Below are 144,179 nucleotides of genomic sequence, written 5' to 3'. Positions count from 1 at the left end.
CCCTTTAAGGCCAAGGGCTTTCGCCAAAAAGAAGAGTTCGACCTCGATCGAACAACGACGGATAACTATTTCGATAAGTTCGAAATAGCACCCGTTAAGGCCAAGGGCCTTCGCCAAAAGAAGAGTTCGACCTTGATCGAACGACGTTAGGTTACTATTTCGATAAGTTCGAAATAACACTTTTTAAGGCCAAGGGCCTTCGCCAAAAAGAAGAGTTCGACCTCGATCGAACGACGACGGGTTACTATTTCGATAAGTTCGAAATAGTACCCTTTAAGGCCAAGAGTCTTCGCCAAAAAAGAAGAGTTCGACCTCGATCGAACGACGACGGGTTATTATTTCGATAAGTTCAAAATAGCACCCTTTAAGGCTAAGGGCCTTCGCCAAAAAGAAGAGTTCGACCTCGATGAATGACAAAGGGTTACTATTTCAATAAGTTCGAAATAGCACCCTTTAAGGCAAAGGGCCTTCGCCAAAAAGAAGAGTTCGACCTCGATCGAACGACGACGGGTTACTATTTCGATAAGTTCGAAATAGCACCCGTTAAGGCCAAGGGCCTTCGCCAAAAAGAAGAGTTCGGCCTCGATCGAACGACGGCGGGTTACTATTTTGATAAGTTCGAAATAGAACTCTTTAAGGCCAAGGGCCTTTGCCAAAAAGAAGAGTTTGACCTCGATCGAATGACGACGGGTTAATATTTCGATAAGTTCGAAATAGCACTCTTGAAGGCCAAGGGACTTCTCGAAAAAAGAAGAGTTCGACCTCGATCGAACGACGACCGATTACTATTTTGATAAGTTCGAAATAGAACCCTTTAAGTCCAAGGGCCTTTGCCAGAAAAGAAGAGTTCGACCTCGATCGAACAACGTTAGGTTACTATTTCGATAAGTTCGAAATATCACCCTTTAAGGCCAAGAGCCTTCGCCAAAAAGAAGAGTTCGACCTCGATCGAACGACGCCGGGTTACTATTTCGATAAGTTTGAAATAGAACCCTTTAAGGCCAAGGGTCTTCACCAAAAAAGAAGAGTTCGACCTCGATCGAACGACGACAGGTTACTATTTCGATAAGTTCAAAATAGCACCCTTTAAGGCTAAGAGCCTTCGCCAAAAAGAAGAGTTCGACCTCGATCGAACAACGACGGGTTACTATTTCAATAAGTTCGAAATAGCTCCCTTTAAGGCAAGGGTCTTCGCCAAAAAGAAGAGTTCGACCTCGATCGAACGACGACAGGTTACTATATTGATAAGTTCGAAATAGCACCCTTTAAGGCCAAGGGCCTTCGCCAAAAAGAAGAGTTCGGCCTCGATCGAATGACGACGGGTTACTATTTTGATAAGTTCGAAATAACAATCTTTATGGCCAAGGGCCTTCGCCAAAAAGAAGAGTTCGACATCGATCGAACGACGACAGGTTAATATTTCGATAAGTTCGAAATAACACTCTTGAAGGCCAAGGGCCTTTGCCAAAAAAGAAGAGTTCGACCTCGATCGAACGACGACGGATTACTATTTCGATAAGATCGAAATAGCACCATTTAAGGCCAAGCGCCTTCGCCAAAAAGAAGAGTTCGACCTCGATCGAACGACGAGAGGTTAATATTTCGATAAGTTAGAAATAACACCCTTTAAGGCCAAGGGACTTCTCAAAAAAAAAGAAGAGTTCGACCTCGATCGAACGACGACCGATTACTATTTTGATAAGTTCGAAATAGAACCCTTGAAGTCCAAGGGCCTTCGCCAGAAAAGAAGAGTTCGACCTCGATTAAACAACGATGGGTTACTATTTCGATAAGTTTGAATTAGCACCCTTTAAGGCCAACGGCCTTTGCCAAAAAGAAGAGTTCGACCTTGATCGAACGATGACAGGTTACTATTTCGATAAGTTCGAAATAACACCCTTTAAGGTGAAGCGCCTTCGCCAAAAAGAAGAGTTCGACCTTAATCGAACGACGATGGTTACTATTTCGATAAGTTCGAAATAGCACCCTTTAAGGCCAAAGGCTTTCGCTAAAATGAAGAGTTCGACCTTGATCGAATGACGACGGATTACTATTTTGATAAGTTCGAAATAGCAGCCTTTAAGGCCACGGGTCTTCACCAAAAAGAAGAGTTCGACCTCGATCTAATGATGACGGGTTACTATTTCGATAAGTTCAAAATAGCACTCTTGAAGGCCAAGGGACTTCTCGAAAAAAGAAGAGTTCGACCTCGATCGAACGACGACCGATTACTATTTTGATAAGTTCGAAATAGAACCCTTTAAGTCCAAGGGCCTTCGCCAGAAAAGAAGAGTTCGACCTCGATCGAACAACGTTAGGTTACTATTTCGATAAGTTCGAAATATCACCCTTGAAGGCCAAGAGCCTTCGCCAAAAAGAAGAGTTCGACCTCGATCGAACGACGCCAGGTTACTATTTCGATAAGTTTGAAATAGCACCCTTTAAGGCCAAGGTTCTTCACCAAAAAAGAAGAGTTTGACCTCGATCGAACGATGACGGGTTACTATTTCGATGAGTTCGAAATAGCACTCTTTAAGGCCAAAGGCCTTCGCCAAAAAGAAGAGTTCGACCTCGATCGAACGACGACGAGTTACTATTTCGATAATTTCGAAATAGCACCCTTTAAGGCCAAGGGCCTTCGCCAAAAAAAAGAGTTCGACCTCGATCGAACGACGACGGGTTACTATTTTGATAAGTTCGAAATAACACCTTTTAAGGCCAAGGTCCTTCGCCAAAAAAGAAGAGTTCGGCCTCGATCGAACGACGATGGGTTACTATTTCGATAAGTTTGAAATAACACCCTTTAAGGCCAAGGGCCTTCGCCAAAAAAAATAGTTCGACCTCGATCGAACGACGACAAGTTACTATTTCGATAATTTCAAAATAGCACCCTTTAAGGCCAAGGGCCTTCGCCATAAAGAAGAGTTCGACCTTGATCGAACGACGATAGGTTACTATTTCGATAAGTTCGAAATAACACCCTTTAAGGCCAAGGGCCTTCGCCAAAAAGAAGAGTTTGACCTCGATCGAACGACGACGGGTTACTATTTCGACAAGTTCGAAATAACACCCTTTAAGGCCAAGGGCCTTTGCCAAAAAATAAGAGTTCGACCTCGATCGAACGACGACGGGTTACTATTTTGATAAGTTCGAAATAAAACCCTTTAAAGCCAAGGTCCTTCGCCAAAAAGAAGAGTTCGACCTCTATCGAATAACGATGAGTTACTATTTCGATAAGTTTAAAATAACACCCTTTAAGGCCAAGGGCTTTCGCCAAAAAGAAGAGTTCGACCTCGATCGAACAACGACGGATAAATATTTTGATAAGTTCGAAATAGCACCCGTTAAGGCCAAGGGCCTTCGCCAAAAGAAGAGTTCGACCTCGATCGAACGACGTTAGGTTACTATTTCGATAAGTTCGAAATAACACTTTTTAAGGCCAAGGGCCTTCGCCAAAAAGAAGAGTTCGAGCTCGATCGAACGACGACGGGTTACTATTTCGATAAGTTCGAAATAGTTCCCTTTAAGGCCAAGAGTCTTCGCCAAAAAAGAAGAGTTCGACCTCGATCGAACGACAACGGGTTATTATTTCGATAAGTTCAAAATAGCACCCTTTAGAATAAGGGCCTTCGCCAAAAAGAAGAGTTCGACCTCGATGAATGACAAAGGGTTACTATTTCAATAAGTTCGAAATAGCACCCTTTAAGGCAAAGGGCCTTCGCCAAAAAGAAGAGTTCGACCTCGATCGAACGACGACGGGTTACTATTTCGATAAGTTCGAAATAGCACCCGTTAAGGCCAAGGGCCTTCGCCAAAAAGAAGAGTTCGGCCTCGATCGAACGACGGCGGGTTACTATTTAGATAAGTTCGAAATAGAACTCTTTAAGGCCAAGGGCCTTTGCCAAAAAGAAGAGTTTGACCTCGATCGAACGACGACGGGTTAATATTTCGATAAGTTCGAAATAGCACTCTTGAAGGCCAAGGGACTTCTCGAAAAAAGAAGAGTTCGACCTCGATCGAACGACGACCGATTACTATTTTGATAAGTTCGAAATAGAACCCTTTATGTCCAAGGGCCTTCGCCAGAAAAGAAGAGTTCGACCTCGATCGAACAACGTTAGGTTACTATTTCGATAAGTTCGAAATATCACCCTTTAAGGCCAAGAGTCTTCGCCAAAAAGAAGAGTTCGACCTCGATCGAACGACGCCGGGTTACTATTTCGATAAGTTTGAAATAGCACCCTTTAAGGCCAAGGGTCTTCACCAAAAAAGAAGAGTTCGACCTCGATCGAACGACGACAGGTTACTATTTCGATAAGTTCAAAATAGCACCCTTTCAGGCTAAGAGCCTTCGCCAAAAAGAAGAGTTCGACCTCGATCGAACAACGACGGGTTACTATTTCAATAAGTTCGAAATAGCTCCCTTTAAGGCAAGGGTCTTCGCCAAAAAGAAGAGTTCGACCTCGATCGAACGACGACAGGTTACTATATAGATAAGTTCGAAATAGCACCCTTTAAGGCCAAGGGCCTTCACCAAAAAGAAGAGTTCGGCCTCGATCGAATGACGACGGGTTACTATATTGATAAGTTCGAAATAACACTCTTTATGGCCAAGGGACTTCGCCAAAAAGAAGAGTTCGACCTCGATCGAACGACGATAGGTTAATATTTCGATAAGTTTGAAATAACACTCTTGATGGCCAAGGGCCTTTGCCAAAAAAATAAGAGTTCGACCTCGATCGAACGACGACGGATTACTATTTCGATAAGATCGAAATAGCACCATTTAAGGCCAAGCGCCTTCGACAAAAAGAAGAGTTCGACCTCGATCGAACGACGAGAGGTAAATATTTCGATAAGTTCGAAATAACACCCTTTAAGGCCAAGGGACTTCTTGAAAAAAAAAGAAGAGTTCAACCTCGATCGAACGACGACCGATTACTATTTTGATAAGTTCGAAATAGAACCCTTTAAGTCCAAGGGCCTTCGCCAGAAAAGAAGAGTTCGACCTCGATCAAACAACGATGGGTTACTATTTCGATAAGTTTGAATTAGCACCCTTTAAGGCCAACGGCCTTTGCCAGAAAGAAGAGTTCGACTTCGATCGAATGATGACGGGTTACTATTTCGATAAGTTTGAAATAACACCCTATAAGGCGAAGCGCCTTCGCCAAAAAGAAGAGTTCGACCTTAATCGAACGACGATGGTTACTATTTCGATAAGTTCGAAATAGCACCCTTTAAGGCCAAAGGCTTTCGCTAAAAAGAAGAGTTCGACCTCGATCGAATGACGACGGATTACTATTTTGATAAGTTCGAAATAGCAGCCTTTAAGGCCACGGGTCTTCACCAAAAATAAGAGTTCGACCTCGATCGAACGATGACGGGTTACTATTTCGAAAAGTTTGAAATAACGCCCTTTAAGTCCAAAGGCCTCAGCCAAAAATAAGTGTTCGACCTCGATCGAACAACAACGGGATACTATTTCGATAAGTTTGAAATAACACCCTTTAAAGCCATAAGCCATCGCCAATGAGAAAGTACGAAATATTCCTAAGGCCAAGGATCATCAGAAAGTGCAAAAGACTGGGACTCGCCGTGCGGGAATCTATCTCGCATCGGAATCATGCGAAACGAAAACAAGAGTAGAATATAAGACAAATAAGAGCTAAAAATTCTCCTTTATACAAAGGCTATGTGCAAATGGTCGCGGATTACAAAAGACCCAAGTCAACAGTCTGAGGAAAAAAAAGGAACAACGACAATCGACTACGAACGAAAAATTAGGAAGAAAATAACCAACGGAAAACAGATCAATATCACTATCCCTCTACTCTGCATCGTCATCGCCCCCCTCGCCACTGCCATCTCCGGGAAGTTCTCCTTCGGTGTACGCGCCCCTATTAGCTTCTGGCATCGCCGCATCATACCCGCAATTGATGCAAGCCTCCCGCGCTTTCACTCACGCCTTTTCATATGCAGCCTCAGTCACAGTACCCACCTCCCACAAACTCTTGTATATATCCCGCTGGGCTTCGGCGTAAAGCCAAAGCTCGTGCATCTAGCGGGGAACGACGGTGGAGGAACACTGAATTTGATCCAACAGTCACCCATTTTCTGCCTCCAGTGTTGTGACTCGATCTCCCAGAACCGATGCCTTTTGATAAATCTCGCTAATGCGCTCCTCAAGCCTTGCCTCTATAAGGGTAGCCGTCGCTCTCTTCGACTCCTGCTCGTACTGGAGGACGCAGATAGTGTTCTCTAGGGTCGCCGCCCTCACCGAAACTGCGGACCAAGCACTCTCGATGCTCTCCAACCCAGAAACCTTGTTCTCCAGCCCAATCAATTTCCCCATCCATTCCGCGCTCAGCGCCTCGACCTTAATCAAGTTCTGATCCATCTCTGACTGCATTGACCTCAATTTCTCCTGTAGGTGCTCGCACTCTGCGTCGACCCCCTTGCCCAACTCAAGCTCCTCGTCCTTTATTCGAAGTTGATCTTCAAGCAAACTCTTGCTGCGGATAGCCTGCATCAATTTCTGGTCCCTTTTCTCCAACTCCTCACCAAGAGCCCGATTACCGGGGTTTGCCTTCAGTCGCTCATGCATCTCGCGACACTTGTTGCAGTAGCAACGATATTTCTCCAACATCTTCAAGAAAATCTTGGCCCGAATGTTGGCCCTGTGAATGCTTTCCACTTCCACCATATACGTCTGAAAAATGTAAAGACGGGTTAGAATCGTATCATCAAGAAAGGCGAGGGAAAAGCGGAAGTAAGCGTAACATACCCTTAAGCCCATAGCAGTCACCTCATCCATCAAATCAACATCAGGAAGGGAATGAAGGACAACGTTCTCGGCTATGGAGCATAACATTATGGGATCTCAAGAATACGGGTCGAGCCTCTCGCACGAACCACCGAGTGAGTAAGGCCCTCCTCAAACATCCTGACATCATCAGGGTAGAGGACTGATTCAGATTCGTAATCATCGACAACCATGCCTTTTCCTCTTTCAGCAGTTGAAGAGGAAGCACGACCAACTGCAGAGGATGAGGGTACGTCCGAAACTACAACGGCGGCCCCAGAAGTCTGACCTTCCGCCACGACAGGTTGTTAACCACCGACAATGGTGGGAATCTCTGATTGAGCCGAGGCAACGTCTGGTTCCGTCCCTACGGGGGGAGTCGCGACAACCCCCTCTCCAGATCCTATCGTAGGGGAGTCGTCTAGATGAATCACTGTTGGGGGTGCGGTCTCAAACTCCACTCGTCGCCTTTTCAATGGCCTCTCATCTACCCCAGTAGACGGAGATTCACTCGTCGGGCAAGCGACACGAGTCGGAACTTCGGCCTGAGAAGCGGCCCTCGCAGGAGTAACCACGGCCGCAAACTCAACTGAAACGGCCCTCGATGAAGGTCGGGTGGTGGGTACCGTGATAGGGTGAGTAGATGAGGCCGGCTGCCGGAAAGCCAATGGAGGAGCCCTCACTCTCCTCACCCTCCCTGACACCAACGAAAAGCACGTGAGAAATTAAATACAAATAGGGAAAAGAGAAAAATAGCGAACAGTAACGACATCTTACCAGAAAGAGGCCTGCACCCATACTTGTCATAAAAGGCCGCCCATGTGCGGACCCCCGCCATATGAGAGAGAATACCACTTACCCACTCACGGATATTTTCGACAAGGGGAGGCGGCAATTTCTCAGCTGCAAAGACATAACATGGTTTAGTACTGTAACAAAAATGGTCGGATATATCTCCGACTAGAAGCATGAGACTTACGTGCAAAGTTCCATTTCTCAGGGAATCCTGTCACATCCGCCACAATGTGCTCAGTCCACTCATAGAAATAATTCTCATAAAAATGGTGGTTGGTCCTGTCGTCCATTTTCACCACCAGACTCTTCGACCCCCGAGGACGCATGTGAAGCATCGTGCCGCGGATGAGTTGAAGAGCGAAGATACTGAGCAAATGGCCCAAAGTGATCTCACAACCGGCGAGCTCCGCAAACTTAAGCAACATAAGGAACAAATTTTACAAGTACGGCGAAAGTTGAGCGGGGCATATCTCATAAAAACGATAGAAGTCTACCACCAGGAGAGGGAGAGGAAGCGTATATCTAATAAGGAAGGGGTAGGCGTAAAATACACAGTACCCAGGACGGTCAAAATGAAAAATGTCGGTTCCTACCGCCGGTCGCATGTTGACATAGTTGGGGATACCCTACCTGATTTTCAACTCTGCAATGCCTGCTTCTCTCAAAACAGAAGAGACAGGCTCCGGCTCCGCCCCGGCGCGAGTGCTGAAGTTGGTCAATTCTCTCCCAGGGCGAGGCAAAATCTCGACTATCGACGGGACCTCCTCGTCTTCCACCGCATCTACCCTTCCGGTGGCCTTAGCAGCACCTTCCGGTGCGGGAAATGTGGCAGGGAGATCGGTGCGAGAGGAATCACCAGCCATTTTATCCATATGATGTGGCAAAAAGACAATGGAAAGAAAGGATGGAGATTTTCAGTTAATTAATGGCAAACGAAAATTAGTGTCAGAAAGAAAGTATATCAGTAGAATTCTCTCGAGTAAAAGGTAAAGAAGTGTGTCAACCAAATGATAAGTTTCCTCTATTTATAAGAGACATAAATCCCCCGAGCATGAAACCCAAGAGTCGCTAATCGAATCTGATAGGGCACGAAACGTTTCAGTTCCCCAGGAACGTGTGTCATAATGGCAATAACCACGAAAAAACGCTTTGGTACCAAACGACATTTCGGTTCCGAAACCGCCGCAACAATCTATGGGTATCGAAAGGATGTCGCCACCCCGCCTAAAATCCAAGTAATGTAACTAAGGAATGAGAAGTTAGAGGTGAGATTTCGCTCGAATTCTTAGCAATCATGATCCGTCTGCCGAGCCCAACAGACGGAGGGACTAACTGTATTGGTCAAAATCTGACTGTCACAACCGAACTGACCAATGTCCTGCCTAAGTGATCGAGCAGTAAAAGATAACATAGCCCACTCTACATCTCTCTTCCGATATCCGCCGAGTCGGAAAGAGCAGTGCCTAAAAGGACGATCATGACATATTGGAGGCGAGAGAGCGTCAGACCAAGTAAAGGGCAAGGGTGCCTTGACTATATATAGTAAGGGAAAACCTTCGATTAAAGGAGGTTCCTCCCCCTTTCTCTCTCCCAAACTCTCTTCTTGTAATCTTGATAGGAAAGAAGTAATCTACAGAAGAACATGTAAAGTTGTCCCCCCATCGATCGATGAGAGTCACAATGTTGAATTTCAATAAGATCGTTTACATCCTTTCGTCCTATATACAATCCATACTATTAGCTCTTTGATCTGGAATTTATTATGTCTGACTAAGATTTACCCCTTCATCATCTTCGATTGATTTTTTCAAAAAGGTTTTGATATCTTTTGAGTCAAACACTTCTCTCGTTATATCCACAATGTGTGATACTCGTATCTTCTTGCGAACTCAAATAATTTTTATCTTATCTAATCTTGTGTGACCGTACATCAATCTTAGCATTCGCATTTCTGCAACATTCATCTTATGGATATGTTGAACTATAGCAGTCCAATATTTACTACCATATAAAATAATGGTCAATCTTATAACTATTCTATAGAACTTACCTTTCACCTTAATAGGCATCACTCTATCACATAATACCCCAATAGTGCTTCTCCATTTTAATATATTTTTTCTTATCAATAAAATAGTTTTTAAAACTTTATTCGAATTTTATTTTAAAAAAACACAAATAGATAGTCTTTCTATAGGATACCAATTAATACTTATCAACAAATTTGTTTGAAATTACCTAATAATGGACTCAATTGTGTAAATATTTTTGATTAAATTATGATTCGTGAGTTTTTTCTTTCTTTTTTCAACGTCAAAGTCTGATCGAAAAAAAAAGTTTCAACCGATTTTTCCTTATCTTGAGTGAAATGATGCAAAAATATTTTATATGGCCGAGGGAAGTAAACGCATAATTTTTTCAAACATAAAAGACTCAGCCCACTTTCATAATACAGTACCTTCCTAATAATTTTACTGATTGTACATCATATCGGAAAAGTGACCATATATAGCCGTTCTTAAAGTAAAAGTCAAAAAAATATTTTTTATATATTTTATATATATATATATATTATATAGAAAAGTCAAGTCTGGTCGACCAATGGCAGAATTGTAATTACATCAATACGCAACGTTAAATTGGTATAAATATAAAATGTTTTATGTGTCCACTGCTTGCTCACTCCAGGTTTGATGGTAGCTCTAGAAACATCGGCTCTTTCATCTCTTTTCACAAAGAAATGCTCCTCCAATTTTATTCCTCGAATCTCTTCATCTTCTTAATTAGGTGGCAATTGATGACGGGATTCAGGCCTTTTTTGGTTGTAGTTTCAGTTGAGTTCCAATTGCCCATTTATTAATTATATGATTTTTATAGTTCTTGAATGAGGTTTCTCCATAATTATGCCCTTTTGTCATTCTTGCCGTGTCAGCTTAAAACTCATGTGCCTACTTCTATTTCCCTTATTTTCATTTGGAATATATATTTATTTGCTTTTGTATGAGAATTTTATCTTGCAATTATCTTTTGAGGTTTAATTATGATTTTCTTTTTCTCTAGGAGCTTTTGAATTATATTTATTTTTAAAATTTTTGTTTGTGTGTGTTTTTTCATCTGTTCCGAAAATTTGCAGGGATGAGAGAGGTTTATTGAATTGGTTTCTCCTTAACACTTTGACAGCTCTTTAATTGCATCTAAATTATCAAAGTGAAATTCTTGAATTGCTTTGGTAGCTCTTTCCTTTTATCTTATTATTTTGTAATAATCCATTTTTGAAGTATTTCCTCGGGGATTACTTATTGTAACTAGCGGGTTTCTTATATCCTTCTTGATTCTTGCCGCTTTATATCAGGTGAAACCTTATGTCTAAGTTCTAAAGAACCAAAATATACTATGGAATTTTGTTCTAAAGATTCACCCTTTCGGTAAGTTGTTTGTCATGTCTTTTACTTTTTGAAGCCCTCAATTAAACTTTATATGCCTTTAAGATTATGATGCTTTTACATATAATGTAAAAGAAGTTTCTGAAATAGTTTGGACATGTTTGTGAAAAATGATAACCAAATATGATCTTTTAGTCACAGAGGATCATCAAAGAGTTTCATTTCAAATGGATGAATCACCTCTATCTGTTTTGGTTATATTGGAGGTTGGGAGATTCTCTACTAGTAATATTTTAAAATGAAATGGTATGTTTATGTATGTCATGTAAGTTAGAATTCAAAGAAGATTCTATAGACACTCGTATTGTGTAGGACCTACTAGTATTTTTTTAGTGAGCCCCCTCAGTTTATAAAAAATAGTGTAAAGTACTACGTTTATTGGATATCACATCTTGCAGAACAAGTATCTTTGGCATCAACTGCGCTTTTTTTTGGGGAAGTTTCTCTTTTACTCCTTAGCTTTCTGGAGAATAAGGCTTGTGTACTTTTAAGTATTTGGCATAAAAACAACAACTATTATCCGCAATTCCAAGCATGTTGAGGTCAGCTATTTGGAACAAAAAGATTGTTGAGTATTGATTAATGGAATTATAGTTCCTCATATTCCCATGAATAACTTAGAAGCTATAGGAATATAATGAAAACACAGCTATCTATCATGCTTCAAGGAAATATTTTTTCCTTGATCGTCATGTTGTTGGTTTAAGTACAATCTGCTATTTTATTCCCCTTTAGCTTTAGAAGCAACGAAGAAGTAATAGTTTAAACTGTTTGTTGCTTGCTTTACATTTCACCTACTATGAGGGAACACTTCCTAGATCATCTATGTTGCTCTTTGTAAGGATGATTGCCTCTTATTGATAGTACAAAGTAGAGTTGTTATAATGTTTGTTCCATATAATTCCCTGCCTCATTTATACTGAAAAATTACTCCAGGGGATGAATCTATATCATCTGATTTTGTATAACTATCATTTTGATTACTGTATATGGCAGGGCTCCATCAGGACCTGGTCATTCCAATAACAAATTTTCATAATGAAGACAACTTTATCTTTGCACGAAAACTCTTCGTGTTTCCGAACAAAGAGGGGCAGCTGTGAGCACGTGATTTTTGTTTTACGCGACAATCGCTCCAAAAGAATTAAAAATGTATGTGTCATGCGTAATTTAAACCATGACCCGTTTGTTAGATGGAAAATTACAAAAATACGCATTTTTTCTTTTGTCCTGATTTGTTGCTTTGTTTAATTTTACCTACTTTTAACATTTTTATACGCGTGAAATAAATATGTTAAGTTTAATTAGTGGTGCTTAGTTTTATTTAATTAGTTTGTGTATTTAGGAAATTAGAAATAAAGAAAAAGAAGACAAAAAATTTGTTTTAAAATGAATTTGGGTTACAAAACATTTGAAAACTGAAGCCCAAATGAATGGCCCAATCTACCGGTCCACACAGCCCACTCCCCAGGCATCAAAACGACATAGTTTAACGCCAAAACTACGTCGTTTCAATGCCAATCCATCCCAACCATCCAAACCAAGCCGATCCAACGGTCCGGATCTCTCACCCGTAACCCCATATGCCCGACCCGTCACCCGGACCAACCCAAACCCCAGCCTTCGTCGTCTTCACCACAACCCCCAAACCCTAGAGCCGCCCTTTTATCCCCCACCATGAAAACCGGCGGCATGAACGCCGGTGACCTTCCCCTTAACACCCTAGAACGCCCTTGCCATCTTGAACCCAAATCTATCAACCATGTAGTTCGAATCCCTCCCCACCTTCTCGAATCTTCATTTGAAGATTCGAGTCAAAACTCGATCTACTCAGTTTAACCCCAGTTTCATACCAGACACTCCCCAGACCCCCTTCGTGACCAAACCATACTTGGTTTGGTCCGAATCTGATCAGGGAGGCATGAATCCCAGATCTGAGTTTTGGAAATTTTGTGTTCCTCCGTCACTGGTTCAACCGAAGAGATTAAGGTCTAATGGACTTTAATCAAAGTGTTTCTCGTCTGAGAAACACTTCGTTTAAAGTCCGTTCAGCCTTAAGAAAGGCCTGACCAAGTCCGAGTTAAGGTTTTGATCTTTTGCGGTTTAAGGTGAGTTTTCTTTCTTTTCTTAGTTGTTTTGGTTCGTTTGATTGTTGTAAGGGTCTGTTCGTTTTCTGTTTATGTCCTTGACCTCTATCAACTGTGCTTCAACCACTTTGCCTGAACCTCTGTTTGCTTGTCTAAATCCCCCCCTCCTATTCTGATAAGGCATTATGTATTTGTTTGTGCAAGTAGCTGATTTTCGAGTTTGGACTGACTAGTTGACTCCTCGAATGTATTTTTGCTTAGTCAGTATAATTCGAACCATGTATCGATACTGTTTAAATGTCTGATTTTTGGCTACGATTGTGTATGTTAATGCTAATATAGTCGAGTCGACATGTGTCGTCAATTAGTTTCAACTGTCCGAACAATAACAAATCGAGTTGCTTCTGTTGAACATTTGCCTGAATCAATTAAGAACCAAGTCCTGTTAATTATAGTCGTTAATATGATTTCAGAAACCTAAGGCTTGGTCTGTAACTGAAATCTGAGTTGATGGCATGTGCACTTGCGCACAGCATGTGCATTGTGCACAGCCTGTTTTCCTGCATAAAAAGGCTTTTGATTTTAAAAATGGTTTGACAGCATATGCTGTCAGATATATTCTACTGCCCATATTTGCTTTTGGTTAATAAAATGGGAAAGTTTAAGGCTGCCAGGGGAATGATGGGGTTTTATACTTAATTAGCTAAAGTGGAACTGAAAAGAAAAAGGCACATGGGAGGGGTGTTTGATATACTCTAAACAGGCTGTTAAAAGGGGAAGGTGAAGGCTTATAAGAGAGGGACCTGGGGACACAGGGAGGGGGACAGAGATATACAGAGGGATTAGAGATAGTCATATACAGAATTAGAAAAGGGGCTGATAGAAGAGGAGAGGAGGAAAAGGGATACCATCTGATATTAGAGTAATACACAGAGAGAGGGAGATTGATAGATACAAAGATTTTGATACACACACACACACACACAGATAGAGATTGATAATAAAGGGAGGGGAATACACTGATAGAAGAGGGATTTGATAAGAAAACAGGAAAAGAGAGTTGTCTGAAAACACACAGACAAAAATAGAACAGAGAGAGGCCTAACACAAAAAAGGGGAACTGCATTTTTCTCATTTTTTGTTTTGATTCTCAACTGGTCTGATTGTGCATGTTCCATATTGACTTATCCTGAGTCTTGTTTGAGATTACTGGTTGTGTGAAGTGTCAGTCCAGTTCTGGACCCATTCTGGTTAAAATCTGATTCCATATTGTTGGGAATTTGCTACATTCTGCCATCTTTCATTGGTTCTAAGTTGCATTCTTGCACTGGGTTTTGCTTCTATTTGGTTACCTGCTGTTGCTGCTGCTATTTGGTTTCCTGCTGCTGCTGACCTTTCTGCTTCATTTCTTCTTTGCATTTCAGTATTCAGTGTTCTCCAGGTACACATTTCAGATCCAATTTTGGTGTTAACTGTAACAATTCAAAAGCATGAAATGAAAGGAGTTCTTGAAGAAGATTTAGATGTCTGTTTCGTAATGTTTGTGATATACTGATTTCTGTTGTATAAATTGATTAGCTTGATTCAGTAATGAAAGATTAGTTAGATAATACTTAATCAAGTTTAGCCTCTTGCATCTTAGTTCATAGTTGTTTGCCAGTACAAGATGCAATAGTATAATATGTAGAATGCATGGATAATTGACATAGAATTTTCGACCGGATTCCTGTTTAACTATAATGAGATGCATACAATAGAGAACTTCCGTTTTACGCGATGATATTTGGTGTTATTTTTTAGTTTTCCTTTATCAGCACCCGCTAGGCAGCATATAGCAGCGCGTTCGAATCCCCATTAGTAATAAGACGTAGTAGTTAGTTCCTTTAATCCAGCCTAAATAAGTCTAGTTAAATTCAATTCAAGAAAGGTTTTGGACGCACGTATAGCATTGGGTCAATCTCGAATGTAACTTCTTTGTCCAATTGAAGCATGTCTCACAAGGTATGACGCCTCTCCACTTTGTAAATAACTAATCAGAAATTGACAAGGATCCAGATTAGGCAAAAGCTTATAATTGAATTAGCATGTACCTTTTCTTCTAGTTTTAGAGACAAATGCATTAGAAATGTAGCCGCTTTAGGATATCCTTTCTAAAATAGAGATGAGCCTCGCCAAATAAAAATGCAAAATTGCGGGGCCCTCAATAAATAACCATGATAATTATTTAGAATTCAGGATAGGCCATTTAATAAATTTCATGGCCTTCTACAAAATAATAACGCGTTAGACTCCGTAGGCGCGGCTTAATTAAATCATATTCTTAAATTCGGGTGCACATTGATGTGACCCAAATCCGAATCTCAACGAAGTCCGAGTGTGTCGACGATCACGGGTGCATTGATTGTGACGTGGTTCGAGGTGCATTTTCACGACGTTGCAATTCTATAAAAATAAGTGATAATGATAAAAGCGGTTTAAACTTAATAAAAGCACGTAAGTCATAACATGTATTTAAATCAGATATTTAGCCATTATAACAATTTAAGCGACCGTGCTAGAACCACGGGATTCGAGGGTGCCTAACACCTTCCCTCGGGTCAACAGAATTCCTTACTTAGAATTTCTGGTTCGCAGACTTCATTTGGAAAAGTCGAAAATTTCCTCGATTTGGGATTCAAGATAAACCGGTGACTTGGGACACCAAAAGCCAAACCTTTCCCAAGTGGCGACTCTGAATTAAATAAATAATCTCATTTCGAATATTGTCACTTAAATTGGAAAAACTCCACCCGCGCATTTAACCCTTCGGGGCGGGGCGCGCAAAAAGGAGGTGTGACAAGATGGCAGCTAGCAAAACGACAACAGTTATGTGTACGATTCTTTTGAATCCCAAATTTTGAATTATAGAGCATACATATTGGCGAGCTATTCATGTTTTACTCTGTGTTTCCCATGTCTAAGAGCCATTTATCATTTTCCATTTCTCATCTTACTGTCAATTACTTCTCTGGGAAACAAAGAGACTTACTGGGGAAAAAAGAATCAGGATGATCATTTTGAGGCATATGAAGACCACAGAAACTCATATGCCTTTGGGGAAAAATCGCCTTGCTAAAGAAAATTGTTGCAAATAAAAAATGATCTAAGGCGGATCATTTAAATCAATTAGGGCCTCCTATTCTCCTACCTGTTTACTATCTTTATACTTGTTCCCCTTATTCTATAAGCTTTATAAATTATAGTTACTTGCCAAGGCAGTAGAGGATTCAAATGGTATTGTTGACCTACTCTTGAATGTTGCAGGGAACCCATTCAACTAAAACCATTAGTGAAGTTACTATGACTGGTAGAAAACCGTGGAGGCAGAAGGGAACTGGGCGAGCAAGGCCTGGAACACTGTGTGGTGCTCAGGTTCTACTTGTGTATATCGCTTTGATGTGAAGAGTATATCTTTCTGCTAAGTAATTTTGAATCATTGTTTAGGACAAAAGTTTCCTATAAATGTAAAATATCCTACATAATCCCCTTCTCTTGAAGTTCCAGTCTTTCAAAATTGCCAGATTCACAATTACCTTGGTAGAACTTGTTCAGGGATCTAATTGAAGCAAGTATTATCATTATGTTTCTTCTTGACTCTTGAGCTTGAAAGCTGTAGAGAGAGAAAATATATCGTGAAGATCTTGTCAGTTTGCAATACATACATGTCGAGTCAAGGGTGCAGGCCTAAGTTGTAATTATGCATGGTTAAAATGTTAGTACTTGATTTCCTACTCAAAAGCCGCATCAACAGAAAGAGAAGGGAATTAATTTTAGCAGGTATAGACGTAGAAGGAGAAAAAAAGGGACTTGGAAGTTTATAGAGTGAAATATATTGCCTGGGCTACAACATACAATTGCACAAGAGGTGATTGAAGAAAATTAGATCCAACACCATCTTGTAATCCATTTTCTTCTTCCTCTTTCTCGGTCTCTCTCTTCTGTAATCATGCATGCACCTTTGCGAAGGAGAAAGGGAACGAAGGTGCTGACTTTCTTTTAAGTCGATTTTGATTGAAGATTGTTACTGTATCAAAAAACTGTTATCTTTAATTTAAAAAAAGTGGAAGCTTAATTTTATTAGTTAGTTTAGTAAAAAGAACAACAAAAGTTAATGGAACCAATACTACCACATTCGAAATTCCAGATCTAAGAAATTTGAGTTTCAATTGCTTTTTCAATCTAGGTCCACATCAAATTAGTTGCCAATACTCTACAAACTTCGAATTCCAATTCGCGAAACAGTTTCCAGCATTTTAAGCTAACACCCATTCGATTTTGAGTATAATAGTTCAGATCTGACACAAAACCCAAAAGCTTCTAAGGTTTGTCAATGGAGAATTTTGAATTTTTGTGCCACCAATGCTTTCGACAGCAGTTACCTTCAGGTTTCTATCTCAAAACTACTTTGAACAAACCCAAATTAACAATCTATCAGAAATCCAAAATTTCAAGCTCAAATTCAAGTTTCAGAGTTCGTCAAAAATGGTAGGTTGTTCTCAATTAGGACCCAAATTACGAGTTCACAAAAGCTACAATATTTCGATTCATAGACCAGAATTCCTCATTCAAATTTTAACAAATGCTAGAGAGAAGCGAGAGAGAGTTAATCTAGAGAGAAGAGATAGGTAGGCAAATCGGGAGAGAGCTAAGGCCTAGAGAAGTAAATTCGGCTTTAGCGCAAATGACAAAAAAACCCTGCCACTAATGAAGTAGAAATTAAAATTTAAGGGTATTTAAGGAAAAGACAAAATGGGTAGGGTGCTAATATACTACCTTCAGCTAGAATGTTAGTAAGTATATATATATATAAATTATACAAATTTTATACACTATCGAATATAAATAGTTTTTTGCGCGAGCTAGAAGTGATAATACCCCTATTATATCACTACATCCTAAACTGTTTATCGTCTTTTAAATAGTGGTGGATCTATGTATCACATTTGGGGGCTTAAGCACCCATTGATTTTGACAAAGAGTGTGTGTAGTTATATTAAAAATTTAACCAAATGGATATAACAAGGCAGCAATCACCCAGGTAATGAGAAGTTTGATGGGTGCATTGGTAAGGAAAGGTGCTGAAGTTTGGTAGGTGCTTTAGTAAGGAAAGGTCCTTTTTAATAGTAGGTATTTTCCCTATATTATTAAGATTCAAGCTTCTTTCTTTTGCCCCAATTAGGTCTATTTTTTTATTCTTTCCACTAGACATTATTTTGACACAAATTCTACTTATTTTTTCGATTTTTTGCTAATTTTTTTTTATGTTCTTTTTTTATCTAATTCAGTATAACAACAAAAGAAAAAAAATACTTAAAAAGAGACTCCAAAGTTCATCCTTTTGAAGACGAACTGGTCTCCTAGAACAGTAAATTGAAGACGAACTGCTCTCCTAGAACAGCAAATCCACCAATCTCTTTTCTCGCTAGTTGGCCTTAACCATCACAGTTTCATGACGTCTATAATATTAATATTATGAGTTTTTTCATCATGTTCAAATAATTATGCACTTATACAATGAGATATGTAGTACTTTAATCAAAAAAGTTAAGCACCCACGAATCTAAAATCCTTGATCCGTCACTGCTTTTAAATATGTCTTTTTTAATATTTGAAAAATCAGATTACAAAACTCTGGGACCTTAGAACCTCAAGCAATTTTAACGAAGCCTCATCGGTCAAAGTTCTTAAACTATACAACTTCTTCAGCGTAAAAGAAAGTTCAGATGTCACACGATTAATATTCAAGAATGACAAGCTCAACTCTCTACCAAAAAACACATAGAAAATTGTGAGGTCAACTAAACGATAGCCTTAACTTAAAAGGGAAAAGAAAAATTGATAAGAAATTAATTACTACTCTCTCCGTTCACTTTTACTTGGCACATTATAATTTTTCACGCCCCTTAAGAAATAATAAATGAAGTGCATAATTTACCATGATACTCATATAAATTGATGTATATTTTATTGGATTTGAGAAAATGATTTGAAATAAGTAACAAATATTGTGGGTATAATAAGAAAAAAAAATTGTCTTCTCTTGATATGCGTAAAGTGACAAATAAAAATAAAAATTTATTTTTATTATACATGGCAAATAAAAGTGAATGGAGTTAAAGGACTACTATATTATTCTCCCTTAGGAGGTAATTAACTTTCTTTTTTTGGGGGGTCATGAGGAGATAATTAACTACTCAGCCGCACCACCCCACTTTTCAATTTCCTTTCTACTTCAATAATTTGGTGAATCTTTGACAGCAAATAAAAATTTGCATGATAAGAATGAAAATCTACTCAGACCTACCCAACCTTTTTACAACTTCAATGGAACATGCCGCCAACCATTCAATGACCCTTTAGAAGCACCAAATGACATTAGAGTCAAATTTGTGTAATTTGTAAGTCATGCACAAGATTACATTAGAAGGCATTCAAATACTTTATGTCCCACGTGGATACAGCGTGGAAAAGGCATCCACATCACACACGACAAAATTGGAAAGCTGTTATGAGTTAGGCTGCCTAAAGCATGTTATTATCAATGATAAGCAACAAGCTCTCCTAATTGGAAAATGTCTCCAAATTGATTTCATTTATAAGCAACAACCAACAGATTTGATTGGATCAAGTACCCCAAAGGACCAAGAATTCAAACGGAAAACAGTGAAGTAACAATGTATCAATTTAATTTAACTACAGAAAAGTGCCTCAATAAAACCAACTGTAAAGTCTGAAAAGCAGAACAAAAAGTGCCTAGTGCCAACTGTACTCATCAAGAAGAAATGCTTGAGCATAGCAGTTAAAAGTAATGAATGGTAGGTACCTAACATTGTTTTCAATTTTCCAGTCAAAGTTTGAACTGGTGATGTTGGAAAGGACACAACAGACAAGAACTTTTGTAATGACTAAAGTCTAAAGGGCTTATCCAAGTTTGAGTATTTTATACTATAGCCTATTCACCAATGAGCAATATCTACAGGCTACAGCACTTGATAAGTTTCAAATTTCAAACCAAGACACCATAAGAGAATCGACAAAAAAATTTATCCAATACCAGAAAGCGTAGGTGGGCCTCCTAAATGAATAACGTGAGTGGTCACCTTGCTGGCATAATTAAAAGGGATGTACTACTAAAACTTAGTAGAACAGACTTTATGACTAAATCAAGAATGCCATAGGCAAGTCATTTCAAAAGGGACAAAGAAAGCAAGGGTTCTTGTTTATTACCCAACAACAAAGATTTAATAACCCAGAAGTAGGGTGTTTTCCACAAGGATTGTCACATAAATCTAATGCTAGATGAGTTGTCATACCTACCTAAAAATAAATGAAAGATTGAAGTTTGAGGTCAATGTTCATATGCAAGACAAGAGATGAGGTTCTCAGAAACTTCAATCTTGACCAAATGTCTAGTTTGGCACAAAGTCTTTGAATATATATCCATGTAAATGTGAAATAGAGAAACCTATCAAATTTGTGAATTGAAAAGGTAGATCAAATTCCCAATAAGTCATTCCTTTGAGAAAAAGGAAATTGTCCAAATACAAGATAAATCCACAGAGAAACAAACAAAAACAACAAATAACAAGAAACAGTTGTTTTAGGTATTACAAATCACAATATCTAGAACTAAAAGAGCTGAACTCAGACAATTGAAAAATAAAAAGTTGCAACATGGAATTTCAATCCTAAATAAATGTCACCAGTTTACTGCTGCTCATTGTCTGGTTTTGCTGCTTCTTTGATCTCATCAGTTCCATCATCCTAAACAAGATTCAGCAAGACTCGGAGATTAATAAAATGGTTCCGAGAATGGTGAAGAAACAATCTTATTAACATTAAGAAAGAAATATATACCTGCATATCTGAAGTCCATAAAGTGAGGTTATCACGAAGAAGCTGCATGATCAGAGTGCTATCCTTGTAGGACTCTTCGCCCAATGTGTCCAGCTCGGCAATTGCCTCATCAAAGGCCTTTCATATGATCAAATGAACCATAAAAATCATTTTTAAAAAGATCAACCATAAAAATGGATATCATTATATTAAACGTAACCGACCATCCCACAATGCCTAATTTATCAATTTCAACAAAACTCTATCTAATTATTTTCAATAAGGAAAACTGCATCTAATTATTCAATTAGTAATTATGGTAAATATTCATTAAGATAACTAGGTCTATTCATGTAGCAACTGATAGCTATTAGCTCTAACAATTGATTTCTACAATAATCAAAGCCATTGTAATAATAAAACGATTTAATCAAAGACAAAAAATTTTAAATGAAAGGTACTCATTTACTGACCTGTTTGGCGAGATTACAAGCACGATCAGGAGAATTCAAAATCTCGTAGTAAAATACAGAGAAATTGAGAGCAAGTCCCAATCGGATTGGATGTGTAGGAGCGAGCTCGGTATTTGCAATATCCTGAAATCACGAGATCAAAAAATGTCAATTTAACATTTTTTTCTCCAGAATTTTAATAATTTACTATCTAAAACAAAAATGATAAATCTAACCTGAGCGGATTTGTAAGCCGAGAGAGTGTTTTCGGCGGCTTCCTTTCGCTCGGCACCGGTTTTAAACTCAGCCAAATAGCGATGATAATCTCCTTTCATTTTCAAGTAAAACACCTTAGAGTCACCGGTAGCAGCGGCGCCAATGAGCTTAGAATCGAGGAGCTTGAGAATGCCGTTACAGATCGAGGTGAGTTCGGTCTCGATCTTAGATCTGTACTCCTTAATGGAGGCAACGTGATCTTCGTTGCCGCGGCTCTCCTCTTTTTGCTCAATGGAGGAGATGATACGCCACGAGGCTCGCCGTGCTCCGATTACGTTTTTGTACGCGACGGAGAGGAGGTTGCGTTCTTCGACGGTAAGTTCCTCGGCGCCGTCGGCAGCAGCGACGACTTTCTCCATGAACTCAACCATCTCCTCGTAACGCTCGGCTTGCTCGGCAAGCTTTGCCATGTACACGTTCTCCTCGCGTGGCGACGCCATTGATGTTGCTGTGAGAGAGGAAATGAGAGAGGAAATAAAGAGGAAGTTTTGTAGAGAGAGAAAATGCAGAGAAAGTAAAGAGCGGTTTTTAGGATTCTCCTCCTCTCAGTTTGATTTTTGTGCGTGCGAAGTGGGAACCGGAGAGGGCTTTCAGCTTTGTGGGCCGATTCCGGGTTCTAAGTCTGATCGGTTATTAAGTGGGCCTGATAACAATTTTACGGGGCATTTGCATCTATATCCGTTTTTTGTATCACATTTTAACTTATGTCCGCTTTGCAAAAAATATTGCAAGCGTACCCGCTTTTTCGCATAATTTCAGCACACGGGGCTGAAGTAGCAAAGGCAATCACGCAAAACTTTAGCATTCTAGTAGCCAGGCCTGAATTTCAGCTTTAGAGCTGAAGTTTTTGTGTTGTAACTGGAAACTTCAGCTCTAGAGCAGAAGTTTTGTGTCGTAACTAGGAAACTTCAGCTCTAGAGCTGAAGTTTTGTGTCGTAACTAGGAAACTTCAACTCTAGAGCTGAAGTTTTTGTGTTGTAACTGGGAAACTTCAGCTCTGGAGCTAGCTTGATATTTCTAAGCTAGTTTCAAATTGATATTTCGTTAGATAGATGCTATAACTTCGGTGATTCTCGTTGAGATTTTTAGTCATAAAGTATTTGTTCATGCTTATGAGTAATTTATCTGGTAGTAGTAGCCTGTTGCAGTTTGCTGGAAGTCATCCAACTCGTTGTTTCTCATTATCATATATCACCATTTTGTCCAGTAGAGAAATATCTGTAAATGAAAAAAACATCAGAAAGAGAAAAATTAAATGCACAAAGAACTTGGATACCAACTTTTATCAAAATCTAGCTCCCCTTTAGTATTTATGCAGATAAAGAACTGCATTTTCTCTTCACTTTGTTGATACTACTATTCCATCGTTATTTATAAATGTTAAAACACAATCTTGCTTTCTTCTGGTGAGGTACTGAAGGGGGGGAAGGGAGCTGAAGTTGTTTAAAAAGTGGATACAAGTTAAAAGTTTTTTTAAAAAATGGGTATAGATTAAATGGGGCGACCAAATAGTGCGCCCCGTGCAATTTTTACCAATTTTACTTTTAGCGAAGTTAGTTTTTTTTTTAGAAATTTTCATAAAACACTATCTTTTAGTGGTAATTAGCTATTTATAAATACCATTTGTTATATTATGGATTGTAAATACGTTTTTTGTTGTTATAAGATGTATTAGATGTATTTAAGCTACTGTATTCAAAAATAGGCGTGAATCAGGGAAGTCCAGCTAATCAGTTGTTGTATTCAAGTGTATTCGATTGTATTCATGGCGTGAAATATGGGATTACAGCTAGACATATTATTATATTCGACTGTATTCACGGCGTGAAACAGGGGATTGCACTGTTTTTAAACGGAAAGTGAATTAATTAACATAATAGACCCCTAATATAACTCAACAAACTCAATTATAACACACAAAATTTGTATTTTCAGTTATGAAAAAGATTCTTAACCGAAAAATACTCCAAGAACATAGCAATTTTTAGAAAAATTATATAATACATCTTAATACATAAATTATATTAATTAAAAAATATATATGAATACATTCATGGCATATAGCGAGACAGTGAATACAATGAAATACATAAAATACAGCAGGATACATTGAAATACAATGGGAAAAAAAGACAGCGAATACAATGAAATACAGCGAGATACATTGAATTACAATGAAAAAAAAGATAATGAATACATAAAAATATAGCGTAAAAACCAAGAACCAACAACTCTTAAAACCATAAACCCAGCAGATCTTCGTCCCTCATATTTTCTTCCTCTGGCTCAAAATTCACTGTCTCCAAGTTTTAATTTTAATATAATTGATCATGTACAATAATCTCTTCTAGGAGAACCTCCAAGTGGAAAAGGGATTTCTCGGTGACTTATCTTTACTAGGAGTAGTAGGATTGAAAGGTGGTGCTGCATGATTAAGATTGCCAATTTCTCTAACATTCTGTACAGATCCTTGCCCAGAATTTCCTTCTACCAAATACAGTTGATTGTTCTCAATGGCTTCACTATTTTCTACCTCCAGTATTGCAAATTGGGTTGGCTGCTTGAACCTGTTGAGGAGCCACAGAAGTCTGCTTCTCAACAGGAATTATTTCTTGCCCAGTTTTGGCTCATATGGCTCGAAATCTATTGTGTCCTCTCTCTTTTTCTCTCTATTTCTGTGTTTTGGACCTCCCTTCACATATGTTGAAGATTTGAAGGGTTGTCTGAAAGCGCAGGAGGGAGTAGAGAGCGTGGGTTTTTTGACTAATGGTAGGTGATATGGATGAGAGAATTTTGAGATTGAGCATCGTCGTTTTAGGGAATGGGAAAGAGAATGACATGTATCAAAGTAGAGAGAGAAAGAAAATAGTGTAACTAAATAGCGTATTTAGTGGCTTAGGGGTAGGAGGAAACCAAAATTAGATATTTTGCTATAAACATTAAAAGGTATCTATAGAATATAATTTTTTAAAATGATATTTATTTAAAATAAATAAGGTGTTAACCTTTGCTATAGGAAATAAAAATTCATATATTTAACTGATCGATCAAAAATAATTATACTATTTTCTAGCCAAATATACAAAAAATATATGTTAATATACATATATTATATATTAATATACGAAATATATATAATTTACTGGCTATAACTTTTAAGAGCATCAGTAAAACTGTATAATGTATTTTTCCCTTTTACACTCTGGACGAAACTGGTCCAATAAAACGCAGCAACTCCTTGAACTTTTCAAACTACTTTTTCCCTTTAATAATTTCTTCTTCCACATATTCGCTATTACTTTCTCTTTTTTCTTTTTAGGGTTTAACAATCAGGAGATTATAAGGCCAGCTTTTGCCGGTAAAATTATTATTTGCATTCCTAATACTTATTCCGTACCAATTTACGTGAACATGTTTGACTGGGCACGAAGTTTAAAATAAATGAAGCCTTTTGAAATTTGTGGTCCTAAACAAGTCAAAAAGAGGCCAGAGTATTTGTGTGATTATAAAATCTTCTCATTAAGGGTAGAATTGTAAGTTTAAGGTAAATTGTTTCCAAATTTAGAAAGAGATCATTCTTTTTGGAACGGATAAAAAAGAAAATAGGTTCACATAAATTGGAACGGCGAGAGTATATTTTTTAAAAATATTTTTTAGGCTATTCACATAAATTTGCAATAATAGCCTATATTTTGCATTCTTATTGCAACTGACATTTCATTTTGGGTCAAAATAATATTTTACCATAGTCTCCTATTATTGTTTAAAGTATTAATTTGCAGAAGTGGCTATTATATATTTATTTAGGTATATTATTAAATTATTTTTCTTTTAATTTCTATTTTTAAAAACTGACCAAATTTTTTGATCAATTTTCAAATCAAACCAGCCCAATACACTAACCCAATAACCCCGACCGCGACCCATTTAACTAACTCGACCCAACACCCCTTTAAAATCCTGGTCGTTGATCTCTAAAATCAGCGGCCCACATTTAATCCCCCCTTTTAAACCACCCAACCCTAAACCCTAATCTCATTCCCTCTAAACCCGCTGCCCTAAAACTCTCCCCCTCTTTGAAGAACCCTAATTGTCGTCTCTCTAAACCTCTCTACTAATCCCTCTTCTAATGGGATTTACCTCTTATTTACTTACCATATTTGTGTGTTTTCGCTACTGGTTGATTCTCTATGGTATCACCTAGTACTTACCTAAACATGGCAAGTACTACCTCTCTGATTCTGTCCGAATGAGTCATATTTCTTGAATCTGGATCGTATTTCGTCTACACGCGTTTGATCCTACACAGTAAACCCGCCGCCCTAAAACTCTCCCCCTCTCTGAAGAACCCTAATCGCTGCCTCTCTAAACCCTTCTCATAATCCCTCTTCTAATGGGATTTTTCTCTTATTTACTTACCATATTTATGTATTTCCGCTATTGGTTGATTCTCCATGGTATCACCTAGTACTTGCCTAAATATGACAAGTACTACCTTTCTGATTCTGTCCGAATGAGTCCTATTTCTTGAATCTGGACCGTACTTCATCTACACGCGTTCGATTCTACATTGTGTGAGTTCGATTTTGTTTGGATTCTGCTGATTGACACTTTCCCTAAAAAAATAGGATTTACAAATTTTCTCTCTTAAATTGATTTCAAATCGAATTGCATAATTCTTTTCCTTGTTTGTTGTTTAAATTATTTTGTTTCCTCGTATGTTTGCTCGATTTTTGGCTACTATATAACCCCCCTCGTTTTCCTTTTTGGGACAGACTTTGAAATCAATTTTTTACTAAAAATTTGGGGGTTTTGCTACTCTCTTGATTGTTATTCTGTACTGGCCGGCTGAAAGCCAAGGCCATTAGTATCTTGGTACCTGTTTTTGGTGCGAGCATTGCCCTGAGTTCATCGAAGCTCTTGGGAACTTTGACACATTAAGGATTCTAGGTTTTTCTATGGGAATTTATTCTTTACTGTTTTTCGCTTAACTAGTGAGTCACTATACTTTGCAATTTCATTCCTGGATATCTATGGTTTGCGTATATTTTCACTCCTGCAATTGGTCAACTCAGTATGATTTCTGGATTGGCAAAACCACGTGCTACTCGATACATAATATCTATATCAAGTGCTAATTAAGATGATCAAGGAAGTCCATTTATATATACCATAAAGTAAATTTACAGTTTCTAGACCAAATAGAAAATTAGCGAGAAAGATGAGTTTTGTTTTGGAAATCATTTTAGTGGAGAAAATAATATTTTTGAATAAAATTCAACATCAAATAGCTATTGCATTTAATATAGAATTTATTAAATTAAAACATAACAACAATTTTTTTTTAAGTAAAATAAAAGAAAACCTCGGGCAAGTGAAGATGATTAAGCTAGGGAAGCAATTGAAATAAAATACAATGATCATTAGAAATAGTAGATACTAAATATACAACAAGTTATAACTTAAAGTAACACAAGGAAGCATGATATTAATTCTTTTATTTTAAATCACTATATTACTAACAGCTAAGCAGGGCAGGAGGTAATGATTGAATGTAGTAAATTCACTTTGAAAATCAATTCACCAGAATAATAGTTTTAGGAAAAGAGCTCAGGAAATGACGGCAAGACAGTAAGTCAATGACAATAACTCGATCCTTAGAACACAGTGAAAACCAGAAATACAGATTATCAGAGTCTCATACGAAGGAATTGAAGCCAATACAGTAAAACAGAAGATACCAAAATATAAGATAGCAATAACAATAAATTATATATATATATATATATATATATATATGTTGCGGTGCGCAACCCGATCCCACCATATATGAATATCAATATCATAATTCACCCTTATTCCTCCTCAATATATCACCCTTATTCCTCCTGTTGTGGCGTGCAACCCGATCCCATCGTACAATATCAATATCATAACAATAAACCTAATATATTGCGGCGCAATCCGATCCCACCATATAATATCAATATCATAATTCACCATTATTCCTCCTCAATATATCACCCTTATTCCTCCTGTTGCAGCTTGCAACCCGATCCCACCGTACAATAGCAATATCATAACAATAAAAAAATATATATATTACGGTGCGCAACCCGATACCACAACATAATATCAATATCATAATTCACCCTTATTCCTCCTCAATATATCACCCTTATTCCTCATGTTGCGGTGTGCAACCCGATCCTACCGTACAATAACTTAAATCAACAACAACATTTTAATAACCAAATTTACCAGAATCTCTACAATCAAGGGTATGAGTACACGACAATAAGAGAACCACGTAAAATCAAAGGAATACAATGACCTTTACAAAATAACAAGACAGGTAAGGCACACGATACCTGCGCAGGCAATCACAACAATTTGGACATGTAGCATATATGCACAAAGTCATAGAGGAACTCACAATTAAGAAGTAATAAAACAACAAGGAAGACAATAACTTCAACTAAGTCAAATAAGGCTAAACAATGATCAAGTGGTAAATAAGTGCTAACAACATCATATAGAATATGTAAGTGTAGCCTAACAATAAGATACCACATATTATGACAATTTGATTAAAGGCATGGAAAAAGACTAGACAATCCAACCGGTCAACACCACATATAAATTGTGTACATACTCGTCACCTTGCGTACACTGCTTTCACATATCAAGATAGCACAATTCACTCAGTTCCTAAGAGGTGGTTTCCTCCCCATAAGGTTAGACAAGGTACTTACTTCAATTCGGCCAACTCAATACTCAATTTAGCTTTTTCTTTACCAATTCACCATTGCTCAGCCCAATCTATCCAAAGAAGACTTAAATACATCAAATAATGCAAGAGAAAACAATTTCAATTAACAAAGCTATGATCCTTAGACAATTTGCAAAAAGTCAACTCCCCGGGCCCGTACCTCGAAACCCGACAAAATTTACAAAACCTGAACACCCATTCAATTACGAGTCCAACCATACTAGTTTCACTCAAATCCGACTCCAAATCAATATTCAAAATTCAAAAATTCACTTTATAAAAATTTAGACAAAACCCTCAAATTTCACTTTGAAATCATCATTCAAATGCCTAAAAGGAAGGTGAATTTATGAAATATAACCAAAATCGAGTATATAACACTTTTTCCAATCCATATAGTGAAAATCACCTCCAAAAATTATCTAAATCTGAGTTCCCCAACTCAAAATATGACCAAATGAACAAACTTTCGATATTAAGTATTTTTGCCCGGTTGTTCTGCCTTGTTTTATATGCCAAACAATCTCAAAACTCGCTTTTGATGTTACCAATGGATTCCTTGTGAAATTTCAGCCAAGTTAGGTTTTTTAATCACTCCATTTGACCTTATAATGAAAGAGATATATTGATTTTAATATTTGGAAATAATGCAGACTTTTAAATACGAAGTCAGTGGGAATTTCATAATTAATCTAAAAAAATCTGGCCGCCCAATTCTTAGTAAATTGACCATAAAATCCTTGTACGATGTCCAAATTTGACGATTCTTTTTGCCATGGCTCCTTAATTACAATACGGATCTAATGCTTCAATCAAAACAGAAATCGGATCTCATTTGTTTAATGTGATACCATTTATGCTTGAAAAAACAATGTTGAAACATAAGAAAACCGAGCGCAACACAACTCAAACCTATCCGAACTCACCCAAGCCCCTAAGGACCTCGTATGAACATAAAAACAAGTCCCACAACGAAATACAGACCTACTCGAGGCCTTAAATCACGCACAACAATATCGAAACGACGAAAAACACCTCAAATCAAACTTAATGAACTTTCGAACTTTCAACTTCCAAAGACTCACGGCGAAACATATTAAATCAACTTGGAATGAACTCAAATTTTGCACACAAGTCCTAATACATCATATAGAGCTACTTGTGTCCCCAAACTCTCGAGAGAAGTGCAAGTTCTCAAAACGACCGGTCGGATAGTTACAGTTTAAATCCTAGCCAATATTCAATTTATGGTTGAAACAACTTGACTAACTATAAAGAAATTCACTATATATGTTAGCACTCGCAAATTGTATTGGATAATACTGCTAGCATGAGTTTGCATTGTAAATGGAGAATGGGATTGAAATGCGCACATCTTTTTGCAATTCGATATAGAATAAATGAATAATCCAATATATGTCATTAATTAGTTTAAGTTGATTTTGAAATTAAATTGGTATACGATAAGCAATTTAGTGGTGTTTTTTATTTGCAGAATTATGCTATTGTTAATAAAGGTTAATTTATGAAATTGGTTGAATCTAAAATAGTAACATTGTCACGATCTAATTCTCAAACCCGGTCGTGATGGCGCCTCTCGTGAAGACAAGACCAGCTTGATCAAAATAGAACATTTCTTTTAAATAGTTAAATATCATAAACAGTTCTAAACATGATATAATCACCATAATTTGCGGAAAATAACGATGACAATAGAAGAAACCATCCCGACACAGCCCAAACCGGGGTGTCACAAGTCACGAGCATCTATTAGAGTATAAATACGACTACACCGTCTGAATTATACAAAATAGGACTGATAAACAAAAGGAAGAAATGCGGTGCCGCGAACGCTGGCGGTCACCTTGCTAAACTTCGATAACTTAGCCTCCTATCGGCTCAAAACCCGCTACCGGGGTGTATAAATACCTGCATCTGCACACAAGGTGCAGGGAGTAAAGTGAGTATTCTAACTCAGTGAGTAATAAAGGTAAATAACAACTGAGCAGTAAGAAATCACATAAAGCAACCAACATGCTGTAGAGAGGCAGTGAAAAACCCTTTGAGAAAAATAGTGAAGCTGTGAAATCTTTAGAATTATCTTAGCTCAGTTTAAAACTCTTTTGAAAATGACTTTCTCAATAGTTACGCAAATGAATGCAAAACAAATAGTGCAGATAAGCACGGAAATTCGCCCTTCGGGCACAACACTCAATTAACAGATAATATCAGGCAATAAGATAGATATCACATGAAGTAGCACAACAACAGATAATGGCAGACAAATGAAATAAAGTAAACACATATAATAGTACCAGAACCGCTGCAGTGTGCAGCCCGATCCATATATCGCTGCGGCGTACAGCCCGATCCATTTATCGTCGACGGCGCTCACTGGGGGTGTGCAGACTCCGGGAGGGGCCCCTTACGGCCCAAGCGCAATATCAAGCCATCTCGTGGAATCAAATCTAGGTCCTCGGCTTTATATAAATCAATATCTCACTGTTGCGGTGTGCAGCCTGTCACACCTCCTTTTTCGCTCGCGCCGCCTCAAAAGGGCACGAAAGGGAGTTTTTTTCAATTAAAGGACAATCGAAATAGGATTTATTTATTTATTTCAGAGTCGCCACTTGAGAGATTTATGGTGTCCCAAGTCACCGGTTGAATCCCGAATCGAGGAAAATATTGACTCTGTTTAACAATCTGCGCGCCAGAAATCCGGATAAGGAATTCTGTTAACTCAGGAGAAGGTGTTAGGCATTTTCGAGTTCCGTGGTTCTAGCACGGTCACTCAACTGTCATATTCAGCTTGATTATCTGATATAATACATGTTGAACATATGTGCGAATTTTAACTTTTAACCGCTTTTATCATTATTATTATTTTAACAGAGAATTGCAACATCGTGAAAATATATCTCGAACCATGTCACATCAATGTACCCGTGGTTATCGACATATTTCGACTCTGTTGAGATTTGGATTTGGGTCACATAAATGTGCACCCTAGTTTAAGAAAATAAATTATTAAAGGCCCGCCTAAAGTGACTAGCGTATCATTATTTTGGGTAAGGCCGTGAAATTTGCTAAACGACCGATCCCGAAGTCTATACAATTATTAACCATTTATTGAGGGCCCCACAACTTGTGCATTTTATTGGGTGAGGCTCATCTCATTTATTTTAAAAGGATAATCCTAAAGTGCCTACATTTTTTCTATTAAATTTGTCTCTAAAAAAATGAAAGAGAAAAGGTCCTAATTTATTTACATGCTTACGAGTTGTTATAGTCGGGTTCCGAACGCAATTTGTTAAATCAGAATGTAAGCACAATATGGACAGCCCATTGGCCAGCGTGGACCCAGGCCCAACGTGTATGGCACAAAACTGGACCTGGGCCATCTCATTCACATGTTACTACCTAGTTACATTATACTAGGCATGCTCACAGTTTGTCAAATTAAAAAAAAAAATTGGCAATCTAATTTTAATCCTAAACAATTTACATGCTGAAATTAACCAATAGTATCTAGCTAAACAATATTCCTACAAGTTCCGAAGCGGTCTATTCGTTTAATGAGCTAACTGTTGAATGTTTAAGAATAGTCTAAATCATCTAACATGCTTTTTGAGATATGATAATCATCAAACAATAACGAACTATCTGAACAGAGTTACTACACCATTTTTTTAGCAATAAATAGACAGTTCGTCCACTAAGCTACTGTCAGATGTTCCATTATATATTAAACAACTACATGATTCTGATTAGAGGAAGCTAAATAATGTATATACACAACTAAAATTCAGAATATAACTAAGATAAATTCAGAACTTCAACTCTTCATTTCATATTCATGCTTCATGTTTCAGCTTACATTAACCAGCGTGTCAGTTGTGTACCTGATATTGGAAGTAAAAGAAGAGGAAGATCAGTAGAAATGCTGTAGCATATAACAACAGCAACATCAGTAGCAAATTGAACACCCAGGGACAGATCTTAAAACCAACAGAGATGATTCCACAACCAGTAACAGATTCAAGAATAACCCAACAGCAAACAATACCAGAAACCCAAGCTGAAACCCAAGAATTCAATGAAGCAGCACTCCAGAACCAAAAGAAAACCCAAGAAGACCAATCTGAAAATCAGTAGTACCAAATGCAAACCACAGAAGCAGTAACAATATTCTGATTCTCAGTAGTAAAGAAAGGCTTTTCTTTCAGTTTTTAATTCTCAAAGACTGAATTTTTTAAGTTCTGACAAATCAGTTTTCTTTTCAACTTAAGCTCTGAATTTATGATGATCAAATTCTCCTCCTTCAATTATGTCCAAGTCTGCTCTATTTATGCCTCATAACAGATCCCTTAATCAATTAAACAAACAATAAAACAATCCACTTTCTCTTACCAAACCCACTACTACATAAAAAATGCAATTATTATTTTATTTAATCAATTTTTCTTAAACCCCGTAATCCTACTATGTCTTGTTCCCCATTATTGATTAAACAAATGCATTATTCCTCACTGCCACATGTCTTGTCACCCACTATATTATTTTAATATATTATTTTAATATTATTAGCTTAGTGGACAAAGCACTCAAAATAAATAATTGTTCAGATTTTCAATTCCAAAAATATCCCTCTAAAATTACTGAAATTACCATTTTACCCCTGAAAATATTGCAATTTACCATTCTAACCCCATCAGCTATAACCAATTCACCTAATCAATTCTAACCAAAATACAGCAGCTATAACCAATTCCTAATCAAATTTCATGAATAAACTTAGGCTAGAAACTCAACATTTTTGATTGAACAATATTTTTAACAACAAACATACTTTCAGATTCAATAACATTAACAAATTGAACATAACAAATAAGTAGATTCAAATCTCTAAACTCAATAATCAATTGGACTTCAAATTAAATCTAAAAACATTACAACCAACAATTTATGTATTAAACTAGACAAGAACATAAAACAAACTGAAGAAATAATCAAAAATGATAAACAACAAACAAGAAAAGAATCAAACATATACTGATTTCAGATCCGAAAATATTAAACAAAATACGGACAAAAATGAAACTTAAACCAACTAACCGGAAATGACCAACGACAAACTCGAACGGAAACGGAAAACTCGAACCAAGACTGCCAATGACCTAACGGATCTCGACTTCAATGAAAAACCCACCTTCTCTTTTAACCTTGACGAACTCAAACTGGGCCTCACCGAACGACGAACAACAACGGACTCAAACAAAAACCAAACGAAACCTTGACAGAACTTCGCTGGACTTTAACCGGGCTGCTTCGCATTTCCTCTGTGTGTGTGCGTGTGGTCGTGGAAGCAGCAACAACTATATGTGGTTGTTCATGGTTGAGCTGGGGACGAAGAAGAAGGAGCAGCAACGCAACAGCACTGCTGCTCGTTAATGGCGGACGGGGGAGGGCAGCAGCAATGGTGGTTTGGACGTGACGATGAAGACGGGGCTGCTGGTTGGGCGACGCTGGAAGGGTCGTTTGGAGGGTGGTCGCCATAGTTGAGCTTGGGACAAAGAAGAAGGAGCAGCAACGCAGCAGCACTGCTGCTCGTTAATGGCGGACGGGGGAGGGCACCAGCACTAGTGGTTTGGACGTGACAACGACGACGGGGCTGGGGACGATGGAGTTGGTTCGTTCCTGGAATAAGGAAGAAGACGGTGGTGGTTTTGGCAGTGGTGAGCGGAGGAGGGAGTAGGAGTAGGGGGTGGTTTTGAGAAAGAGAAGAAGAGAGGGGGGCGAGTAGTTTAGGTTTTTTAGGTTTAGGTTTCCCAAAAAATGAAAAATGAAAAATGGAAGAAGGGGGGTTGGGATTTGTTTGGGTTATGGGGCGGACTGGGTCGGGTCGACCCGGTAGGAGTTTATTTGGTTTGGACCTGGTTGATTTAAATTAAAAGGTGGCCCAATCCGATTTTCTTCTTATTTCCCATGCTTCTTTTTTCTTCTTTTATTTTTTCTTAAACTAAAACTAAATTCTAAAAATCCTCAATTATCCTACAGAACTTGATTAATTTATAAAAGTGCAAATTAATTCTCAATAACAATTAAGACACAATTAAATAGCAATCACGATAAAATCACACAATTTGGCCATTAAATACTAAAAATGCAACGTACATTATTTTTATGATTTTTTGTTCTTGTAAAAACAAACTTAATTGCTCCTAATTGTAGAATTAAATTCTAAATACAAATGCGACATATTTTTGTATTTTTTATTAATTTAACAAATAAGCATGCATGGACAAATACAAATAATTATCAAAAAAATGCAACAAAATCCTCAAAATTGCACACAAAAGGAAAATTATTTTATTTTGAATTTTTGGGAGTAATTCTCATATAGGGCAAAAATCACGTGCTTACAGATGCCCCTCTTTGTCCGAAGACACGAAGAGTTTTCGTGCAAAGATAAAGTGAGTGATTTTTGCCCATCCGAGTACTCCGTGTGAAGCATTTTTTTTTTGAAAAAGATTTAATCGAACCTTTGCTTCAAAGGTTTCCTACATATCCCTGGTTAGAAGGGAATCAGGTTAAAATGTAATTCGGGAAGTTTTGGTAGCTGGGACTACCATGGAACTACAATTTTGCTGTTACTGCTGCTGCATGCTGTTGCTACTGCTTATCGATCTCCTTATTACAACGTGCCAAAAGAAAACAAGAAGTTAGACTAAACTAGGAATTACAAAATCTTATCTATCTTCCACTTGCTCTAGTTGCCTTGCTTTCTTGTCGGCTTGTGTTTCTTCTGGTGCTTTTCTTTCGAAAACTGCTGGGGATGACACTGGCCTTTTGCTTTTCTGAACACAAGTTTTATCATTCCGCTCTGTCTGCTGGGGACGCTGCTTCCTATATTAGAGCTTGTTATGCTGGGGATTTTTGTTGTAACCCTCCTCATTACTGACTTTTGTTTGATCTTGAAACGTATTCCCCTGTTCTGCAAATGGGCTCCTGACTCCACCTTGACTTTTGAAAGATGACACAACCTCCATTCTCCAGGCGGGCTCCTGACTTCTTCAACAATCTTAGAATTTAACGCCCTCCATTCTCCAGGCGGCTCCTGACTTCATCAACAACTTTGAAAATAAAATGCATTTGGCAATGATTTATGAAAATATATATTTTGGCAATGTTTATACAAGCAGGACCACTCGGGTTGAAATAAATTAAATGTCCTTTTGAGGAAGGATTAAATTCAATATCCTATTCGAGGACGGATAGACCCATCATATCCTATTCGAGGGCGGATGCACCCAAAATATCTTATTCGAGGGTGGATGAACCCAAAATGTCCTATTCGAGGGCGGATAGACCCATCATATCCTATTCGAGGGCAGATAGACCCATAATATCCTTTTCGAGGGCGGATGAACTCAAAATATCCTATTCGAGGGCGGATGAACCCAAAATATCCTATTCGAGGGCGGACGAACCCATCATATCCTATTCGAGGGCGGATGAACCCAAAATATCCTATTCGAGGGCGGACGAACCCATCATATCCTATTCGAGGACGGATGAATCCAAAATATCCTATTCGAGGGCGGATGAACCCAAAATATCCTATTCGAGGGCGGATGAACCCAAAATATCCTATTCGAGGGCGGATGCACCCAACTTCAAAACTTGAAATTGTCTTACCTTAAAACTTGAATTGATTTCCTCTTTCCTCCGAGAAAATTTTCGACAATGGCAGAAAATTTTCTGCCCCAGTTTTGGTGCTCTTCCTTGTGGCATGTTTTTTCGCCATTAATAAGATTTCCTTTTCCTGCTTCAAATCAAACAAAAATTTGTTAGTTTTAAAACATGGTGAGTGGTCGTGCCACTCCTGCTGGGGATGGTTTTTCCTTTTCTCCCTTCCCCGCTCTGTGTTTCATTACGCTATCAAAACTTGTTGGGGATTATTTTGCTGGGGATGAATTTTCCTTTTCTTCCTTCCCCACTCTATGTTGTCCGACCCTCTTGGAACTTGGTCGAAAATATGTCGGGGATGCTCCTACATCTCGATGATCTGTTGGGGGCCCTCTTGGAATTAGGTCCACAATTTCTCAACTGTTGTTTTCCTGTTTTTCTCCAACTTCCCCTGTAAATTTGGTCCTCTTGGGATCTAGACCCATTCATCATTTGGTCTTGCGACCAACTTCTTTTCGCTTTATCGCCTTATCTTTGGCCTGTCCTATTCGCATTTTGCTTTGCATCATTTTGGCAACTAGTAGTAAGCTCTGAAAATACTTTTCAAAAACAAACTGCTGGGGAGGCAAAGTCTTTAAATCAAGAAATGAAAAAGTGATAATCTCAAAAAATAGAAAAAGAAGAAGTCTTTCTGAACAAATGCTGGGGAAAAGGAAAGAAAAGAACTTATCTGAATGATATAACCGATCCCAACGATCATGTCGCGCATTCCGGATTAATCAACCCAGTCTATTTGTATCAATCAACCCTTCGGACGGCCTCATGTTGCTGGGGATAAACAGGCACTCAACTCTTTGCCAAATGTGGATCCTTCCCGCCAATCTTGTCTTGTCGCCTCATAGTGCCCTTCGAGGGATTTCCACTAATAAGACTCTCTCGTTTCTCTCAACTCCCGTTGTTTTATGGTGCCTGTGAAGGTTTTCACCGGTAAGACTCTCTCGTTTTATTTCTCTCATCTTTCGTCGCCTTATGGTGCCTGTGAAGGTTTTCACCGATAAGACTCTCTCATTTTATTTTATTTTTCAGCTGGGGATTAGAGTGTTGCCGATATGACTCTCTCTGCTGGGGATTCTTTCGGCTATCAATTCATTTCCAGCTTATGATCCTCTTCTCTGCTGAGGATCAGAGTGTTATTCCCGACTTCCATTTGCATGACTTGGCACTTCTCAGAGACTGATCGGGAGGTCTTTTTTGGACATCAATATGGGTTTTTGTGTATGGTTAAAAAAAAGGGTATCAAAAGTTCAAAATAATTTTGATGGGTAAAACAGTACAACTCTTGGAATCAAGCTTTCTTCCAAAATTACAAACACAACTTGTGCCCCAGTTTTTCTTGCTTGGGGATTTTTATTTTTTGCTACACTATGACCGAGCCGTGAGGCGCCTACGTATCCTTCTTTGAGGAATCAGGTCAAACGTAGCTCCCAATTCCCTTGTTTTTTCTTGTTACTTTTCTTTTGTCTTTATTATCATTATTTTTCTCTTCTCTTTTCTTTCATTTTTATTACTGATTCCTAAAGAGGGGTATGAAAGAATAAATAAGGCTCAAAAGGGGAAGCAAAGGTTAAAGTGTTTGGATAGAAGAAAGAATTGTCTCCGTCATTTCATTCTCCGATAAATGCCAAGTACAAACAAATAACAATTACAAGAAATCATACATAATATCTCGTAACTGCGTCAGAATTGATAGTCATGTCGACGCATTTCCCTTCGATATCTGTTAAACATAAAGCGCCATTGGGCTTGATTTTTTCAGATTGCGATAATCAACACACACCCTGATTTTTCCATCTTTTTTGGCACTGGCCACCACATTAGCCAACCAATCAGGATATGGAGCGACCCGAATAACCTTAGCATTCAGCTGTTTGGTTACTTCTTCCTTAATCTTCACACTCATGTCGGTTTTGAACTTCCTCAATTTTGCTTGACGGGAGGAAATGCCGGGTCAGTGGACAATTTGTGAACCACTAGATTGGTGCTTAAACCCGACATGTCGTCGTATGACCATGCAAAATGTCTTTGAATTCAATAAGTGCTTTGATTAGTTCTTCCCTGATGTTTGTTTCAATGTGGACGTTTATCTTAGCTTTCCTGATATCATCCGCATCCCCTAGATTGACGGCTTCCGAGTCATTTGAGTTTGGTTTGTTTTTTTTTTCTTTCCAAACTGGCTCAACTCTCTGTTAATTTCTTCGAAGGCTTCATCCTCATCGTATTCCGACTCATCATCACAATCTTGTACTATAAGTTCGAAATCAGATTGATTTTTTAGACTAGGTTGAAGATCCGTCGTGCATGTCATGTCATTAGAACCAGTATAAAGAGAACTGTTCAGAAGAGAAAAAGAAGAAGAAAAATTAAAACAAAATAAGGAATGAAGAAAAAAAAACTTTCACTTTATTAAAATACGGGAAAGCAAGGTTTCACACTTTGGCGAGCACAAAAAAAATCTGGATTACAACCCTGGAATAATCCAGATAACAAGAAAGAAAATCAGAGCCCACTACCAAGACTCCCTTCGTATAGGAAGAGGAGTTGCCATTCAATTGTTGATTTTTGCTTTCAGCCCCACAAACTGTACATCTGCCCCACTGGACCCTTTTCCCAACACCATAACTGGCTTGTCATCTACCTTATCCAACTATACCACCGCTTTTCCACTGGTCGACTTTTCTTTTGAATCGGCACGGATCATCGTCACTATTTGTAAGGGTTTCTTTATCTCCCCTCCTTCGTGCACTAGCTCGATCATGTGGGTTTCATGGTGTGCCGGCAACGGGTTCTGATTGATGTTGGGTGCCTCTGGTGTCTGAACCTCAATCTTGTTGGTGTCAATAAGATTTTAAACTGCATCTTTCAACTTCCAACACTTCTCGGTATCATGTCCGGGAGCCCCCGAACAATACCCACAGCTTACCGAGTGGTCCATATTTTTGGGAAGGGGATTTGGCAATCTGGGCTCAACAGGACTCAACAAGCCTAACTACCTTAATTTGTGGAACACAGCAGTATAGGTTTCTCCCAACTCAGTGAATATTCTCTGTATTCTTTCATTTCTGAAAGCCTGATTTCCCCGGAAACCTGCCCATGGAGGGTTCCTGTAGGCCCTTGGCGGCGGATAGGTGTTTTGTGGAGGTGGGTATGTATTTTGTGGATGTGGATATGTGTTTTGGGGAGCCGGCGCGCGCCATTGCGGGCGAGCCGGAGGCTGAGTGTATGTCTGGGCTTGGTGTACGGAGAAGTGTGGTTCTTGTGGCGGGTAGTAGGGTTGTAGAGGGTAATTTGGAGTGTGAGGGTAGTTTGGGTGAAGGGGTCTGGGTTGGTAGCGAGGGGAAGGACCTCTCGATCTGGACCAGTTGCCTGCCTCTATTGTCGCGACCTCTTCTCTCTTTTTCTTTCCAAGCGCACCTCACATGCCGCTCTGAATGGCCTGAGTCGTTGCCTTGATTGCCGAGTAACTCAGGATCTTATTGGACTTAAGTCCCTCATCTATCATAACTCCTATTTTCACTACTTCATTGAAGGATTTGCCAACTGACGTCACCATATGACCAAAGTACGTTGGCTCTAGAGTTTGCAGAAAATAGTCCACCATTTCGTTTTCTCTCATTGGAGGATCAACTCTGGCTACCTGTTCTCTCCACCGGAACCCAAATTCCCAGAAGCTCTCCCGGGGCTTATTCTCAAACTTTAGCAATGTGAGACGGTCAGGGACCCTCTCAAGGTTGTACTGGAAGTGACCTGCGAAAGCCTGTGCTAGATCGTCCCAGGTGTACCACCTGTTCGGATCTTGTCTTGTATACCATTCCAGTGCTGACCCACTTAGGCTTTGGCCAAAGTAAGCTATCAGTAGCTCGTCTTTGCCACCAGCTCCTCTCATCTTGCTACAAAAACCCCGTAGATGTGCCACAGGATCGCCATGCCCTTCGTATAAATCAAACTTGGGCATCTTGAACCCTGCTGGCAATTGGACGTCAGGGAAAGGGCATAGATCCTTGTAGGCCACGCTGACCTGGTGGCCTAACCGTGCATGTTCCTGAAGGATTGCTCCAGGCTTTTGACCTTTCGAATCACCTCCTCATGTTCTGTGTTCTTAACCGGTTTCTCATCTTCCTCTGGTATCCCAAATTGGGGTGTATATGTGTATGGCTCAGGAGCTTTAAAAGTGGGTTCAGGAGGAAAATATTAGGTGTCGTGAACTTGGAACAGTGGTTCACTAGACGATCTTTGTAATGTGGCTGGGGGAGGTGCCACAAAGACAGGAACATTTGGTGGTGGAGGGTTCTGATTGGGTGGCAGAGCTTGGGGATCATAGGCATCTCTCCCCTGATAGTAGTGGTAGCTTGGAAAGCTTGTTGAAGGGCCGGGGGAAGGGTATTCCGGCGTGTGTCCCGGTGGGGGAATAGGAGTGACAGGTGGTTCGGGTCCCTTTTGCACCTTAGCCATGGCTAGCTGCATTTCATTCATTTCCAATCTCATTTTTTCCATATTGGCCATCACCTCCTTCAGCATCTGATGTGCCGTCTTTTCCGACTCAACACTATTTTCTGAGCCAGTCATGCTTTCTGGTATATGCCCTTTTGATCTTGTTTGATAATGGTATGGTGCCAGTACTCTTTAACAACTAACTGATATTGGAATTGGACAAACAACAAACTTGTTAGCGTTAGAGTTTTAACAGATATTGCAATTGCACGTTGGGGGATGCAATGTTCTAAGGCAGTTAACCATTTTTAACATGTTTTTGCTCCTACCGCATGCATCCTCCCGGCTTATTTTATTTGTGCCTTTTTCAAGTGTTTTAGAAACCCTCCATTCCTTCTTTTTTCTTTTTTCTTTTTTTTTTCTCTCTCTCTCTCTCTTTTTCTTTTCTTTTATTCACTTTCTTTTTTTCTTTTTTAGCGGTGGTCGAACCTTATGTAGATTGCCTACGTATCATGTCCCCGCATGAATCAGACCTTGCGTAGTTCGGACCAATAAAAGATAAATAATAATAAAATATTTTTTGGAATTTTCAATTTTCATAATAAAACAAACTTGATTACAAAAGTTTAAAAACTGACCATACTAACAGACTTTGACAAAAGACAACAAACGGTCTCAAAAATCAAATAACCCGCATACTCTAATCAAAGAATTACAAACTCAAAAACAAACAGCCAGATGCCTTCCCCTATATGCCAATTTTAACCAAATGGTTGTTTTTCAGACGTGGCCCCTTCTCAATTTCACATGAATTTTAAGGCCATGAGGGATTATTTTACGACCTTTCACAAACTTGTTTGTTCTTTTACAAAAATAGCCCTTCGACAACTGTGCGAGATAACTGGTCACAACCCAAAAGAATGACCAAAGATGGTCGTTTATGCAAAGTCAGCCTTCCGACGTCCCTTTCGAGAACATTCGGCTATTTTTGACAAAACGGCGTGACCAAACTTATTTATGACTCTTTTCTTGTTTTTTTTTTCAAATTAGAATAAAAGACTTGGTATTGCAAACACGGCCTTTCAGCGCCTCAGGGACGAAGATCTTAAGGCTGTGAGGGTCAAAAATCAAAATATAACCAAAGGTGGCTGTTTATGCAAAATCAGCCTTCCGGCGTCCCGTTTGGGAACATTTGGCTAATTTTGACAAAATTGGCGTCACCCGACATATTTATGACTCTTTTTTTTCGTTTTTCAAATCAAAATGAAAGATCCGGTAAACACAGCCTTTTTTAGCGCCTCGGGGACGAAGAATTTAAGGTTGTGTGGATAACCGGTCAAAATTATAAAAGAATGACCAAATGTGGCTGTTTATGCAAAGTCAGTCTTCCGGCGTCCCTTTTGGGGACACTTGGTTATATTTGACATGAGCGACATTACCCGACTTATTTATGACAAAAATTTGACATTTTTTTTGGCTATTTTTGCAAAGGAGATGTTGGACATCATCCGACTTATTTATGACAAGAATTAAAATTTTGACATGTTTTTTTTTGTGCTATTTTTGCAAAAGGGGAGGTTGGACCCGATGAGGGCTGCCTACGTATCTCACATCCTGTGAGAATCAAACCGGCGTAGTTCGGACAATATAAACTAAACTTGTAAACAAGACTCCTTTCTTTTGTTTTTCAAATAAATCAAACTAAAAAAAGACAATTTTTTTATTTTATTTTTTTCAAAATTTCGGCAGGGTTTTGACACTACTTGGACATTGGTTTTATTTTTCTAAAAATAAATAGTTATCTCCCTACACTGCTATTTTTTTTTCTTTCAAAAATTCCCGATTTCAGAAGCCGGTCAGCATGCGGATCTGAAGCAAATAAATGTGCAAAACAAACAGGATGCATCAGGATGATCTTTTTCATTTCAGGTTGCTTGTCCTAGACGGACCCAACCCATGTGTTGAGTCCCCTAAGTCAAATGCAACATGATGCAAATAAGCGTTCCTACTAGGGATCCGGTCATGAGGTTTTGTTATACTAGGTTTATCCTAGGTGTTTGTTCTAGACCTGACTTACCCGAGTGGACAACTCGAGCCGAGGATGGGAACTGCGTACTGGTAACCAAAAGATCATCCGATTTTGCAACTCCTCCGAATCCTCGTTCTATTTTGGAATAGGACACTAACAGAAAGAAGTCACGACCAGCGTACACTCCTCAAGAGAGAGAAGAGAGGGATTTCGTAGCAGTTTATATATACAGTTCAGATAATATCAAAGCGGTAAGAGTAACATTTTGCACATTTAGGCTAAAACATGTAATAAAATCATATAATAAATGAAGCCAAATAATAACAATTATTCTAAGCTCGAATTTTTGAACCCTGAACCAGAGATTCTGGGTTACCTCCCCAGTAAATATTCAGTCCCCTAAGTCAAATGCAACATGATGCAAATAAACGTTCCTACTAGGGATCCGGCATGAAGTCAAGTTATTCTAAGTTCAACCTGGGTATATGTTCTAGACAGTGTACCCGAGCGGACAACTCGAGTTGAGGAAGGAGCTCCTTTCCGGGAACCAAAAGGCCAGTCCGAACCTCTTTTATTTCAGGGTATGACACTAACAGAATAGGGAGTCTCAACCAGTAAGCACATCCCCGGAGGTAAGAAGAGAAGGGTTTCGGCACAATTTATATACAATTCAGATAATATCAAAGCGGTAAAAGCAGCATTTAGCACATTGGGCCCAAACATGTAACAAAATCAGATAACTCCAAATATAACAATTTATCTAAGCTCGAATTTCTAACCCTGAACCAGTGGTTCTGGGTTAAATCCCCAGCAGAGTCGTCAGAGCTGTCACACCTCCTTTTTCGCCCGCGTCGCCTCAAAAGGGCGCGTAAGGGAGTTTTTTCCAATTAAAGGACAATCAAAACGGGATTTATTTATTTATTTTAGAGTCGCCACTTGGGAGATTTATGATGTCCCAAGTCACCAGTTGAATCCCGAATCGAGGAAAATATTGACTCTGTTTACAATCTGCGCACCAGAAATCCGGATAAGGAATTCTGTTAACCCGGAAGAAGGTATTAGGCATTCCCGTGTTCCGTGGTCCTAGCACGGTCGCTCAACTGTCATATTCGGCTTGATTATCTAATATAATACATGTTGAACATATGTGCGAATTTTAACTTTTAACCGCTTTTATCATTATTATTATTTTAACAGAGAATTGCAACATCGTAAAAATATATCTCGAACCACGTCACATCAATGTACCCGTGGCTATCGACATATTTCGACTCTGTTGAGATTTGAATTTGGGTCACATAAATGTGCACCCGAGTTTAAGAAAATAAATTGTTAAAGGCGCGCCTAAAGCGACTAGCGTATCATTATTTTGGGTAAGGCCGTGAAATTTGCTAAACGACCGATCCCGAAGTCTATACAATTATTAACCATTTATTGAGGGCCCTGCAACTTGTGCGTTTTATTGGGTGAGGCTCATCTCATTTATTTTAAAAGGATAATCCTAAAGTGCCTACATTTTTTCTATTAAATTTGTCTCTAAAAAATGAAAGAGAAAAGGTGTTAATTTATTTATATGCTTACGAGTTGTTATAGTCGGGTTCCGAACGCAATTTGTTAAATCAGAATGTAAGCACAATATGGACAGCCCGTTGGCTAAAGTGGACCCAGGCCCAACGTGTATGGCACAAAACTGGACCTGGGTCATCTCATTCACATGTTACTACCTAGTTACATTATACTAGGCATGCTCACAGTTTGTCAAATTAAAAAAAAATTGGCAATCTAATTTTAATCCTAAACCATTTACATGCTGAAATTAACTAATAGTATCTAGCTAAACAATATTCCTACAAGTTCCGAAGTGGTCTATTCGTTTAATGAGCTAACTTTTGAATGTTTAAGAATAGTCTAAATCAGCTAACATGTTTTTTGAGATATGATAATCATCAAATAATAACGAACTATCTGAACAGAGTTACTACACCATTTATTTATTTTTTAGCAATACATAGACAGTTCGTCCACTAAGCTACTGTCAGATGTTCCATTATATATTAAACAACTACATGATTCTGATTAGAGGAAACTAAATAATGTATATACACTTCATTTCATATTCATGCTTCATGTTTCAGCTTACAGTAACCAGTGTGTTAGTCGTGTACCTGATATTGGAAGTAAAAGAAGAGGAAGATCAGCAGAAATGCACAACAGCAACAACAATAGCAATAGCAAATTGAACACCTAGGGACAGATCTTAAAACCAACAGAGATGATTCCACAACCAGTAACAGATTCAAGAATAACCCAACAGCAAACAATACCAGAAACCCAAGCTAAAACCCAAGAATTCAATGAAGCAGCACTCCAGAACCAAAAGAAAACCCAAGAAGACCAATCTAAAAATCAGTAGTACCAAATACAAACCACAGAAGCAGTAACAATATTCTGATTCTCAGTAGTAAAGAAAGGCTTTTCTTTCAGTTTTTAATTCTCAAAGACTGAATTTTTTAAGTTCTGACAAATCAGTTTTCTTTTCAACTTAAGCTCTGAATTTATGATGATCAAATTCTTCTCCCTCAATTATGTCCAAGTCTGCTCTATTTATGCCTCATCAGATCCCTTAATCAATTAAACAAATAATAAAACAATCCACTTTCTCTTACCCACTACTACATAAAAAATGCAATTATTATTTTATTTAATCAATTTTTCTTAAACCCCGTAATCCTACTATGTCTTGTTCCCCATTATTGATTAAACAAATGCATTATTCCCCACTACCACATGTCTTGTCCCCCACTATATTATTTTAATATTATTAGCTTAGTGGACAGAGCACTCAAAATAAATAATTGTTCAGATTTTCAATTCCAAAAATACCCATCTGAAATTACTGAAATTACCATTTTACCCCTGGAAATACTGTAATTTACCATTCTAACCCCATCAGCTATAACCAATTTACCTAATCAATTCTAACCAAAATACAACAGCTATAACCAATTCCTAATCAAATTTCATGAACAAACTTAGGCTAGAAACTCAATATTTTTGACTGAACAATATTTTTAACAACAAACATATTTTCAGATTCAATAACAGTAACAAATTGAACATAACAAATAAGTAGATTCAAATATCTAAACTCAATAATCAATTGGACTTCAAATTAAATTAACAACATTACAACCAACAATTTCTATATTAAACTAAACAAGAACATAAAACAAACTGAAGAAATAATCAAAAAAGATAAACAACAAACAAGAAAAGAATCAAACATATACTGATTTCAGATCCGAGAATATTAAACAAAATACGGACAGAAATGAAACTTAAACCAACTAACGGAAATGACCAACGACGAACTCGAACGAAAACGGAAAACTCAAACCAAGACTGCCAACGACCTAACGGATCTCGACTTCAATGAAAAACCCACCTTCTCTTTTAACCTTGACGAACTCAAACTGGACCTCACCGAACGACGAACAACAACGGACTCAAACAAAAACCAAACGAAACCTTGACAGAACTTCACCAGACTTTAACCGGACTGCTTCGCTTTTCCTCCGTGTGTGTGCGTGTGGTCATGGAAGCAGCAGCAACTATGTGTGGTCGTTCATGGTTGAGCCGGGGACGAAGAAGAAGGAGCAGCAACGCAGCAGCACTGTTGCTCGTTAATGGCGGACGGGGGAGGGCAGCAGCAATGGTGGTTTGGACGTGACGACGACGATGAGGCTGCTGGTTGGGCGAAGCTAGAAGGGTCGTTTGGAGGGTGGTCGTCGTGGTTGAGCTTAGGACGAAGAAGAAGGAGGAGCAACGCAGCATCACTGCTGCTCGTTAATGGCGGATGGGGGAGGGCAGCAACACTGGCGGTTTGGACGTGATGACGACGACGGGGCTGGGGATGATGGAGTTGGTTCGTTGCTGGAATGAGGAAGAAAACGATGGTGGTTTTGGCAGTGGTGAGCGGAGGAGGGAGTAGGGGGTGGTTTTGAGAAGGAGAAGAATAGAGGGGGGTAGTTTAGGTTTTTTAGGTTTAGGTTTTCCAAAAAATGAAAAATGAAAAATGGAAGAAGGGGGTTGGGATTTGTTTGGGTTATGGGGCGGACTGGGTCGGGTCGACCCAGTAGGAGTTTATTTGGTTTGGGCCTGGTTGATTTAAATATTTTTGTATTTTTTATTAATTTAACAAATAAGCATGCATGGACAAATACAAATAATTATCTAAAAATGCCACAAAATCCTCAAAATTGCACACAAAAGGAAAATTATTTTATTTTGAATTTTTTGGAGTAATTCTCATATAGGGCAAAAATCACGTGCTTACACAGCCCGATCCAAGAGTATCCTCACAATACAGGCCCTTGGCCTTACTCAGTCAAAATTCACATAAACCCCTGGGGCAATAGTAAACATGATGCTCAGGCCAAAATATTATTTAAAATACCATTTCAAGTGTTAGAGCAGAGTAAACATGGCTGAGTTTTGAAAACAGTAGAAAATAACATAACTGAGTTCAACTATATAATCAAACAGTGAGGAAATATCAAACAACAATCCCCGAAGGGTTCAATTAGCTGGCACTAGGCCCAAAGATGGCATTCAGACCAAATAATGATGATAACAATTATTTTTCAGTTAGATACGCGGTAAAATCATCAATCGGGATAGACCAAGTCACAATCCCCAATAGTAAAAGACCCCACGCTCGTCATCCAGCGCGTGTCTCACCTCAATACAGCACTACAATGTGCAAATCCGGGGTTTCAAACCCTCAAGATATCATTTACAATCATTACTCACCTCGAACCGGTGAAATCTCTAGCTCGCGACGCCTTTGCCCCTCAAATCGGCCTCTACGTGCGTCGAATCTATCCAAAAATTAGAACGAATACGTCACAATATGCTAAGGGAACAAAACCCAAGCGAAAACAATCAATAAAGGGCACGATTCCCGAAATTACCAAAGCTCGAGCCCCGGGACTGCATCTCGAAATTTGACAAAATTCACAAAACTAGAGTCCTTATGCTCTCACGAGTCTAACCATACAAAATTATCCAATTCTGATACCATTTGGCCCTTCAAATCATCATTTTACATTTTTGAAAGGTTTCACCATTTTCTTCCCAAATTCCATTCCAAATCACAGACTAAATTATGAATTCAATGATAGATTCATGTACTCTAGCCAAATCTGAGTTAGAATCACTTACCCCGATGAATTTCTTGATAAACCTTCGAAAAATCGCCAAAATCCGAGCTCTCTAGGTCAAAATATCAAATAAAACCCCAAACCTCGTATGTATAGAGTACCCCTCAGATTCCAGCCACTGGGGGCCGCATCAAATCGACCGCGGTCCGCGCTAGCCAGTGCGGTCCGCGCAAAAACAACCGCGGCCGCATAGGCCTTCCTCTGCAGTGATAGACTTTAGTATTTTGACCATAACTTTCGCTACAGATATATAAATTGAGAAATCTTTAACTTTCTGGAAACTAGACACGAAGAGATACAACTTTCGTTTTTAAAACACCTCAAAATTCCTTATAGATCAAAAGATATGAGCTTCCAAAGTAGGACCAGCGGGAAGGTTCTTCACCGCGGCCGCGCCCACTTTTGTGCGGTCCGCGCGACGCCTACCGCGGCCGCAGACGCTTTTGTGCGATCCGCACAACACTCACCGCGGGCGCACTTATTTTTGTGCAGACCGCGTGAGTGAGTTCCGAGGCCTGCAGCCCCTGTGGACCTACTACGACTATGATTTTTGCACTAAAACATCCCGGAACCTACCCGGAACTCCCGGAACTTCAAACCAATTGAACCAACACATCCCATGACATCGCTCAAACTTGCTCAAAACTTCGGAACGCTCACAACAACATCCAATCACCAATTTAACATAGGATCCAAGCCTAAGAACTCTTAAATTATGCTTTCGCTCAAAAATTCTATCAAATCTCGTCCGAGTGACCTGAAATTTTACACACACATCCCAAATGACACAACGAAGCTACTACAACTCTCGGAATTTCATTCCGACCTTTATATCAAAATTTCACCTATCAATCGGAAAGCGCCGAAATCTCAATTTCGCCAATCCAAGCCTAAACCTGCCACGGACTTCCAAAATGCATTCCGATCACACTCCTAAGTCCCAAATCACTTAACGGAGCTAACCAAAGCATAAAATTTTTAATCCGAGATCAAATACATATAAGTCAAATCTTGGTCAAACCTTTCAAATTTTAAGCTTTCAACTGAGATTGTTCTTCCAAATTCATTCTGATTAACCTGAAACCCAACACCAACGATTTACATAAGTCATAATACACCACACGGGGTAAGTCATGCCCGAGAACTGGCGAGCGAAGTGCAAAAGCTCAAAACGGCCGGTCGGGTCGTTACAAACATACTCTTTATTTAATACGACCCCACTATACATACCGATCTATATATACATTGAGATTCACCGACTATATTTCAACTGTTCAGCTATATACAGTTAAACCTCTCTTAGCCTCATTTGTTCCAGATATTTTTGAATGTTCTAGCGAATTGTTGTTATATAAAATATATATTATAACAGAACATGAAATTTGATTCCGGAAAAATTTGGATTTTATAGTGAAGTGTTGTTATATAAGAATACAGTTATAGAGAGGTTTGATTGTATCATATTTTTGCAGATATCAGAGTTTTTTCCTTTGTGTTCCGTGAGAGCTATTAGAGCAAGATCTACTTGTTGAAGAAATGAATTAAAACAATAACAAAAATATTACTAGTAGAACTTTCATAATTCCTGAAGAGATGATTTACTAATAGATCGAAGGATAATTAAGTCATTCGATTCAATAGAAGAAAGTATTATGGTCGATCCAACAACAACAACGTATGCAATAGAAATAAGCGGAATAAAGAAAATTGATGATAAAATTTACGGATAATTTCAGAGACTTGCCTCCAAGTTTTGCTCAATCACCATGATTTTCTTTGTGGTTCACGATATTACGCCTACCTCCCTTATTTTGATTTTCTTGTAACTATTCTTTAAATCAATTTAAAATAAATATAAATAAAATGCAATTTGATAGATTTGCCTTTTTTAATATTAATTTCTTTAAAATCATTTTCCTTATCATCATTTTAAACTCTGTAAATTCGATTGCCACGAAAAACTAGCAATTAATTGAAGCTTAGATCTAAGCTTGGTTCTCCTTTTCCAAATCCTACTAGATTTCGTTGTCCAATGGTTGAAAAAATTCATTTTCCTTATATATACACGTCTTTCATGAATGAGAAGCATATAAGACTCAAATTTGACGTCGTTAACAAGCAATTTTGGAAGATTTATCTCTATATGTTGAATCCCTTTTCTTCCCAGTTCGTGGATATCCTTACTAAAATATTTTTCGATCGTTCTCATCAGCTTTGTAACGAACCGACCGGTCATTTTGAGCTCTAGCGCATCAATCGGCGGTTTGAGGCCATTGGCAGCTTTACTTCAGGTATTATGACTTGTACGCGTGGTCGGAATTAAATTTCGGGAAGTTCGGAGATAATTTGTTAAGGAAATTCTCATTTCGGAAGCTTTAAGTTGAAAGAATTGGCTAAGATTGAATTTTTGAGTAAACGACCTCGGAATCGAGATTTGAATCCAGCAGATTCGTATGGTGATTTTGGACTTGGGCATATGTCCGGATCGGGTTTTGGATGACACGGGAGCGTTTCGGCGCCTATTGTGGAAGTTAGCCTTTTTGGAAGAATTTCATAAATTTGGCTTGAAGTGCATTCCAATATTATCGATGTCCGTTTGAGATTCTGAGTCTGAGAATAGCTTCGTATGGTGATTCTGGTATTGGGAGCGCGATCGGAAGTAGATTTGGAGGTCCGTAGGTCATTTTGGAGTCATTTGGCTAAAGTTAGGAATTTAAAGGTTTTTGAGAAGTTTGACCGGAGGTGGACTTTTTGATATTGGGGTCGGATTCTGATTCTGGAAGTTGGAGTAGTTCCGTAATGTCAAACATAACTTGTGAGCAAAATTTGAGGTCAATCGAACGAGATTTGATAGGTTTCAGCATTGAATGTTGAAGTTTGAAGTTGTAAAGTTCATTAAGCTTGAATTGCGTTGTGACCCGTGATTTCGATGTTGTTTGATGGGATTTGAAGGCTCGACTAAGTTTGTAATGTGTATTGGAATGTGGTGGTATGATCGGATGAGGTCTCGGGGGTCTCGGGTGGATTCTGGATGATTAACGGATCAAAATTTGGAGTTGAAGAATAATTGAGGCGGTTGGCATCTGGTGTAACCGCACCTGCGAGCTTTCGGTCGCAGGTGCGGAGCCGCAGAAGCGACCTAGAAGTCACAGAAGCGGAGCAGGGACGCCCAGGTGAAAGACCGCAGGTGCGGAGCCTTGACCGCATCTGCACAAGCGCAAAAGCGAAAAGAAAGGTCGCAGGTGCGGCAATGGGCGCAGGTAAGAAGGAGCATCCGTAGAAGCGGACACGCAGAAGCGGCAATGAGTCCTCATGTGCGGAAGTCGCTGGGCAGAACGCATTAAATAACGGTTTGGCCATTTTTGCTTATTTTCTCCATTCTTGGGCGATTTGTTGGAGCTTCTTGAGAGGGGCTTCCACCTAACAACTTGGAGGTAAGTTAATCCTACTTATTATGAGTTAAATACATTGATTATGTGTAGATTGTAACATGAAAATTAGTAGGAATTGGATTTTGAGGAAAAATCTAGAAAATTGTATTTATGGATTTTGACCACGATTTTGGACATGAAATTTGGGATAGGTTATATATTTGAGTTCGTGGTATCATGGGTAAACTTTACGAAATCCAGGCTCGTGGGCCTGAGGGCGATTTTGTTAACTTTTCGATCGGGGTTAGGAATTTGTTATAAAATCAGATTATAATAAGTATTGAACATGTATTAATGAGTTTGCATAATTATTGGCTAATTTTGGAGCGTTGGCATCAGTTTGAGTCGTCGGAAGGGCTTGAGAGCCGGTTTTGAAACTTCGGAGTGAGGTGAGTCTCCTTTCTAATCTTGTAAGAGGGAATTAACCCCATATGTGAAATAATTAAATTTGTACTCCTATTTGTGGGGGGCTACGTACGCACGAGGTGACGAGAGTCCGTGCATAGCTACTAATATGTTTAAGTTCGGGTAGTCTAGGACCCAAAAGCATGCTTTACTTGTAATACTTGAAACCTTGTTGTCAATTTAAAATGCCTAAGTCATATCGAATTGGTAAAAGAATTTCTAAAGGAATTAAATATTATTTTCTAGACCGTTAAAGAGAAGTTGCCATTTCTTTGGTAATTATTTCCCTGATGAATTCTTGATTGACTATTTGGTGTGTTTATTTATATTTGACCGTGTCATATGTATGATTCGCGAGCGAGGCAATAGATGCATTTATGGTTCGCGCCACTCGACCCTCTAGCAGTGCACATTTTATTATTATATTGGATCGGGCCATACGACCTCGACATGATTTGCGCATGCTTGTATTGCTTGACTTGCAAATTTAAAAATAAAGATATTGCCTCCCTTGCTTGAGATAAATGTGTAAATGATGAAAAATGAATTTGGAAATTCCCTATTAATAAAAAAATTATTTACTTGCTTCATGCTATTGAGTTACAACTGTTTTTATATAAATCCTCGATTTACTATATTATCGGTATAGCATTGGACCACTAGTAAGTGTCGAAGTCGACCTCTCGTCACTACTTCTTCGAGATTAGCGGGATACTTACTGGGTACACGTTGTTTTCGTACTCATGCTACACTTGTTGTGCATTTTTGTTGCACATGTGGCCTAGTTTGGCGCAACGACATGGTTGATGCAGAGACTAAGGTGAGTTGCACTTCTCGAGACGACCCTCAGCCAGCAGAGTCTCCTTCAGAATATTGTATTGTATTTTCTCTACTGTCCAACTTGTATTCCGGACGGTTATTGTATTAAATTGTTTCCTAGAATTGCTCATGCACTTGTGACACCGGGTTCTGAGATAACTATGGGATTATTCAATTTTTAAGTTTATTAAAGACATCATTAATTATTCAGTGAATTTCATTATTTATTGTTTAATGTATAAAAGAAATAATTTCAATAAATATTAAAATGAGAATTTAATTAACTTTTTGGTGTTGGCTTGCCTGACAGTGATGTCCGGCGCCATCACAATCCTTAGTGGATTTTGGGTCATGACAAGCTTCCTTTTTGGGGAGTCGTTCTTATTAAATTTGACGTCGGCCGCCGGAAACTATTGGGTTGCCGCAAAAAATGACGTCGCCGATGAACTGATAAAGGTACAGATGAAGAGAAGCTACCCGAGATCTTTCAGAAGTAATTCATTTACTTTGTTTAATGGGAAAGACACGTACAGGCCTAGTTGGTCAAAAGAATGGTAATAAGCTTTACACATGTATCTATATTTTAATCAACTAGTAGTGTAAGTTCATTTTTAAGAATTTGTTAAGTAAGTTGTGGTGATAATGTTTATTGATGGAAAGAAATTAATATTAAAAAAGGGCAAATCTATCAAATTGTACTTTATTTATATTTATTTTAAATTGGCTTAAAGAATATTTACAAGAAAATCAAAATAAGGGAAGTAGGCATAATATTATAAATCATAAGAGAGGTTAGTGTGATATGGGCGAAATTTGGAGGAAGGTCTCTGAAATTATCCGTTAATATTAAGATCATTGTCAACAGGATTAGACCCCTCATATCCAAATTGAAAAATGTGGTCCTTTATAAATTAAAGTTTCCCTAATAAAGCTAAATTTTCCTGATACATCACACTTACAATGGCTCGTATTACCACGATATCAACCTCTATACATCAATATTAATTGAAAAAAATACCCCTTTCTTTATACCAACTAGTAGAATTTGACAAGTACTTAGGCTTCCCTATTTTCCACAAAAGACGATTAAAATTGAATTTCAATTAATCCTTGATAATATGAACTCCCGATTGGCAGGGTAGAAGACCAAATTTATGAACATGACTGGAAGAACTACTCTTGCTAAGTCCACTCTAAATGCCACCCCAAACCCAGCCATGCAATATATCCAATTTTTCCTTTCTATTACAAATTCTATAATTGATATAATTCCAGCTTTGCCCCTCTTAAAAAAGAGAATGAGTGCTTGTCGGATGTTATTTTTGAGGTTTTAATTTGCAACAAAAGCAAAGAGTGGATAATTTATAAAACATCATTAGATCTAGTCCATGTATTAATCTTATTATTTTACTAAGAAATTAATTTTCTTGGAGTTTTCTGCCTCCTCCTTAAAACGGTAAGCTTTATATTTGATTGCTTATCTTTTTTTTTTTTCCTTACATTATCTTACCTGGGTGTTGTTTATATTTTATAAAAGTGAGCCATTATGCCGTATGCCATAATCCTTTTTACTGATACAATTATGTGGTCTGGGGATGCAATTTGAACATACAATTTGTTGTTGGAATACATACATTTTAGTTTGAGAAATTACATTAATAGAAAAAAGGTTGGAAAGATATCGACTGTGCTCATAATTGATGTCGATAAAACTTGACAAAATGACAGAGTTAACTTACTTATTACTTTTAATTAAGCTTAAACTCTCTCAATATTTTATTAGTTGGATCGTTGTTGTAAATAAAACAATCCTTAAGATGCAGAAGATTGATCTAACAAGTGAGGACAAAAGAAATATTTCATAGAATCCCAATAATGACTGACACTCTAAGTTTAAGTAGGCAACATCCTTTAAATTCAAACTTAGCTTCATATATATCCCACAAACTCAAAAAAATTTCATAACCATTTACTCATCAACCTCTTTTTCACCTATTTTCGTGGTTGTTCAGTCACATCTTTCGACCGAACAACCTTATTTACCAAAGCATTATCACGCCACTTCATAGTTTAGCGATTCAACCATTTTTCTTTTTTCGCATATAAAACATCAATCACTGATTTGAAATGAATGTATCTTATATCATTTGTTTCTCTCTGCTTGTACAATATTGATCTTTTTTGAGTTTGTGGGATATATATATATATATATATATATATATGAAGTTTAGTTTGAATTCTCTATATGCAAAACTCAAAAACTGACCAAGCTGAACAAAAAAAGAAAGTAACCAAATATGCCACTTTTTAACTAACCCAGTTAACAAAGAATGAGGCGAATGCATGGATACTTGTATCCAACATAAACTCAGCCAGCACACACACATATACACAAAAGCACATACAAAAACGCCTGTCACTATATTTATATTGTCCTATTTTTAGCATGATAGTCTACATATTATTTTGGATAACCTTATCTGAATTTTTTTAATTTTCGGATGCGGATCCAAAACTTATAGTTAACGACGAAGAGATCTCGTTCATCCTAGCACACTTCTTGATGTTCAAAAGAATGTCTGAAGATTTCATATAGTAATTACAACAAAAACAACAATCCAGTGAAATTTCACAAGTGGGTCTGCGACCGGTAGGATGTACTCAACCTTATCCCTACTTTAGAAGGGCAGAAAGACAGTTTTCAATAAACCCCTTACCAAAATAATATTCACGATAATAAAGCGGAATAATAATGTAGCACCGAGATACGGTAATTAACAAGAATAAAAGAGTAACAATGACACCAAGATTTTTACGTGGAAAACCCTTCTGAATAAGGGGAAAAAACCACGACCCCGAGAGGAGCAACTGATATCACTATAGTAAGGAATTTTACACTTTGTAGGTCGGAGATAAATACTCCAAAGACCACTACAACACTCAAAAGAAATAACCCTCTTTTGATATTCCCACCTCACTACAATATCGCTCACTCTCTATTTTCCTCACAGACTATTTTCTTATACCTTGTCTGTGAAACCTCACTCTTTCTTTCTCTCTTTGTTGGTGTGTAGAAATGAGAGTTGAAGCTCTCCTTTTATAGCCAAAGCTTCACCCTCTAAAGCCTACAATATTTGACAATTTACACACACTTTTCACAATTCAACAAAGTTGGCTACCAAACCAAAGAAATTCAACAAGGTTGGCTACCAACCAAACCAAGTCAACAAGGTTGGCTACCAAACCAAAGAAAACTCTTATTAGGCACATGCCTAATACTTCTTCAATGAGATGGACATCATCAATCTCCCCCTCCAGTCTCATTCATCCAGAGGAGGTAGCACTGTCTTCTAGTTTGAATGCATGCCGACAAGTTCTTTGCATAGCTCGAACTTGTTCCTTGGTACCACCTTGGTCAGCATATCTGCAGGATTCTCATTTGTAGAAATCTTCAAGACTTTTAGAGATTCATCATCTACCATTTCTCGAATCCAATGATATCTCACATCAATGTGTTTGGTCCTTGCATGGTACATAGAGTTCTTGCTAAGGTCTATTGCACTTTGACTGTCACAATAGACGACATACTCCTTCTGATGCAATCCAAGCTCTTGAAGGAATCGCTTGAGCCATATCATCTCCTTGCCAGTTTCTGTAGCGGCAATGTACTCTGCTTCAGTTGTTGAAAGTGCAACGCACTTCTGCAACTTAGACTGCCATGATATAGCTCCCCCTGAAAATGTAAACAAATATCCAGTAGTGGATTTTCTGTTGTCAATGTCACCCGCCATATCAGCATCTGTATAGCCCTTCAAGATTGGATCAGATCCTCCAAAGCACAAACAATCTCCCGTGGTACCTCTCAGGTACCTGAGTATCCACTTGACTGCTTCCCAATGTTCCTTTCCAGGATTTTCAAGAAACCTGCTGACAACACCAACTGCGTGAGCAATATCAGGTCTAGTACATACCATTGCATACATCAAGCTTCCGACTGCTGAAGAATAAGGAACTTTAGCCATGTTCCCTTTCTCCTCCACTGTTGTAGGACACATCTTCTTACTCAACTTTAGATGACCAGCAAGAGGTGTGCTGACTGGCTTAGCATTCTTCATGTTGAAGCGTTCTAGTACACGTTCAATGTACTTCTCCTGAGATAGCCACAACTTTCTACTTGTTCTCTCTCGAACTATCTTCATCCCTAGAATTTGTTGTGCTGGGCCCAAGTCCTTCATATCAAATGACTTGGACAGATCTCCTTTCAACTTTGCTATCAACCCCTTGTCTTTTCCTACAATTAACATGTCATCCACATACAACAACAATATAATAAAGTTATTCTCAGAAAATCTTTTGAAGTATACACATGGATCAGAATAGGTCTTTAGGTATGTTTGACTTTTCATGAATGAGTCAAACTTCATGTACCACTGCCTTGGTGCCTGCTTCAATCCATAAAGACTCTTATTCAATTTGCACACCATGTGTTTCTTTCCAGCTACTTCAAATCCTTCTGGCTGCTCCATATAAATCTCCTCTTCCAAATCTCCATGAAGAAATGCAGTTTTCACATCCAACTGCTCCACTTCAAGATCTAGGCTAGCTGCTAAGCTCAAAATTGTTCGAATAGAAGTCATTTTGACAACAGGTGAGAAAATTTCGTCAAAATCAATACCTTTCTTTTGTTCGAAGCCTTTAACCACCAATCGAGCTTTGTATCTGACCAGCTTGCCATTTCCATCTTTCTTGAGTTTAAAGACCCATTTGCATTTGAGTGGTCTTTTACCCTTTGGAAGTTCAACCAGCTTGTATGTGCCATTTTTCTGTAGAGATTCCATCTCTTCTTGCATAGCTTTCATCCACTGGTTCTTTTCTGGATGGGACAACACCTCCTTAAGACTTTCTGGCTCCCCCTCATCACTGATGAGGACATACTCTGTGGAAGGGTACCTGCATGACTCTACCCTTGGCCTCTCTGATCTCCTCAGAGGTTGAGGTTGTTCTTCTCCCTGAATGGGGTGCTCCACTTCCTCGACACCTTCATCAAGTTGCTCCCCCTGCTCAATAACCTCACCAGGTTGCTCCACCTGCTCGGCAACCTCGTCGGTTGTACTTTCTGCACTTGTGGGATTGTTAGAAGTAGAAGGAATAGTAACAAAGTTAGGAATTATACCATTCTTCGCCTTTTCTAACATATCAGCAGCAGTTCCAACTTCACTTTCTCGGAAGACTACATCTCTGCTTCTGATGACCTTCTTCTTTACAGGATCCCACAGTCTGTACCCGAACTCTTCATCTCCATATCCGATAAATATGCAGGGAACAGATTTATCATCCAGCTTTGTTCTCTGCTCTTTTGGTACATGTGCAAAAGCTCTGCAACCGAACACCTTCAGATGCGAGTAGGACACCTCCTTGTTGGTCCAAACTCTCTCTGGGATTTCAAACGCCAACGGAACTGATGGACTCCTATTGATCAGGTAACAGGCTGTCTGAACTGCTTCACCCCAGAATGACTTAGGCAGTTTAGCCATTCTGAGCATGCTTCTCACCTTCTCCACAATGGTGCGGTTCATCCTCTCGGCTACGCCATTGTGCTGTGGGGTTCCAGGAACTGTCTTTTCATGTCTGATCCCATGACTTGAACAATACTCTTCAAATTCCCTTGAAGTGTACTCACCTCCATTGTCACTTCGGAGGCGCTTTAGCTTTCGACCCGTCTCCCTTTCTACTAGAGCATGAAATTTCTGGAAAACTTGAAACACCTGATCTTTGGTTTTCAAAATATAAACCCATAATTTTCGTGAAGCATCATCAATAAAAGTAACAAAATATTTGTTACCGCCCATTGATTCAATTTCCATTGGGCCGCAAACATCAGAATATACTAAATCAAGTATATTCAATTTTCTTTCAGACGATGTCTGAAATGAGACTCTATGCTGCTTACCAAATAAACAGTAGTCACAAGGTTTTACAGTTGTACCTTTGGCATAAGAAATGAGTGATTTCTTGGCAAGAATCTTCAATCCCTTCTCGCTCATATGACCCATTCTTTTGTGCCATAAATCTACAGAAATCTCATCTTGTGCCGCGTTCAATTCACCTTGGCATATTTCTGCATTTGTCCTGTACAACGTGCCACGAGCAACTCCCTTTGCAATCACCAATGATCCCTTAGTGAGTCTCCACTTTTGATTTGCAAAATAACTCTCGTATCCATCTCGGTCTAAAGCAATTCCCGAGATCAAGTTCATCCGCAAATCAGGTACATGCCGCACATCCTTTAGAACCAATGTGCATCCGACATTTGTCTTGATACAAATGTCACCAATCCCCGCAATCTTTGAGTAACTTGTGTTACCCATTTTCACTGTGCCGAAATCACCTGCTACATATCTGCAAAAAAGATCTCTTACCGGTGTGGCATGGTGAGATGCCGCTGTGTCAACCACCCATTCCGACTCTGGACCTGACAGGTGCATGCATTCCTCTTCCTCATTTATAAAGAGGACAACATTATCATTATTTTGCACCATGGCGGCTGTGTTGTCGTCATTCTTCTGGCCACTGGTTTCACCTTTGCCCTTCCTTGGATTTGGGCAATCTCTTTTGAAGTGACCTGGTTGATTACAGTTGTAGCAATTTCTGACTCTTGATTTGGATCGGTTCTTTGACTTCCCACGAGCTCCGGATCTACCATAGTTGTTCGAACTCCTTTGATAACTCCTGCCTCTACCTTCTGTGATGAGAGCCTGTCCTTGATTTTCAGGCTTCTTTCTCATCTTCTCATTGAGTAGAAGAGCCGATGTGACATCTTTCAACTCAATAGTAGTCTTACCGTGCAGGATGGTTGTTGCCAAATTATCGTACGAAGATGGCAACGAGTTCAATAGCAAGATGGCTTTATCTTCTTCCTCGATTTTCACTCCGAGGTTGGCAAGCTGTGTGATTAGTCCGTTAAACACATTTAAATGTGACAAAAAATTCGTACCTTCACTCATGTGTAGGGCGTATAACTGCTTCTTCAGGTACAATTTATTTGTCAGCGTTTTGGACATGTATAGGCTTTCCAACCTTGTCCAAATTCCACGTGCAGTGTCTTCATCAATGATGTTATTTACCACATCATCTGATAAGTGCAACCTAATTGCACTAGCAGCTCTTTCATCCAAGTCAGCCCAATCCTCAGCTTTCATGGTATCAGGCTTTTTGGAATCAACATCTAGAACCTTGTGTAATCCTTGTTGGATGAGCAGATCTCTCATCCTTCTTTGCCATGTTGAGAAACCGTTATCTCCGTTGAATTTTGCTACCTCGTACTTTACTCCGGACATTTTTATTTTTCACCAAGTATAGTACTACCGACAGTGAATAGTATTTCAGTGAACGAGCAGAACCTGTGCTCTGATACCAGTTGTTGGGAATAAACCCCTTACCAAAATAATATTCACGATAATAAAGCGGAATAATAATGTAGCACCGAGATACGGTAATTAACAAGAATAAAAGAGTAACAATGACACCAAGATTTTTACGTGGAAAACCCTTCTGAATAAGGGAAAAAACCACGACCCCGAGAGGAGCAACTGATATCACTATAGTAAGGAATTTTACACTTTGTAGGTCGGAGATAAATACTCCAAAGACCACTACAACACTCAAAAGAAATAACCCTCTTTTGATATTCCCACCTCACTACAATATCGCTCACTCTCTATTTTCCTCACAGACTATTTTCTTATACCTTGTCTGTGAAACCTCACTCTTTCTTTCTCTCTTTGTTGGTGTGTAGAAATGAGAGTTGAAGCTCTCCTTTTATAGCCAAAGCTTCACCCTCTAAAGCCTACAATATTTGACAATTTACACACACTTTTCACAATTCAACAAAGTTGGCTACCAAACCAAAGAAATTCAACAAGGTTGGCTACCAACCAAACCAAGTCAACAAGGTTGGCTACCAAACCAAAGAAAACTCTTATTAGGCACATGCCTAATACTTCTTCAATGAGATGGACATCATCAATCTCCCCCTCCAGTCTCATTCATCTAGAGGAGGTAGCACTGTCTTCTAGTTTGAGTGCATGCCGACAAGTTCTTTGCATAGCTCGAACTTGTTCCTTGGTACCACCTTGGTCAGCATATCTGCGGGATTCTCACTTGTAGAAATCTTCAAGACTTTTAGAGATTCATCATCTACCATTTCTCGAATCCAATGATATCTCACATCAATGTGTTTGGTCCTTGCATGGTACATAGAGTTCTTGCTAAGGTCTATTGCACTTTGACTGTCACAATAGACGACATACTCCTTCTGATGCAATCCAAGCTCTTGAAGGAATCGCTTGAGCCATATCATCTCCTTGCCAGTTTCTGTAGCGGCAATGTACTCTGCTTCAGTTGTTGAAAGTGCAACGCACTTCTGCAACTTAGACTGCCATGATATAGCTCCCCCTGAAAATGTAAATAAATATCCAGTAGTAGATTTTCTGTTGTCAATGTCACCTGCCATATCAGCATCTGTATAGCCCTTCAAGATTGGATCAGATCCTCCAAAGCACAAACAATCTCCCGTGGTACCTCTCAGGTACCTGAGTATCCACTTGACTGCTTCCCAATGTTCCTTTCCAGGATTTTCAAGAAACCTACTGACAACACCAACTGCGTGAGCAATATCAGGTCTAGTACATACCATTGCATACATTAAGCTTCCGACTGCTGAAGATTGAGCGGTTATTTACTCTTAACAGTTTGGCTTATCGGTTATCGACTTTTAAATGTATTAATCCGCTAGCCACCCGATAAGATATCAGGCGGATTGGTATCGGTTTAGCTTTTATCGGGCGGTTATTGAGCGGTTTATCGGCCTAATTCAATCAAAATAAAATAAAAATTTTAATAGTGGGAAAGTAAACGTTAAAAGTTCCAAACCAAACACCGAAACACATGTTTTGAGTTCTGAAAATGAAAAAACTCAAAATCAAACCAACCAGAGAAAGATGCAAATACTGTTTTGGTCTCTCGTGAATATCTCAAAGGCTTGTGTCTGAACGCATAGGTACAAATGAAGAAAAAGACAAACCCATTAGTATTTTCTTTTACTTCAAATGGGGATTTTTGACCTTTTATAATTAACACTAATAGTAAATGGACATTGGCCTTAGTTCATGTGAAAGATTTCCAATTGGCTGTTGTTAAAACAAATGTTTGTCATACTTAGAATTCTAGGATGCCTCAAAATCCAGGCAAAGTTGATGAAGTAGTAGTGTAACTTGTGTTGTTATCTTGTTTCAGACAACAAATTTGTCTTTTGTCACAGTTAGATGACTCCTTTTATTTGGTTTTCTTTTATTCTAATTCACTTTGATAGAGTACCGGAGGAAGAAAGGTTTTTGATTATTTAATATGTATATGGATAAAAATAAATTATATATATATATATATATATATAGATATATATATATATTCTTAACGGGTTAACAGATTATTCGTTAAGAAAATTGAATAATCCGCCCCCAACCGATAAGCCGTTAATAAAAAAAATTCAATCTGTTCCCCGTCCGTTAAACCGTTAACTCGATACCAATAAACCATTAAGCTTCGATTTCGGTTCGATTTTCGGTTTCGATTTGGTTTTGAACACCCCTAGATGTCACGAGAGAATTATTTGAAGTAGCTAACTTCAACGGGAACTAAACTCTAGCTTTTAATTTCAACACTAATATATCAATGGACAAACGATTGGTTTTATCATTAGTTTGGATATGTTCAATCTACCTTTACTAGGTAAGGGTACGGTTTAAGTACACATTACCCTCCCCAAAATCCCCTTGTGATAATATACTGGGATTGTTGTTTTTGTAGTAGTTTGGATATGTTTACCAGTTAATGGCCAAATTGGTGAAGTGGAGAAATGTCTAGTTGCAAATCTTAACAATGGGACTTCAATTGGTACTTAAGAACGCCTTTTTAGTAACTTTCAAGAGGTCGTTTGGTTGGAATACGATTTATACCGATATAAGTTATGTCGGTATAAGTTATATTGGGATAAGTTATGTTGGGGTTGTTGTTTATTCATTGTTTGGTATGTTGTATTAAGAATGACAATTGCATAATTTCTAAGAAGAAGGCATAAGTTATACCGGTGCTAATTACCCCTTCTTCTATAAGATATAAGTTATCCCAGTGTTAAAATTAACACCAGGATAACTTATACTTGATTTGCTAACCAAACAAAATATTAAGGTGGTATTAAATTTTTACACCACCCTTATACCTTTTTATACCTCATACCAAACGACCCCTAAGAGTTATGAGTTTTGCTTGATTTCGATATATGTTCCGAGGAACATCAATTCTGGTCTCGTTTAGCTAATCATTGGTCCATTGAAATCAGCTTCTTAATTTGTGTATTTGAATTTGATTGTGTAAACTCAAAATTGAAGACGTTATATTCACTGGAGTTACATTGTGAATCAAGGTGCTTATCTTATTATATATGCTTTGCTTTGCTTTGCTATGCCATTTATTTTCTTTTTAATTTTTCCTTCATTACTTTGGTTTTAACACAAGAACTAGATTGAGGGCAAGTGCATATTTTTCTCTTCCCTTCCTAGTTTCCACATGGGGTTATTTTTCTCCTGACCACCCGTGTCCAGGGCTCCTCCCCTGAATACTGTTGATTCAAACTACGAACAATATCAAAAAAGAGCAAGTCTCGTCCGGACTTTATACAACTCTACCTGGTGATTAAATTCTGCTTTAGTTGATGCGAAATGAGCAGATTATTTGATAGGTCTTGCCGGTATGAAACCTACTCTTCCAGAGTGAAAACTTGTCATCCTATTGTCAAGATTTTTAATTTAGTTTAGAGTCGAGTGATGAAGCACATGATTCTGCCATTAGTGAGAAAGCAAAAGGCAAGTAAACTCTATAGCCCTAAACTAAAAGAGCATGTCAAGTTCATTCAGCTTGAGGGATAAATTAAGCGAGGAATTGGATAGCACTACATAAATATGAGGTGCGACCTCCTAAACTAGTTTGCAAATACCATCGGTGTGTAATAGAACACTAAAATGTGCTGGAAATAGAAAAACAACACTCATAAAGATCCTCTCCATGCTAGGGAACAAGGAAACAATTGAAATCACAAGGCAAATCACAAGCAACATTATTTGTATATTGTAGCTTATCCTCCTTATTAAAGGAAAAAAGGAATTGCCCCCATTGTTGTTAGAGCTAAAGCTACTAACGTAGAAGGCATCAACGCTTGAATAGGTGACTTCCTCACCTGATTGAAATCCTCAGGAGTGATTGAATACCTCAAACAAGAAAGATTAAGCTGACATTGTATATAACAAGTATTTGGTGAAGCCACCAAGCAAACACAAGACAAAATACTGCAGACTGTAGCATAATCACAAAACTATACTTTGATCATTGCTACAGCTTAAACCTCTTCCAAATATCTTTGGTTCTAACGGAAGCAACATCTCCTAGAGGACCTTACAACTAGTATATCTGCCCAATTCACCAGTGCAAAAATAAAACTTTGAATGCAATACAAAAGAAATATCCCCAAAAATTGTTCATGAAAATTAGTTTCAAGGATTATTCAGCAGATTGTGCCCACTTCTTTTTCAACCCCACCAAAGAAAAAAACAAAAAACACAAGCTGTAGTTTTCTGATAAAAATTCAGCAAAAACTCCAAAAAGGGCAGCCCGGTGCACTAAGCTCTCGCTATGTGCGGGGTCCGGACCCCAAGGGTCTATTCTACGCAGCCTTACCCTGCATACCTGCAAGAGGCTGTTTCCACGGCTTGAACCCGTGACTTCCTGGTCACATGGAGACAACTTTACCAGTTACGCCAAGGCTCCCCTTCTGAGCAAAAACTCCAACATTCCTAAAATTAACTAAAATTAGTCCTTGCTTGCTGTTAATAATAAGTCCTTACCACTCAATGGTCCAAGGGAATAAACTGGTGGTCTTACATATTCACTCCATTTCTCTTCCATAAAAGTCAACTTTTTCCCTCCACGTGAAAATGGTTTATATATCCCGAAGCACCTTTCATTTAGCCATTCACATATGCCATAAGTCAGTAAAATACATGAATCTAATCAATTTGCACTAAAAGTAGGACCTATTGTAAGGATAAACGAACTATACCCCAAAACTGAAATGAAGCCATTACTTTGGTCATAATCGGAAGAACAGATGAAGGTAGACTACCTGTACAAAATTTAGAGTCATTGTAGAGCTAAAATGAGCTAGTTAGACATAACCAGAGTAAAGCAAATAAAGCAGTCAACTTGCACTAAAGCTGGGACCTATTGCAAAGCAAATTTGTGTTACTTCTCCAAAGGCTACCATGATACTATCATCTCGATTCCCATGTTAACCATTAGTTTGCTCTTAGTGATTAAAAGGACTAGCCTAATTATTCCAAAATTGATCAATATGACTATACTCGGCCTCAAATTACAGAATCTCTCGCATTGATGTAGATGATCTATTCACTCTCACTCTATAGCAATTCTCGCTAAAAGACATTCTTAAGGATTTGCTTATAAAGCAATTAGTTACATCAGCATTAAAATTCCTTCCTTATCAGTGTGCTAGCTTCTACCTTATTTTAGAAGTATAATCTCTTTGATCATAAGAAAATAAGTACAATCTCCATCTTTCGTGCTCTTTTCATGACTGCTGAACCTATAACCATTGCAGCTCTACTTGATCGCAAACTCAGCTATATTTAATAAGCATTCAACAGATCAAAAATCCAGACAAGCTTAATGTATCAATGTGTAGAAGCACCAAGTTACTGCATCGCAGCATTAGAAGCTAGGCATATAACAAAAGAACAAGGACATCTGAGATTTTAAGCCTTCGCAAAATAGATGGAACTGGAAAAGGATAACAACCTCAGAATTTGAATTCGAAAGTAAATATCCCAACATTACCATACAATTGATGAAACAAAAGGCACAATTTCGCAGCTTTCTGGAAGAGAAATGTCCTTATTTATTCCTCCTGATTCAGCATGTTTAAACCGTGACTATCGAAGCAAATTAAATTGTACGATATGAACTACATATAACACAACATAAAGCAAGTAGCAAAATCAAATTAGTTACCTATTCAACGTGAGGCATTGAGACCGAGAAGCATGTTGCCTTGCTTAGGCAAGTAAGCCACGTTCGGAGTCTTAGCCATGGTAGCAGCAACTTCCCTAGACGCCTCGATTCTCCTGAGTTCAATTAATCCCATACCAGCAGCTGCAGTGGCATCCGAAATCAACTTAGCCGACTCACTCTCTCCCTCGGCCCTAATAATCGCTGCCCTCCTCTCTTGCTCAGCCTTCATCACAACAAACTTGGACCGCTCCGCTTCCTGCTGAGCCACCTGCTTCTGCTCCACAGCTTTAGAGAACTCCGCACCGTATGACAAGTGTGTAATTGCCACGTCATCGAGCACGATGTTGAAATCCTTAGCACGTCGGATCAAGCTCTCGCGAACTAAAGCTGATACTTGTGGACGCTCCGTGAGTAACTGATCCGCGTTGAATTGAGCTACGACGGCTTTCAAAACCTCGTTGCCGATCGAAGGGAGGACTTTCTCGTCGTATTCGAGACCTAGGGTTTTGAAAATGGCGGGAAGGCGTGAAACTTCGGGGCGTGAGAGGACCCGGAGGGTGAGGTGGACCATCTGGAGATCCTTTGTGCCTGAAACGGAGGAAAATGTGTGGGGCCTAGTACGGATATCGAATATGAAAGGCTTTTGAAGCCATGGGACGAGGAAATGAGTTCCTTCGCCGACGGTATCGTCGATGACTCCACGGAATCTGTCGAAGAGGACGGCGCGTTGTCCACCGTCGACGGTGTAGAGGGAGGAGTTGAGAACCGTGGCGCTGATGCCTAGACCGAAGGCGGCGCGTGCAACGTTCGTGAGGAATGATACTGCTGCTTGGCTGCTACCCATTTTTTTGGTTTTTCACTGCGAGATTTTGGGGTTTTTTGGGGAAGATGTGAAGGGTTTTTGCTGAAAATGGAGTAAAACCCTAAACCCTCAATAACAACGGGTAGGGTCCGGAACAACCGGGTCGGAGGCCCAGCACGTAAGCGCTGTCTATATTTTGGTTATTACAAAGAATATCCACTAATTGTTCAAAAACAAATCACATTCATTTGCGCCTTCTATGCTTATTTTAGCATGATTGTTAGTTAGAAACTTTTTTCTATAATCTAAAAGTTCTTTTCCATTAATTAAAGGGATATGGATCTTGAGATGATTTGAAATGAAGAATATGATCATTAAGGATTTATATAGACCGTAATTTATTTGACATTGAAAAGTATTTATTGTTACAAGTAAAGGGGTCAAGAGAGGAAATTGTGAGAAGAAGTATTTTAAATAGATAAGCAATCAACCTTTTCATCGCCATGTATTGTTATTATATATATCACAATAGCTCGTAACTATACAGTGGTTGGTTTAAGGATATGTAAACAACTAAATATTGTTGTGATTAGCTTCAAAGTATCAGTGATGAATACCTAATGTTGTTTTAATTTATCACGAAAGAGACTAAGAAGACAATCAAATAACTTCATTAATTGAAGGCAAATCTAAAAATTGCATTAAGTAATTTGGGCGAAGCGATAATTAAGTCATTTGAGGACTTTCCGGAAACTTGATTGTTTTCCTTATTGCACAAGCTTTATAGAATTAACATTCATAATTTTCAGAAACGTATACTACCTCTTTTTTTTATAACTCAAATTTAGTCTGCAAGACAAAAATTACCCTTATAAATAACAATAATCAACCCATGATATTTTGGATACGGAATATCTCCCGCCTTTCATCTTTTCAGAATTTCACTCTTGAAAACACATAACATTCAATTGTTTCCTTCCTCAAGAACTACATTAAAGAATTCTTGAAAAAAAATAGGTATATGTGGACTTCTTACACTTGTAAAATCAGCTTTATAAAAGAAAAATATTTCTGACTTTAAAAAATGTACCATCGCAATTGATGGCTATTATAGCTCCATCAGGATGCTTTAGGTTGCTCCAAAGAAATTTGCGATGGGACACCTACCACAAAGTATGATTGAGTGTTTAATAATATTTATGTAATTCTTTAAAGTACTTATTAATATGGGATACACGTGCAAACACGCGGGCCCAAGAACTATTTTAAGTAAAAAGACATTTGGGGCCTGGCGATGGAAGTTTGAGCCCTATGTATCGAAAACCTAGCGAGCTCAAAGACTTTCGGCCCAATTTCCAATTGCTCTTTAGAGGTTTTATCCCTTGACAAAAATGAGTTCCTTTTTGCTCTCTAAGGATGACTTTATAAAATTAGTGGCCTAAAACTAAATTTTAATAAGACGTCTTATATTTTTTTTATTAGCACGCATACATATACATCTATTGAAGAGTTAGTATTGTCGCTTTATTCATACTTGTTATTTGTAATATAACATTCTTAAATAACATGAAAACTTTCACTTCACATAATATTATTATTATTATTATTATTATTATTATTTGTATTAGTGAGGGATAATTTAAATAGATAAAATGTTAGACATGTATTTACAGTATGTTACTTTTGATATTGTTGTAAAAATATATTTACTAATATGAAGATTTAAGTAGTTTAATTCAAAGTTCTAAATATTTTTACTTTTAAAGAGTAGACAATCTTTTTTTTTTTTTTTAAATTGAAATCTTTGTACTTTATTAAAAAAAGTTAGTGCCTAAATCAAGTCTTTACTATTTTTCTACTAGAGCCATTTTTCTATCCCTACATTCTCAATAAAATTTCATAGAGCCACAATTAAGATAAGATAATAATAACAAGTACATTAAAGGCACTGACTATGTCATTTAGTTACCAAATATAAATAAAGCTGGTTGAATAGCATGTTCAAGGGGTAGTGATCTGCCAATTGTTAATCATCAATTAAGGGCGGTTCAACAGAGCTGGTGGCCTAAAATCAAAATATATTTGAAGACCTTAAAATGTCTTTCATAAAATTAATATAATATTGCCACAAAAAAAAAATCCTACTTGCTTTAATCTAGTGGTGAGAGATTAACGTATGATGTGTGAGTTAGGCGCACATCATATGGTATTGAAGTCTCACCTATCCAAAAATGGTAGAGGGGTGATCTCATTATCCATCTTGTTTTGAACCTTGCGACATTTGTTTCAGAAATTTCTTAGTTTAAAAAGATGAGACACAAAAAAACTTATTTTTGATGTATGGATCAATTAAATATGACAAAAGTAATAATTAGTTGAGAGAATTTGAGTTGAAATTAGAAAGTAAAATCGTGAGAAATATAAAAAAAGACTACATATAAAAGAGGAAAAATAAAATTGATGAGAATATAAATTTATTTTTTAATTTAGCAAGAGAAAAATTTATCTTATTAATTCAATCAATCTGCCAAAATTAAAAATATTAAAATCTGAAATTTCTTATTAATAATTATATCAAAATAATATCTAAAATATTATAATATAGTAGTGCTTGCCCTAGAGCCGCCCATTGTTGCTCTCCATTTCTTCCTCCGGCGAAATCTGATTTGTAAGTTCCCCTTTTCATCTGTCTTTATATTTCCTACTAATCTCTTAGCGTCACTTTTAATTGTCAATTACAGAAACTGTGAAATGGGTTGTAATGTTCCGTGTGTGTTTGCTCTCACTGCATAAATGAAACACGAACTCCAAAATTTGATACTATCTTGTGAATTCTACAATTTAATTTGCTCTGTTGTTTGCTTTCTCGTGATAATGGCTGCACATTAGTGATCTCTCTTTTTTCTTTTTCCGGAAAGTAGTAATCTTTTCTACATATATTTCTCTTAGAAGAAGGAAAAAAGAGAAAAGAAAAGCCACAAATATGACCTTTTTTTACTATGGTGTGTCCCAGCCAGCTTGTGTTAGCATAGAGGCAAAGCCAAGATTTCAAGCTTATGGGTTTGGGTTCTAATCGTTATAAGTTACTGGGTTCTAAATAAATAATTTTCACATATTCAATAGATTTTTTAAGGCAAATATAGAGTTCGAACCAAAGCTTTCTAGCTCCGCTCCTGGTCACACATAGACTATTATACTGCTACCTCCCACAAGTATAGGTGACGATAAAATATGAAATTCTTTTGACTTTGTTGTGAGTTTTCAGCTCTTCTGTGAGAGTCATGAATTTTATTATTAGAGTAATTATTCAGCTACAAAGATGAATAGTTACTATATTACATTGATGAATATCTAATAGTGATATGTGTACTTTTCTTTTAGCTAATTTTGGGGTACTTTGAAGAATCTAAACAAAGTACCTATGCACGACGTTTTGACACGGTAAATGATCCATGTAACATAACTAGTTACTGGAGTGTGATTGGATCGTCTGGCTAGTGTTATAAAGGATAAACATGTCATTATAGAACATCATCCTTATTTCCGCTACTCAATAAGTTAAATGGGGTACTGCATCTGAAACTACTAATTTGGTGGAGAGTGCGTCATCTTTTGCTCGTCATAGACTTGATATTCGGAGAACCAAGAGATATTTGGATCTATATTCTGAAGAGTAATTAATCCTTGTATGTGCCCATGTCAATTGAAAAACCTTGATTTTGTTTATTCATCTATTAACTGCTTCTCAATTAAGGGAATATTTTGTCAAGACATAAGTGTGAAAGTGAATTTATTTCCTAAATTTCGAACCATTATGTACTTGTTAGATTGTTTGGATACAACTATACATGACACACATGATGTTTTATATTCACATGTCATTCCTCTGTGAAGAGCTAGTTGGATCTGGTGTCGGCGCCAAGAAACACTATTCAGTTCTGGGAATTATAAGAAAAACGGATGCTGAATAAATTGATCCAAGAATAGATCTCATTATTGGTATCCTTCTTTATATGATGAATCCTCAATAGAGCTACTTCTATCTTTTACTAAGGAACTTTTGACTCCACAAATCTGAAAGCAACAATATAGGTGGAAGACCTCATTCTTCGTTGTGCTCGTTGCTATCCTTCTATTTCCTCATCTTCAATTTTTAACATCTTAAACACATATTCGGTTATTGAGGGTTCCACCATGCACCCAAGGGTGTTACCTAGTAGTCGATGAAGTGGGAGGACAATTGTGAGGTCTCAAGTTCAAATCTCTAGAGAGGCAAAATACACACTAGGTGATTTCTTCATATTTGTGTAGCCCTTGGTGGGAAGAGTTATTCGGTACTTGTGCCGGTGGGAAGTAGCAGGTACCTGGTGAAATAGTCGATTTGCGCATAAGCTGGACCGGGCAACATTGTCATCGAAAAAGAAAAGGTTCGAACTTATAGTCTTGTAGCCCCTTTCTCTATGTTCCAGAAACTTTTCCTTTAGCCACTTTTATTTGGCAGGTAATGGCAGTATTTGGTTAGCAAAGTATTTTATTTTGCATCTTTTGTGAAAATGCTCATTCTTTACCACAGCTTGAAGAGATTAAAGTGAGTATTGTATGATTTTTTTGTCTTTGTTTTTCCCAAGATTATTTTGTAAATGACATGGAAGCATAAAAAAATGTATACATACAAAAGAGAAGATAGTGGAGAGCTGAAAAGGAAGAAGGTGTTGCATCAACTCTCTCACCAACACTAGATCTTGCAAACAATTTTCCTCCTAGAAAGCCAGAGCAGATATCTTTCTTATATATGCAATTTTCTATCTTCGGATTAACTTACTTTAATTTTGCAAACAATGTTTGCTCTCACTGCATGAATGAACCATAGACTCCAAAATATGACACTATTTTGTGAATATTACAATCTAATATGCTCTATTGTGTGCTTTCTCGTGATAGTAGCTGCAAGGTAGTAAATTTTTTCCCCGGAAAGTAGTTATCTTTTCTACATATATTTCTCTTAGAAGAAGGAAAAAGTAGAAAAAGGCCACAATTATGACTTTTTAACAATGGTGTGTCCCGGCCAGCTTGCGTCACACATAAACTATTACACTGCTAGCTCCCACAAGTATAGGTGCCGAAAAAAATATGAAAATTTTCTGACTTTGTTACGAGTTTTCAGTTCTTTTATGAGAGTCATAGAATTTATTATTAGGGTAATCATTCAGCTACAAAGATGAATAGTTACTGTATTACATTGATGGGTATCCATAGAGGTATGTGTACTTTTACTTTTGCCAATTTTGGGGTACTTTGAAGATTCTGAACAAAGTACCTCTACATGCCTCTTTGACACGGTAAACGATCCATGCAACGTAACTAGTTACTGGAGTGTGTATGTCCAGTTCTTTAAAGGATAAATATGTCATGATAGAACATAATGGATATTTCCATTAGTCAATAAGTTAAATTGGTCACTGGATCTGAATCTACTAATTTACTGGAGAGTGTCATATTTTGTTATTCATAGACTTAATTTTCAGAAAAGCAGAAGATATTTGGATTTATATTTTCAAGAGTAATTAATCCTTATATGTGCCAGTGTCAATTAAAAACCTTGATTTTGTTTTTCATCTATCAACCTTAATTGTTAGATTTTGATACAACTATATATGCCATGATGTTTTGATGTGGTTCATATGCGAATAACTAGTTGGATCTGGTGTCAATGCCAAGAACGACAGAAACACTATTCAGTTCTGGGAATTTTAAGGAAAAAACGGATGTTGAATAAATTGATCCGAGAATAGATTCATTTATCGGTATCCTTCTTTATATGATGGATCCTCGATAGAGCTACTACCATCTCTTACTCCGGAACTTTTGATTCTTCACTAATCTGAAAGCAACAATATAGGTGGAAGACCTCATTCTTCGTTATGCTCATTGCTCTCCTTCTAGTTTCACATATTCTTCTATTTTTGACATCTAAAAAACACATTCGGTTCTTGAGGGTTCCACCATGCACCCAAGGGTATTACCTAGTGGTCAATGACGTGGGGGGACAATCGCGAGGTCTCAAGTTCAATTCCCAGCAGAGGCAAAGAAACACTAGGTGATTCCTTTACATCGGCCTAACCCTTGGTGGGAAGAGTTACCAATACTTATGATGGTGGAATAGTCGATGTGCACATAAGCTGGACCGAGCACCATTATCATCGGAAAAGAAAAGGTTCCAACTTATATTTTTGTAGCCCCTTTCTCTGGGAGGTTATGGTAGTATTTTGTTAGCAAAGTTTTCTTCATTTCGCTTCTTCTGTGAAACTGCTCATTTCGTTGGAATTAGGGCTCATTGTTGTACCACAGCTTGAAGAGAAGTGAGTATTTTATGATTTTTTGTCTTTGTTTTTCCCAAAATTACGGTAATGAGTCGGAAGCATACAAAAACATATACATATAAGAGAGAAGATAGTGGAGATATAGAAAGGAAGAAAGGTGTTGCATCAACTCTCTCACTAAGACTACATCTTGCAAACTATGTTCTTCCGAGAAAACCAGAGCAGATATCTTTCTTAAATATGCAATTTTCTATTTTCAGATTAACTTACTTTAGTTTCTGAAGAAATTGTCCTCAAAATACTAATTGCTCATGGCTCTTAAGTTCATTCATGAAGTCTTAGCTTAAGGTCTTGTTGACTACTATATTCCTTTCTCCCCTCACCTTTTAAGGTTTAATTATGCCTCCTTTTTGCATTTTCGTTTTTCCTCTGTACAAATCTCAAGCACTTGTCATCCATTTCATAAATGGAAATGTGTGGGGGTTAGGGTGGGGGTTGGGGTTGTTGCTACCTTCCTCTTTCCCACTTCAATTGTGCCATTGATACTCTTTGTTCATTTTGCGGTTTGGCTGATCTGTTGCTTGCCCTTTTCTATGCTTCTTGCTCTTAACTTTTCTATTCACTTCATTCCAAGTCAATATCTTTTTGTTGCAAAACAAGTGCAAAAATATATAACAGGCATCTTCTTTTTGCATTTCATTTATGTTTTCTTTATGAGAAAAGCAAAAACAGTTCATTGACAACCAAGCCCTCTCTAATTAGGTGAACACACGATCTTGCAGCTTAACAAACCTAAGGTTACTCTGAGTCTATTTTTTTTTTTATTTTTTTTTTTGCATTTGGTCCAATATACTCTAACGAGTCTTTTAGTCTTGTTAGAGACTTATATGCCAGTAACATGTAGAGAACCTCTCATGCTAGAGAAGTTAAATTTTTTAAATATAGGATTGACACGGGATCAAATGGAACTACATGAATATTGAAAATTATATAGTTGTGCCCACCTAGATTAGAATAGAGGCATTGTTGTTTTGTTGTATTCTCAAGAAGGATTCTGGGTGAAATCATTAACATGAAAATAGAAAGGTCTTCGATGCATGAGCAGTTTGCTCCTAACAGCTTAGTACAGTCAAGGTCCTCAGGAAGGCCTTATAACACATCAGGCTACCACTCATTCTTTTGGTGCAACACTGTATATTGTCTTTACGGTCAAGAAATGTTTTGGCGCTATGGGCTGAATGTGGACGTTGTTGAGTATTAGATAAAGTTTTCACGGAAGACACTGGGGATTTTGTAGGCGCAAGGACTGGCAAGGTTTTTGGAGGTCTACCGTGCTTTTTATTGTTTGTTTTCTGTGTAGTAACTCATAGATATATTTAAATAAAAATACATTTCTCTGCCTGTGTTTTTAGCTACATTAAACTGTTAAGTGGTAAATCTTGTCAGTGTTTTGGCCCCTTCTAACTTGCAAAGGTTCTGTTGAGCTTTATTATTGAGTCAATTTTTGTCCTTTTCGTATATTATTAGGGCATTTTGTTGAATTTGGCACAATGTTGGGTTAGAAACTCCGCACAAGATATTATGTTTTGACCCGATTTTATTCTGGTTGATGCTGCAGGGATAAGGACTATGGCATTAACTTATATTAAATCATTGCGAAACGTTAGCTTCCCCAAGGAAGTTATTCAAATAGGAGGCTGCAGAACATTTGCTGTTGGCGGTGGTAAGAAGAAGGGTGGAAAAGGTGGCGGAGCTTCAGATGCTCCAAAGGCATCATCGATTAGCAAAGAAGTCAAGGCCAGTACAGTAGTCGGGGCGAATATTCTTAAGGATGGAGCAGATCCAAAAGTGTTGGCCGACTCAGAATACCCGGATTGGCTGTGGCACCTACTGGATAAACGCCCGGCACTTAGTGAACTAAGGAGGAAAGATCTCGAGTCTCTCCCTTACGATGACCTCAAACGTTTTGTCAAGCTGGATACCCGAGCTAGGATCAAGGAAAATAATTCTATTAAGGCCAAGAACTGAAATTTCCGCAGGAAGTGGTGTATGTTTTGTAGACTCCAATGCTTAGTAATAGGCTTTACCTGGAATTATAAGTTGGTCTGCTGTTATAGAAGACATTATTTAAGATTGAGTAGCAGCTTTTTATCTGCTTTGTTCTTGATTTCCTTAAGTTCCTGCTCTACTATTTTGAACATGATTGAATTTTGATATATTTTTCGAAGAATAAGTTCCTTAGGAATCTGGAATAAATTACTCTGATCTTAATAGACTAACGGTCCACATGAGATCTTTAATCTGATTAAAGTTCGATTTTACAACTATCAAAAAGAAAAAGGATAATATTTTCTTTCAAAAGATTGACATTATTTTTTTATTAGTTCATTTAAAAAGGATTGATACCTTTCAATATTTCCTTAATTAGAAGTATTTATAGCCACACAAATGCTATGGTAGATATAAGACCACAAGTTAAAAATTATACAACCACACAAATACTATGGCTTATTTAAGATTTATATCTCGAAACTCAAAGTCTTATCTTGTTTATGTCAAGTGAAACTAGGGCAAGCTAATTATTATATTGTACATATGTTGCTCATGTGGTATATTATCATCGTAAGCCAAGAGAAGAAGTAAGGAAAAAAGAACACAAAGATAATTTTAGTACTGATTAAATTATTTTTAATTTGGCGTCAAAGGACGTGTGTAAAACAAGTACACCACATATGATAAAGATTAAAGTTCATGTTTACTTCGAGATTACGATTTTTCCACGTGATTTAGTGCCCGTAATTCTTTATTGTTTATTTACTAAGTATAAAATAATTAGTGATGATAGGGTAGGAGATGTTTAATACGATAAATGTGTTCATACATTGTATTCACTTTTTTGTACGTTGATTTATCAAATATTTTCACTATTTGATTTTTTTCCCCAACATAAGTAGTATTTTTTTGTGCGTCAACTTTATCGTATATTTTCACCCTTTAAGTCATCGTCCTTAAGATCTGGTAACAAGGACTCTTCTTGTCTTTTTTCGAAAATTATTTTCATACAAATATAAATTTTGTAGTTTACTTTTCCAATTTCATCACATGAAATGCATGATGTAACGTATCAATTTGACACCTCAAACCCGAAACATAAGGCTACTTTATAAATATCCCAATTCCCACCCACCGTACTTTCATCACGTGCCTATTTCAGTGTATGGTATCCTCTCTCGAAATGATTACACCGTTTTCTAAAATAGCCCCACACGCCTACAACTTTATCATATTCAACAGATTAATAAATCCGTATGATCACGGAGAAATTCAAAAATAGCTAGATTTATAACTGGTCATTCAAAAATAGTTCAGTTTCAAAAGTAATTGAAATTTAGTCACTTTTCATGTAAAGATAAATTTGAGCGAAAATACTGTTCAAAACTCGAAAAATACGCCAGTATATTATGCTGGAGTTCCAGCATAAGTATACTTGAACTCCAACATATTATACTAGAGTTCCAGAATAGGTATGCTTGGAGTTCCAGCATAAGTACACTAGAACTCCAGCATAATATACTGGAGTTCCAGCAAGTATACTGGTCCAGCATAATATAGTGGAGTTTGGAGCACCGGGACTCCAATCTCCAGTATATTATACTAGAGCCAGCAAAGTATACCGGTCCAACATAATATGCTGAAGTTCATACACAGGTGCACCGAACTCCAGTATATTATTCTGGACCGGTCTCTGTTGCAGCAAAATAGTGGCTATATTTCATTGACTTGGTAAACGCGGACTATTTTTGAATAATCAATCCGAAAACTGGCTATACCGTGCTATTTTTACGTATGATCAATGCTTACTGGTTTCCTCGTGGGTAGGACCATTCAAAACTGAATCATAATCATTAATCAAACCGTAAAAATAACTTATTAGCTTATTTGTTTTGGATTATTGGTGTAATAATTAGTGAACAGATTAAAATTTTATAATTAACGGTTTAATAATTTGGGGGCGGATTACTTAATATTCTTATTGGGTAAACCTTTAACCCGTTAAAAATTTCCATATTTACACTTTTTACCCCTATTTATATAAATTAATATTTGGAACCTTAAATCCCTAATTTATCAAATCTCAATTCATTTCTTTTCTCTTCTCTCTATCACCTAAATCCCTAATTAAAATCTCCCAATCTCGTATGTATGATTGGTTATGAAAATGGTATTTAAGTGATTAGATAAGTTAAAAGCAAAACAACATTGTTTGACCAAAAGATATCAAAACGTTTTTGATTACATCAATTAATGATAATGATGAGGTAAATCTTAGCCAAGCATAATAAACTTCAGATCTGAAAATGAGTTGGAAAATAATGAGTAAAATAAAAATAAGAGCGGTCAATCTTTATCGATGTTTGTCATTTCTTCTTTCATGAGATAGAGATGATGACCAATCACGCATCCTTTTTGGAAAGAAACAGAAGGAGAAAGTAAATAGAGGGAAAAAAGCCCATTCTCTTCGAGAATTCCCCTCCTATATATAGTCCTGGGACCCTTGCTATATTCCTTGGCCGATGTGTCTTCACACTGCGACCTTTTTGTTGTTACTTGAATATTATTTTTAACTTGACGTATATTGTAGGTACTTAGATTGAAGTAGGTCATGATGTCTCTCACTATCCCGCCACTTAGGCGGGATCCTAGCTGGGTCGACTATTATGGTCAGATTTTGACCTATACAGTTAGTCTTTCCATCCGTCGGGGTTGTCTATTGATGGGCCCGGCGGGCCGATTATGATTCTGAACACTTAGGAGAAATCTGACTGTTCGCGCCTTGGGCGTAGTTTTTAGGTCGGGGCAATGGCACGACGCTCTAACGATGCCTTTGGACTGTTGCGACCGTTCGGAATCAAAGCGTTGTTCGTGGATACTGCCATTATGACACACGTTTTTTGGGGATTGAACCGTTTCATGCCCTATCAGTTTTGATTTTCGACTCTTGGGTTTCCCGCTTGGGGAATTTATGCCCCTATAAATAGAGGAAAAACACCATTCGATTGGCACACTTTCTTGCCTTTGTTGAAAGAGTTTTGCAGATCTTCCTCTTTTCGGATACTTCAAATTTTTTATTCTCTTTGGTTAGCCAGAAATTTTCGTCCCAATCTTTTCTTTTTTCTTAATACTTTTGTCCTATTAAATCGATATAAATGGTTGGTAGTTCTTCCCGCACCGACAATCCTGCCGCAACTCCGGTGCTGGAAAGTGATATTCCTACTCCTGAAAGAGGGGAAGTGGTAGAGGATGAGGGGGTTCCGATGGTGGCCGAAATATTGCCTCACCCTGGGAAGCCGTGGAACGATTTCCACAATCCTGCCGGAGAAGAGCCGGAACCTGCTCCCTCTGTTATGACTGAGGCAAGGATTGCGGAGCTGAGGGCCAAATGGGGGATCCGTCACCATGTTGAAATGATGCCGGCAGTGGGAGATAATATTATACATTTCGATCGTCCAGGATATTGTGTGTTCTATGCCTATCCCTTTATTGTCGGGCATACGCTTCCTCTCCCCCTCTTGGTGGTAGATTTTTGCCGTTTCTACGAGGTGTGTCCGGCTCAACTTTCACCATACTTGTATAAATTGTTCCTTATGCTGCTCAAGTTTACGGAGTTTGCTGGTCAGGAGATCATTCTGAGACATATGCTCAATATCTTCGCCCCTCAAATCATTCGAGGCACGATGATCCACATGCGCTATCGAGGGACAAAGAATCTGGTGGTAAAGATGGACGACAGGGCCAACCGTCGCTTTTATGAGAACTATTTTTATGTGCGGAATGAGCACCTTGTGGCGGATCCTGCGGGGTTTCCCGAGAGATGGAATTTTGCACGTAAGTTTTCGTATCTGTTGTCAAAATAATAGTCGACCGCTTTTCTTCGAGCGATATTGAACTATTTTTACTTTTGCAGTCGCGAGATTACCTCTTGCGCCTGTTGACTATATCCACGAATGGGTGAACTCCATTCTTCCTCATACGGCGGGAGTTCGCGAATGGTCGTCCTTCTATGAGAAATATGGACGTAAGCCCCTTACTGGTAAGTTGTTTTACCGTAGTCTCTGTTTTCCACTTTGCAATTTGACTTTGTTGCTTATATGACATTTATCATTAGCAGGGAGAGTGCACGAAGGGAGAGGGCTCCTCCACTTGCATTTCGTCAGTCGACAACCTCTGCTCGGACCGTACCAAGGCCTGCTACCCAACCTACGGCGAAGGCTGCTTAAGTTGAATCTGTGGCTGTAACCGTGTGCACGAAAACTATTATTCAATCTGGGGTTTCGAGTTCTATTATATGACCAACGGGGGAGTCTTCCTGTGCTGAGGATGGTGAGGGGCTATTAAAGAGACGACGAGTGGAGTCTGAAATGGCTCCATCAGCCATGGTATGTTCAGAAGGCGACATCTCCTTGATGGAGTCTGAGATGGGAAACTATGTTAACCCGTCTGCAGAGGTAGAGACGGTCATCATGACCAACCCATCTACAGAGACTCCGGCCATTATAGGTGACCAACAGACCACTGCGATAGGGAGTCGGAGTCCCGAGGCCGCTGTTGTTACTTTGGGCGGGTCTTCGTCTTCTGGACCAGGTTGTGCTTCTTCTTTGGCCGTAGGGAAAAAGGCGTCGTGGTCGATGACTACGAATCTAAGTCTAATCTTGATCCTGATGACATCAGCATGTTTGAAGAGGGCCTTACTCGTGCGGTGGTACATGCGGGAGATACAGAAGACCTGGTATCGCAGTTTGACCTTTTGTGTTCTACTGCCGAGAGTGAGGCTCTCAAGGACGTCCGTGATGTTGATTTGATGCATGAAGTGGCCGCTATGGGACTAAAGGTAAGTTTCTCCTTTCTTTTATGTTCTTTTCATCTATGACGATCCTGGCCTTAACCCATTTTTTCATTTTTCAGCCGTACATGGTGGAGATTGAGAGTGCTCATAGGGCCGACACTCAGGCCAAGATTTTCCTGACGATGTTGGAGAAGTATCGGCGCTACCGCAACAAGTGCCGTAAGATGCGCAAATGGTTGAGAGCGAACGCCGGTGATCGATCCCTTTGTGAGGAATTGGAGAAGAGGGATCAGGAGTTGATGCAGGCTATTCGCAGGAGTAACAAGCTCGAGGAGCAACTCCGTGAAAAGGACAAAGAACTTGAGTTGGGTAAAGGGGTTGCCGCAGAGTGCGGTCAATGCAGTCCGAGATAGATCATAATGCCATTAGGATCGAGGCGATGAGTGTGGAATGGGTGGGAAAGTTAGCCAAATTGGAGAGAAAGGTTTACAAGTTGGAGAATATCGAGAGTGCATGGGCGTCGGCTTCAGCGAGGGAGGTGACTTTAGAGGATACCATCCACGTCCTTTAATCTGAACATGAATCTGATAGGGCGACGACGATGCTTAGGGAGGCGAGGATCGAAGAATGTATTGGTGAAATCGACTAGGAAGCTTCGACTTTGGGGGACCGGGTCGCTACTCTTGAGGCCTAGAATGCGCAATTGTTGGCCCAAGTCAAATCTGCCTCTGCCGTTGTTCCTCGTCATCTACACGAGCTTTGGGTACATGTCTAAGCCTAGGAGGACATATATAAGAGTTTGTGGGAAGTGGGTAGTATTTCTGAGGCTGCATATGAAGGAGCGCGAGTGAAGGCACAAGAGGCTCGTGTTAACTGTGGATATGATCTTGCGACGTCGGAGGTCGACGAGGATGTTGATGCTGAAGAGAGACTTCCTGGAGATGGTGATGAGCGGTGATGACGCTGAGTGAGAAAAATTATTCATATTTGTTTGTGTTGTTCTCTTTGTTTTTGGTTTGTTGTCTTTGTGTTGTTATATTTTCCTTTGGACTTGCCCGATTTCAGCGGTGCGTAATTTGTGACTATTTGCGCGACTGCTTTAAATAAAAAGAAATTTTCATTGGTATATGTCTTTTGCACTTCTCTTCCTTTTGCTTTTCATAACTTTGGCGTGAAATTTTGGCTTTCCGTATGGCGAATTCCTGACTTTTAGGGAATTTAATTTCAGCCGGACTGAGTAGGACTTCGTCGTGTGAGTCCGAAAAGAGTCTTGTTTGATCTGCCTATTTGGGCGAGGTCGACAGGTGACTTATTACTTTATGCAGATTCACTCTTGATTCAAAACAAGATTATTTAATGTATTCGTTATTTTGGACAAAGCCAGTCATGACTTGGGTCGTCCAGGTGGGACCAAACTATCATTGGTTCGAGCGTATTTGCTTTTTTTTTGGCAATAGCCCTTGGCCTTAAGGGTATTATTTCGAACTTTCGTTGAAATGTTAACCCGTCGTTGTTCGATCGAGGTCGAACTCTTCTCTTTGGCGATAGACCTTGGCCTTAAGGGTGTTATTTCAAACTTTCGTCAAAATGTTAACCCATCGTTGTTCGATTGAGATCGAAATTTTTTCTCTGGCGATGGCTCTTGTCCTTAATGGTGTTATTTCGATCTTTCGTCGAAATGTTAACCCGTCGTTGCTCGATCGAGGTCGAACTCTTCTCTTTGGAGATGGCTTTTGGCCTTAAGGGGGTTATTTCGATCTTTCGTCGAAATGTTAACCCATCATTGTTCGATCGAGATCGAACTCTTCTCTTTGGCGATGGCTCTTGGCCTTAAAGGTGTTATTTCGATCTTTCGTCGAAATGTTAACCCATCGTTGTTTGATCGAGGTCGAACTCGTCTCTTTGGCGACAACTCTTGGCCTTAAGGGTGTTATTTCGATCTTTCATCGAAATGTTAACCCGTCGTTGTTTGATTGAGATCGAACTCTTCTCTTTGGAGATGGCCCTTGGTCTTAAGGGTGTTATTTCAATATGTCATCGACATGTTAACCCGTCTTTGTTCGATCAAGATCGAACTCTTCTCTTTGGCGATGGCTCTTGGCCTTAAGGGTGTTATTTTGATCTTTCGTCGAAATGTTAACCCGTCGTTGTTGGATCGAGATCGAACTCTTCTCTTTGGCGACGACTCTTGGCCTTAAGGGTGTTATTTTGATCTTTCGTCGAAATGTTAACCCCTCATTGTTTGATCGAGATCGAACTCTTCTCTTTGGCTGTGGTTCTTGGCCTTAAGGGTGTTATTTTGATCTTTCATCGAAATGCTAACCCGTTGTTGTCCGATTGAGGTCGAACTCTTCTCTTTGGCGATGGCTTTTGGCCTTAATGGTGTTATTTCGATCTTTCGTCGAAATGTTAACCCGTCGTTGCTCGATCGAGGTCGAACTCTTCTCTTTGGAGATGGCTTTTGGCCTTAAGGGGGTTATTTCGATCTTTCGTCGAAATGTTAACCCGTCATTGTTCGATCGAGATCGAACTCTTCTCTTTGGCGATGGCTCTTGACCTTAAAGGTGTTATTTCGATCTTTCGTTGAAATGTTAACTCATCGTTGTTTGATCGAGGTCGAACTCGTCTCTTTGGCGACAACTCTTGGCCTTAAGGGTGTTATTTCGATCTTTCGTCGAATGTTAACCCGTCGTTATTTGATCGAGATCGAACTTTTCTCTTTGGCTATGGTTCTTGGCCTTAAGGGTGTTATTTTGATCTTTCATCAAAATGTTAACCCGTTGTTGTTCAATTGAGATCGAACTCTTCTCTTTGGCAATGACTTTTGGCCTTAAGGGTGTTATTTCGATCTTTCGTCGAAATGTTAACCCGTCATTGTTCGATCGAGGTTGAACTCTTCTCTTTGGTGATGGCTCTTGCCTTAAGGGTGTTATTTCGAAGTTTCGTCGAAATATTAACCGGTCGTGAGTCCTAGTTTTTTTTGGAGAGTTTCGGGTATCCTCTAGGGGAGTCCCAGTTTTGCTCAACCTCTGCGTTTCCTAGGCGAGTCCCAGTTCGCTTGATTTTGTTTGCATCGGAGAGTGTAATGTCGGAGGGTATAAAATGTTTCTATTTTGCTCACGTTCGTTTCATGCATATATTGGAGTTTCCCTGTCTAGTCCTTTCGCTTTCCGGTCTAGAGATGTCCTTGGCAGGAGGGACGATGAATTATACTTTGAACTCGGTGACGTCTCCCTCTTCGACTCAGTCCATAGCTCCCCGGGAAAACCCTATTGGGACAACTCCTGGGTGAGGGAGAGAGAATACGGCTTAAGGGGCGTCATTTTCTTGAAGTTGGAGTGTCAGGTGGGCGGTATTTTAGTTATTTTGTAGTAGTTTCCCATTCTCTAGTTGAGATATTCCTTTGCTCACTTGCCCGCGTGGCACTTGTGTTCCTGTTTGAGCAAACAACAGAAGGTGAGCCAAAATGATATTTTTCTTACCCCGATCCGATGAGTCGGTGAATGAGGGTGGATCTATACTATTGCTCGCTTTGCCTGGCGTTTAAATGGTTGATGAGGTGGTGGTTTCTAAATTCGGTGGCCGTATTCAGCTCTCTTTCCCCTTTTTTTTTGTGTTCAAGATCCATGTGGGTTGGGCTCGCCTTAGCTTGTTCATGGACCGCCTGGTGTGTGGGAGAGGATGTTGGTTGTAACTTCTACTTGTATGTATCATCATGATCTAGATTAGCACACGAGGTTTACTTACCGCTCTTTTTGGTAGGTGATTATGTTTCCGGTTTTTGATCTGGAAGAGACTAGGAAATTTGACTAAGAAATCCCCATAGACGACGCCAAATTGTTTGACCAAAAGATATCAAAACCTTTTGATTAAATCAATTAATGATAATGATGAGGTAAATCTTAGCCAAACATAATAAACTCCAGATCTGAAAATGAATTGGAAAATAATATGTAAAATAAAAATAAGAGCGGTCAATCTTTATCGATATTTGTCATTTCTTCTTTCATGAGACAAAGAGGATGACCAATATGGCATCCTTTTTGGAAAGAAACAGAAGGAGAAAGTAAAGAGAAAAAAAGGCCCTACTCTTCGAGAATTCCCCCTATATATAGTTCTGGGACCCTTGTTATACTCCTTGGCCGATGTGTCTTCACACTTCGACCTTTTTGCTGTTACTTGAATATTGTTTTTAACTTGACGTACACTGTAGGTGCTTAGACTTAAGTAGGCCGTGATGTCTCTCGCTATCTCGCCACATTGGCGGGATCCCAGCTAGGTCGACTACTGTGGTCAGATTTTGACCTATACAAACATTCTTAAGCTAAATTGAAGAAGAACCCGAGTGCAGATCGCCTTAAGCTTTGTTAGCTGAAGATCGAAGTGGAAAATCAAGGTCAAGCTAAACAACTGTAAATGCATGACAAAGATTCAATCAACTGGATAGGTATCTATACATACATCCGTGGAGATGTGATGCTTTACTCTAATTTTTTCCTTATCTCTAATTCTTAACTTTTTCTTATTGTCTATTTGATTTAGCTGATAAATTGCTCGATAACCGCCCGATAATCGCTAATCCCTTTCCAATCTGCCCGTTGTCTTATTGAATGACTAGCGGATTACTACATTTATTAATCGATAACAGATAAGTCAAAACGTTAACGTAAATATCCATGCGACCCGCCCGATAAGCACCCCTACTCGTGGGGCAAGTGCCCATTCAATTTTATTTAAAATTTTGGATTCAAACTTTAGGAATCGAACCGCCTATACTAAGGTGCATTTTTCTCTCCATATTTTTCTATGTTATATATATTATCCCTCTATCATAAATATTGTATTTGATTTTGATATTTACTTACCTGATTAATTTAAATTTATAGTGCATAATATTAACTAAAAAGAAAAAGTATCACGAATTCTCAATTTCTAAGACTTAAATTTAAAACTTCTAAATAAGAAAGAAGTTATCTAGTTCATCGCGTGCCTGGAAAAGAAGTTGTATTTGATCAAATATCATTGCCTTAAGAAACACTATAAGTCTCATTTTGTTAAGATTAAGCCGTGTTAATTTAAATACACATCTTAAGACTTTTTATTTTGAACACACATCTGAATATTAAGATCAAAATACTAATTAAGTCTATATATTTTTCAACTTATAAAGCTTATCTTTAATTTTTTTAAAAATTAATAAATATAAACCCTAAATAAAATACTAATGAATTTAATACTATATCAACAAAATATTTTGAAAAATAATATTGTAACTCGTGAAAGTGATGTCTAACACTGATGGATTAGGTGGCAGTGGTGTTGTTTAATGTGGCGGTCATGAATAATAACTAGTAGTGATAGTGGTTGGTAATAGTGATTAAGGAAATGGTCGATGATGACAACTAATAATTATGGCGGATGATAGTGGTGGTTGACGATATATTGCAATTGCTAATGGTGGTGATCCTCGGTACATAGTCATTATTGATTGCGAGGTAATAATGGCTGAGAATAGTAATCGTAAACGGTGGCTAGTGGTGATTCCTTGAACCGAGGGTTTATCGAATGACTTCTTTACCTCCTCAGGGTAGGAGTAAGGTATGCGTATACCCTATCCTCCTCAGACCCCATTTATGGGACTCAACAAGATTATTATTGTTGGTGGCTAGAGGTGATGATTACTGACTGCGACAACTGAGAGCGGTGAAGGTTGACTGTGGTGATTGAAGGCGATCACAGTAGTTGATAATGGTCGGTGCGACAACGGATAGTGGTTAAGGTTTTAAGTCTTAATTTTTTAAATTTATTCAGACCCATTAAGTTATCCTAACATAAAAGAAATAAATACACTTAATAATTAAATTAAGATTCAATGATTAAAAACAAACACATAATAACTAAAATGTGTATGATTAATAGCCTGTTTGGCCAAACTGGAGAAATCAGCTTATTTTGAGAAGTGCTTTTTTCAAAAGTGCTTTTGAAAAAAGTACTTTTGGAGAGAAGCAGTTTGTGTTTGGCTAATCAGTCTAAAAAATACTTTTGAGAAATAATTTGTGTTTGGCCAAGCTTTTTAGAAAGTGCTTTTAAGTGTCAAATTACGAATAATGACATGAATAGATGTATTTAATAATTAATATTATAAGTAAATAAATAATCTCAAAATTTTGTTATTACATGAAATAATTAAAACAATTCATTTTATTTAAGTAAAATATGAAAATAAAATTAAAAAGTACTTAATTATTTTAATATAAGTTTAATATATTAAAATTCCTTCAACAAATATAAAAGCATTCACCCCTAAAGTCACTATATATTAGAAAGTTTTTCTAAAAATAATAAAAATATTTATAAATTAATATCTTAAGTATTAGGTTTAAGGGTTATTTTGGTATATACTATATTTTATTAAGGGTATTTTAGGTAAGAAGAAAAGCCAAAACTGATTCTGCTTCTGCTTTTGGAAAGAAACTACTTTTTTCTGCTTATCTGAAACTGCTTCTGCTTCTTCCCAAAAGCACTTTTTTCCCCAAATAAGCTTGGCCAAACACCTCAAGTTAGAAAAAAAAAAGTATTTTTGGCCTCTTGAGAAGCTTGGCCAAACATGCTCTAAGACAATGCAGCAAATAAATTAGGCCCAAGGAACCCCCATCGAATGTTGCCCAGGTGGCACGGTGTCACCCTACCTGTTGTCCTTCATGTAGGACCCACTGCAAACTCTTGCAAAGGGCCTAAAATGCCCCTTTACTATATGAAATAGGACAAGCTAGCCCTCCGTTAAAAGTTGATCTCTTTCTACCCTTGCCGTCAATAAATGGGCTCGTATATGCCTTCCATCACTAACGGAAGACTCGTAAAGCACGTGGAATATATGTGAGGGCAAGTTAGACCTATTTCGAATTGTACAGGGGCATATATGAGGCAGTTATAATAGTCATTTTTCAAACACTTCACAATTCCATATCAGTTTACTTAGACATCTATTTGACAATACCAAACTAAATATCACAGCAAATAAACTAAGTCATAGACACAAAAATTCAAATGAATGGCAATAACTTCATAAATCCTAGTAGCTCAAAGAGGTCGAATCATAACAAAAGACAATGTCGGAATGTTCTAGTAGCTCAAAGGGGTCGAATAGGAGGTGTCATTACGGACTTACTGCCAATTATTTCATGGCATGGACACCTTTAAATGCTGGGAGAAGGTTTTTCAAGTGCCCGAAGCATGAGGTAAGTAAATTTTTAATGGGTTCTTTTAATTATTCCGATTTGCTTGTAAATTTATTTTATTTATTTTTGGTTTTTAGGATGAAAAATATTTCTATTGGGAATGACAAGATGAAGAGCTTCCTCTTAAAGTTTCAAATCTCATACGTAGTTTAAAGAAGGAAAAGGAAGCTCTAATCCGTGAAAGAAATGCTCTCCAAAGAAAAATTTGATCTTGAGAATGTTATGATGCTCGTCGATCATGGAGGAATAGAAGCCTTGAAATTGGAAAGAAATGTTCTAATGAAGAAAGTGACCGATTTAGAGTACTTAGTTGTGCTTGATACTAAATTTCAGAAGAAGATGTGAATTTTCATGTGTGTGATATTGTGATGTCTTGTTATGTTCTTTGGATTAATGGGAAATGATATGTAATGTTAGTGTTATTGTGGCTTAATTGTTATCTTTTATTATGTACTGAAGCTTTTATGTTTTTGTGCAAGGATTTAATGCAATCATTGCCGTTCATTTGTTGTGTCTATGACTGAGTTTATTTGCTATGATAATTAGTTTGGTGTTGTCAAATAGGTGTCTAAGTAAACTGATATGGAGTTATGAAGTGTTTGAAAAATGACTATTATAACGGACTCATATATGCCCATGTACAATTCGAACTAGGTCTAAGTTATCCTCACATGTATTCCACGTGGCTTTATGGATCTTCTGTTAGTGAAGGAGGGCATATAAGAGCCCATTTGTTGACTGCAAGGACAGAATAGAGACCAACTTTTAACGGAGGGCTAGTCTCTCCTATTTTATATAGAAAATGGGCATTTTAGGCCCCTTTCCGTAACTAAAATGTGAGTGATTAAGACTAGGGGTGTTCATAAAAACCCGAAAAACCGACCCAAACCAAACCGACCAAAAAAATCGATACTTTTTGGTTTGGTTTGGTTTTGGTTTTGAATTTTAAAAATTGATCAAATTTTGTTTGGTTTTAGTTTTAATCAGAAAAAACCCGAACCAAACCGACTATAGGAGTAACTATTTCAAATTTATTATTACACTTATATATATGTATATTATTATACAAAGTTTCAAAAAATTTATGGTAAATGTTAATAGTTTGCACTTTTATTATAGTTCTTTACCTTTACATTCTAGTTTGATTGGTAGTTTTCTTTTGTTTAGTGTAAGAATCTATTTCGTGTTAAAAATAACATATTTTTAATTGAGTCCTTAAATTATTCATCACTATATTTTGGTAAATAATAGATTTCTCAAAGGGCAATTGATTTGATAGTGTTACATTGAAAATGTGGTCGCCAGAATATGTGTTTGGTAGTGTATGTCTTATATTTAAGAAAAAATCGACAAATAATCGAAAAAATCAAAAAATCGACATAAATCGAATGGAGAAAAATCGGCTTAATTGGTTCGGTTTGATTCTAATATTTGAAAAACCAACTTACTTGGTTTGGTTTCTTTTTAGAAAAAAATCGATCCAAACCGAACCATGAACACCCCTAATTAAAACATTAGGCCCATGGAACCCCATGGAATGTTGCCCAGGTGGCACGGTGTCACCCCTACCTGCTTTCCTTCATGTAGGACCCACTGCAAACTCTTGTAAGCCTCTAATAGCCGTACATCTTCACAAAAACCAACGCTCTGATTTTGATTACTCATTAGCATTACCGCTGATTACGTGGCACGTGTCCACCGCATCACAGTGCCCCCTTTTCACCTTTCCCCTGCAACAAAACGTTTATAAAAGAAGAGCATAATTTCTCAGTACCTAATTTTTTTTGTTTTTGTTAAGAGAAAGAGAGAATATGTCGTCTTCGGTAGTGCAGTTTGCTTCACAGGAAAACAGTAGTAATAGTAGTAGTAACCATCAACATGATCAAGATGGAAATGAACGGCTTGATTCTGATCACCATAACCATCCTACGGCTCACAATGTTTCCCTCCCTTCTGAAACTTTTCTCCAAGCTGCCATCTCTCTTAAAGACCAGGTACTGTGACCAGAAAGCTTATGAGTTCGGGATTTTAGTCATTTTAAGTTATTGGATTCTAAATTAACTATTTTTCACATATTTGATTTGAGCTACTGTAACGAAAACGGAAATAAACCAAAATCAAGGAAAACGAAAAAGCTTTTAATGTTTGTTTTGCTGAAAAAGAATGTTTTGTTTTGCCGGAAAGTTCCTGGAAAGTTTCGAAGGAATTTGCTGTATTTTTTAGTGTGCACGGCGTATTTTAGCACTGTAATGCTAACTTTGGTGTGAATTCAGGTAGTAGAAATGACATGGAAAGGAAATGGAAGGAGTGCCGGTGGCGTTACGGATCCGACGGTATATACAGGTTTGTTAGGAACGGCGTTTACCTGCCTGAGGTCATACGAGGCTACCGGTGATCCGAAAGACTTGGAATTGTGCTCGGAGATAGTTGACGCGTGTGCAGAACTTGCACGTACTGTCACGAGGTTCTTACTTTTTGCTCTTTTCATTTTGTTAAATCAATTTAATCCTAATACGGAACTAAATGGGTAATTAATGGATGTTAATTGGGTTTAGTAACGTTTAAAATTGCTCTGGAATATCTTTTTTTTAAAATAGAAACAAGATTGCTTGAGGAGTTGGTGTAGGCCGTAGGGCCTCTCTGAGCAAATAATTGCTCTAGGGATGTACGGAAAGGCTGAATACGGAGTTGCTACTGAGTTTTCAATCTTGCTTTTTATGGTGAATTGATAATGACGAAGCATGCTAGGAAAAAATGTACTGTACTTACTCCCTCCGTTTCAATTTTTAATTTAGAACAAGAAGTTTAAGAAAAAAAAATACTCACTACTGTTCAAAATAAGTGATTTTTTGGTCTTTTTTTTGTGGTCCAAAATAAGTGATTTTTTCAGATTTCAAGAATGAATTAATTATTTTTTTCCTACATTGCCTTTGGAGTAATTAATGTTAAGTATGTGTTAGGAGTGTTTATGTGAAGAGATAATAAAGGTTAATATGGTCATGCTAATTAATGTTAAAAGGTGAATTTCTTAACATGTGTGAAAACAATCATAAAATTACTTATTTTGGACCGGAGGAAGTATGATTTTTGAAACTTGTGGTCTTAAAAGTCTAAAGGGTAAAAGTTTTATAGGGCCATACATTTGTGTGTTACAAAAGCTTTTCATTAAGAGTAAAATTGATAAAATGAAGAGTTCAAAGTTAAAATTATTTTCAAATTTAGAAATGTGTCATTTGTTTTGGAACAGACTAAATGAAAGTACCTCAAACGGAGGGAGTATTATTTTTTTTGTCCCCTTTTTTTAAAGGCAATAAATATTTATTCAACAACTAAGCCAAAATAGAATTAAATAGGGGAACATTTCTGGTCTAGTATAGAAAATATTATATGTCCTATTTTTTATTTTTTTTTTATTTTCGTGTTACTCATTTCTATTTGCTGGTCCAAACATGTGACAGACTAGTGTCATGACCCGCCACATCATCATGCCACGTAGGTGCCACTTGACATATATTTTTGCCATATGGAATGGTTACATAAGTTAGGGATTAGATCTTGGTGGAATATTTTAGAACTATGGAGAATTTCCTTGGAAATGTTCTAGATATTTATGCACTTGTAGGAAAGTTCTAGAGAAATATAGAGGTTTCCTTAGGAAGACCCTAGAACCCTATAGAATTGTTAGGAAAGTCCTTAGAAGATTCTAGCTACGTAGAATATTCTAGAGAAGTGACTTATTTGTAAATACGGAAGGACTTGTAGAACAATTATTATTTACATACTAGCCCCTAGGTGATTAGTATAAATAGGGGGCATTCGTTTGTAATTCATCAACCAAGCAAAACAATCAAATTCTCTCTACTACAAAAGCTTCCTTTAGCAATTCTCATGTGTTCTAACTTTTCTTAGCGATCTTGAGTGTAGTAAGGCTGACTTGACAACGTGAGCAAGTTGTGCAAGATCGTGAGCGAGTTGCCAAGTGTCGCACGTATACTTAGTTACAACATCAAATATGTTTTTTTCCAAACAAAGTCATAAGAGAATTTAGTTGAAATGAAATAATGTTTTCTTTATCAAAAATTAAATATTGATGACTGGTCCCTTAATGACAAGTATGGTTTATTTTTATGGTCATCTGGAGAAAAAAAGGAGGAAAAGAAAAAAGAAAATAAAAGTGAACAACTGGGGTATGTATAATGTTTTACAGGATTTAAAATTAAGGACAAAAGAATCACATCTGGGATGATACTGTAGTTTTGTCTTGCAAGAATTGTCTCCATCATTCTCTAGAGCTTGAAAATCAGATGCTTTTTTGTACAGAAATATCGACTTTAAGATTTCTCAAAAAACATGTGCTAAAAAATTGATGTAGATGTATAACTTGGAGCAATCAAGTCTATATCTTTGTGGAATGGTACAATATTTGGCACATACCCACTGTGATTCTGAAAAAAAGCTTTATGTGCAAGTCGTAGTGGATTCTTTTACCAAATCTTTATTGAAATTTGAAGGTCGTTAAATATCTAATAGTACTTCAAATAAAGTATTTCTTACTATCTTTTTACTTTTTTGGGGACCAGGCATGTGACTTTTCTGTGTGGAAGAGGAGGGGTATATGCTCTTGGTGCTGTTGCTGCCAACTATTGTGGGGACCTATACAAACGAGATTTGTATTTGAACCATTTCCTTGAGGTACCAGCAAACCTTATTATGATTTCCTTGAGGCAACAATACTTGTTTATATGAAAAAACTTCTTTAACTATCCAACGGGGCAGTTCATTGATTTCATATGAGTTGCTTCACTGAATATGGGGATATACGTACATAGAGTAATGGTATGTGATTGTAGTTATCTTTCATTGATCTACAGCCAGGGACGAGACATGTGGCCTGTCTTTTTCAACTAAGGGAAGCTAGTGTTAGGGACCTGCAAATTTGATACAAATTGTTCTGAGATATGTTTGGCCAAAATATTATTGTATAATGTATCATCGTAATTTCTCATTTTATCTAGGAGACCAAAAGTTTGTGAATGGTGTCACATCCTACTTGTTGAGGAGTGTTCATTGTGTTGAATTATTTCTTAGCTATGATGATGATTTAGCTCAGAGACCTGTTGTTGCTTAGAGTCATTTGCTTTTACCTATCGAGTAAAGATATCGTTTTGTTTCATGAAATTTGTTAAAAGGAGCTTGTCCTCACCATTTATCTACTCCACAACATTTTATTGAATCGCAAAATGACTTTACTGGCCACTTTTAGCGGAAAATTTAAAGTGAAGATTCGTTGAACTGCTCTTCATTGAACTGTATATCAACAACACATTGATATAACCAATATCAGCAATATAGCTTACTTGTTTATAGATTCTTGTTTAACTTTAGGATAACAAGTTCATAAGACAACTGCATAAATTATGAGTTTCAAGAACAACTATGTTCCTTTAAGTCATCAACTATTTGTAAGTTCAAGAAGTTATTGAAGGGATATTACAGTTTGCACAGCCTACTTCACATAATAACAATTATGCCTTAGTTCCAAACAAGTTGAACTATTTGGGGTCAACTATATGAATTCTTGTTGACTCTTCACTTAAGCTTATCTCAGTAAGAAAAAAATTTGACCTAGTGATGAGGAAAAAACATTTGTTAAATCCATGCTAGCGATAAAGTATTCTATATCTGCTTGGGCAGTCAGCTAATAAAATATGCTTGAGAATCCTCAACATTAGCACTTGTTTGTTCTCGATATGGAAGCACATACTGTCAATTGTAATTGCTTCAGCATCTAATGCAGTGATGAATTTCTTAATGTTAATGTTTATTACTTTAGCCTATATATCATATAAGTCCAGATATCCCTCTGCTACTGCAGTAGTTTAGCTCAGCCTTGCTCGGAGCAACATTTAAATCTTTCTCCAATTTGTTATTTTCAGGTGGCGCAGGAGAGAGCCCTTCCTGTTGGACCTGAAGATGGAGGTTTTGGAATGTCATATGATCTCCTTTATGGGCGAGCTGGCTTCTTGTGGGCAGCATTATTTATCAGGAAATACCTAGGGGAGGAGACAGTGCCAGATGAATATCTCATGCCTGTCGTCGAAGCTATATTAGAAGGAGGGAGAGCAGGGGCAACTGATAACCCAGCGTGCCCTCTGATGTATAGATGGCACGGGACAAGGTATTGGGGCGCAGCTCACGGCCTTGCTGGTATTCTGCACGTGTTACTTCATTTTCCGGTCTCTCAAGAAGATATTGAAGATGTTAAGGAGACCTTAAGGTACATGATGAGCAACAGGTTTCCCCACAGTGGCAATTATCCTGTCAGTGAAGGGAATCCAAGAGACAAGCTGGTTCAGTGGTCTCACGGTGCTACAGGCATCACCATTACTATGTGCAAAGCATCTGAGGTTAGTACCTATAATACTCGAGCAGAGTTTTTGGTTGTTCGGTAGAAGTTATAATCAGTGATGTATTCAACGAAAATACTTAACCTAAGTTAATAATGACAAGCATGTTCGTATTCCCTGTTCTTTCAAACTCGGTTTTCCAAGCTTCTCCAGACCAATACGTGGATTTCTCATAAGGTTCTGAGATTGTAAAAGTGGGGAAGCACCTCGTCTCTTGGGATCCTCCGACCCCAAGTGTGGAGCTAGGTGGATGCAGAGGTCTATATGAATTCCTTTTGCCAAAAAATTGTATTATGTACATAGGGTAACAAACCTCCTTTTGCGTTTATAAATTGTTGATTCTTTGAAATAATGAAGAGTGGCGGTAAAAATGTGGTGTAAAAATTGCTTTGGCATTGATTAATATTTTAGATGCGACATTGTAGCATTTTAGGTGGGTCAAAAATTGCTTTAGGTCTAGGTGTGGCATTCATGTATTTTTTATTTTGAATCTTTTTGTTAGAATTCCTAACTCTGCTACTGCTCCGACCCCTATTGAAAATCCACAAAGATAAAACAAAAAGTATCATATTGTCACAATTTGGTGAGTCTGAGTTGTGAGAAACGAAGAATGACCTCAGGTTTTCTCTTGTGCTGCAGGTACTGTCAAATGATAGGGAGTTTCGTGATGCTGCCATAGAAGGTGGAGAGGTAGTGTGGAAAAACGGATTGGTGAAGAAAGTAGGACTTGCTGATGGTGCGTCTGGAAATGCTTACGCCTTCCTTTCACTCTTCCGTCTAACCGGTGAAAGCATATATGAAGAAAGAGCAAGATCTTTTGCAAGTTGCTTATATCACAATGCGAGGACAATCATGAACGAAAGACATCATAATGAAGCAGATCATTCCTACTCTCTTTTCCAAGGATTAGGCGGCGTTGCTTGCTTCTTGTTCGACTTACTTACGCCTGAAAATTCCAGGTTCCCAGGCTACGAACTCTAATCTTTGGCTTGTTTGAGTTTCAACAGATGGGTTTACAGGAAAAAAAAACCATGTACTCTGGTAGGTTAATCGTGCAAGTTTACATGGTCAATTAGGAGGTGGGAAATGGAGTTTCTTGCTTGCTTCCTGGCGTGAGCAAATACTAGTAAGCTATGTGATAGTATGTTGTATATATTTGACTTTCATTTAACACTTTTTAAGAACTCTAATATGGAGATGCAATGGCCACCATGCTTCATTGTCCATGACCCCTTTTTACATACTCTTACCTGCCCTTCTGCTCCTCCTTTGATTTAGTGGTTTGTTTTTTCAATAATAGCTTGAAAGTACATGAACTTTTGAATAGGAGGACAATAGTTAATGCGAATTATTATATGGTAACGCGAATAACCAGGTTAAGGATAAAGTTGCTTCTAAATGATTACACCTGAAAATGAGAATCTGAACCTAAGAATGAGAAATGAGAAGTAAAGAGTTATTTTTTGAGCTCCATTGATAATCTTCAGGAGTCTGAATCTGAATTAACAAAGAAACATGGTGCTAATCAGTAAGACTTTGTTTCTCTTCTTTTGCATAATTCCAGTCCTATCTGTTAGGACCGAAAAAATCAGGTGTCATGCGGAAGCTAGCAAAGCAAACCTTGAACGACGATAAACCACACAACAAAGAGAAATATACTAAAAAGAGACACAAATATTTAATGTGGTTTGGTCAACTGACGTACGTCCACAATGGAGATGAGCAATCCACTATATAAAAAGAGAGTATAAAATATCGAGAGAACAACCTCACGAAGAGGCAAACACAAGTGACACACTAACATTTGTCCCGTAAAGTTCTCCCCCTTAACACGACTCTCAAACCCCTTATGGCTACATTGTGGATGCTACTGAATGAGAAGGAAGGATCCTCAATTTATAGAAGTCCAAACCTTTTCCTACAAGAAAAAGACTGGCCAAATATGAAAGATTTGTAATTTCCTTCTAGGAAAAGAAAAACTCAATTATGGTAAATATGTTGTCATTTCCTTCATGAGATAGAAAAATCAATTATGGTAAGAAAATCTGGATAAACGCCTAACAATTCTCCCCCTTGACCTGAATTTTTTTACAAAATAAACTTGATCCACCTTTTTCATATAGCCTTCAACAGGCCGCATCTCCAAATCTCCACCATTAAGTTTGTCTCAACGTGCGTAGCACACTAGTCAAATTTCTCAGAAAAAAATCACGATAATCGTCAAAATATGTTGCGGCTAGAACTGAACCCGCCAAGATGAACCTGTCTTGAACTTCGCTCTGATACCACTTGTAAGGACCAAAAAAATTAGGTGTCATGCGGAAGCTAGCAAACCAAACCTTGAACGACGATAAACCACACAACAAAGAGAAATATACCAAAAAGAGATAAATATTTAACGTGGTTAGGTCAACTGACCTACGTCCACAACGGAGATGAGCAATCCACTATATAAAAAAAGAGTACAAAATATCGAGAGAACAACCTCACGAAGAGGCAAACACAAGTGACATACTAACACTTGTCCCGTAAAGTTCTCCCCCTTAACACCACTCTCAAATCCCTTATGGCTACATTGTGGATTCTACTGAATGAGAAAGAAGGATCCTCAATTTATAAAAGTCCAAACCTTTTCCTACAAGAAAAAGGACTGCCCAAATATGGAAGATTTGTAATTTCCTTCTAGGAAAAGAAAAACTCAATTATGGTAAATATATTGTCCTTTCTTTCACGAGATAGGAAAACCAATTATGGTAAGAAAATCTGGATAAACGCCTAACACTATCTATCTTCCAGTTTTTCTACAAGTCTACTATCTGAACTCTAGGAATATTAGCAATTTTCCAGTAATCCCCACTTTGACTGTCCTCAAGCTGCAAAGTCATCAACATCTTTTCAGAAACATTTTGCAACACAAGACGTTGAAGCTTGCTTAAATGCTCAATCCCAAACGGAAACTCCTTCATTACCATACAGTTGCGCAGTTGAAGCTCCTCAAGAGAAGGCATTGCTCCTTCTTCCACTTTAATTATTCTCAATTTCCTGCAGTGCCAAATATATAATTCTCGCAGTTTCTTGAATCCGCCTGCCCCGAACCTCAACTCTTCGCCCTCATAAGCCGAGTCTAGCACAAGGTTTACAAGGTTGGGCAAATCTTGAAGAGTTTCTAGTGCATTGTCCTCTAACTTGCTCAATTTTAAATGAACTGTGGCCAAGGCTTCAAGAGATGTTACCCATATTGGAAGCCTCTCCAAACGCCCTTCGAAGGTTAATGTTCGAAGGGATGAGTGCGTAGAACGAAGGGGATAGTGCAAATCAATAATGTCACTCACCCCATAAGATGAGATAGATAGTTGTTCAAGATTGATCAACTTGTCAAGGGAAGAACAAAGATCCCTTGTGTGTTTTCTTCTCAGCTTCGCGATCTCTAACTTTCTTAGTCTTGTTAACTTTCCCAATTCAATCACTGTGCTTGTAGTGGCATTTATAAGAGTCACCACTTCTAAGGACGCAAGGGTTTCTATGTTCTCAGGAGCTGAAAAACCATGCAAAAAACCAGCACCACGTCGATAAATGAGGACATGGCGAAGATGTTGAAGCCTTGGAATCTCAACAGGCAATTTGTTTACTGATGTCTCCCTTAGGTCCAAGAACTCGAGGTTCACAAGCTTCTGTATTGATCCTGGGAGATGTTTTATCTTAGTGCTCTTTAAGTTCAAAAACTTGAGATGTACTAGTTCAAAGACTACTTTTGGTATTTTTACCAATGGGGCTTGTGTCAAGTCTAAGACCTTGAGTAGCTTGAAACTTCCACATAACAGCTTCAACAAGAATGAACTAGTGACAGAATCTGGTGAACCGAACGTTATTAGTGAGTGAAGATGCTTAAACCGATCAATATTTTGTATATCGTTTGCCAATTCATCAGTGATTACCAGATGTCTGACTTTGTGAGGCCTTCTTTCTTCCCCATTAGCTATAGTTACCATGGCACTTTCCCTTGACTTAGAAAGAATGATTTCATACCACAGGTTATGAATGCTGAATATTGCTAACCTTCCATCAGGGTATTTTTTAGCAACTTGGATCAAGCTTCTGTTTGCAAGTTCATTGAGATAGCTTCCAGCAACTTGTGCAATTGCCTTTCCTTCTCTTTCAAGAACAAGTCCTTCTGCTGCCCAGAGTCGAGTCAGTCTCATCTTATCGATGACATGATATCTTGGAATTATGCTCAGATAAGTGAAACAAGACTTGAGATAGAAAGGCAAGTCTTGATAACATAGATTGAGTATCCTTTTCATGTGCTCGGCTTCACTATAACTACCTTGTAACTTGTCAACAAGGCTGTCATAGAACATCTCCCATGCCTCTTTTCTTTTCCCTTTAGTAGCCAAAGCACCAGCAATCACCAAAATCACCAGTGGCAGACCTCTGCATTTCTGTATAATGTCTTTGGAGATTTGCATTAAGGATGAAGGACATAATAGGCTGCCTGAAAATGCCTTTCTGCAGAAAAGAATCCAAGATTCTTCTTCAGCCAAAGGCTTCAAATTATAAACATGACTACCAACATCAGTTTCCACACAAATGGTATGGCATATATCAGCAAAACGAGATATGATGATAATCCTGCTGCCACAGCTTTCTCTAGGAAATGCACATTTGAGAGCTCTCCAGGTGCCAATATCAGGGAAATCATCAAGGACAATTAAGTACCTTGATGACTTAAAGAATAGTTGAAGGAATTGTGCCAACATGTTAGCATCCATGGCTTCAAGTGCTCGACGGGAATGGTCATCTTGTGGATCAAGCATGCTCGTGAATAGCTCCTTAACATCAGAAAATTTTGGAATATCAATCCACAGAGTATGATGATTGAAATGCTTGTTGACTGTTGCATCATCAAAGATTTTCTTGACTAGGGTGGTTTTCCCTATACCTCTTGTTCCAACTACACAAAGCAATTTCCATTCTGGATCATCAGAAAGAACCCACTCGAGTAGTACTGATTTATGATTTTCAACACCTATAAGATCTGCATCATCAACAAGAAGTACTTCTTCATGGTTATTACACCATGTAATGTTGCTACTTTCTGCACTTGTTATAACACCATATTTCTGAAGAAACGTTTTATGTCCTTCAGAAATGACGATGATTCGGGCCTTTATACTTTCCAATGCTTTTAAAATATTATCATTTTGAGCTTCAAATAACTTCTCAGACATTAATGAATGATGGAATTTTCTCCATGGCCATGATACCTTTTCTGGAAAACTGTTGCACATGACAATATGATTTTCAAGAATGTCTTGGACATCATGTGCAAGGTCTAGTACTTGCTTGATCCATACTTGTAATTCACCATCTTCTTCTTCTTTAGCATCAGCTACTCTTGAGAAAGTCCTCATTTGTTCAAATGCATCCCTGATATGAACAATTTCTTGCTGAATTCCATCAAGAAATTTTTGTCCGCAATTGAGCAATGTTGAAAGCTGATGTATCAAATAAGATATAGCACTCTCTGCCATTTTTTTAACTCAGTATATAGCTTCTTTTGCAAATTTGTGCAAGATGTTGGTATAATTTATGGTGGACTTTGGTGATCAATCTATACAGATCAAATTTTGAACTGGTTTATGCTCTAGAACTGCGTTATGTAAATGATTATTGCAATGTGCAAGCTTATGAAACATTATCCTAGTTATGACTAATTCACTACTACTAGTTGGAGGATTTTTCCTTTTCTATATTCATGCTGTATGAGCTGACTTTGAACACACTTAACGTGGCAGCAATTTTGCACGGTTGGTTCATTGACTATGGCCGTATAGAGACATCTACTGTCAACTTAAATGTTCACTCTAGAATCTCCGTTCTAAGCCTCTGATTGCCTTTTTTTCACTCAGTGTATAAATTCTTTGAAAAATTATCCAAGATGTTGATGTAATTAATGTTGGACTTTCGAGACCAATTTATACTAGATCAAACTTTGAATCCGTGTAGGGACTAGAATTGCGTTTCACAGATGATTATTGCAAATTGCAAGTTAAGAAACATTTTACCACTTCTTGCTATATTTTTTAGTATATTATGTTTTAGTTATTACTAGTTTACTAAATGGACTATTTCTCTTTTCTAAATTCATGCTGTATGACTTTTAACACACAGAACGTGGTAAGCAATTCGGCAATTGATTCGGTCGACTACTGGCTGTCTAAAAATACTGATTGTCAACTCAAATGTTTACACCAGAATCTCCACACTAAACCCCTTTTGTTAGTCCGGAGCAATCGTGGTATGCTACAAAAATTGAACTAGGAGATGTCTACCGTGAAGGAATCAATTCTATTATCTTTGTGGGGTCAGTAGTATAGCATAAAAGTATGCAGCAGAATTATATGGCATCAGTTATACGTGGTCTAGATCATCTTTTATTCTATGGGGAGCCCACAGTGATTCTGGAAAAAGTTGTACGTGTGAGCCATAGTGGAATTGGTTCTGGTTGTGAGTTTGAAGCTATAGTTTTTAGTCTCTATAATTCTTTACCAAGTCTTTATTTTGGGGTAATTAAGTGTCTAATAGTTCAAAAATGTCTTATCTTTGTTCTTTATGTGATTTTTCTATGTGAAAGAGGACAAGTGTATGCTCAGGCCTGATAATTGTTGTTTAGGTATTGTTCCTTTTGTTTTTACTACCAAGAGGATATTTTTTTTTTGTTAACAAGAAATTTGTTAAAAGACTTAATTTCACTTGGAGTAAAGCTGAATGTAAGTGACACTTCCTTATTGAGATTGGTAATCGAAGATAATGCGAATTTAACAATGTCTGTTACTAATCGGTTTCTCTCTGCAGTCAGCAAATCTTCATTTTATTCTGAGAGTGGTTACAGGCTGAAAACTTTGAAGAGCTTTTCCAAACAAATGACTTGTACTTAGTTAAGGCTGGTCGTGTCACGACCCATTTTCTGAACAAGCCGGGACCGACATTCGATCACTAAACATGACCGAGCGGACCATCTCCGCTTATCAAATCTATTATAATCTCAAACTTTATATGCCACAAAACACTACTGTAACCAAATACTTTTAAATGATTTAAATATATAAAATAAGCCAACTTCAAAACTTTATTCGTAGTAACCAATAAAATGCTGCTAAGTTATTATCAAAAATATCTGAATCTTAACCCAACGACTATGTCTATGAAGCCTCTACTGATAAACTGACGCACTGCTCAGGACATGAGATTTCCTGGTCAGTTCTCTAAGTAACAAAGAAATAACTAAATAAAGATGACTCTAAGGAATACTCCACGAACAAAAGCGGAGCTCACCAATAGCACCGGAAGAGAAGGAAGTCCTAACTCGTAGCCTGCTCGCCTGCAAATCCAGTTCCTACGTTGTACCGCAGATCAACGTAGGTTCCCAAAAGAGAACGTCAGTACCATCCATTGTACTCAGTGAGTCTCAACAACAGGGGCGAAACTTTAATAACATATACATTATGAGCAAAGGTTCTAAATGCATGTAAAACATAAAACTTATAAGAATAATTCTAAAATAATTGCATAATAGCAGTTCATGAATATTCTAAAAGAAATTCTTTTCTTTTTCTTACTCATAAAAAAAATACTTCACTTTATACTTTGGGAGTTCCAACTATCCTGCCTTAATTCTATCTCAGTCACCGTGTGTTCGGCACGGGTTCGATCCCAACCTGATCGAATAGGCCCAATCCACGAGGTGCCACTCACTTCATGGTTCTCAGCGCTCATGTCTCATACCTTAGTATGACTAAGTAAATTCTCAGCAACGAGACCCTCGGCTCATGTGCTCCCTACTTTGGCACAAGTAGTTTCAGGAAGTCAACGCCTTGGTCAGGACCCTAGGCCTGGACGATGACCCCTTCTCAGAATAAAGGATACCCCCAAAAATCTTTTCTTTCTAAAACTTCTTCTTGTGACTTTTCAAGTCTAAATCTGTTATACATACTCATACTGGTATCCTTAAATGTAAGACATGACACAAGAATGAAATAAACATTCAAAAGTATTTATAAAGGTTCTTGATCTTTCATGAGTTTTCAACATGAAAATGGCATATAAGAATAATATAAAAATCTGAAATTTATGCATATAGATCCAAATAATCATCTAAACTTTAGCTAGAAAATAATTCTAAGCTAATAAGTACTTACTACTCCCATTAAGTATATATTAACTCTTTTATGCAATTCATCAAACACCTTGTGTGCGTGCTTTTGTGAGTTAAACCACTTTAGTAAAGAGTTATGTCAACTCACCTCAATACTCCTTGAGCCGATACGTAGACCCCAGTCCAATTTATACCCATCAAACAATTGATTCTACAACAACCAGTGCATTTTAATTAATTTCAAAGTTTCAGACCTAAACATAGGATTTACTGTTGATGCAGAGAAAGAAAGGAATTAACTATTTAATCTTACCTATTACTACTGTAGGGTAATTGACAATAAGAAATTTTATATACCTGAGTGCAAGAATTAGTGAATTGTAAAGAACCCTAGAAATTGGATTGTCTGAGTGAATGGTCGCGGGAACTTATTGCTTCGTCTCTGCCCTTAGTCTAATTATTGAATTGTTGCTTTGTATTTTTTTGAAACCCACTTCCTTTGCCCCCTTTTCGTGCCAGGCTTTAAGCCTTTTTTTCTTATCTTACGTCCAACCTATTCTATGGGCTTTAAGCCCAATTTTAAGTCTTTTACTTTTTTTTTTTAACTTAACTAATAATTAATGATACCCACTTTTAATAAGTAATAATATTAAAATTGTTAATATTTTTCTAATTGTATATCCAATTATTTAAGTATGTGTGTACACACACATATATATATTTACTATAGGCAAGAAAAAAATAATAATAATATTTTAATTATATAATTAGCGTGTCTTGAAACTTTTATTAATATAAGGAGCGTTACAGGTCGGGACCAAATCCTCCTTGTAAAGAACTTATAAGATCGTAAGGGGTAGCATTTGCTGGATCAGTTCTTTCTTGCCTCCTGGTGTGAGCAAATACTAGTAAGGTATGCACCACGGTCTTGTATATATTTGAAGTTTATGTCACCGCCTTTTAAAGAACTGGCCGTCCTTTTCTGTGGCCCTTTTTACCTACGAACTCATGCGAGTTGTGGTTTGTTTTTGCCAATAATTGCATGAAACTGCATGAGCTTCGAAATAGAAAGTGTATTATTTCTTTTGAATCCTTCAATATATTAAAAAGAAAGATGAATATGACTTATTATATGGTAAATACGTACTTCTAAACCAAGGAAAAAGGAGCTTCTGAAATTATCAGACATTTTGTTTTTACGTGCAAATTATTTGGTAGCTCAGTCTACAAAAGTTATTGCTTGGATATTTTGTGGAAGCATTTTTTCCCATTTGAACTAGGAGATTTTAGAAAAACCCAGTGTAAGAAGAGAAGAAATGTCTGCAACTTTACAAGCTCAGTTCAGGTAGTATATGAGGATAGGAGAGATGGACTGAAAAAGAAAATGTAGACAGCTGAATGGACATGAATCTTGATCGTACTATTAACTGCTATGAGAGCGGGTTGTTCATTTGATTAAAGAATATCATATTGCAACTGGTGCAGGGTGACACAGGTTTAAATGATCGACTTGGGATTGCAACAGATAAAAATCACATTGTTGAGGCAAGTCAAGTACATGATGATCCTACAACAACAATGCACATTTCCAATACAGAGCTAGCTAAAATGGTAGAGAATGCCCAAGCAGCTATGATGATGAACACAACTCCAAAAAATGGGCAACCACAACCTTTACGCAGTAACACGCAGCAGCAAATCTCCAAGAACATTGGTGATCGTCTCACTATTTCGAAGGACATTTTTCGTGTTGATAAGCAAAAGGCAGAGGCACACAGTTCAAATGCACCTACAATGCATTTTTCCAACCCTCAAGTAGAACAAATCATCAAAGATGCTCAGAATAAAATGATGAAAAATTCTACTGTTGTGAAACAACCTGTGGTCACTTTGAACACCTCCGTATATGATATCCCTTCTCAATCTGCGGAGTCGTTTGGGGAATTAGAAGGTGAATCTAGACAGTTTATGTTGTCAACGGGGAATAACAACGAGGTTATACAAACAAACGTGAGGCTTAAGGCTATTACATCTAAACTGTGGCAAGATCAACGAGACGAATATGAAGAGGAGGACTGGGGCGATGGTTTTGCAGGATACTCAGCTGAAGAAGGTGACGAGGAGGTGGATCAGGAGAGTGCAGGTGAGGAGCTTGACTCTCTAGTTAAGTCAAAGTCTCATGGGAAAATTGCAGCAGTCCCCACGAGCAAATTAAACCTCCATGCTCCTGCATTTGTTCCCAGAATGTCTCCTAGTGCTGCAATTCAAAATGCCCCAGCTGGAATTTTGCCTCAACATGTAGCAACTTCTTCCAAGCAGCTTACTATAGGTGCTAAGAGCTGTTCCCCAAATACAAGTCCAAGTCAAGCTGCAACAGCATGTACAAGGCAAACTGTTAAAGCTGCACATCCTACAGCTGATCGGGCAAAAACTGGGCAGCAGCAACTGGTCACCACTAAACCAGTTATTTCAGAGGAGGAGAGAAAGCTTTTGGAAGCTATGGTAAGTTCCATACCTGTAAATCCTATTACATCTAGCACAGGTCCTGTAGGTAGGAATAACAACAAATTACAACACATTGGACAACAACAAAGTAAGGCAATGGTGGCAACCGGAGAATCTGCCTTGGTGTCACTAGATACGATTCAAAATGAACCACAACCTGTGAATTTAGGGAGAGAGTTTTTTGAACAAGGAGAAGAAGATGCAATGTTACAACAGTGTAGAGAAGAGGCGGCAAGAAAAGGGGATTTATCACCAATGCATAGTGGAAAAATTTGCAAATCTCATACAAGGAAGAATAGTTGGGATGACAAGGTTAGTGATTTTTTAAATGTTAGGCGAACCTCCAATGAGAGTTGCCAAACAAAAGAAGGCCGCCCCAACTACATCAACAAAGTCCAATCGTTCAAAAAAGAAATCATGAATTTTGAATACATCTTGAAGAATTGGGATTGTGATGAAAAAGAGTTACAAATTGAAGAAATTACAAGTTCGGACAAGAAGGGACAACATTTTAATTCCTTCATCATTTTATTCTACCATTATGTTAGTATACTCATTTGTAATATCATCACAGAGTATGTTATAAACTCTGTGATGATCATTAAATATTTGGTTCTTTCCAGTTCTTTCTTTTTACATGCTTGTTAGTAAGCGATGCTTTTTATTTGCCTCAATAGGATTAGTAAGGTAAGGTTTAGCCCGGTTTGTGTTGCCTTGGTCCTATGCCTTTGGAAAATATCCACACGGTTATGAGATTATATGCCCTCGTGAGACGTTGCCGACAGCTACACCATGAATCCTCTACATGAGGCTGTCATCATAAGGCAGTGTGAGGCGCAGAGGAGTGATTATATAGCCAAGGCATATGGGTAACAATACCGGTGTTATTGTCCCCCTTATTTGTACTTTTCCTATTTGTTGTATTTTTCTGTTCTTTTATTAATAAAAAACTTAGCCCTAGGCGCTTGCCTAGCGGATTGCCAAAAAAACAAAAAAACATTTAATATTTATATACATATATACATAAAAGAAAAGTTTGTAATTTTTCGGCGGAAGGGATGCGAATGAACTCCCTTCCGCCCTCCGTCCCTGTTTGTGAGTCAGGAAGTTCAGAATGAGAAACCCAAAGATAAGAAAATAAGAAGTAAAGAGTACTAATATTTTGAACTACTATAATCTTAAAAGTTTGAATCTAAATTATCAAAAACATGTTACTAATCTCTTCTCTTGCATTATCTCATTCCTAATAACCTTTCAGCTTTTCTGCAAGTCTTCTAGTCTATATGAAGTCCGTGAATATGAGCAACTTTCCAGTAATCCCCACTTTGACTGTCCTTAAGCTGCACAGTCATTAACAACTTCTCGGACATTTGTTCCAGCGAAAGATACTGAAGCATGCTCAAATGTTCAATCCCTAAGGGCAACTCCTCCATTAATCCGCAGTTGCGCAATTGAAGCTCATAAAGAGAAGGCATTGCGCCCTCTTCCACTTTAATCTGTCTCAGTTTTGTAGAGTGCAGAATACGTAAGTCTTTCAGTTTTTTGAATCCACTTGCCCTGAACCTCAATTCTTCGCCTTCATAGGCCTGGTCTAGCACTAGTTTTACAAGGTTGGGCAAATCTTGAAGACTGTCTAGTGCATTTTCCACTAACTTGCTCCATTTTAGATGAATTGTGGCTAAGGCTTGAAGAGATGTTACCCATTGTGGAAACCTCTCTAGACATCCTTCGAAGAGCAATATTCGGAGGGATGTGTGTGTAGAAGAAAGGGGATAGTGCAAATCAATAATGTCACTTACCCCATAAGATGAGATTGATAGTTGTTGTAGATTTATCAACTTGTCAAGGGAAGAACAAAGATCCCTTCCATGTTTTCTTCTCAGTTCCGCGATTTCTAATATTTGTAGTCTTGTTAACTTTCCCAGTTCAATCACTGTACTTGCAGTGGCATTTATAAGATTCACCATTTCTAAGGACACAAGAGTCCCTATGTTCTTAGGGGCTTTGAAACCATGCAAAAAATCAGCACCCCAGCGATAAATGAGGACATGGCGAAGATGTTGAAGCCTTAGAATCTCATCAGGCAATTTGTTTACCAATGTGTCCCTTGTTGCGGAAGCCAAATGTATATAGTGTGAATAAGTCACAACTACTATACCAAAAATTATGACAGCCACCAAATAATAAATAAGACAATAAAGCAACAATAAAGGGAACACCAGAATTTACGAGGTTCAGCTAATTTTGCCTACTCCTCGGACACAACCAATATTTTATTTCACTCCAAAAATACAAGTGAAATAATACTAAAGAGAGAAGATACAAATGCCTTAAACAGATGAGAAGGCAAATGAGAGGTGTGTCTCAATCCTAAACATTAGGCCTTCTTTTATAGGGGAAAAATCCCCTCCAAACTTAACTCCCAACCAATGTGGGACTTTGGCATTTTGCCAAACTTCAACAAATCTCCACCTTGGCAAAATTCCACATTTTCAATTCTCTCTCAATAACAAATTTTGGTTGTGTCTTCATCTTCAATCTTCAGTGTTCAACAATGTTGATCAAATCCAAACAATGTTGAAACTTGACCGCAGTCACCACCTTTGTCAGCATATCAGCAGGATTCTCTGTAGTATGAATTTTCTTCACCGTGACTCCACCTTTTTCTATGACTTCTCGTACGAAATGATACCGAACATCAATGTGCTTCGTCCTTGCATGATAAACTTGGTTCTTCGCTAATTGAATAGCACTTTGACTATCACAAAAAATTGTGATACCTTTTTGTTCAACACCAAGCTCCTTTAGCAATCCTTGAAGCCAAATTGCCTCTTTCACAGCATCTGTAATAGCCATGTACTCTGCCTCTGTTGTAGACAAAGCAACTGTTGACTGCAAAGTAGACTTCCAACTAACTGGTGCCTTTGCAAAAGTAAACACATAACCAGTAGTTGATCTTCGTTTGTCCATATCACCCGCAAAATCTGAGTCACAATATCCAACTACAGACTGATTGTCTTCCTGCTCAAAAACTAACCCGACATCTACAGTATTATGAATATACCGTAGAATCCACTTCACAGCTTGCCAATGCTCCTTCCCTGGATTGTGCATATATCTGCTAATAACTCCAACAGCTTGTGAAATGTCAGGCCTTGTGCAAACCATTGCATACATCAAGCTACCAACAACATTTGTGTATGGTACCTTTGACATATACTCTCGTTCAGCTTCATCCATTGGCGACATAGTAGTACTTAGCTTAAAATGGGAAGCAAGTGGAGTACTAACTGGCTTAGTCTTGTCATCTATGCCAAAACGTTGAAGTACTCTCTTCAAATATTCCTTTTGAGATAAACAGAGTTTCTTTGAACGTCTATCTCTAATTATCTCCATGCCAAGAATTTTCTTTGCCTCACCCAAATCCTTCATCTCGAACTCCTTCTTCAGTTGAATCTTCAACTTATCAATTTCTTCCAAATTCTTGGAAGCTATCAACATATCATCAACATATAGGAGAAGATATACAAAGGAACCATCTTTAAGCTTGTGCAAATACACACAATGATCGTATTTGCTTCTCTTGTACCCTTGCCGCAACATAAACTCGTCAAATCGCTTGTACCATTGTCTAGAAGATTGTTTCAATCCGTACAACGATTTTTCAAGTTTGCACACCATATTTTCTTTTCCAGCAACTTTGAATCCTTCTGGCTGAGTCATGTAGATTTCCTCCTCCAAGTTTCCATGTAAAAACGCAGTTTTTACATCCATCTGAACTAGTTCCAAATCCAATTGTGCTACCAAAGCCAACATAATTCTAATGGAGGAATGTTTTACAACTGGAGAAAACACTTCATTGTAATCAATTCCCTCCTTTTGAGCATATCCTTTGGCCACCAATCTTGCTTTGTAGCGAACATCTAATTGGTTAGGAAATCCTTCTTTCTTTGCAAATACCCATTTGCACCCAATTGCTTTCTTTCCCTTCGGGAGATTGGCCAATCTCCATGTATGATTCTGATGAAGGGACTGTATTTCATCATTCATGGCAATCCTCCACTTATCTTCTTCTGAACTTTGGACAGCGTCTTTGTAAGTAGTAGGAACATCATCAGCTACAATTGAGGTTGCACAAGCAACCGTCTCTATGAGACGAACAGGTTTCGTTATTGTTCTTTTTGGCCTGCTGGTTGCTATTGATTCAAGTTGTTGTTGAGATTCCTGAGTTGGAATCTCCTCTACTGGCTCTCCTTCCAGAGGGTAATCTTCATTTGTTTCCTCCTCTGCTTCTTGTGTAGGAAAAATAAATTTTCCCTCAAACTCCACCTGCTTAGAAGCACCTTCATTTTGTTTGGTATCTTCTTGTTACCTTATTTACCATAGCAAATTCATCAAAGGTAACATCTCTGCTGAACATTACTTTCTTTGTCATAGGACACCATAAGCGATATCCTTTGACTCCAGAAGTAATTCCCATAAAAATAGCCTTCTTTGCCCTTGGATCCAATTTTGACTCCGTCACATGATAATATGCAGTTGAGCCAAACACGTGCAAAGAGTTATAATCTACAGCAGGTTTTCCGTACCATTTTTCAAATGGTGTTTTGCCATCAATAGCAGCAGATGGTAGACGATTAATGAGGTGACATGCATATGTAATTGCCTCAGCCCAAAATTCTTTGCCCAAGCCAGCATTGGACAACATACACCGTACCTTCTCCAGCAAGGTCCGGTTCATACGTTCTGCCACTCCATTCTGTTGTGGTGTATGTCTAACAGTGAAGTGTCGGATGATGCCATCATTTTCACAGACCTTATTGAAATGATCATTTTTGTATTCACCTCCATTGTCTGTGCGAATACACTTGATTCTCCTGCCTGTCTGATTCTCCACCATCATCTTCCATTTGAGAAAAATTCCCAACACTTCATCTTTGCTCTTCATTGTATACACCCATACTCTTCGGGAAAAATCATCAACAAAGGTTACAAAATAGTGCTTCCCACCCAATGAAGGTGTTTTGGAAGGACCCCAAACATCAGAGTGTACATAATCCAAAATGCCTTTAGTATTATGGATCGCTGTACCAAATTTAACCCTTGTCTGTTTCCCTTTAACACAATGCTCACAAAACTCCAAGTTGCAAGCCTTTACTCCTTTTAACAATCCTTGATCTGATAGAGTTTTCAAGGATTTTCCTCCAGCATGTCCCAAGCGCATGTGCCATAGCTTGGTTGCTTCTGCCTCTTTGTCGTCACTGGATGTTACTGTCGCTGTCCCAATAACTGTACTGCCACGATAGCGGTACATATTATTATTCTTCCGATTAGCCTTCATTACCACTAGTGCACCGGAGCATACTCTCATCACTCCATTTTCTGCAATGATTTTGAACCCTTTTGATTCTAGGGCTCCCACAGAGATGAGATTCTTCTTCAAATCCGGTACATATCGAACATCTATCAATGTTCTGATCATTCCATCATGGTTCCTTAATCGTATTGAACCAATGCCATATGAGGTAAGAGGGCTGTTATCCGCTGTGTGGATGACTCCATATTCTCCTTCTTGAAATTCCACGAACCAGTCCCTGTTGGGACACATATGATAGCTACAAGCCGAGTCCATCAACCATATGTCTGATGATGTTGATGACTCTGTTGTAACTAATGAGAAGTCTGAATCATCACAATCAGCTACATTTGAATCCATAATAGCCTTTCCATTGTTATGTTTGGCCTTATTCTTCAACTTCGGACAGTCTTTCTTCCAGTGCCCTTTTTCTCGACAAAAGGCACATTCATCTTTGCTGGGTCTGGATCTTGACTTGGATCTTCCCTTCTTTGTCCTCGTTTGATTTTGAGGACGACCCCTCACAAACAGTGCTTCTCCTTCTCCGCCCTTCTGTTTTTCTCGCTTTCTTTGTTCATAGCTGTACAAAGCTGAACAAACTTCTCTGAGAGAAATTTCGTCATTTCCATGGAGTAGAGTAGTTTCAAGGTGCTCGTACTCATCAGGAAGTGACGCCAACAACATTAAGGCCAAGTCACCATCATCATAAGTTGTATCCATATTTTGCAAATCTGTGACCAACTTATTGAAACTGGTGATATGTTCATTCATCGTGGTACCAGGAACATAGGTGAAGTGAAACAGTCTCTTCTTCATGTACAATTTATTTTGACTGTTTTTCTTCAAAAATTTATCCTCCAGTGCTTTCCATAATTTACTTGCAGAAGTTTCCTTTGTGTATGGATATTTCTGCTCTCTAGCAAGGTAGGATCGAATGGTACCGCAAGCAACACGGTTGATAATTCTCCAATCTTCTTCTCCAATAACATCTGGTTTCTTTTCTTCAATGGCCAGATCTAGCCCTTGTTGAAAAAGGACATCTAGAACCTCGCCTTGCCACATCCCAAAATGTCCGGACCCGTCAAATATTTCGACCGCAAATTTCGCATTTGACACAATTCTTGTCATAAGCGAAGATGCCAATGATGGCGTATTGTTGACACTTGATGTAGATTCTTCTTGTTTATTGTCCCCCATATTTGACACAAATATTATTTAATAGCTGACGACACAAATCAAGATTATTTCCTTTCTGATGTAGAAGATCAGACTAAGCTGCAACTACAGAGCATACTCAGACAGAACCTTGACTCAGTTACCAAGATAAATCTTTTCTGATGTGGAAGATCAGACTATGCTGCAACCACAGAGCATACTAAGACAGTACCTTGGCTCTGATACCAATTGTTGCGGAAGCCAAATGTATATAGTGTGAATAAGTCACAACTACTATACCAAAAATTATGACAGCCACCAAATAATAAATAAGACAATAAAGCAACAATAAAGGGAACACCAGAATTTACGAGGTTCGGCTAATTTTGCCTACTCCTCGGACACAACCAATATTTTATTTCACTCCAAAAATACAAGTGAAATAATACTAAAGAGAGAAGATACAAATGCCTTAAACAGATGAGAAGGCAAATGAGAGGTGTGTCTCAATCCTAAACATTAGGCCTTCTTTTATAGGGGAAAAATCCCCTCCAAACTTAACTCCCAACCAATGTGGGACTTTGGCATTTTGCCAAACTTCAACATCCCTTAGGTCCAAGAACTCGAGATTCTCAAGCTTCTGTATTGATCCTGGCAGATGTTTTATCTTAGTGTTCCTCAAGTTCAAAAGCTTGAGATGTACTAATTCAAAGACTTCTTCTGGTATGCTCACCAGTAGGGCTCCTGTTAAATCTAAGACCTTGAGTAGCTTGAAACTGCCACATAACGGCTTCAACAAGAATGAATTAGTGACAGAATCTGATGACCTGAACGTTATCAGAGAGTGAAGATGCTTAAACCGATCAACATCTTGTATATCATTAGCCAATTCATCAGCGATTATTAGATGTCTGACTTTGTGAGGTCTTTTTGTTCCTTCCCCATTAGCTATAGTTGTAACGACCCTTTCCCCCGACTTAGAAAGAATGGTTTCATACCACATGTTATGAATGCTGAATGATTGTAGCCATCCATCAGGGTACTTTTTGGTAACTTGGATCAAGCTTCTGTTTGCAAGTTCATTGAGATAGCTTTCAGCAACTTGTGCAATTCCCTTTCCTTCTCTTTCAAGGACAAGTCCTTCTGCTGCCCATAGTCGAATCAGTCTCTTCTTATTAATGACATGATCTTTTGGAATTATGCTCAGATATGTGAAACAAGACTTGAGATAGAAAGGCAAGTCTTGATAACATAGACCGAGTATCTTTTTCATGTGCTCGACTTCACTATAACTACCTTGTAACTTGTCAACAAGGTTGCCACGAAACAAGTCCCACGCCTCTGTTCTGTTCCCTTTAGTAGCCAGTGCACCAGCAATCAACAAAATTGCCAGTGGCAAACCATTGCATTTTTCTACGATGTCTTTGGAGATTTGCATCAAAGATGGAGGACATAACAGGCTGCCTGAGAATACCTTTCTGCAGAAAAGAATCCAAGATTCTTCTTCAGACAAAGGCTTCCAACTATAAACATGACTATCACCACCAGTTTCTGCACAAATGGCATGGCATATTTCAGCAAAACGCGATATGATGATAACCCTGCTTCCACGGCTTTTACTAGGAAATAAATATTTGAGAGTCCTCCATGTGTCAATATCAGGGACATCATCAAGGACAACAAAGTACCTCAATGTCTCAAAGGTTTGTTGAAGGTACTGTGCCAACATGTTACCATTCATGGTTTCAAGTGCTCGACGGGTATGGTCATCGTTTAGATTAACCATGCTCAACAACATATCTGTAACATCAGAAAACCTTGGAATCTCAATCCATATAGTTCGATTGAAATTCTTACTCACTGCTGCATCATCAAAGATTTTCTTGACTAGGGCAGTTTTCCCTATACCTCTAGTTCCAACTATAGAAAGCAATTTCCATTCTTGATCATCAGAAAGTAACCAGTCAAGAAGCATTGATTTATGATTTTCAACACCTACAAGATCTGCATCATCTTCAAGAATTACTTCTTCATGGTTATTGCACCATGAAATATTGCTACTTTCCACAGTTGGTATAGCACCATATTTCTGAAGAAATGTTTTGTGTCCTTCAGAAGTGACGATGATTCGGGCCCTGACACCTTCCAACATCACTAGAAGATTATCATTCTGAGCTTCTAAGAACTTCTTAGACATTAATGAATGATGGGGTTTTTTCCATGGCCATGATACCTTTTCTTGAAAATTGTTGCACATAACAACATGTTTTTCAAGAATGTCTTGGACATCATGTGCAAGTTCTTGTACTTGTTTGATCCATACTTGTAATCCAGCATCTTCTTCTTCTTTAGCATCAGCTACTCTTGAGAAAGTCCTCATTTGTTCAAATGCATCCCTGATATGAACAATTTCTTGTTCAATTCCTTCAAAACATTTTTGTCCACCGCGGAGCCAAGCTGAAAACTGATGTACCAAATAAGATATAGCACTCTCTGCCATTTTTTCCCTCAGTATATAATTTCTTTAGCAAATTTAGTGCAAGATGTTGGTGTAGTTAATAATAGACTTTCGCGATCAATTTATGTAGATCAAAGTTTGAACTTGTTAGGGAATATAACCGCGTTACGCGAGTGATTATTGCAAATTGCAAGCTTAAGAAATAGTATCCTAGTTATTAGTATCAATTTTGCTACAACTAGTGGGAGGATATTTCCTTTTTTTCAATTCATGCTATATGAGCTGACTTTAAATACACTTAACGTGGCCAGCAATTTGGCACAGTTGACTAAGGCAGTATAGGGACATCGATTGTTGATGTAATTGATGTTTGACTTTCCTGATCAATTTATATAAATCAAACTTTGAATCAGTCAAGGTACTAGAACTGTGTTTCACAAATGATGATTGCAAATAGCAAGTTAAGAAACATTTTACCAGTTATTACTAGTTTTTTATTTAATATTTTACTTTATTATATTATTTTTGTAGTTATACTACTACTTTTTTTTTGGCAATCCGCTAGGCAAGTGCCTAGGGCTAGTTTTTTATTAATAGAAGAAAAGAAAAATACAACAGTTAGGAAAAGTACAAATAAGGGGGACAATGGCATCGGTATTGTTACCCATATGCCTTGGCTATATAATCACTCCTCTGCACCTCACATTGCCTATGGCAGCCTCATGTAGAGGATTCATGGTGTAGCTGCCTGCAAAGTCTCACGAGGGCATATAATCTTATAGCCGTGTGGATAATTTCCAAAGGCATAGGACCAATGGAAACACAAACCGTGCTAAACCTTACCTTACTAATCCTATTGAGGCATAAAAAACCTCACCTACTAGCATGCATGTAAAAAATAAGAACTAGAAAGTACCAAATATTCAATGATCATCACAGAGTTTATAACATACTCTGTGATGATATTACAAATGAGTATACTAATATAATGGTAGAATAAAATGATGAAGGAATTAAAATGTTGTCCCTTCTTGTCCGAACTTGTAATTTCTTCAAGTTGTAATTCTTTTTCATCACAACCCCAATTCTTCAAGATGTATTCAAAAATCATGATTTCTTTTTTGAACGATTGGACTTTGTAGATGTAGTTGGGGCAACCTTCTTTTGTTTGGCAACTCTCATTGGAGGTCGCCTAACATTTAAAAAATCGCTGACCTTGTCGTCCCAACTATTTTTCCTTGTATGTGCCTTCTTTATTTTTCCACTATGCATAGGTGATAGGTCACCTTTTCTTGATGCCTCTGCCCGACATTGATTTAAGATATCATCTTCCTCCCCTTCTTCATATATATCTCTACCTACCAATAGTGGATTTGGCATGTCTTGAGAAACACCCTGAGTCATCAATGTATTGCCAGCTTGTGCATTAACCAGACTTGCCTTACTTTGTTGTGATTTGTTCCTGCTCATATTCTCATGACCAGTGCTTGAAATAGCAAGATTTAAAGCTTTTTTAGGATCAGAACTTACCATTGTATCCAAAAGTTGTCTTTCGTCTAACGAAATAACTGGAGCAGTGGTTACGAGCTGTTGCTGCCCAACCTGTGAAATTGTTACTGTTTTGCAATTACCAGTAGGAGTCCTAGCTGTAGCGTTTGGATCATTTTGTTGTTGCTGTTCAATAGGACTTGTATGGATACCTGACGTGGGCTGTTTGGTCGATGTTGCACCTATATGAGTTGCAGCTGGCGTACCTTGCCTTGTAGATGTTCTTGCAGGAGCACTTGTTGTCACAGTTTGGAACTGCCCAGATGTTGGTGTTCCTGTTTTTGTTCGATCACCATTAGGCTTTGTGTTTGAGGTGTTGGGATTAATTTGCTGCTGTTGCACAGTAGTTGTAGGTGTTCCAGCTGCTGCATTTTGAAAAGCTGGAGATGAAGGATTTCTGGGAACGAATGCAGGAGCATTGGAGTTCAAATTGCTCGTTGGACTTGCTGCTGGCACTCGTTCAGATATTACCATCGCTAAGGAATCAATCTCCTCACCTGCACTCTCATGATTAGCCTCACGATCAGCCTCTTCTGATGAATAGCCAGCAAAACCATCTCCCCAATCCTCTTCATCATCATCCTCCCGTTGTTCTAGCCAAAGTTTAGACTTGATAGCCATCAACCTCAAATTTCCTTGTATAGCATCATTGTTATTCCCCGTTGATAACATAAGTTGCCCAGTTTCACCTTCAACCTCTCCACAAGATTCCATTGACTGAGAAGGAACCTCAAAAACAGATTTGTTTAAGGTGACCAAAGGTTGTTTGACCATGGGATTGTTCATCATCATATCTTTTTGAACATCTTTAATGATTTATTCAACCTGTGGATTGGAGAAATCCAATGTAGGTGCATTGAATCTGTGTGCCTCTGCATTAGAATGTATCTGTTGTTCTGGACTGCCTGGAGATTTATGCATCCAAGATTTTGTAGCTGCCTCGCGATCACACTGTTGGATAGTCGTCGCAGTATCATCCAAAAAAGGTTCGTGCATCAGAAACTGCTGTATCCTCTTTCTCTCCTTATTTACCACTTGTTCCTGGTCGTTGCCTAAGGCATCAAAAGAATTAGTAAATTCAACTCCTTGCTTTTGCGCCAGCTGCTTCACTTTTTTATTTCTTGGAGATCCTATTTTGCTGGACACCATTGTCCAGTTTTCAGCCTTTTTCCCATGAATGTTATCACTCTTTACACCTTCCTTAGAAGCGTCATTAGTTCCAGCCTGTAAACCTGCTGATTTTGTATTTGCAGCAGTAGGTTTATCAATCTTAGACACCACTCGATCAACAATTTTATTCAACTCAGGAGTATCAGTTTTGTTTTCTAGAATTGCACCAGCTTGGCCTGCATAAAGAATCACATGTGCATTAATTGTTTGACGCTCAACTTCATCAGATTTTTGCTTATCCCCTGGTCCTTTAGTAACCCCTGCTGAAGCACGAACAGATATAGGAACTGTAACAGGATTCAATTCCGTTGATACCCTAGCACGAGCTGCAGAAACTGGAATTGTAGCAACACTAGAAACATCTGCTATTTTCTGCCCTTGCGCTAGAGTATTTTGCCCCGTACCTGTAGTGATAAGATTAGTATTCTGAGGCTCAATCTGATCCCTTCCTTTACCAGGTTGCCCAGCCTCCAAAACTACATATACACCAGCTGCTTCACCCTTGGAATTCATATCTCGATCATGAACAACTGAACCCTTACTTCCACCAGTTTTTTCTAATTGCACAGCATCTCGAACACCTGTAGCATCTGCTCTTTTACTCAAATCATCACACACTTGCTGCCTAGTGTCTAGTTGGAGCATTTATCTTCTTTTTTAAAAAAAAAATAATTCATGCTATATGATCTGAGAAGGTGAGTCTTGGCGTAACTGGTAAAGTTGCTGTCATGTGACCAGGAGGTCACGGGTTTAAGCCATGGAAACAGCCTCTTGTAGAAATGCATGGTAAGGCTGCGTGCAATAGACCCTTGTGGTCCGGCCCTTCCCGGGATCCCGCACATAGCGGGAGCTTAGTGCACTGGGCTGTCCTTTTATGCTATATGATCTGACTTTTAATGGACTGAACATGGTAAGCTATTTGGCACTTGATTTGGTCAATTACTGGCTGTCTAAAGTACCCATTGTCAACTGGAGTGTTCCTTGTGTGGAATTATTTCTTAGCCATGTTGATGATTTAGCTTGTAGTCCCGTTAATGACAGCTGACTGGTACATGGATCTTTAGTTGTAAAAGTGGCATCATGTACAGATATGCAGCCAGAGGCAGACCTACCCTTTGGGTAGGTGGGTCACCGACTCCCGGTAACTTTGGAAAAAATATATGTATATATGTGTATATATCTTAAATAACAAGTATATATTTTGATTGACATCCTAAAATTCAAATCTTAGGCAGCATTAGTCGATTTGGGGGACTCAACTTGACTTTAGTGTGCTGCCTGGGTTCAATTCCGACTCTAGCATTTGCTTTAATATTTATTCGACAGTGACGCCTTTTCCACTTTCGAATCCTGAGTCCGCCTCTGATGACAACAAGTTGTTCATTTGATTAATGAAATTCATATGGGAAAAGGCATTCATGATACAACCGAAAGTCCAGAATGAGAAACATAAAAATGAGAAAACAAGAACTGCTAATAATCTTACAAAGTTATATACCGAATTATCAACTTTGTTTCTCTTTTCTTGCATCATCCCATTCTTATCTACCTTACAACATTTTCACATGAACTCTAGTAATATGAGCAATTTTCCAGTAATCCCCACTTTGACTGTCCTTAAGCTGCACAGTCATTAACAGCTTTTCAGAAATTTCTTCCAGCAAAAGATAACCAAGCTTCCTCAAATGCTCAATCCCAAAGGGCAAATCCTCCATTAATCCACAGTTGCACAGTTGAAGCTCTTCAAGAAAAGGCATTGCACCCTCTTCCACTTTCATCTGTCTCAACTTTGTAGAGTGCAAAATGCATAATATCTTCAGCTTCTTGAATCTACCTGCCCCGAACCTCAATTCTTCTCCTTCAAAGGCTCGGTCTAGGACGAGTTTGACAAGGTTGGGCAAATCTTGAAGAGTTTCTAGTGCATTGTCCATTAACTTGCTCCCTCTTAAAACAACAATGGCTAGGACTTGAAGAGATGTTACCCATTGTGGAAACCTCTCTAAACGCCCTTCGAAGACTAATGTTCGAAGGGATGAGTGTGTAGAATGAAGGGGATAATGCAAGTCAATTATGTCACCCACCCCAAAAGATGAGATAGTTAGTTGTTGAAGATTTATCAACTTGTCAAGGGAAGAACAAAGATCCCTTCCATGTTTTCTTCTCAGCTTTGCGATGTATAACATTCTTAGTCTTGTTAGCTTTCCCAATTCAATCAGTGTGCTTGTAGTTGCATTTATACGATTCACCATTTCTAAGGACACAAGGGTTCCTATCTTATTAGGAGCTTCAAAACCATGTATATAACCAGCAGCAAAGTGATTGCTGAAGATATGGCGAAGTTCTTGAAGCTTTAGTATCTCGACTGGCAATTTGTTTACCAATGTCTCCCTTAGATCCAAGAACTCAAGGTTCTCAAGCTTCCCTATTGATCCTGGAATATGTTTTATCTTAGTGCTCCTCAAGTTTAGACACCTGAGATGAATCAATTCAAAGACTTATTCTGGGATTTTCACTAATTGGGCTCCTTTTAAGTCTAAAACCTTGAGTAGCTTAAAACTGCCAGATAACAGCTTCAACAATAATGAGCTAGAGACAGAAGCTGATGACCCGAGCGTTATTAGAGTGCGAAGATGCTTAAACTGATCAATGTCTTGTATATCATTAGACAAATGATCATGGATTACTAGATGTCTGACCTTGTGACTCCTTTCTCTTGATTTGGAAAGAATGAATTCATACCACAAGTTATGGATTCTGAATGACTCTAACCTTCCATCAGGATGCTTTCTAGCAACTTGGATCAAGCTTCTGTTTGCAAGTTCATTGAGATAGCTTTCAGCAACTTGTGCAATTGCCTTTCCTTCTCTTTCAACGACAAGTCCTTCTGCTGCCCACAGTCGAATCAGTCTCATCTTATCGATGACATGATCTTTTGGAATTATGCTCAGATATATGAAACAAGACTTGAGATAGAAAGGCAAGTCTTGATAACATAGGTCGAGTATCCTTTTCATGTGCTCGACTTCACTATAACTACCTTGTAGCTTGGCAACAAGGCTGCCGTGAAACAACTCCCATGCCTCTGTGTTCTTCCCTTTGGTGGCCAGTGCACAAGCAATCACCAAAATTGCCAGTGGAAAACCGTTGCATTTTTCTACGATGTCTTTGGAGATTTGCATCAAGGGTAGAGGACGTACTAGGCTGCCTGAAAATACCTTTCTGCAGAAAAGAATCCAAGATTCTTCCTCAGATAAATTCAAACTATAAACGTGACTATCACCGCGTGTTTCCACACAAATGTTATGGCATAGTTCAGGAGAACGCGATATGATGATGATCCTACTGCCACAGTTTTCAATAGGAAATGTACATTTGAGAGCCCTCCATATACCAATGTCAGGGACATCATCAAGGACAATAAAGTACCTTGATGACTCAATGAGTTGTCGGATGAACTGTGCCAACATGTTAGTATCCATGGCTTCAATGACTCGACGAGAATGGTCATTGTTTATAGTAATCATGTTCTTCATTAGCTCCTTAACATCAGAAACCCTTGGAATCTCAAGCCACAGTGTATGATTGAAATGCTTTTTCACTGCATCATCATCATAGACTTTCTTGACTAGGGCGGTTTTCCCTATACCTCTACTTCCAACTACACAATGCAATTTCCATTCTGGATCATCAGAAAGAACCTAATCAGGCAGCATTGACTTATGATTTTCAATGCCTAAAAGATCTGCATCATTATGAAGAACTACTTCTTCATGGTTATTACTGTTGAATGACAGAAATCCCACATCTGAAATACCAATTTTGGTTGGTACTTCACCCTATAAAAGGAGGCCTAATGTTTAGGATTTAAACACACCTCTCATTTGCCTTTTTATTTTCTTAAGGAATTTGTATCTTCTCTCTTTAGTATTATTTCACTTGTATTTTTGGAGTGGAATAAAATATTGGTTGTGTATGAGGAGTAGGCAAAATTGGCTGAACCTCGTAAATTCTGGTGTTTCCTTTATTATTGTTTTATTGTCTTATTTATTATTTGATGGCTGTCATAATTTTTGGTATAGTAGTTGTGACTTATTCACACTATATACATTTGGCTTCCACAACAATTGGTATCAGAGCCAAGGTACTGTTTAAGTATGCTCTGTGGTTGCAGCATAGTCTGATCTTCCACATCAGAAAAGATTTATCTTGGTAACTGAGTCAAGGTTCTGTCTGAGTATGCTCTGTGGTTGCAACTTAGTCTGATCTTTCACACCAGAAAGGAAATAATCTTGATTTTTGTCGTGAGCTATTAAATAATATTTGTGTCAAAGATGGTAGACAATAAACAAGAAAAATCTACATCAAGTATCAACAATACATCATCATTGACATCTTCGCTTATGACAAGAATTGTGTCAAATGCGAAATTTGCGGTAGAAATTTTTGACGGATCAGGACATTTTGGGATGTGGCAAGGCGAGGTTCTAGATGTCCTTTTTCAACAAGGGCTAGATCTTGCCATTGAAGAAAAAAGAACAGATGTTATTGGAGAAGAAGATTGGAGAATTATCAACCGTGTTGCTTGCGGTACCATTCGATCCTACCTTGCTAGAGAACAAAAATATCCATACACAAAGGAAACTTCTGCGAGTAAATTATGGAAAGCACTGGAGGATAAATTTTTGAAAAAAAATAGTCAAAATAAATTGTACATGAAGAAGAGACTGTTTCGCTTCACCTATGTTCCTAGTACCACAATGAACGAACATATCACCAGTTTCAATAAGTTGGTCACAGATTTGCAAAATATGGATGCAACATTTGATGATGGTGACTTGGCCTTGATGTTATTGAGGTCACTTCCTGATGAGTACGAGCACCTTGAAACTACTTTACTCTATAGGAATGACGAAATTTCTCTCAGAGAAGTTTGTTCGGATTTGTATAGCTATGAACAAAGAAAGGGAGAAAAACAAAAGGGCGGAGAAAGAGAAGCACTAGTTGTGAGGGGTCGTCCTCAAAATCAAATGAGGACAAAGAAGGGAAGATCCAATTCAAGATCTAAATCCAACAAAGATGAATGTGCCTTTTGTCGAGAAAAGGGGCATTGGAAGAAAGACTATCCGAAGTTGAAGAATAAGGCCAAACATAACAATGGAAAGGCCATTATGGATTCAAATGTAGCTGATTGTGATGATTCAGACTTCTCATTAGTTACAACAGAGTCATCAACATCATCAGACGTATGGTTGATGGACTCGGCTTGTAGCTATCATATGTGTCCCAACAGGGACTGGTTCGTGGAATTTCAAGAAGGAGAATATGGAGTCATCCACACAGCGGATAACATCCCTCTTACCTCATATGGCAGTGGTTCAATACGATTAAGGAACTATGATGTAATGATCAGAACATTAACAGATGTTCGATATGTACCGGATTTGAAGAAGAATCTCATCTTTGTGGGAGCCCTAGAATCAAAAGGGTTCAAAATCATTGCAGAAAATGGAGTGATGAGAGTATGCTCCAGTGCACTAGTGGTAATGAAGGCCAATCGGAAGAACAATAACATGTACTGTTATCGCGGTAGTACAGTTATTGGGACAACGATAGTAACATCCAGTGACGAAAAAGAGGCAGAAACAACCAGGCTATGGCACATGCGTTTGGGACATGCTGGAGGAAAATCCTTGAAAACTTTATCAGATCAAGGATTGTTAAAAGGAGTAAAGACTTGCAACTTAGAATTTTGCGAGCATTGTGTCAAAGGGAAACAGACAAGGGTTAAATTTGGTACAACGATCCATAATACTAAAGGCATTTTGGATTATGTACACTCTGATGTTTGGGGTCCTTCCAAAATACCTTCATTGGGTGGGAAGCATTATTTTATAACCTTTGTTGATGATTTTTCCCGAAGAGTGTGGGTGTAAACAATGAAAAGCAAAGATGAAGTATTGGGAATTTTTCTCAAATGGAAGACGATGGTGGAGAATCAAACAGGCAGGAAGATCAAGTGTATTCGCACAGACAATAGAGGTGAATACAAAAATGATCATTTCAATAAGGTCTGTGAAAATGATGGCATCGTCCGACACTTCACTGTTAGACATACACCACAACAGAATAGAGTGACAGAGCGTATGAACCGGACCTTGTTGGAGAAGGTACGGTGTATGTTGTCCAATGCTGGCTTGGGCAAAATTTTTGGGCTGATGCAATTACATATGCATGCCACCTCATTAATCGTCTACCATATGCTGCTATTGATGGCAAGACACTATTTGAAAAATGATATGGAAAGCCTGCTGTAGATTATGACTCTTTGCACGTGTTTGGCTCAACTGCATATTATCATATGACAGAGTCAAAATTGGATCCAAGGGCAACGAAGGCTATTTTTATGGGAATTACTTCTGGAGTCAAAGGATATCGCTTATGGTGTCCTATGACAAAGAAAGTAATATTCAGTAGGGATGTTACCTTTGATGAATCTGCTATGGTAAATAAGGTAACAGAAGATACCAAACAAAATGAAGATGCTTCTAAGCAGGTGGAGTTTGAGGGAAAATTTATTTTTCCTACACAAGAAGCAGAGGAGGAAACAAATGAAGATTATCCTCTGGAAGGAGAGCCAGTAGAGGAGATTCCAACTCAGGAACCTCAATAACAACTTGAATCAATAACAACCAGCAGGCCAAAAAGGACTATAACGAAACTTGTTCGTCTCATAGAGACGGTTGCTTGTGCAACCTCAATTGTAGCTGATGATGTTCCTACCACTTATAAAAATGCAGTCCAAAGTTCAGAAGAATATAAGTGGAGGATTTCCATGAATGATGAAATACAGTCCCTTCATCAGGATCATACATGGAGATTGGCCAATCTCCCGAAGGAAAAGAAAGCAATTGGGTGCAAATGGGTATTTGCAAAGAAGGAAGGATTTCCTAGCCAAGTAGATGTTCGCTACAAAGCAAGATTGGTAGCCAAAGGATATGCTCAAACGGAGTCAAAATTGGATCCAAGGGCAAAGAAGGCTATTTTTATGGGAATTACTTCTGGAGTCAAAGGATATCGCTTATGGTGTCCTATGACAAAGAAAGTAATATTCAGCAGGGATGTTACCTTTGATGAATCTGCTATGGTAAATAAGGTAACAGAAGATACCAAACAAAATGAAGGTGCTTCTAAGCAGGTGGAGTTTGAGGGAAAATTTATTTTTCCTACACAAGAAGCAGAGGAGGAAACAAATGAAGATTACCCTCTGGAAGGAGAGCCAGTAGAGGAGATTCCAACTCAGGAACCTCAACAACAACTTGAATCAATAGCAACCAGCAGGCCAAAAAGAACAATAACGAAACCTGTTCGTCTCATAGAGACGGTTGCTTGTGCAACCTCAATTGTAGCTGATGATGTTCCTACTACTTATAAAGACGCTGTCCAAAGTTCAGAAGAAGATAAGTGGAGGATTGCCATGAATGATGAAATACAGTCCCTTCATCAGAATCATACATGGAGATTGGCCAATCTCCCGAAGGGAAAGAAAGCAATTGGGTGCAAATGGGTATTTGCAAAGAAGGAAGGATTTCCTAACCAAGTAGATGTTCGCTACAAAGCAAGATTGGTGGCCAAAGGATATGCTCAAAAGGAGGGAATTGATTACAATGAAGTGTTTTCTCCAGTTGTAAAACATTCCTCCATTAGAATTATGTTGGCTTTGGTAGCACAATTGGATTTGGAACTAGTTCAGATGGATGTAAAAACTGCGTTTTTACATGGAAACTTGGAGGAGGAAATCTACATGACTCAGCCAGAAGGATTCAAAGTTGTTGGAAAAGAAAATATGGTGTGTAAACTTGAAAAATTGTTGTACGGATTGAAATAATCTTCTAGACAATGGTACAAGCGATTTGACGAGTTTATGTTGCGGCAAGGGTACAAGAGAAGCAAATACGATCATTGTGTATATTTGCACAAGCTTAAAGATGGTTCCTTTGTATATCTTCTCCTATATGTTGATGATATGTTGATAGCTTCCAAGAATTTGGAAGAAATTGATAAGTTGAAAATTCAACTGAAGAAGGAGTTCGAGATGAAGGATTTGGGTGAGGCAAAGAAAATTCTTGGCATGGAGATAATAAGAGATAGACGTTCGAAGAAACTCTGTTTATCTCAGAAAGAATATTTGAAAAGAGTACTACAACGTTTTGGCATAGATGAAAAGACTAAGCCAGTTAGTACTCCACTTACTCCCCATTTTCAGCTAAGTAATACTATGTCGCCAAAGGATGAAGCTGGACGAGAGTATATGTCAAAGGTACCATACACAAATGTTGTTGGTAGCTTGATGTATGCAATGGTCTGTACGGGACCTGATATTTCACAAGCTGTTGGAGTTATTAGCAGATATATGCATAATCCAGGAAAGGAGCATTGACAAGTTGTGAAGTGGATTTTACGGTATATTCATAATACTGTAGATGTTGGGTTAGTTTTTGAGTAGGAAGGCAATCAGTCTGTAGTTGGATATTGTGACTCAGATTTTGCGGGTGATCTAGACAAACGAAGATCAACTACTGGTTATGTGTTTACTTTTGCAAAAGCACCAGTTAGTTGGAAGTCTACTTTGCAGTCAACAGTTGCTTTGTCTACAACAGAGGCAGAGTACATGGCTATTACAGAGGCTGTGAAGGAGGCAATTTGGCTTCAAGGATTGCTAAAGGAGCTTGGTGTTGAACAAAAAGGTATCACAATTTTTTGTGATAGTCAAAGTGCTATTCAATTAGCGAAGAACCAAGTTTATCATGCAAGGACGAAGCACATTGATGTTCAGTATCATTTCGTACGAGAAATCATAGAAGAAGATGGAGTCACGGTGAAGAAAATTCATACTACAGACAATCCTGCTGATATGCTGACAAAAGTGGTAACTGCGGTCAAGTTTCAACATTGTTTGGATTTGATCAACATTGTTGAACACTGAAGATTGAAGATGAAGACACAACTAAAATTTTGTTATTGAGAGAAAATTGAAGATGTGAAATTTTGCAAGGTGGAGATTTGTTGAATGGCAGAAATCCCACATCGGTGAAGTACCAATTTTGGTTGGTACTTCACCCTATAAAAGGAGGCCTAATATTTAGGATTTAAACACACCTCTCATTTGCCTTTTTATTTTCTTAAGGCATTTGTATCTTCTCTCTTTAGTATTATTTCACTTGTATTTTTGGAGTAGAATAAAATATTGGTTGTGTCCGAGGAGTAGGCAAAATTGGTTGAACCTCGTAAATTCTGGTGTTTCTTTTATTATTGCTTTATTGTCTTATTTATTATTTGGTGGCTGTCATAATTTTTGGTATAGTAATTGTGACTTATTCACACTATATACATTTGGCTTCCGTAACAATTACACCATGTATTAATTGTTACAACCCATGTTTTTGTACGTGAAAGTACGTCGTAAGTCCGTTGATGTAAGCTCAGAAATGAGATCCTCCTGGAAAGTATATAAAGTGATTTTACGTCCCATATTTTTTTCCAAGCCTTTGAGAGTTAATATTCAAGTATAAATGTTTATAAGGGTACATGTTGTTACACCCCGTACTTTAGACGTTACTATCATTATAGGATTGTTTAATGTAAACTCAAAAAGGATGAAATCTTTCTACAAGGATAAGAAAGGTTTGCCGAAGTGTTAAGTAAGTTAAGATAAATATGAGACTTGTTAACCATGATTTAAATGATTTTAAAGCCATGATATGACTATATATGATGTTTGTACATGAAGTGTAAAGTTTGAGAAAAATCGGATTTAAGTTGCGGAAAAACCGACTAAGGATTTGCCTTGTAATGGAGCTTATTGAGTAATAAATTTCGTATGCTATATGAGGTCTTTTTGGGACATATTATATATCAAATTTAAGGTCTTGGAATGTATTTTCCAACGCTCTTAACCGTTTGCTCATACGACATCCGGATAAAAAGATATAAGTATTTGAAAAAGGGCCAATGAGATGGTGCCAAGTAGCACCTTTTGACTTTTCAACCAAAATGGATATTTATCTTCCTATGTCGTCTCTTTCTTCATAATTCCAGAGAGCTCGACCAAATAATACCCCTAACCTCACCCTTAAGCTTTCCACAAGGTTATCCAACAAGATTATCGTCCGAGGCACGAAATCACGAAGCAATAACACTAGAACGATCCCCACGACGTAAGTATCACTATATAACCTTTCTTTTTCTTTGTAGTTTCAGTTTTGGAAGGTATTTTGAGGTTAATAAAAATGCCTAATTTCTGGTTTCAAGCTCTTAAACATCAAGGAAGATTGATTAATTTATTTCATAATAGTTAGAACTCATGGGACGGTGATCGGAAGCCGTGAGTTCGAGTTATTTGATTTGTAATGGACTATTTTGTGGGCTGTTTCGTGTAGCTTTTGGTCTATATATTTTGCTGCTATTTAATGGAGTTTTTGGAGGATAAATGTTGTGGAGAAACACCACGTAATGGCAAAATTATGGATTAGTCATTCTTTGTAATATTTTCGGGGTGTTGGACACTACTATAGTTGTTGTTTTTGGTATGAATTGATTGGGGTGTGTTGGGTTGTTGTAAGCTAAATATAATATTGATTTCGACTTGCATCTTCTGTATGAGGTAATTATATTGTGTTCCTACAGGTTCTTACGGTTATCTTGGCATTGGTTAAGTTAAATGGATGAACTAGACATGAACTATTGAATAAAGTTGCTAATTAAGAATAGTTGGAGTTGTGGATCATTTCCTTTGTTATGGATATATGGTATAAGGCTGGAATTATTGATGAATGACTTTATTATCATGTTAAATGATACTATTAAGTTAAAGTAAAAAGTCTATAAGGGATGATATGGGTATACAAATTTCAATTGGAGCTTGTCGCTCATCGTAAAATAGTTATGACTTATTGTTGTTTTATGGTGTCTTGTTATTGATAATTATGTATTGCTGGATTTCTCTGGTAATTGTTGTTGGTATATGATATTGGAAAAGGCTCTTGTTATAGGGGAAATGATGCCCGAATTTATATAAACGAGCTACAAGTTTAAGTTGCAGACTTAGCCTCTATTCAACACTGATTTTGAATTTCCTTATGCAAAGGTAGGTTGAGTTGAGTTGTTTGAAGAGTAGCTTGAGAGGTATTAAGGACTCACCATGGTTAAGGTATGTTAAGGCACTTCCTTATTTCTTTTGGCATAATCTAAAGTGAAATGAATACGCTATTTCATAACGGATCTACTCCTAGAAACTAAGGTTGCTCATGTTGTTCTTTCCTTATAAAGTTATTTTAAGCAAGTATGTACGATCCTTGAATCCTATAGAAGCTCATATTGATGGTATGATGTCCATAATGTTAATCGAAGGTGTAACGACTTTAAGGCACTCCAAAAGGTTTAGAACATGATTCCATGAGTCTAGCATGCATTATATATAACATCTATTTTACTCTACCGAGCCGCGCTATAGTAGGCCGGGTATGACACCTATTGTGCAACCACTGATCAGTTGGATTTACCGAGCTCCACGTGGCCGGGTACGTTTTTACCGAGTCCTCTTTGAGGTCGGGTACAATATGATGATGATGATGCCCACATAGGCTTATGTTTTTAAAGTTTATGTATATATATGTATTATGCATTTCATGTCAGTAGCCTCTAGAGGCACTCATATGTTACAGGTTGTATTTCCTCTATCCCTCTTTACATTAATGTTCTTGTTTATGCTTTCCTGCCTTACATACTCGGTACTTTATTTGTACTGACGTCCCTTTTGCCTGAGGACGCTGCGTTTCATGCCCGCAGGTCCCGATTGATAGGTTGACAGTCTTCCTCGTAGGTTATCAGCTCAGCGGATGTGTTGGTGCACTCCACTTACTCCGGAGTTGCCTATTTGGTCAGTATACTTTGGATATGTATTGATTGGTATGGCGGGCTCTGTCCCGACCTTTATGATTTTATGTACTCTTAGAGGCTTGTAGATAGATGTGAGGTTTATGGATACTTGTATGGCCTTGTTGGCCCATGTGTTGAGTTTACAAATGGTCATGTCTGCCTTATAGGCCCGTATGTCACATGTATAAGTTTGTATATCATGTTGGGTCGTCATATGTTGAGTATTCCCTTACGTTTTATTCTTATTATCTCATAATGGGTTTCTGGCTCATTTACTCAAGATAGTATAATAAGAAAGATATGTTATGTTGGTACTCGGTTGAGTAAGGCACCGGGTGCCGGTCACGGCCCTTCGGTTTGGGTCGTGACATTAATGTTGCTACTCTCAGCACTTATTGTAACACCATATTTCTGAAGAAATGTTATATGTCCTTCAGAAATGATGACGATACGGACTTTGATGCCTTCCAATAACATTGAAAGATTATCATGCTGAGCTTCAAATAACTTCTCCGACAATGAAAGATGGGATTTTTTCCATGGCCATGATCCCTTTTCTTGAAAATTGTTGCACATAACATGTTTTTCAAGGATGTCTTGGACATCATGTGCAAGGTCTTGTACTTGCTTGATCCATACTTGTAATTCTTCTTCTTCTTCTTCCGCATCAGCTACTCTTGAGAAAGTCCTCATATGTTCAAATGCATCCCTGATATGAACAATTTCTTGTTCAATTCCTTCAAGACATTTTTGTCCACCATTGAGCAGGGTTAAAAGCTGATGTACCAAATAAGTTATAGCACTCTCTGCCATTTTTTTCACTCAGTATATAGTTTCTTTAGCAAAATTTATGCAATATGTTGGTATAATTTATGGTGGACCTTGGCGATAAAACTTTGAACTGGTTTATGCTCCGGAATCGCGTTATATAAATGATTATTGCAAATTGCAAGGTTAAAATATATTATCCTAGTTACTACTAGTTTACTAATACTAGTTGGAGTATGTCTCTTATAATATATTCATGCTATATGAGCTGACTTTGAACACACTTATCGTGGCCAGCTATTTGGAGGTTACTTCATTGACTATTGGCTGTCTAGAAACACTGATTTTCAACTTGAATCTTTACACAAGAATCTCCGATATATTACTCCTCTAAAATAATTAACATAAGCATGTTGTGCAAACTTTGCTATAGTATCCTAGCGACATTTTTCTCATCCCGAATTGAAGTCGTATGGTCTATATTTGCTGATCTTCAAGCTCGTAGAATAATTACTCAATACTTATGTGTTAAGTGTTGTTGAGTGATGAGAAAAAAATTATTTGCTAAATCCTTGCCCGCAATAAGGTATTCCATACCTGCTCGTGTGGTCAGTTTAATTATTCACCATCGGCAAGGTTGACAAAAGAGAGGTTCTGATACCATCAGTAACAGTCCTACCCGCTAGTGATATTGTCCGCTCTGGGCCTAGGTCCGCACGGGTTTAAAACACGTCACTAGGGTCTAAGGCTTGTTAACTTATATACCCAGCACCTCTCTTGTGTTTTGCCAATGTGGGACACTGTCTAAAGTCTAGGGTGTTACAAGGGCAACAACAGTGCTAGATGAATACTAGTAAGCCAAGCAACGCGATCTTGTATATATATGATGCTCAATCTACCAAAGTTGTTGTTTGGATATTTTCTGGAAGTATTTTTTCATCCATTTGAACTTAGGAGATTGTAGAAAAATCCAGTGGAAGAAGAGAAAAATGAATGGAAACTATACAAGCTTAATTCAGTTGTATATGCTGAGATGCCAGAAAAACAAACGTAGATAGCTGAATTCTACATGAAAGTTAAGTTGTAAAAATGATACTATTTACAGTTAAAGAAAATCGTATGGAAAAGGCGTTCATGATCCAAGAGAAAGTTCAGAATGTGATACCTAAGAATGAGAAAATGAGGAGTAAAGAGTAACATTTAGAACTATTAATAACCTGGGAAATTTATAAATTTAATTATCAAAGATAAAATGGTACATTTCAATGGGACTTCTTTTGCCTTTTCGTGAATCATCCCATTTCTATCTGCATTCCAGCTTATTAACTGGAAACAACCTCTTGCAGAAATGCAGGGTAAGACTGCGTACAATAGGCCCTTGTGGTCCGGCCCTTCTCCGGACCTCGCGCATAGCGGGAGCTTAGTGCACCGGGCTGCCCTTTATTCCAACTTATTAACTACGCTTCTATGTGAAGTCTAGGAATATGAGCAATTTTCCAGTAATCCCCACTTTGACTGTCCTTAAGTTGCACAGTCACTAACAACTTCTCAGAAATTTGTTCCAGCGAAAGATACTGAAGCTTGCTCAAATTCTCAATCCCGAAGGGCAACTGCTCCATTAATCTACAGTTGCGCAGTTGAAGTTCTTCAAGTAAAGGCATTGCACCCTCTTCCACTTTGATTTGCCTCAGTTTTTCAGAGTGCCAAATACATAATTCCTTCAGTTTCTTGAATCCAACTGCCTTGAACCTCAGTTGTTCGCCTTCATAGGCCCGGTCTAGCACCAGTTTTACAAGATTTGGCAAATCTTGAAGAGTGTCTAGTGCACTGTCCATTAATTTGCTCCATTTTAAATGAACTGAGGTCAAGGCTTGAAGAGAAGTTACCCATTGTGGAAACCTCTCTAAACGCCCTTCGAAGACTAATGTTCGAAGGGATGAGTGTGTAGAAGAAAGGGGATAGTGCAAATCAATAATGTCACTCACCCCATAAGATGAGATACATAGTTGTTGAAGATTTATCAACTTGTTGAGGGAAGAACAAAACTCCCTTCCATGTTTTCTTCTCAGCTTTGCGATGTATAACATTCTTAGTCTTGTTAACTTGCCCAATTCAATCACCGTGCTTGAAGTGGCGTTTATAGAATTCACCATTTCCAAAGACACGAGGGTTCCTATCTTCTTAGGAGCTTTAAAACCATGCAAAAATCCAGCACCACGTCGATGAATGAAGATATGGCGAAGATGTTGAAGCTTTAGTATCTCACCAGGTAACTTTTTTACCAATGTCTCTCTTAGGTCCAAGAACTCGAGGTTCTCAAGCTTTCCTATTGATCCTGGCAGATGTTTTATCTTAGTTTTCCTCAAATTTAGAAACTTGAGATGAAACATTTCAAAGACTTCTTCTGGTATTTTCACCAATGGGGCTCCTGTTAGGTCTAAGACCTTGAGTAGCTTAAAACTTCCAGTTAGCAGCTTCAACAAGAATGAATTAGAGACAGAATCTGACGACCCCAGCGTTATTAGAGAGTGAAGATGCTTAAACCGATCAATATCTTGTATATCGCTAGCCAATGGATCAGCGATTACTAGATGTCTGACTTTGTGAGGCTTTCTTGTAATTTCTTCACTATTAGTTATAGTTGCAGTTACCCTTTCTGCTGACTTGGAAAAAATGATTTCGTACCACAAGTTATGAATGGTGAATGAATCTAATCTTCCATCACAGTACCTTTCAGCAATTTGGATCAAACTTCTGTTAGCAAGTTCATTGAGATAGCTTGCAGCAACTTGTGCAATTGCCTTTCCTTCACTTTCAAGGACAAGTCCTTCTGCTGCCCACAGTCGAATCAGTCTCATCTTATCGATGACATGAAATTCGGGAATTATGCTCAGATATGTGAAACAAGACTTGAGATAGAAAGGCAAGTCTTGATAACATAGAATGAGTATCCTTTTCATGTGCTCGACTTCGCTATAACTACCTTGTAACTTGTCAACAATGCTGCCATGAAACAACTCCCACTCCTCTTTTCTTTGCCCTTTAGTAGCCAAAGCACCAGCAATCGCCAAAATCGCCAGTGGCAGGCCTCTGCATGTCTGTATAATGTCTTTGGAGATTTGCATTAGAGATGAAGGGCATAATAGGCTGCCTGAAAATGCCTTTCTGCAGAAAAGAATCCAAGATTCTTCTTCAGACAAAGGCTTCAAACTATAAACATGACTATCACCACCAGTTTCTGCACAAATGGTATGGCATATTTCAGCAAAACGCAATATGATGATTACCCTGCTGCCACAGTTTTCGATAGGAAAGATACATTTGAGAGCCCTCCATGTGGCAATATCAGGGACATCATCAAGAACAATAAAGTACTTTGATGACTCAAAGATTTGTTGGATTAACTCTGCCAACATGTTAGCATCCATTGCTTCAATTGCTCGACGGCTATGGTCATTTTTTGGAGTAATCATGTTCTTCATTAGCTCCTTAACATCAGAAAACCTTGGAATCTCAATCCACTGTGTATGATTGAAATGCTTTTTCACTGCTGCATCATCATATACTTTCTTGACTATGGCGGTTTTCCCTATACCTCTAGTTCCAACTATACAATGCAATTTCCATTCTTGATCATCAGAAAGTAACCAATCAAGAATCACTGGTTTGTGATTTTCAATTCCTACAAGATCTGATTCATCAACCAGAACTACTTCTTCATAGTTATTACACAATGTAGTAATGTTTCTATTCTCAGCACTTAGTGTGACACCATATTTCTGAAGAAATGCTTTATGTCCTTCAGAAATGACGATGATTCGGGCTTTGATGCCTTCCAATAACATTGAAAGATTATCAGTTTGAGATTCAAAGAAGTTCTCAGACATTAATGAATGATGGGGTTTTTTCCAGGGCCATGATCCCTTTTCTTGAAAATTGTTGCACATAACAACATGTTTTTCAAGAATGTCTTGGACATCATGTGCAAGTTCTTGTACTTGTTTGATCCATACTTGTAATTCAGCATCTTCTTCTTCTTTTGCATCAGCTACTCTTGAGAAAGTCCTCATATGCTCAAATGCATCCCTGATATGAACAATTTCTTGTTGAATTCCTTCAAGAAATTTTTGTCCACTATTGAGCAAGGTTGAAAGCTGATGTACCAAATAAGATATAGCACTCTCTGCCATTTTTTTCACTCAGTATATAGTTTCTTTAGCAAATTTAATGGAAGATGTTGATATAATTTATGGTGGACTTTGGTGATCAATTTATATAGATAAAACTTTGAACTGGTTTATGCTCCAGAATCGCGTTATGTAAATGATTGTTGCAAATTGTAAGCTTAAGAAATATTATATATCCTAGTTATTACTAGTTTACTACTACTAGTTGGAGTGTTTCTCTTATTTTATATTCATGCTATATGAGCTGACTTTGAACACACCTAACGTGGCCAGCAATTTGGAGGTTGCTTTGTTGACTACTGGCTGTCTAAAATTTTGGTTGTCAACTTTGGACAATACGAGTGGCATAAGTTATTTCTTATAAACATGCTTTCGAGAAGAAAGTCGTGATGAGTGCTGACAAGCCATTCAAGTTTTGTGGTATATAATATGTCCAAATGGTAAATAAGAATAATTACAGTATTGCATCCTTCATGTATGGTGACTAACTATCTTTCTATAGGGATAGACAACATTAACCATATTTTAATTAAAAAATTCATATGGTAAAGTCTTACTATTATCTTTATGTATTTGGGAGTTTCGTTTAACTTTCTTGCATAAATACATGGGGCAGAAGTATTAAATGTATCTAGTGATATTTTAGCTAGCTTGACAAGGATTTGCTTAATAAGGAACTTGTGCATATACTATTAGGGGTCGTTTGTTAGAATGTATAAGAATAATGCTGAATATGGTATATTAGTAATGCTGGTATGAATTAGTTATGCTTGCATTAGCTATGCTGACATTAGTTATGCTGACATATTTCTTATCCATTGTTAGGTTTGATGTATTAAGGCATTGCACAATTTTTAAAAGAATTATTTGTTTACAAAAATACCTTCATAACTAGTCCATCTCTTTATCTTTTTAAAAGAAACATATGTTGAAGAATGTTTTTATATGAAAAAGGTTTTAAAAAAATTATTTGATATGTCTACCTATATTGTAGTATAGAACTGAATATTTATTTATAAAACAGAAAATATGCTAAGTATTTATTTATTTATTTACTAGGGATATAAGATATAATTTTATTTCCCACTTTCTTGGATTATTTCAAACTTGCATTAATATAATAGCATTTTCAATCAAACATAAATTTTGAAGGATGATTTTGTCTTTAACTAAGCTAATGCATGCATTAAAACTCATTGCAATGTTAATACCATGGTTTCTTATGCATTAGTTATGCATAGGATAATACCAAATAGGGTGTATAACTAATGCATGCATAACTAATGCATAGGTTCAAAAAGTTACCAAACAATGCATTATTAATACACAAAACTAATGCATGCATTAGTTTATCTAATGCATCCTACCAAACGACCCCTTAGTGTAGTGTTGTACGTCAAGTTTTTCTTTTAAGTGGACTAAATGCGCTCAAATATAGCAAAGTTAGAGGGCGATTAGTTCTCAAAGTAATATATGAAAGACAAAATTAGATCTACCAATTGGGCAAATCCGAAATCCAAACCAAAATCCGATTTTTTGAATTTTTGGTTTTGGATTTTCGGATTACGGATTGGATTTTGGATTTAATTTTTAAAATTTTGGATTTCGGGTTGGATATTGGATTTGGTACTTCGGATTTTTGGATATCCGAAAATCCAAATTTTTTATACTTTATATTTAGTCCATTATCCATATGCCAATAGTAATAAGTTCATACCCTACCCATTAGATGTTATCTCATATATTCAATATTAATTACTAAGTTACTATCAAAATACTTTTTATTTAGACATGATTTTACTATTGCTACTTCTTATCGACCATATTAGTGTCTTTGTTGTATTTTTTGATAATAATTTCATTACTTGAATACTTTATTTGGATGATTGCGATAAGAATGAGGAACTTTTTAGGCAATTAACATGAGTACTCCATTTGGATATTCTTTTTTTGTACAAAGTAGAAACATCTTAACTTTTACGCTCAAAACCGAAAATTCATAATATCCAAACCGATTAATCTGAAACCGAACTTAAAAAATCTGATTCAATCCGATCTTATTTGGATTGGATTTGGATTGTCGTTTCTTCGATCCGAAAATCGAAAATCGAAATCGAAATTCTCATATTCAATCCGAACTGTCCGAATGCCCATCACTGCTACCAATCTCCAGGTTTCATCAAAGCTTGCATTTGGTTTCTAAGGGGAGGAATTCAAGATCAGTTTCTGGAGGGAGGATTGCAAGATCAGTTGCTGATGCTGATGTCCAAACTCAGGTTGCTGCTGGAGACGGGGGCGGAGCCAGGGCGGCCCTTCCATAAAGCAACTAAAGCAACCGCTTTAGGCCCCATATTTGTGGAGGCCTCATTTTATGTTACATCTAATAGACTATGTATAAGTTTCAAAAAAGGTTCTGTGAAGTGAAAATGTTTGATTTCTTTCTTTAACAAATATAAAGAAGAAGGATTTGCAACTGCTATGATTTCTACCAAAGAAATTGCACTTGAAATGAATATCGAACCCTAATTTCGTAAGAAACGTGTGATATATAGGAAGTAACAATTTGATGTGAATGTTGATAAAGAAATCTCAAAATCTTTCGAAGGGTCCTTTAGAGTTGATTACTTTTATACATAATAGATAATACTATTTTTTCACTTCGAAATAGATTTGAACAATTTAAAGCATATGAAAATATTTTTGGTTTTCTAGTTGGCAATAAAAATTAAAATCACTTGATGTTAGAAATTTGAAAAAATATTGCCTTAATCTTGAATGTTCCTTAAAGCATAATAATCAATTCGATATTGATGGTTTAAATTTATTTTCTAAATTAAGAGTATTAAGGAAAATAGTACAATTAGAAGATTACAGTTTAATTGATGCACTTAATCAAATAAAAAGATTTAATTCTTTTTCAAATACCTAAATTTCTTATAGAATAATGTTAATAACTCATGTTACCGTTGCTTCATCAGAAAGAAGTTTTCAAAATTAAAATTGATAAAATCTTACCTAAGAACAACAATGTCACAAAAAAGGTTAAATGTATTGGCTATATTGTCAGTTGAGAAATACTTATTAGGAGTTACTGATTATAAGAAAACCATTAATAACTTTGCATCTAAGAAAAGCTAAAAAAAAATAGACTTGAAATAAATAATAAAAAAAATAAAAAGTTAAGGCCCCTCAAAAAGTTTGGTTTTAGGTCACAAAATTCGTCAGGCCGCCCCTGAGCGGAGCTAGAAGCCTGGATGCGATTTCGTTTGAATACAGTAATTTTTGCTCAAAGAGTGTATTTGTGAAGAAATTCATTAAGTATGTACAAATATTAAATTTAGAACTCAATTATTAACACTTGAAGTCCTTGTTTCCAAATTCAAAACTCATACAGTTAGAAATTCTGATTCTGCCGAGGATATCATCAGGTTCTTGCAGACAAAGAGGTTCTTACAATGGGAACTAATAGTAACCATCTTTTAAGACTATAGTCTCCTTAGAAATATCAATTTAAGAAACAATTTCTATTTATCGAAATAGTACAGATTCTTGAATTTTATTCTTAGGAAAGGATATATTTTTTTAGGGAAATTAAGCTATGCCATAAACACACTCGTTTGGACTCTCAAAAGTGCGAAATGCCATTTACTTAGTAATAGAGCTGTCAATATAGGCTTGGCCCGTTGGGCCACCCCAGTCTAATTCGTGATTTAGCAAGGTTAAGCTAGAATATTTGGAGCCCATTTAGAATCAAGGCTTTTAAGCTGGCCCGAATAAGCCCGTAGCCCGTAAGACTTGACTGAGGCTGGGCTGGGCCAGCCCGTGGGCCTAAAAAAATATGTATTTAAAAAATATAGATATAAAAAGTATATATATAACACTAAAAATAACAAGAAAAGTATCTCAAGCTTAAAGTTTATTAAGCTCATCATATTAAAAGATCAATGTTTTAAAATGTTAATTAGTTTTTAAAATTTAATTATACTTAATATTTAACTAATTAATATTGCATGAATTAAAGATGTAGATGAAAGTGAAGATATTAAGACAACTTTCTCACAAGCAGATTCAATGTGTTTGATCAAGATGATGTGTTGGATATTTCATAAGCGTCATGAACGTTCTTTTGAATAGTTTGGTTTGAGTTTTGACTTTTAGTGAATGAAATATAGTCTTGTCTTTTACTTTTTTAGTGTTTATTGTGATATATTGGAACAGTATAAAAAATTATTAAGTTTTGTGAAATTTTTCCATTAAGATTTTTTAACTTTTAAATATTTATGTTTTTTTAGGTTAGAACTTAAAAAAATATAAAATTATATTTTAAAAATTGATGGACCGGCCTGCCCATATTGACATTAGTAATCCATGCAAATACTTTATCGAGTGGCTTATACTATTGGACAGTATTGTTTTACATGGGAAGGAAAAGTCAAATATTTCTCTCAAAATAGACAAACGTACGTGCGTGTGGCAACCGCCAAAAACTCTATATAAATATAAAGTTGGGAATGAAAAAGCTGATATGTCACTCTCTAAAGCCAAGAAATCTACTTATCTATTTTCTCTTTTTTTGGGGTTTTCTCTATTTTTCCCAACCATTTGAAGTAATGAATTCGTTTAGTTAATTAATCTAATCTAATAACTGAAAAAAATTTCATCAATTAATTGTATGGAAATTAAAACGGTAATCACCTTAAATGCCTTTTATAACCGACACTACATTTATCATCCACACTCAAATAGTAGGAAAGGATCTTAACCAAGATACAGTTCAAATTGTAATTATATATATATATTATTATAAGTTTTCTTCTATAACTATTAATTCTAACAGTTTTCACCTCAACAACTTTTTTTCCTCTTTCTTTTTTCCCATCTCGTGCAACAGATCTTTTTTTTTTTTTGGCTTATAACACCTGATCGACATAGTAGGCTATTGAGATGGTAAGGCATTAAGTTGTGATGAGATATTATTATTTGAAATTAGTTTGAGAGGTACTAATTACCTACATATATGAAGATTTCGTTACTGGCCATATCTTATAAGAATAAAAGAATTGGTGAGTACTTCATTTAGACGGTTTGATTAATAAAGGTGTTTACCTTCATTTCTTTTGATTTACTTAAGATGTAGATTTAGTTGTTTATAACATAGGAAAGTAACTACATAATTAAATGTTGATATGATATACAAATTGTCTGTATACATTTTGTGCCTGTAGATCCTCTCCACGTAAGATTTGAAGGAAAATCGCAAGTAATTAACTTATCCGTTTGACGTAAGTAATTCCATAATTTCTTTTGGATTTCTTTGCGGTGGAAAAACCTTAAAAAAAAAAAAAAAGATGATGCAATTGTAGATTGGTAGATAAGTAATTACTGGGATTCTTCTTTGCTTCTTGTACCCAATGAAAGCATGTTAACATATATATAGTCCAATAATTTCAGATATATGTCGAAAAACCTTAGCTTGGCAGGGATTAGACCCACAAATAAAATAACTGTGTCCATTCTTCCAGTTTCTTACAATACATAGTGGTGCAATAGGCTTCTGAAGTTTTATAAATGCATATTATAGTTGAAAATTATAAAAATAAAGAATTCACTTTTCATTCAAAATTCTTTAGCTGATTATTTCTTTATGTAAGTATTATACAAAAAATTATGGCTAGTAAATTTACTTTAGTAGATTATCTATTGATGAATAAATATTTTAGCTATAATTTGAACTTTTGATGGTTTTTTTGTTTTTTGGATAATTGTTGCAAAGTATTTTTTGCTGTTTATGTTACTCTCATCTTTGTGTTCCTCTATTGCACATATTCACGAGACAAGGATTGTACCAGATTACAACAGGCTAAAAAAACATGCAATTCTTCATTTGTTGAATGACTAAACCTTGCTTGAAAATGAAGAGAAAAGATTTCTTTTAGTAAGTTGAAGAAACAAACTCGTGTTTTGCGAACTTCTTCAACTTCTTGCAGAGTATTAACAATACATTTTAATTAAATGTTGAATTAACAACAACATTTTGATTTTTTCTACTCAAAGATGTGAAATTAAATGGCTTTGCTTATGAATTTGAGTGGAACTTACAAGAGATATTGGTAATTATGCACTATCTTGTAGCTTGTATTAATTTTAAAAAAAAATAAAAAAATTTAACTCAATCTGAATACTTGTTATTTGCACATTGCCTGATTTGCATGCGGTTCACATTTCTACCGTGTAGTGTTCCTTTCCTTATACCAAGAAAAGAAACATTTTCCTACCATTGAGATTATTCATATCACAAATAATATGGCCTGATTTTACGTTACACTGTTGGATTTTTCTTAGGGATGAAACTTTGAGAATTATAAAAAGTGAGAAGAGGCATGTGTATTCCTAAAATTACTTTCCTCATCCATACAACATTTGTATACAGAGAGGAAACAATTATACCAAAATAAATATATATCATTCATTATTCAGAGAAGTCTATATTTATTAGAGTTTAATAATTTTAGTATTAGATTATTTACGTCATACACATGTATTAAACAATGAGTTTATTGAAATTCTTTTTATAACCGTGCGAAGCACGGACAAATTTAAGTGTTTCAATAAAAGAGTACTTAGGATACTATCATGAATGGTTAGCATCACCCATATAATTATGGTCATGTGTCCTTCGAAACTTGGTTCGTATAATTTGATGGAAGCTTATTGTCATTTGTCAATCTAGTGACTAGTGATTTCATTATCAGCTTATCATGTCATGCCAGTTGTTTACTGACAACAGTGTTTTAAAAGGCATCTTCGGGGCAAGTTCCGGGCAAGTCTTGGGGCGAGGCGCATCAAAAATGTCCGAGGCAATGGTGGGGGGTGAAAGTCTCAAGAGGCATACGCTCAGCAATTTGAGGCGTACGTTCAGGTATTGAGGCACGTTTTTTCAGTGAGGCGTAAGCTCAAAAGACTTTTTCAAATTAAAATAAAATTTGCTGAATAAGTCCTTAATATAATACCCAAGTTCTCAAAAGTTAGCTTGTTTACTCAAAAGTTTTAAAAAGAAATTGAAATATCAAATTAAAAAGTCAAGACCTAATTTATGATTTTTCCCAATTCTTTATCTTGTCCTCTAGTATGTTACTTTCTCTCAAGAGCAACGAACAATCAATTTTTCTTTTGCAAATATAAAGAAACTCCATTATCCTCCATAACAGCAAGTTCAAGGTTCAAATTGTAGGTTAGTCATCTTTTTTGTTCCTACTTGTATTTGTAAGTAGCGTATAATGGATTATAGGGGCATTCAAGAATTTTTGTAAGCGGTGTCGAAATTTACAGAAAACTAACTTTGATTATCATATTTTTAGACAAGAAATAGCCTTAGTCTAAGGGTTTTGTTGAGTCTTAAGTTAGAAAAAGTTCTGAGTTTAGTCCTACTTTAGAATAATTTTTAACTACAAAGGCTTTCTCAAATATTTGCAAAAGAAAAATATGCTAGTTGGGGTTTGAACCTTTGACCTTTAAAAGCAAATTTAAGCAAATAATCATCACATCAAGACACAATTTAGGTCAACTAATGTCATTTTACCTACTTATCCGTTTTCGTACGGTATTAGTACATATATTTAGTAAGATTTTCCAACGAAGCGGTGCCGCGTGACACCGCTTCGGTAAGCGTGCATCCGCCCTTATTTTGACTAGCTTTCAGTGGGGATGGAGCACATCTATATATATATATTTCTTCAATTATTATGCAATTTTACCTATTTAAAAATATTTACTATAATCATATTATTTTATGAAATATTAAAAATTAATTATCCATGGGGCTTATGTCTCGCTGAGGCATATGTAAAACTCACGCGTTTTAAAACACTGATCGATCATTCTAGTTTTGGTCTCTTTGGGTGTGTTTGGTATGAAGGAAAACATTTTACGGAAAATATTTTCCAATTTTTCCATGTTTGGTTGGCTTAAATGTTTTGGAAAATATTTTTCTTATCAATTAAAATGTTTTCCTTATCAAGAGAAGGGAAAACATTTTTCAAAGCTTCTTCTCAACCTTCCCCACCCCACCCCCTCTCCAAAAAAGGTTTTTTCTTTTTTTCAAATTTCAGGTTTTCCGTTACCACCCACCTTTGTTTTTCTACAACCTCACCCACACACAAAAAAAAATTACACTTTCTTTTTGTAATTTTCAAATTTCTGTTTTTTTATTTTTCTGCACCACCAACCACCACCCTACCCCATCCCGCAAAAAAAAAATTGTAATTTAAAATTTTTGTTTTTACATTTTTCTGCACCCCTCCCCCCCTCGATTTTCTCCCCCAAAAAAAATAATTTTAAATATATTTTTCAGTTTTAGTTTTATCTAAATTATTTATGAATACTCTTGAGAAGTCATTTTCCTTAATTTGCGTACCAAACATCGAAAAATGAATAAGATTACTACTTGTTTTCTCACGGAAAATGTATTTTCCGTTATACCAAACAAACCCTTTGTCTTCTTGTTGGTTTCCAATTTTCTAAGTTTCTTTAGTACACATACTTTCGTAATTCATCGATGTAACCTACTTCATTCACACCTAAAATAAAAAATATAAAGTAGACGTTCATAGAACAAAAGGATACTGCATCTATTTTGTGGTGTCATTATGAATAAATATATTTAGAGTTCAATTATTTTTAAAATGATCGAAAATTTAGAGCAACAAATAGTTTACTCTCTCAAATAATATTTGTTTAACTCAAAAAATATTAAAACCTTTTTGAACAAATCAATCGATGAAGGGGTAAATCTTTGCTGAGTATAATAATCTCTAGAAAGAATGATAGATAAAGAGAAAGCGGGTCACAAGATTTCTTACACGATCTACTTTAATGAAAATCCTTTAAAAACCTTCTCATTCGTAAATAGTAATGCAGCTCATATTCGGATCCCCCTTTTTACAAGGTTACTTCCCTCTATATATACAAAGAGTGAAACTCTTCTAAGCTGTAAAAGACAAATTACAAGGAATATTCTTGATGTCCCCTAATGGGTCTACACTATTGCAAGGGTCGTACAATCTCTTGTTTGCCTTAAGGTTGTCTCCCTCAGGACATCGATTCAAGGAGGCCCCATCATTCGTCGTACTCGTCGTTGGTCGTGATTGTTCAAATTTGGACTCATACAGTTAGTCCCTCCACTTGTCGGGTTGCAACTGGGTGCGTCCCCGATGAGCGAATATCATGCATTCCTATGGAGAAATTTGATCCATTGAGATGTTACGACGTGGCCCGTGGGGGACGGTCAGCGTGCTTAGCAAGACACCGGGTAATACACTTCACCGGGAAATGATGTCATCTTCACGTGCGTCATCATTGCGCATGTTTTCAAGGCAGGAGTTGATGGCTTGATGCTTCGATTCTAGCACTGCTCTGTGACCCTCCGCTTTGATTCTGGTGCCACCCAACCCTATAAATAGGAGAAGGGTTTGTTTTTTCGAAAGTTCTAGGCCATTTCACTCTTGATAACCTCCCTTATTCCTCCGAGCTTGCCTTGATACCCTTCTGCTTCTTCTTCTTCTTACATTATTCATTCGCAGCTTCTTCCTCCTCTTTTTTTGCACTGATGCTCCTTTGAACGACAACATGCCAAGATCTCATCGTTCTCATGAAGGGGTCCCTGAGGCCACCCCATTGTCCACGGCGCCCCCTTCAGGCGGTGAAGATACAGTGGTAGAAGAGGGTGACAATCCCCCTATAGTGGAGGAGTTATTACCGAGACACCCCATGTCTCGGAGTGACTTCCTCAAAGACCCCCCCCCCCCCTACTCCTGCCCCCGTACTTTCTGAGATGGATCAAGTTCACCTTGACGCTCTTCGTATAAAATATAGCATCCCTGCTTACATTGACATGAATCCGGCGGGGAGAGATTTTGTAGATGTCCACAGGCCTGGGTACTGCGCTTTCTATGAGTACCCTTTCGTGATTGGCTACACTTTTCCTCTCTTCCCCTTAGCGGAAGAGTTCTGTAGGTTCTACCAAGTTTGCCCGGCACAACTTTCACCGTATACCCTTAAGGTGCTCATACTGTTGACCAAGTATGCGGAGTTGGCGGAATGTAATGTTTCTATCCACCACCTTTTGCACCTGGTCTCACCTAGATTCCACAGAGGCACCATGGCACAAAAGGGTTGGTAGTCGGGACAGACAACCGAGCAAGTCGCAAGTTTTGGCACAAGTACTTCTTTGTCAAAACCGAACATATTGTCTCTGACTCTGCCAGGTTTCCGGACCGATGGAATGAGACTCGTAAGTGTCGTCACTCATTTTATTCTTCCTTCGTCTGTATTCATTATAAAGTTTATTCGCTTCTCGCTTGCAGCTATGGGACGTCCGCCCCGCCCTATTGCGGGCATAAGGGATTGGGTAGCTTGTTTGTTATCCCACACAGCGGAAACCCGTGATTGGCCTTCCTTCGTGAAGCATTACGGCCTTAAAGTTCCAACTGGTGAGTGTTTTCCCTTTACCCCTTTATTGGTTATATATCACCGTCCATTAATTTGACTACTTCGTGATGGTAGGTCGAGGAGCTTCCAGGCGGAGGGCACCAGTTCCCGTATTTTGATAGGCCGTTACCACCGCGGACACGCAATTTATTTTTAGTGAATCTGTTCGAGAGAGTCGTCCTCAACCTACTCAATTAGAAGGCCCCTCTCGGGTCGTGGTCGTGAGGGAGAAGGCTTCTTTAATGCCGCCCCCTACCTTTTGGACGAATCCTCCAATGGGGACGAGCCATTATCGAGAAAAAGGAGGAGAATAGAGCTCGGGAAGGGTATGGCTGTCGACACTAATAGAAGTAGGGCGTCGCTGACAACACCTGTTCCCACATTTATGGTCGATGCCATATTATAGGGGAGATCTCCTCACACAGAGGGGGTTTGTTTAGGAGCCGACTCCGTACGCTCTGCCGGGGGAGGCGCATCATCCAACATTGGAGGTTGTTGTGTTGAGGGCTCAGGCTCAGGCTCAGATGTCGACCCAGAGGAAGTCAACGAGTTTGCAGGTTGTCATACTAATGTGGAGGTCAGAGCGGAGGGGTCTGATCATCACATAGTCATCCCCGAGGACTATAACTTATTGTCGAACTGTGAGCAAGTGGCATCCGTTTTAGCTCCTCTATGTGCTGCCCCTGAAAATGAGGTGCTCAGGGCAATGAGTGACATGGAATTATCTCAGAACGTCGCTGGTATGGCTTTGCGGGTAAGTTCCTTTCTTCTTTTTTTCGTCGTTGGGCTTGTACAGCGATTGTGAAAATGTATTTTATTTTTAACTTCCCTTTTTCTTTTGTGCTAGACCCTCATCATGGAGATCGAAAGCGAGCGTCGGGAGAAGAGGAGGACGGCCGTATATGGAAATATGTCGTCCAAGTATCATCGGTATCATGCTAAGCTTCGCGCGATGGCCGATAGTTATAATCAAGACCCTGAATTTCAATTGTTTCGCAAGAGGCTCAAACAGAGGGAAGACCAACTAGAGCGCAAGGTCAAGGAGTTGAAGGAGCGGGATGAGGATCCCATGAAGGTTGTCGCTTGCAATAGTAAACTTGAGGCCTCCCTTAGGGTGAAGGA

The 144,179-nt window shown here is 37.8% G+C and overlaps 8 protein-coding genes and 2 long non-coding RNA genes across 10 annotated transcripts; 4 read left to right on the top strand and 6 right to left on the bottom strand.

Annotated features, from left to right (window-relative positions):
* Positions 1–20,642: 20,642 nt before the first annotated feature.
* LOC104223930 (14-3-3-like protein 16R) lies at positions 20,643–22,300 on the bottom strand. The gene is made up of 4 exons (XM_009775466.2): positions 21,694–22,300; positions 21,479–21,601; positions 21,027–21,143; positions 20,643–20,933 (listed from the first exon to the last, which is right to left on the bottom strand). Exons 1-4 carry the CDS (start codon positions 22,171–22,173, stop codon positions 20,877–20,879), a joined length of 777 nt encoding a protein of 258 aa, XP_009773768.1. The 5' UTR covers positions 22,174–22,300; the 3' UTR covers positions 20,643–20,876.
* Positions 22,301–65,491: 43,191 nt separating this feature from the next.
* LOC104246654 (prohibitin-3, mitochondrial) lies at positions 65,492–66,661 on the bottom strand. The gene is made up of 2 exons (XM_009802515.2): positions 65,726–66,661; positions 65,492–65,621 (listed from the first exon to the last, which is right to left on the bottom strand). The coding sequence occupies exon 1, from the start codon at positions 66,567–66,569 to the stop codon at positions 65,730–65,732; it is 840 nt and encodes a 279-aa protein (XP_009800817.1). The 5' UTR covers positions 66,570–66,661; the 3' UTR covers positions 65,492–65,621; positions 65,726–65,729.
* A 2,465-nt stretch (positions 66,662–69,126) lies between these two features.
* Positions 69,127–70,953, top strand: LOC104246675 (uncharacterized). The gene is made up of 2 exons (XR_011399967.1): positions 69,127–69,195; positions 70,422–70,953. It is a non-coding gene; the product is annotated as an uncharacterized lncRNA (long non-coding RNA).
* A 3,523-nt stretch (positions 70,954–74,476) lies between these two features.
* LOC138868064 (large ribosomal subunit protein mL54-like) lies at positions 74,477–74,875 on the top strand. Its single transcript, XM_070147298.1, has one exon. It carries the CDS (start codon positions 74,477–74,479, stop codon positions 74,873–74,875), a length of 399 nt encoding a protein of 132 aa, XP_070003399.1.
* Positions 74,876–88,703: 13,828 nt separating this feature from the next.
* Positions 88,704–94,562, top strand: LOC104246684 (lanC-like protein GCL1). The gene is made up of 5 exons (XM_009802552.2): positions 88,704–88,923; positions 89,203–89,393; positions 91,510–91,621; positions 92,866–93,336; positions 93,976–94,562. The coding sequence occupies exons 1-5, from the start codon at positions 88,741–88,743 to the stop codon at positions 94,315–94,317; spliced, it is 1,299 nt and encodes a 432-aa protein (XP_009800854.1). The 5' UTR covers positions 88,704–88,740; the 3' UTR covers positions 94,318–94,562.
* A 1,575-nt stretch (positions 94,563–96,137) lies between these two features.
* LOC104246694 (disease resistance protein RPM1-like) lies at positions 96,138–98,867 on the bottom strand. The gene has a single exon (XM_009802564.2). It carries the CDS (start codon positions 98,865–98,867, stop codon positions 96,138–96,140), a length of 2,730 nt encoding a protein of 909 aa, XP_009800866.1.
* Positions 98,868–105,270: 6,403 nt separating this feature from the next.
* LOC104216275 (disease resistance protein RPM1-like) lies at positions 105,271–113,007 on the bottom strand. Its single transcript, XM_070147297.1, has 2 exons — positions 111,077–113,007; positions 105,271–106,102 (listed from the first exon to the last, which is right to left on the bottom strand). Exons 1-2 carry the CDS (start codon positions 113,005–113,007, stop codon positions 105,271–105,273), a joined length of 2,763 nt encoding a protein of 920 aa, XP_070003398.1.
* A 4,226-nt stretch (positions 113,008–117,233) lies between these two features.
* On the bottom strand, positions 117,234–119,488 carry LOC104216277 (disease resistance protein RPM1-like). The gene is made up of 3 exons (XM_009766299.2): positions 119,465–119,488; positions 118,252–119,381; positions 117,234–118,155 (listed from the first exon to the last, which is right to left on the bottom strand). Exons 1-3 carry the CDS (start codon positions 119,486–119,488, stop codon positions 117,234–117,236), a joined length of 2,076 nt encoding a protein of 691 aa, XP_009764601.2.
* A 6,294-nt stretch (positions 119,489–125,782) lies between these two features.
* LOC138891143 (uncharacterized) lies at positions 125,783–127,897 on the top strand. The gene is made up of 3 exons (XR_011407466.1): positions 125,783–125,897; positions 126,831–126,889; positions 127,528–127,897. It is a non-coding gene; the product is annotated as an uncharacterized lncRNA (long non-coding RNA).
* A 1,945-nt stretch (positions 127,898–129,842) lies between these two features.
* LOC104250196 (disease resistance protein RPM1-like) lies at positions 129,843–132,575 on the bottom strand. Its single transcript, XM_009806766.2, has one exon. The coding sequence runs from the start codon at positions 132,573–132,575 to the stop codon at positions 129,843–129,845; it is 2,733 nt and encodes a 910-aa protein (XP_009805068.1).
* Positions 132,576–144,179: the final 11,604 nt, after the last annotated feature.

This window comes from Nicotiana sylvestris, chromosome 5 (assembly GCF_000393655.2).
Source record: "Nicotiana sylvestris chromosome 5, ASM39365v2, whole genome shotgun sequence".
NCBI lineage: Eukaryota > Viridiplantae > Streptophyta > Magnoliopsida > Solanales > Solanaceae > Nicotiana > Nicotiana sylvestris.
This window is presented reverse-complemented; position numbering and strand designations above follow the sequence as displayed.

What these genes read in the sequence shown, in the direction of transcription:
- LOC104223930 (XM_009775466.2), bottom strand. Translation starts at nt 22,173, where the DNA reads ATGGCGTCGCCACGCGAGGAGAACGTGTACATGGCAAAGCTTGCCGAG. An exon ending in CTTGTAATCTCGCCAAACAG is followed by an intron (nt 21,144 to 21,478) that starts GTCAGTAAATGA and finishes ATCATATGAAAG; the next exon opens with GCCTTTGATGAGGCAATTGC. An exon ending in TATGGACTTCAGATATGCAG is followed by an intron (nt 20,934 to 21,026) that starts GTATATATTTCT and finishes AATCTTGTTTAG; the next exon opens with GATGATGGAACTGATGAGAT.
- LOC104246654 (XM_009802515.2), bottom strand. Translation starts at nt 66,569, where the DNA reads ATGGGTAGCAGCCAAGCAGCAGTATCATTCCTCACGAACGTTGCACGC.
- LOC138868064 (XM_070147298.1), top strand. Translation starts at nt 74,477, where the DNA reads ATGGCATTAACTTATATTAAATCATTGCGAAACGTTAGCTTCCCCAAG.
- LOC104246684 (XM_009802552.2), top strand. Translation starts at nt 88,741, where the DNA reads ATGTCGTCTTCGGTAGTGCAGTTTGCTTCACAGGAAAACAGTAGTAAT. An exon ending in CCATCTCTCTTAAAGACCAG is followed by an intron (nt 88,924 to 89,202) that starts GTACTGTGACCA and finishes GTGTGAATTCAG; the next exon opens with GTAGTAGAAATGACATGGAA. An exon ending in ATTTGAACCATTTCCTTGAG is followed by an intron (nt 91,622 to 92,865) that starts GTACCAGCAAAC and finishes TGTTATTTTCAG; the next exon opens with GTGGCGCAGGAGAGAGCCCT.
- LOC104246694 (XM_009802564.2), bottom strand. Translation starts at nt 98,867, where the DNA reads ATGGCAGAGAGTGCTATATCTTATTTGATACATCAGCTTTCAACATTG.
- LOC104216275 (XM_070147297.1), bottom strand. Translation starts at nt 113,007, where the DNA reads ATGGCAGAGAGTGCTATATCTTATTTGGTACATCAGTTTTCAGCTTGG. An exon ending in AATGCCAAAGTCCCACATTG is followed by an intron (nt 106,103 to 111,076) that starts GTTGGGAGTTAA and finishes TTCCGCAACAAG; the next exon opens with GGACACATTGGTAAACAAAT.
- LOC104216277 (XM_009766299.2), bottom strand. Translation starts at nt 119,488, where the DNA reads ATGTGGGATTTCTGTCATTCAACA. An exon ending in GGGATTTCTGTCATTCAACA is followed by an intron (nt 119,382 to 119,464) that starts GTAATAACCATG and finishes CTGCCTGATTAG; the next exon opens with GTTCTTTCTGATGATCCAGA. An exon ending in AGCTCATTATTGTTGAAGCT is followed by an intron (nt 118,156 to 118,251) that starts GTTATCTGGCAG and finishes GATTCATCTCAG; the next exon opens with GTGTCTAAACTTGAGGAGCA.
- LOC104250196 (XM_009806766.2), bottom strand. Translation starts at nt 132,575, where the DNA reads ATGGCAGAGAGTGCTATATCTTATTTGGTACATCAGCTTTCAACCTTG.